Below are 144,179 nucleotides of genomic sequence, written 5' to 3' on the forward strand. Positions count from 1 at the left end.
GGTTAGCAACTACATAAGCATATCTGTTAAAAACCATAGTAATCCTAGAAAACCCCTTTAGACCTCATGCACACAAACGTATTTTCTTTCCGTGTCCGTTCCATTTTTTTTTTGGGACCGTAGGGAAGTAGGATACACTGGCCTTGTCTTCATCTGCACACTGCACATGCACCAGATGCCTCTGGAGGTAGCTTGTGATGAAGTACCTGGTTTCCAAGATGCCAGAAGGCCAGCATGACTCTTCCAAAGAAAGGCCCCTCCCCAATGACTCCTGACACACATTAGAATGCAAGTTCGCTCAAGTCCCTTCAAGGCCTAGCACGAGAGGTGTGCACTGGTGAGAGTCAAAAGATTGTGTGTGTCAGCAGCAAGGGGGGTCCTGAAGACATGTGAAGCCATTGACAACTATTGGTATTAGGGGTCATGAAGAAGAGGTCAGTGACTTTCAGTGTGGCATTGTCATGTGATGCCATCTTTGCCACAAGGGCATGTGAAGGTGTCTGTCCGAATTGCAAGAATCTTTTTCGTCCTGAGCGTTATGCATGATTAGTAACTCCAGTCTGGTTCTCAAGTGGGGAAACAAACTTAATGGTTACAGTCTTACAAGTGGCAATGAGCTTGGTGGTTTCAATATGGCACAGGCTTTGCAAGTGTCACAGTGGCGGGCTGGTCGACTCGTAATACTTGCCTGGGCTACTCTACAAGCCTCAGCTGCTTCCAGGATCCATAGGATAGGCAGCTTCCTTCAACCCCTCCACTCCTGCCTTAACTCCTCTGCCTTCCTAGTATTGGTTTGCTCTCTCAAGGCCCTGAGATGGCGCACCCTATGGGTAAGTAATGCTAACCTCTACTTGCTAACTGACTACTTGCAGGAACTACATTGAATCAGTCACTTCTAGCTCTCTATCATGAGGATCCCCTGCACTGCTATTTAACTGGGAATATGCAGCTAATGTGAAGACGCCAAAGACCCAGGGAAACCTCCCTGTGAGCCAATGACCAAGGGAGGGGGTGCCCAAGCCACTTGCTCCATCCTCACAGCCACTGGCAAACTAATGCTTCCAGCCTTGTACTCGGGGTGCAATACAGCATGCTGGGAGTTGTAGTTTTGCAACAGCTGGAAACCACTACAATATAGAACAGAATGAGACTTCTCCATCTATGACCTTCTGCATTCAATTCTAGGCATCTTTAGCTCCATAAGGCGCCATGATCCTGCCAGGTGGTGCTGGAGTCAGATTATTTTGAAGGGAAGCTGTCCCCCTCATGTTGTTCTATATAATGGGCTCATTTATTATCCAGCTCACGTGCACAGATTCTCATCCAGCAATCAGCCTGCATGAGGTCCTAAATATTTCAGAAAGGTCAAAGACATGGTAATAATGCTGGAAATGGCAGACTTTTGAAAATCGGTGTTTGAAGAAAGATAGAAGTTGATTAATTTACGCAGAGTGAATTATATGAAAGCCACAAGGAACATAGGACAAACCGGCAGATATGACAGCACACGCTTCATTAACTCTTGCATTGCTTTGGAGTCTCCTACCACCTTAGTGTTTGCTTCAACAAAGCAGCGTTCACTTGAACTGTATACAATAAAGAATTGTCTCCATGGCAAAGATTAAACAAAGCCCCCCCATTTTGGTACCGGGATTTCTACCCAGGGCTTAAGGGCTCCACCACATCCTTACCCTGACCTTGAGCCCACCTTGCAGTTCCTTCTCGAAAGGAGTGTCTTAATCATTTCTTGCCAATATAGTCATAGCTATAGGGATTTCAGAGGTAGCAGTTACACCTGGACCCTGAAGGGGCCCCAGAGGCCTGGTTCTGTAAGTGACACAGGTGGGCGCCACTTGCAGATTTAACATAACACTTCTGCTTGCCAACTAATAGCAATTGGAGCAACCAGGACTGGGACCTTCCATTGCAAAGGCCCTTTAGCAGCTGCACAGTATATTTACCCTTCATCCTGAATCGGTACTCACCACTACTACTACTACTTTTTGGAATATTTGATGGCAGAGTATACCAGACCATGTTATGGTGCCAAAAACTGAGGACCCCACAACCCTGACTGGCGTGAACCATCAGGGGCATGTAAAGAAAACACGGCGCTCCACAGCAACACTCAAAGTGGGGCTCACCCCCATATACCCATTTGTCCGAAATGTAGACTAAGTGATATAGAAGTAACTTCTATATACATAGAGTGGATTTCAGCCTATGAGTCCTTTTTATCCATGGCATTAAATAGCCATTTGAGGGATGCTGACTCTGCCCTGGGACTATCCCTTTAAATAGCACCCCCTACTGGCCTGGGGATGATTGGATTACACTAAACCGCTGACAATACAAATATTCTCTCTCCAATCTCCTGGCTCTGCATCCTAGAGACTGCGGAGGTAGCTGAGTTTCTGGGGCTGCGAGGATGATTCAGCATCATTCAGGTCTCCGCTGCTCAGGAGATTACTCAGCAGAGACCAGGGAAGTCCCAGCTGGATAACACACACAAAAAACACCGACATTGCATAACTGCGCACGTAGAACCAACGCGTGTCCTCTACCGGAGCTGACACGGCACCAACTACTGCAGGTGCTACTATAATATGGCTGCACTCAGCTATAATTCCATTTTTCCATATACAACTAGCATATACAGGTGAAACTCAAAAAATTAGAATATTGTGCAAAAGTTCATTTATTTCAGTAATGCAACTTAAAATTAGAATATTGTGAAAAGGTTCAATATTCTAGGCTCAAAGTGTCACACTCTAGTCAGCTAATTAGTCCATACCCCCTGAGCAAAGGGGACCTGAGATTGTCACTTTCGGGTTTTCATAAGCTGTAAGCCATAATCATCCAAATTATAACAAATAACAAATATATTAGTTTCACCTTTTAAGTTGCATTACTGAAATAAATGAACTTTGCACGATATTCAAATTTTTCAAGTTTCACCTGTATACTCTGCGTTGCCTGGGCGTACATCTATCTATATCATTATTTACTAATACTATTTCTTGTCTAAAAAAACATATTATTGTCTTTTGCCCAATTTCAAATCATTTATTGTTCGCCGAACCCGCTAGTTTAATTTGTATGGGGAGCTGCCGACCCTCCTCCCCGGGCATAAAGAGGAATCGGGCAAAATTAATGTTTTTACCTGATCCTTTTGTTCTCCTGGGACAGTGGTCGGCAAAGTGCGGCTCGCGAGCCACAAGCGGCTCTTTAGAACCTTCAATGCGGCTCTTTGGTGCGGGCTGGTGGGTGGGCGGCCGCGCAGCCATATCGCGCCGCTCAAGGTGCTTGCAAAATGTCCGTCATGCGCCTCCTGCCCTGTCTGTCTGCTCCTTCCACTTTATGAATGGAGCAGGCAGGCGGGGCAGGAGGCGCATGACGGAGGGAGAGATGTCACGCTGCGCACAGCAGCAGAAGGGCGGGCAGCGGCGCTCTAGTTCGGCTGCCCACTGCCGGCCATGTGAGGAGTGGTGGAGTGGTGAAGAGGACGCCGCTCAGGAGACTTGGAGCGAAATGTCCTGCAGCAGAAAGGTAGGAGCTGCCCCCGGTGTGTGCACAGCGCCGGGCACTGCACCGGCCCCGCCGCAAGTGTCCCTGCCTCCTCCCTTCCCCCCACTAATACATTACTTTACTTACTAGAAGGCACTTATGGGGGATATCTGTGGAGGGCACATATATAGCATCTTATGCTATATGTGTCATCCACAGATATCCCCCATAAGTGCCCTCCACAGATATCCCCCATAAGTGCGTCATCCACAGATATCCCCCATAAGTGCGTCATCCACAGATATCCCCCATAAGTGAGTCATCCACAGATATCCCCCATAAGTGCGTCATCCACAGATATCCCCCATAAGTGCGTCATCCACAGATATCCCCCATAAGTGCGTCATCCACAGATATCCCCCATAAGTGCGTCATCCACAGATATCCCCCATAAGTGCGTCATCCACAGATATCCCCCATAAGTGCGTCATCCACAGATATCCCCCATAAGTGCGTCATCCACAGATATCCCCCATAAGTGCGTCATCCACATTACATCCACATCTGCAGACAAGTTTAATAAAAGTAAAAAATGATAAAGATAAAATGAAATAATAATCAAGATCCAAATAAAAGAAAGTACATATAAAAGTATGTAAAAACACACTCTGGGCTCATGCCCACGAATATAAGGGCACCGTGCCTGTGCTGCGGACCGCAAATAGCGGTCCGCATTGCACGGACACAGACCATGGGGCAGCTGCATGAGGATCACGGACCCATTCACTTGAATGGGGTTCGCGATCCGCATCCGACTGCCCGCACCGCAAAAAAGTAGCGCATGCTGAAGTGAATGGGTCCATGATGCGGGCTGCACACGGCTGTGTGCAGCCCGCATCATGGACCCATTCACTTCAATGGGTCCAGGATCCGGGATATGAGTGCTACAGTGTGCTTCTGTGGGGCTTCTGGCTGTGCCTCCGCACCGCAAAAAAGTAGTGCACGCCGTATGCGACCTGCAATATGGCAACAGTGGGCACACGGTCGTGTGCATGAGCCCTAATAGTCCTCACTGGTACTGTTGACGCAATATTTTAGGTTTTAAAAATGTGGCTCTCGAAAGAAATTTCAATCGTGGTTTTGGCGATATTTGGCTCAGTTGACAAAAAAGTTTGCCCACCACTGTCCTGGGAGATAAGATGTCACCAGTGGGGTTCTCCTCTACACCCATTAAATACACATACATGTTCAGTCTGCCTCTCATCTCCCTGCATGTGCGGTCTAAAAGTTTGTTGCAATTAGCAACCAATCACAGCAAAACTTTCATTTTACCGTAGTGCTTCTCAATCTGCCTCCTCCCAAAGATAGACCATCAATAGCAAAATCCTGGAAAATGCCCTTTAAGGCCTCATGCACACAAACGTGTGCCAGCCATTCCAAACATTTGGGACTGCAATTTGCGGTCTCCAATATGTGGCACCATCTGTGCGGTTGCCACCAATGGATCCAGACCCATTCAACTTGAATGGGTCCGCGATCCGTCCACACCGCAAAATAAACATGTTCTATTTTTTTTGCGGAGGCACGGAGAGAAACCCCAAGGAAGCACTCCCGTTCAAGTGAATAGGTCCGCATCTGTGATACACTATGCACATGGCTGGTGCCCGTATATTGCGGACCCAGGGTTTGCGTGCAATACCGGGATGATCAGGCAACGGCCTTGTGCATGAGCCCTAAGGCAGTGTTTCCCAACCAGTGTGCCTCCAGCTGTTGCAAAACTACAACTCCCAGCATGCCCGCACAGCCAAAGGCTGTCCAGGCATGCTGGGAGTTGTAGTTTTGCAACAGCTGGCGGCACACTGGTTGGGAAACACTGCCCTAAGGATAAAATTTTGTCTGCCTAAAGCTGCCAACAGGGGAAGCTCAATGTACAGGAATTTATACAGATCCTATTGAACTTAGTAATGAACCAGTATATAGGGATCCTCCTCTAATGGACATAGAAATTTGTTTTATTTTCTCCTTAAAGTGAGCGTGTCAGAAGATTTGTGCCTATCAAACAAATCTCAGCCCTTAGTACAGAAGCATATGCCCACATAACTTTGTGGTTAACTCTGCTACTTTAGTTCAGCTCTGCTGCATCAAACTTACAACTCCACTGCACTGAGTCGCCAGTTCTTCTACTCCAGCTCTGAGGAAACTGGGTCGTTCCAGACATTGTTCAGAAGAACAGCGTACCTTGATTAAAAAGTTGATTGGAGAGGAGAAAACATATAAAGAAGTGCAGACAATGATAGGCTGCTCAGCTAAAATGATCGCAAATGCTTTAAAATGGCAACCAAAACCTGAAAGACGTGGAAGAAAAACTACCATTCGAATGGATAGAAGAATAGCCAAAATGGCAAGGACTCAGCCAACAATCAGCTCCAGGAAGATCAAAGAAGGTCTAAAGTTACCTGTGAGTCCTGTTACAATTAGAAGACACCTATATGAAGCCAAGCTATCTGCAAGAAACCCCCGCAAAGGCCCACTGTTGGAAAAAGACATGTGCTGAAGAGGTTACAATTTGCCAAAGAGCACATTGACCGGCCTAAAGAGACATTCTGAGGACTGATGAAAGTAAGATTGTTCTTTTTGGGTCTGGTGGCCGGAGACAGTTTGTCAGACGACCCCCAAACACTGAATTCCAGCCACAGTACAGTGAAGACAGTGAAGCATGGTGGGGCAAGCATCATGATATGGGGATGTTTCTCATACTACAGTGTTGGGCCTATTTATCGCAGACCAGGGATCATAGATCAGTTTGAATACATCAGAATACTTGAAGAGGTCATGCTGCCTTATGCTGAAGAGGAAATGCCCTTGAAATGGGTGTTCCAACAAGACAACGACCCCAAACACACCAGTAAACCTGCAACATCTTGGTTCCAGACCAACAAGATTGACGTTATGGAGTGGCCAGCCCAATCCCCGGATCTTAATCCAATAGAAAACTTGTGGGGTAACATCAAAAATGCAGTTTCTGAGGCAAAACCAAGAAATAGAGAAGAACTGTGGAATGTAGTCCAATCCTCCTGGGCTGGAATACCTGTTCACAGGGGCCAGAAGGTGGTGACTCCGAGCAGCACAGATGTCCAGCAGTTCTCAGAAGCAGCGGATATACAACTAAATATTAGTGAAGTGATTCAAAGAAAAGCAAAATCTTCAAACATTTTTTAGTTTATATAGTGAATGTTTGAGTTTGTAAAGAAGAATACAAACACTGCTATTTTTTTAAACAGTCTAATCACTTTTCTTCAATTTTTTTTAAAGGCACAACACAAATTTTATGTATTTTTCTTCATGTTTTGATTTGAAATAGAATGTGTAGTGTTCCCAATGCATTTGTGTGTATGGAAATAAAAGCTATAATGAAGGATTTTGAACTTTATTCACTTTTTGAAACACACTGCTATTATTTTGAACACAACTGTATTAGTATTGCTTTCAAGATCTGCTCTAGCGGATGACCAGGGTAGCGGATCGAGCTCTCCAGGTGAGTAGATAACACCTGCAGGCATGGCTTTCATGTTGAGGTCCATCATATCCCTGATGACAGAAGAACAATGGTTGCGACTTGTTTCAGGTGAAGATTCAAAAAAATTTTTTCGAAAGAAGATTTTAAATGTCAAGTGGAGCCTGATTAGCCCCCGGCCGAGGTGCATGAGACACCATGAACTCTGCGATTCCTGTTTAATTCTATTCGTATTTGCATCCCATTAGCAGAAGAGAATATGAAGTGGGATATGTCACCGCAATTATACAAACCCTGTAAATGTTAAATTTTGCATTTTTTTGAATCTTAAAAATCGCCTCGTGTACGCATAGATTACACAGAAAATGTCACAATAACAGAGTGGAAACACGGACGTCGTGTTTTAATCGGGATGTTAATTACTATTTCCTAAAGTGAAAGTTCTCCTGCAATAAAGCAGCAGTCCTCAGGCAGGCGGTGGTAAGAAATTCAGGACAACATGTAATAAACAATACAAAAAGAAAATTCAAAAATCGTCTTTATACTTTTCACATTTTAACCCCTTCCTGCCCCATGATGTAATATTACATCTTATGTATCTCCCGAAAATTGACAAGAGTACATCATAGTGATGGCGCAGGTGCGGGAGCTGTTCATGCGCCATCACTTGCAGATGTCCGCTGTATTATACATTGGATTGGAGACAATAAAGATCTCAACTATTAGATGGCCTTGGCATCTAAATGGTTAGACATTACCACCCCTGTGATGCAAATGTTAGGTGTCAATGAGTTGCTGTGGCAGCAGGAAGACTAACAATGGCCGGTGGGTCTGCCATCTTGCTACTCTGTTGCCTGTCAGTGCTATGCTGGCAGGCATAATATACACTACGTGCAGAATTATTAGGCAAATGAGTATTTTGACCACATCATCCTCTTTATGCATGTTGTCTTACTCCAAGCTGTATATGCTCGAAAGCCTACTACCAATTAAGCATATTAGGTGATGTGCATCTCTGTAATGAGAAGGGGTGTGGTCTAATGACATCAACACCCTATATCAGGTGTGCATAATTATTAGGCAACTTCCTTTCCTTTGGCAAAATGGGTCAAAAGAAGGACTTGACAGGCTCAGAAAAGTCAAAAATAGTGAGATATCTTGCAGAGGGATGCAGCACTCTTAAAATTGCAAAGCTTCTGAAGCGTGATCATCGAACAATCAAGCGTTTCATTCAAAATAGTCAACAGGGTCGCAAGAAGCGTGTGGAAAAACCAAGGCGCAAAATAACTGCCCATGAACTGAGAAAAGTCAAGCGGGCAGCTGCCAAGATGCCACTTGCCACCAGTTTGGCCATATTTCAGAGCTGCAACATCACTGGAGTGCCCAAAAGCCCAAGGTGTGCAATACTCAGAGACATGGCCAAGGTAAGAAAGGCTGAAAGACGACCACCACTGAACAAGACACACAAGCTGAAACGTCAAGACTGGGCCAAGAAATATCTCAAGACTGATTTTTCTAAGGTTTTATGGACTGATGAAATGAGAGTAAGTCTTGATGGGCCAGATGGATGGGCCCGTGGCTGGATTGGTAAAGGGCAGAGAGCTCCAGTCCGACTCAGACGCCAGCAAGGTGGAGGTGGAGTACTGGTTTGGGCTGGTATCATCAAAGATGAGCTTGTGGGGCCTTTTTGGGTTGAGGATGGAGTCAAGCTCAACTCCCAGTCCTACTGCCAGTTTCTGGAAGACACCTTCTTCAAGCAGTGGTACAGGAAGAAGTCTGCAAGGTAAGAAAAACATGATTTTCATGCAGGACAATGCTCCATCACACGCGTCCAAGTACTCCACAGCGTGGCTGGCAAGAAAGGGTATAAAAGAAGAAAATCTAATGACATGGCCTCCTTGTTCACCTGATCTGAACCCCATTGAGAACCTGTGGTCCATCATCAAATGTGAGATTTACAAGGAGGGAAAACAGTACACCTCTCTGAACAGTGTCTGGGAGGCTGTGGTTGCTGCTGCACGCAATGTTGATGGTGAACAGATCAAAACACTGACAGAATCCATGGATGGCAGGCTTTTGAGTGTCCTTGCAAAGAAAGGTGGCTATATTGGTCACTGATTTGTTTTTGTTTTGTTTTTGAATGTCAGAAATGTATATTTGTGAATGTTGAGATGTTATATTAGTTTCACTGGTAAAAATAAATAATTGAAATGGGTATATATTTGTTTTTTGTTAAGTTGCCTAATAATTATGCACAGTAATAGTCACCTGCACACACAGATATCCCCCTAAAATAGCTAAAACTAAAAACAAACTAAAAACTACTTCCAAAAATATTCAGCTTTGATATTAATGAGTTTTTTGGGTTCATTGAGAACATGGTTGTTGTTCAATAATAAAATTAATCCTCAAAAATACAACTTGCCTAATAATTCTGCACTCCCTGTACTAAAACACAGAAGTATTGCAGTGAGTATAGGAGCAATTTAAGGAGTTGTACCAAGTTCTGAAGTTACTCTATATCCACAGGATAGAGGATAACTAACAGATCTCTGGGATCTGATGGCTGGGACCCCACTGATCCTGAGAATGGGGCTCCCCCGATCTGATGGAACGGCAGGTCGAGCATGTGCTCTGCTGCTCCACCCATTCTTTATGGGACCACCGAAAATAGCCAAGAGCTGTACTCTAATATCTCTGTCGCTGTTAAAGAGGATGGATAGAACAGCAGGGTACATGCCTGACCTTCCACTCCATCAGATTGGGGGAATGGGACCCCCACTGATCAATTAGTTATCCCCTATGCACAGGATAGGGGATAACTTCAAAACTTGGCACAACCCATTTAAACTCATAGATGTAAAAAGTATAAACAATTATGAAAAAATAAGCTATTTTGTAAAAAAAAAAAAAAAAGATATGGAAGTATTATATCTACAGTACAATGACCCGAACTATAAAATGGAAATATAATCAAAAACTTGTACTCTAAAAGACAAAAAAAATTAAACTTTAGAATTCCCAGAATATGGTGACACCGAAACAATTATTATTTTTAATTAAAATAAGTGTGCAAAAGCACCATGAGCTTATGGACCCACAGAATAAAGGTACTATAACATGTCATTGATACTGTAGACTGGGGGGAAAAAAACACCATGCCCTGAAGGCAAAACAGGCCATGTCCTTGAGGGGTCAAAAATAGTTTTAATATTCATTTGACTTTCTGCCTGAGTTGGACAAGATGTTTAAGTTATAGAAGGGCAGTGAGGTTGAATGACTGGCACATAATGCACAAACCAAATTATGGATCGCTTTATATTTGGCCATCCAATAAACACAGGACCCAGACCAGACCCTGTAAATAAATACGGGCCACAGACCACCGCCCCTAAATAAATACAGTCCATAGATCAGAACCCCTAAATAAATACAAGCCCTACACTAGACCCCTACATAAATACAGGCCTTAGACCAGACCCCCTAAATAAATACAGGCCGTAGACCAGACCCCCTAAATAAATACAGGCCTTAGTCCAGAGCCCCTAAATAAATACAGGCCCTAGACCAGACCCCCTAAATAAATACAGGCCCTAGACCAGACCCCCTAAATAAATACAGGCCCTAGACCAGACCCCCTAAATAAATACAGGACCTAGATCAGCCCCCTAAATAAGTAAAAGCCTTAGACCAGACCGCCTAAATAAATACAGTCCCTGGACCAGACCCCCTAGATCAGTGGCTCTCAACCTTTCTAAAGCCGTGACCCCTTAATACAGTTCCTCATGTTGTGGTGACCCCCAACCATTACATTTTTTAATAACTAATTTTGCTACTGTTATGAATTGTAATGTAAATATCTGATATGCAGGATGTATTTTTATTGCTACAAATTGAACATAATTAAAGCAGAGTAATTAATCACAAAGACAAAATGTTGGGTACCCCTCAAATAAATAAATCAGTGGTGCTTCAAGTCCCCCCCCCCAAATAAATAAATCAGAAGTGCCCAGGGTCCCCCAAATAAATAAATCAGCGGGGCTTCAGGTCTCCCCCAAATAAATAAATCAGCGGTGCTCAGGGTACCCCCAAATAAATAAATCAATGGTGCTCAGGGTCCCCCAAATAAATAAATCAATGGTGCTCAGGGTCCCCCAAATAAATAGATCAGAAGTGCTCAGGGTCCCCCAAATAAATAAATCAGCGGTGCTTCAGGTCCCCCCCCCCCAAATAAATAAATCAATGGTGCTCAGGGTCCCCCAAATAAAAAAATCAGAAGTGCTCAGGGTCCCCCAAATAAATAAATCAGCGGTGCTTCAGGTCTGCTGAAATTTTAAGCAGACCTGAAGCACCACTGATTTATTTATTTGGGGGACCCTGAGCACTTCTGATTTATTTATTTGGGGGGACATGAAGCACCGCTGATTTATTTATTTGGGGGACCCTGAGCACTTCTGATTTATTTATTTAAGCCTTAAATAAATAAATCAGAAGTGCTCAGGGTCCCCCAAATAAATAAATCAGCGGTGGTTCATGTCCCCCCAAATAAATTAAGCCCTGCTCAGCCAAATAATTAAAATAAAATTAGCCAGGCTCAGCCAGGCTCAATTAAATCATTGGTGGCAGTGGTGCTCAGCGGCGGTGTCATTAACGAAAAAACTCGGACCTCAGCAGACAGGCGGCCCGACTTACCTGTCCAGACGTCAGGCTCCTTCAAGCACAGGCAGTGATAGGACATCACTTCCTGTGTGCGAGGATAAGGGACCGCTGCCGTTGTGCGGGCGACCCACAATAGGAAGCCTCAGGCGACCCCCCGGAAAGGGCCGATCGACCCCTAGGTTGAGAACCACTGCCCTAGATAAATACAGGCCCTAGACCAGACCCCCTAAATAAATACAGGCCCTAGACCAGACCTCCTAAATAAATACAGGCCTTAGACCAGACCCCCTAAATAAATACAGGACTTAGATCAGCCCCCTAAATAAGTAAAAGCCTTAGACCAGACCCCCTAAATAAATACAGGCCCTGGACCAGACCCCCTAGATAAATACAGGCCTTAGACCAGACCCTCTAAATAAATACAGGACCTAGATCAGCCCCCTAAATAAGTAAAAGCCTTAGACCAGACCCCCTAAATAAATACAGGCCCTGGACCAGACATCCCAAATAAACACAGACCCTGGACCAGACATCCCAAATAAACACAGACTCCCTAAATAAATATAGACCCCAGACCAGAACCCGTAAATAGATGCAGGCCCCAGACCAGAATCTGTAGATACTTGCCTCGTCTCAATGTTTCACCAACAGTCCAGTGTCCCACTGTTGTCTGCAGTGGTGCCCACAGGGATGAGGAGGGGTGAGTATTCTGCCAGTATACTGGTTACCGGGGAGATTCGTCAGGAGTCCAGGAGGTCTCTCCTTTTTTGGGGAGCCTCCTTCATTCTAGGAGACTCAGAAAGTATGAAATATAATAAACCAGCTAGGTGAGCAGACCATGACATTTATCTATCATTCAGATTATATGATCGGATTATAAGAATAAAAGGGGCTGCCGGACTTGAAACAAAAAAAAACAACACACAATACATCATTAAGCGCCTATAGGATTTTGTAAAATACTTTATTACATTATTATAATGTGACTATTAAATCTGATATGTCAGAAAAATTAATTATTAAATCATTCTTCATAAAAAAATCAAAAAATTCTGTAGTGGATGGTCTTTTAGGCATGCCTCTTCTATGAAGACCTAAGCAGAAGACAGACATCAGGTACGTTAGTTACCATACTGGATGAGGCCTGCTACAGTATATGGTTTTGTATATAGACAGGTGACTATTTTCCTATATACTGATGAAGGGAACCAGAAACAGGGACCAGACAATGGGACTCCCGCTTATCATACTTAACCCTAACCCTCCAGTCAATATAATATAAGGGTCTATTGTGGGAAAGCCCCTTTAACAGAAGTCTATCAGCAGTTCTCACCATGCTAAACTGCTGACAGCACTAGGCAGGGGCTCCCTGAGTTCAGACACCCAACAGTCATAAAACTATGGCATATTCAAGTTCTATGCCATCAATTTAATAGATGGGAAACCTTTTTACTTTAAATGATGTAATCTAAATTAGGAAAAGTTAATTTCGGACTGTGTATAGCCGATGTTGTCATTCAGGAATTATCTTTTAAAGGGTTTCTCATTTTTGGACAAATTCTTTCATGTTAGAAGTGGTCACAGGGCATCCCAAAAATGAGACTCCGAGCGATCAGCTGTAACCTATGGATTAATTCATCTGTAAGTGTTCTGTTTCCCTGCAGCACCACCACAGGTGAAATGAAGTATTACACAGTTCCCATGGAAGTCAATGTGTAATGCATCAATATGCTGGGTCCTCCAGAGGCAAAAATGCTCTTTGTAGCTGCTCTACAGACTTACAGAAGTAGATATTGAACAAGGGACTCCCAATACTAACTTAAACTTCACTAAAAGTGCCTGGAAAAATGGGTTTACTGAACAAGACAACCCATAATGCCCATAATGTTCTGAAAGCAAATCAAATAAAATTAAGTTCCTCTGATACTTACATTTAATCCGTTTTTATCTTCATGCCCTTTGTTTGAACCGTACACGACAAGGTCCTTCTGGTTGCTGAGTTCCTACCAAGTGTAGAGTACTCTGGAAGATATTTCGAAGAGCAACTGTCAGCGATACATGAAGAGGGTACCTTTAAGGAACCATCAGAACAGAATGGTCGAGGTATTTAGGTGACTTGATGGATTTAAACTTGACCAATAAAGGAGAAGAGCAAAAAACATTCACACAGTTATTTTTGGAAGAGTTGGGAAAAAAAGGAAGAAGATGAAAAGAACACAATAAGATGGATAGAGACAGTCCCAGAAATCATGAATGTGCCATTGAGAAACATGAAGAGCCCCAAAAAATGGAAAAATAAATTGACTTAAAAAGCATCAGTTCATCAACCATATTAATCCAGGCACACTGTCTGGTAGGGTTGAGCATGATGAATTAAAGGAGTCCTCTATTGCTGCAATCTGGTGTACATTGAAGCGAAATTCCTTATTATTCTTATGCAAATGAGGTGCTTGGAGCACTGGGGGGTTGGCCTAACACCTCAGAGCACCTCTTTCACTCTCCTGCTGCCACTCCCCCCATGGCCTGATTGGCAGAGCCAGGCATCCTTACTGTTTAGATTCTTGGCCCTGAAATCTAGCGTTTTCGCCAGTGAGACTTTATCGCCCGGCGCACACTCCCCACTGACGGCATTTGTGCTTGCTCAGTGCAGATATCAGAACAATGAGAGCCTCCTGAGACCATGAGTAGGCTCCTCCTGCTGAAATCTGCACTGCGCAAGCACCAATGACATCGGTCTCCTCTCAGAAGAGAAGATGCTCAGCTTTGCTGATCTAGAAATGAAGCCAGGAATCTTCTTTTATGGGAGGAGACTGACGTCATCGGTGCTTGCACAGTGCAGATTTCAGCGGGGAAAGCCTCCTCTTGATCTTAGGAGGCTTTCCTCACTGAAATATCTGCACTGTGCATGCGCCAATATTATCAGCACTTGCGAAGGCAGATGGGGAGATCCTCCTGAGATCCACTGCGTATGTGCCAGGCAATGAAGTTATACTGGCACAGACGTGAGATTTCATGGCCAAGCATTTGAACAGTGAGGATGCTTGGCTCTGTCAATCAGGGCATGGTGGGGAGTGGTGACAAGAAAAGTAGTGCTCCGAGGGGCTAGTCCAGCCCCGTCGTGCTCCAAGCATCTCATTTGCATAAGAATTTAATATTTCGGACGGGTGCAGCAGACTCTCCATAGTGCACCAAGCACATTACATGGTGGCTGTGCCTGGTATTCGATCTCAGTGCACTGCAGAAAGGCCACGTGACTGATGAACGTGAAGTCACAGGTTGAAGAAGAGACCGCAGGGTTCACATGAGCGATGCAGCCCTCTCGAACAGCTAATGGTGAACCCCACTGATCTGATACCGATGAGAACCAGAGATCTCCACATTCATTGCTCTGATTGCTCTGCTAAATTTATTTTAAGTTTAGCAGCTCAGAAAGTGTGTCCTTTCTCCTGCAGTTCTCACTATCACAGCTTGGGGGGGGGGGCCCTTTCTCTTGCAGCTCTGTCCCTATCATGGCTCAGGCGGGTTGCCCTTTCTCTTGCAGTTCCCTCCTCATCATAGCTCAGGGGCATACCCATTCTGCAGCAGCTCTCTCCTTATCACAGCTCAGGCGGTGTGTCATTTCTCCGGAAGCGTGTCCTTTCTGCTGCAGCTCTCTCCCTGTAACTGTCACAGCTTCTAAGAGTAGATAAGCCTGGTGGCAGTTGAAAGATGGAACTGAGCATGTGCGACCACCTCAATGAGTTTTACAAAGAAAAGAAGAAACAGCAGGTGTCACTATACAGATGGATTTTTACTGAATAATTACATGCTAATACAAAAGTGGTCAGATCCAGGCGCTGGTTTGAAAAAAGAGTGGAACCCCCTTTAAGTCCTGGAAAAAACCCCTATGGAGCCTCTTGGATGCTTCGGGATATGAAGACTATACTTATATTTCACTTTATCAAATATTTGCTCCAGACTGTGTTATATCTCTGAGGTCCAATGCGACATGCACTGAAGAGAACACAATATTCCGATGCGCCTATTGTTCATCCCTTCCCTCCCTCCTTACGGAGATCACTAATCTGCTGGTGCCACCTCGCCAACAGATCTTGGCTACTCTCAAAAGCCACCAGATGCACGGACATTTTTTCTTTACATCTGTTCTCCGAAAAGGACGGAGAAGTCGAGGCGAGGGAATACGATGTACGGTGCAGGAAGCGCGTGTTGTTATTTGCTGAGCAGCGGGCAATCTGTCCATGCTTGTTCACGCTCTGATATTCCTGTTATTGGCATCCTAGCCGGGATTTCTTCATTAATTATCTTTTCACATTTATTAAGCAAAACATAATGAGCTTAATGAGACGAAAAAATCCCAATTCATAGACGTCAAAATCTTGTATTCAGGATGCACGCTGGGAGCAGGGACGGAGCAGCTGGCTTTGTGCCCCAGGTGTTAGGGGCCACCCACCCCATTCTGCCCAGTCACTTCAGCAAGTGGCATTTATCATGTAGAGAAAGGCACCTACTAATGTATTGTGATTGTCCATATTGATTCCTTTGCTGGCTCCGTACAGTCTTGAAACAAAGTTTTATGCGAATGTTTCATCCGAAGTCGATTCGCTCATCCCTAGTCGTAACCATGGAAACGAGCAGTGTATAATGTGATGGAAAACTGATTCCAGCCAGCAAAGGAAACAATATGGATAATAACAATACATTAGTAAGTGCCTTGTATTAACTTTGTCTACATGATAAATGTCATATGCTGAAGTGAGACACCCCCTTTAACAGCTGGGTCAGCAAAACAAGTCTTTAGCCAGGGTGAAAAAAATAATTGCTATTACTATGGATAGGGAGCAATATTTGGAAGGGGTTTCCAAGACATTGATGGCCTAAGGTTACAGTAGATCGTCAACATTTGATAAATGGGGGTCTGATGCCCTGTACCTGCACCGTCCAGGTCAATGAAGGGTCCTTTTTATCCCATAGTTGCCAATATTTAAAGTGACCCTGAAAAAAAACTTTTGGTAGTAAGGTTAGGGTCACACTTGGCTCCAGCAGGCTGTCCCGGCAGAGAAGGAGTTGACCGGATCTGGCCTAGCCAGATACTGCCACTGTCTGTGTGAGTGCTTCTATGTCCTCATTTTAGTGATCAGTGGGGGTCTCAGCAGGTACACTTTAAATTCCACTGATAGGGACATTTACGCTCCACCTTCTGGTGATGACCTCAGAATGGTCACTTTACATAACCTACCACCTTTTCTACACAGTTCTTGTCATTGTTCTTCGAAAATCAGGACTGCTCCGCTTACCCAGTCACAGTGCTGTGCACCGGAAAGCCCATCAGTATTACAGTCTTGGAGAACCCTAAAATGGGCTGCCTGAGAGCTTTATACTGGTGACCTGTTCTCAGGATAGGTCATAAGTATCTGATCCATGGGGGTCCGACTCCTGGCAACCCCGCTGATCGGCTGTCTGAAGAGGTTGCAGAGCTCCAGCGAGTGCCGCGACTACCCTGCAGCTTACGCTAGGGGAGTAACATGATGTTCATCAGTCTGTCCACCCCGCTGAGATGGAAGCACATGCTCAGTTCCATCCTTCAACTGCCACCAGCTGCAGTAGAAAGGACACGCCCCCTGAGAAAGTACACGCCCCTGAGCTGCCAGCTTGAATTAAATCTAGCAGAGCAACTGGAGCAATGGATTAGGAGATCTCTGGATCCATGTCAGGTGCAGAGCTGGTTCTAAGTTTGTTAGAATGAGATTGTCATGTACTATATGAGGACTGGTTTTCATTTTTTACATTAATCATGGTATAACCCTTAGGGCTCATGCACATGACCGTATGTATTTTGTGGTCCGCAAAAAATACGGATGACATCCGTGTGCATTCCGTATTTTGCGGAACAGAACAGCTGGCCCCTAATAGAGCAGTACTATCCTTGTCCGTAATGCGGACAATAATAGGAAATGTTCTATTGTTTTGCAGGACGGACATATGGAAACGGAATGCACACGGAATAACTTCCGTTTTTTTTTGCGGAATCATTGAAATGAATGGTGCCACATACGGTCCACAAAAATAAAACGGAACGGACACGGAAAGAAAATACGTTCGTGTGCGTGAGCCCTTTTAAAACTTTGATAACTTGAGTTTATTGTCCTTGTCACATCATGACACTGCCCTCGCTAACATGATCACGATTGGTCAGGTCAACATCAGTACACTCTTCTCCTGAAATGCTCTGTGCTACTGTGGGATTATGCTCCTCCCACTATCTGATCTCCCATGTCACCATTTTCCTCTTCACTACACGATCCTCCCGCTGTCACTTTTAGTCCAATCGTCACTAACACAAAGACATAATGGTCAAGTCACTGCCTCCTACAAGATCAGTACACTCCTCTCCTGCTGCTGAGTGTTCCTCTCAGCCGCTCCGTGCTATGGTGGGTGCAGTCATTAAAGCAGAATATCATAGAGGAGATCAGGTCTGCACCTGGGGAAGATATTGGGCAGTGACCGAGCGAGACAAACCCGTGATCTGCCAGCCTGAAACCCAACCGGGCAGCCACGGCTCAGAGCTCAGTATTGGTTTTCCTGCTCGCTCTCAATTCTGTTTCCCCATTAAAGAAATAGTCTGAGAAACTCGAGAAGGTGGCTGCGGTTTCACGGTTCCCATTGTAAAGCAACATGACTATCGTACAGGCTGAAATCAGACAGCGCCCACCCAAGATGAGGAAAGATGGCATCACTCCTCATAGGCCAAGAACTATACACATAGTAGACTTACAATAAGGGGCACAACTTGAGGGGGTGCAGAGGTTGCATGGCTCGTGGCCCTGGTGCTTGAGTAGGCACAAGGATCCATCTTCCACATAACAAGACACTGGATGTATTATAGATTTGGGGTCAAGGAGTGTCAAATATAAATCTGTTCACATGGTGCATATGGAACCAAAAAACTGATGGGTTAGGAATAGTGTTGAGCGAACTTGTGTTTTAAGTTCGACATCTAAAGTTTGGGTTCGGGTTATCGAAGAATCGCGTTATGGATTCTAAATTCCGCAATTCTTCCATAACCCGAAACCAAACTTTAGACGCCGAACTTAAAACACAAGTTTGCTCAACACTAGTTAGGAAACCAGTAAAAATGTCCGGCAGAAAGGGAGTTCACCAGATCCGGCATTGCTGGATTCAAAAGTTCACCGAAGGATCCCCATTGACTATAATGAGATCCGGCAGTGATCCAATCACTTTCGAGCATAAATGCCGACTTACGGCTGGGCAAATGCAGCGGTTTTTGTCCAGCCGACGGCTATGCCGGGATCGCCCGCCAGATGACATGACGGAGATGTGAAAGTAGCCTTAACTCACTCAAGACTAGGTCAATTTTGAATTTTTGGTTTTCATTTTTAACTCCCAGCCTTTTTTTTCATACTTTTCTATTCACATACTTTATGAGGGGTTTTCTTGCAGGACGATTTGTATTTTTTTTAAGGCAACATTTAATTTATCCTATCCTGTATAAAAAAAAGAGAAAAAAATGATTTGTGGGGTGAAACTGAAAAACATTTGCAATCCGCCAAGGGTTTTGTTCTTACAGCATTCACTGTGTCGTAAAAATGACACGACAACCTTACCCTGCAGAAAAGTATGAGTACAGCGTTATCAAATTTATATAGTTTTTATTATGTTTATCTACTTTTAAAAAAATTAAAACCTATGAAAAAAATATTTTTTATATTTCTGTCTACAGAGCCGTGTGAGGGATTGTTTTTGTTTTTGCGGGACCCGCTGTAGTTTTTATTGGGGTACACGTGACTTTTTTGATTACTTTCTACGAAACTTTTTTCAGGGTTGAGTTGACCATAAAACGATGATTCAGCTATTTAGATTTTTTTCTTTTTTTCCCATGATGGCATTCACCATGCAGGATAAAAACTTTAACACTGTAACACTTTGAACATTTTTGGACTCAACATTACCAATTATGTTCAATTTCTCTATTGTTTACTGTCATATTTAAAACTGGGAAAGGGGTGATTTGGTTTTGTAATTATTTTTTTAACTTAAAAATAAAAACATTTTAAGGCTGGGTTCACACGGGCGTGACGGATTTGTTCAGGATGCGTCCCGGGTGTATTGCGGTAAACCCGCGCGGGTAGGTACCCAATTGCAGTCAGTTTTGACTGCGATTGCATTCCGTTGTTCAGTTTTTATCGTGTGGGTGCAATGCGTTTTGCACGCGCATAATAAAAAACTGACTGTGGTACCCAGACCCGAACTTCTTCACTGAAGTTCAGATTTGGGTTCAAGGTTGTGTAGAACTCAAGGTCAATTGAGGGTTAAAAAAATAAGGTGAGTTAATTATTTTTTAACCCTCAATTGACCTTCTACTAAGCATTCTGTATTAAAGAATGCTATTATTTTCCCTTATAACCATGTTATAAGAGAAAATAATACAGTGAATAGACTGTCATCTTAGGAACCATGCATGAAAATCGCACCGCATCCGCACTTGCTTGCGATTTTCACTTAGCCCCATTCACTTCTTCAGCCCCATTTATTCTTCGTGATAAACGCACAATATAGAGCATGCTGCGATTTTCACGCAACGCATAAGTGATGCGTGAAAATCACCGCTCATGTGCACAGCCCTATAGAAGTGAATGGGTCCGGATTCAGTGCGAGTGCTATGCGTGAGGTGAGGCGCGGAAATCTCGCCCGTGTGAACTCAGCCTAACTTTTTTTTTTGTGCCCCTAGGGACATAGACTACAGTAGTTTACTATTGCAGCCTATGGGATTTCTGCTAGCTTCCTATTGAGTATTGTTGCAGCAGTTAAAGGGGTTGTCCAAGTTATGAAAAAAAAATATATAGCACTGAAAATCTGATGGGCAGCAATATATAACTAAGCTAAGCAAGTTTTATGCAAAAAAATATCTACAGTATTTCCTAATTTTCCTGGTTCTCTTCTGACCCTTTGTTTACATGCAATAAAAATGTATTCACTGCTAAGGGAGTGAATACAAGTGCTGCCCTGAATGACATGTACGCCTGTTGGGAGACTCAGCATCATGTTGTGTGTGTAGAACTACAAGTCCCAGCTGTATAATGACACAGCTAAGGGAGTGAATACAAGTACTGCCCTGAGTGACATGTCTGCCTGCTGGGAGACTCTGCAGCATGTTGTATGTGTAGAACTACAAGTCCCAGCTGTATAATAACACTGCTGAGGGAGTGGATACAAGTGCTGCCCTGAATGACATGTCCGCCTGCTGGGAGACTAAGCAGCATGTTGTATGTGTAGGACTACAAGTCCCAGCTGTATAATGACACTGCTAAGGGAGTGGATACAAGAGCTGCCTTGAGCGCTGGAAGAATCAACAGCTCCTGTGCCCAGAATTGTCACTGCTGCAGCTAGCTAGTCTGTGCAGCTGAAGGGGTTAAGAATCCTAGGAGAGAGAGCAGATGGCAGTGAAGGGGGCGTGGCCAGCACAGTGACATCTCATTTACAAGCTTGTAAATGAACTTTATCAGAGCAGGGAGAGAAGCTGACATCTTAGGTCATGTGACCCTCAGTCAAATCTGAGAAACCAGCCACTGGAGATAAAGTGAGTGAATTGTAAAGTTGTTATATTTGCCTAGTTAGGAACACAGAAAGAACAAAAAGATAACTTGGACAACCCCTTTAACAGGGGCAGGCCCCAAGTTCAAAAGCAACCATTCAGCACACTGTTATTTTGCCATGGGGGGGGGGGGGGTATTAGAGGACACTGGACCCCTCTCCATTTGCCTAACCATTCAGATACCACGGTTATTATTGACTGCGGCATGTGAGGAGTTAATAGGCCTCAAGCAGGTAGGTGTCACCTGTACAAAACAGTAGGCACCCTCCAGAGCTGACACACATTCCCTTCATGCGGACAATATAACTGTAGGTCATTTCATACAAAGGGGTTAAAGCACTTTTCTGCTCTTCACAATCTCTTTTTGATATCTAGACCCCCTGATATTCTTGTAGAAGTCCTGCTGCTTGGACCACCAGTGATCAGCTGTAATGTGCTGGGTACTCTGGAGACAAGTGGAGCAGAATAGTGAGTGCAGCTCTGGAGTATAGTACTAGATGTAACTCAGGATCAGCACAGGATAAGTAATGTATGTACACAGTGACTCCACCAGCAGAATAGTGAGTGCAGCTCTGGAGTATAATACAAGATGTAACTCAGGATCAGCACAGGATAAATAATGTATGTACACAGTGACTCCACCAGCAGAATAGTGAGTGCAGCTCTGGAGTATAATACAGGATGTAACTCAGGATCAGTACAGGATAAGTAATGTAATGTATGTACACAGTGACTGCACCAGCAGAATAGTGAGTGCAGCTCTGGAGTATAATACAGGATGTAACTTAGGATCAGTACAGGATAAGTAATGTATGTACACAGTGAGTCCACCAGCAGAATAGTGAGTGTAGCTCTGGAGTATATTGCAGGATGTAACTCAGGATCAGTACAGGATATGTAATGTATCTACACAGTGACTCTACCAACAGAATAGTGAGTGTGGCTCTGGAGTATAATACAGGATGTAGCTCAGGATCAGTACAAGATAAGTAATGTATGTACACAGTGACTCCACCAGCAGAATAGTGAGTACAGCTCTGCAGTATAATACAGGATGTAACTCAGGATCAGTAAAGGATAAGTAATGTAATGTATGTACACAGTGACTCCACCAGCAGAATAGTGAGTGCAGCTCTGGAGTATAATACAGGATGTAGCTCAGGATCAGTACAGGATAAGTAATGTAATGTATGTACACAGTGACTCCACCAGCAGAATAGGGAGTGCAGCTCTGGAGTATAATACAGGATGTAGCTCAGGATCAGTACAGGATAAGTAATGTAATGTATGTACACAGTGACTGTGCCAGCAGAATAGAGAGTGCAGCTCTGGAGTATAATACAGGATGTAACTCAGGATCAGCACAGGATAAGTAATGTAATGTATTGTACACAGTGACTCTGCCAGCAGAATAGTGAGTGCAGCTCTGGAGTATAATACAGAATGTAACTCAGGATCAGTACTGGACATGTAAAGTAATTTAAGAAGTGGCTCAATGTTAAACATATATATATATATACACACACATACATCTATATATAAATGGTGTTTAAAGGCTAAGGCTACTTTCACACTAGCGTTAATATTTTCCGGTATTGAGATCAGTCATAAGGTCTAAATACCGGAAAAAACGCTTCAGTTTTGTCCCCATTCATTGTCAATGGGGACAAAACGTAACTGAACAGAGTGCTCCAAAATGCATTCCGTTCCGTTCTCATACCGGAGAGCAGCGTGCTGCTGTTTTCTTTCCGTCCTGGGATGCGGAGCAAGAGGGATCCATAATGTAAGTCAGTGGTGTTTTCTCTGACACAATCTGAAACAATAGAAAACGGATCCGTCCCCCATTGACTTTCAATAGAGTTCATGACGGATCCGTCTTGGCAATGTTAAAGATAATACAATTGGATCCGTTCATAACGGATGCAGACGGTTGTATTATCAGTAACTGAAGTGTTTTTGCTGAACCCTGCCGGATCCAGCAAAAACACTAGTGTGAAAGTAGCCTGAGTAATATATTAGGTATCAGTTTTGTTAGAAATTGTAAATCTAATAGGTGCTTTCCAGGAAATATAGCAGCAGCCTATGAACTGTGCGATGAAACCACATGAATAAATGACCCTTAGGTCTGTGGTTTCCAGCCGGTCGTCATCTTGCTCCTCACTTAATGTTACATGATACAACAATGTTAGCAATAGCACTCAAGGTCATGATTCTTTCAGCGCGGTGGACGGGCTCCAGCGCATACACAGCAATCAACACTCATTTTCCCCTTTTAATCTGTGATTCATTTGACAACAATGAGAAATATGTAAGGCAATGGACGACATCACATCACACCGCTGCGCCCAGGGGTGACCTGGACTTTCCACTGTGACACTGGACTGATTAATTTAACGAGATGCCACATAATACTTTGTACCAGAGGGCTCAATTAACCAGCGAAAACAATGAGGAGGTGGCCAATTAAGCTTACAGCTAGCAACCCCTATGAAATATTTACCACAACATAAAAAATAAAAAAACTTTGAGTCGTCCTGTTCTGTCACTTTTTTATCAGGAATATTTACCACCGTTTTAGTAATATACTTTCTGGGAAAGCTGGGTGACAAACAATATGTCTGCCTTTCTCTGGTTCCTGAATAGCTTATGCAGTAAATGGGGCTGTATCGCTGCATACATTTTAGAATTTGTCATTCAGGGGTTTGGGAAAGCTGGATGACAACCAAAGACTATTACAGTCAGGTCCATAAATATTGGGACATTGACACAATTCTAACATTTTTGGCTCTATACACCACCACAATGGATTTGAAATTAACCGAACAAGAAGTGCTTTATCTGCAGACTGTCAGCTTTAATTTGAGGGTATTTACATCCAAATCAGGTGAACGGTGTAGGAATTACAACAGTTTGCATATGTGCCTCCCACTTGTTAAGGGACCAAAAGTATTGGGACAATTGGCTTCTCCGCTGTTCCATGGCCAGGTGTGTGTTATTATCTCATTATCCCAATTACAATGAACAGATAAAAGGTCATTTCATGTGTGCTGTTTGTATTTGGAATCTGTTGCTGTCAACTCTCAAGATGAGATCCAAAGAGCTGTCACTATCAGTGAAGCCGTCATTAGGCTGAAAAAACACAACAACCCATCAGAGAGATAGCAAAAACATTAGGCGTGGCCAAAACAACTGTTTGAAACATTCTTAAAAAGAAGGAACGCACCGGTGAGCTCAGCAACACCAAAAGACCTGGAAGACCACGGAAAACAACTGTGGTGGATGACCGAACAACAGTTGGCAAGATCAAGAACACTCTGCAGGAGGTAGGTGTATGTGTGTCAAAGTCAACAATCAAGAGAAGACTTCACCAGAGTGAATACAGAGGGTTCACCACAAGATGTAAACCATTGGTGAGCCTCAAAAACAGGAAGGCCAGATTAGAGTTTGCCAAACAACATCTAAAAAAGCCTTCACAGTTCTGGAACAACATCCTATGGACAGATGAGACCAAGATCAACTTGTACCAGAGTGATGGGAAGAGAAGAGTATGGAGAAGGAAAGGAACTGCTCATGATCCTAAGCATACTATCTTATCCAGGGGCGAAGCTAAAGGCTCATGGGCCCTGGTGCAAGAGTTCAGCTTGGGTCCCCCTTCCCTCAAACCTTCGGCTGCATGAGGCAAAAATTGAAACTGCACCCCCCCTCTTCCATACCAAATTCTTAACCTAACCCCTTCTGTCCAGCCAGAAGTGTAACTTGCATACACTTTCTATAACCCTGGGTTCACACCTGAGCGTTTTACAGCGCGTTCAAACGCGCTGTAAAACGCTCAAGACATGAAATCCAATGCTTCCCTATGGGAATGGTTCACACCTGGGCGTTTTACAGCGCGTACGATCGCGCTGTAAAACGCCCGACGCTCAAACAAGTACTTGAGCTTCTTTGGGGCGTTTTGACGCGCGTTTGTGGCCATAGGACACTGCAGTCAATGACACAAACGCGCGTCAAACGCGCGTTTACTATTACAAAAAACGCGCATAAGAACGTGCGACAAAAACGCGCGTAAAACGCGCGTTTGAGAAGCGCTCAGGTGTGAACCCAGGGTAATACCAGTGTCTTCTTATGTGGCACAAGGGTCTTTAGGCCCCTCAGGCTCCTGGGCCCGATAGCGACTGCTACCTCTGCACCCCTATAGCTACGCCCCTGACCTCTTCAGTGAAGCATGGTGGTGGTAGAGTCATGGTGTAGGCATGTATGGCTGCCAATGGAACTGGTTCTCTTGTATTTATTGATGATGTGACTGCTGACAAAAGCAGCAGGATGAATTCTGAAGTGTTTTGGGCAATATTATCTGCTCATATTCAGCCAAATGCTTCAGAACTCATTGGACGGCGCTTCACAGTGCAGATGGACAATGACCCAAAGCATACTGCAAAAGCAACCAAAGAGTTTTTTAAGGGAAAGAAGTGGAATGTTATGCATTGGCCAAGTCAATCACCGGACCTGAATCCGATTGAGCATGCATTTCACTTGCTGAAGACAAAACTGAAGGGAAAATGCCCCAAGAACAAGCAGGAACTGAAGACATTTGCAGTAGAGGCCTGGCAGAGCATCACCAGGGATGAAACCCAGCGTCTGGTGATGTCTATGTGTTCCAGACTTCAGGCTGTAATTGACTGCAAAGAGTTTGCAACCAAGTATTAAAAAGTGAAAGTTTGATTTATGATTATTATTCTGTCCCATTACTTTTGGTCCCTTAACAAGTGGGAGGCACATATGCAAACTGCTGTAATTCCTGCACCGTTCACCTGATTTGGATGTAAATACCCTCAAATTAAAGCTGACAGTCTGCAGGTAAAGCACATCTTGTTCGTTTCATTTCAAATCCATTGTGGTGGTGTATAGAGCAAAAAATGTTAGAATTGTGTCGATGTCCCAATATTTATGGACCTGACTGTATTACTGGGGTTGCTATCCTGCTTTCCAAGGTTTCTGAATAGCAAATATGCCTAGTTATGACGTATCACTGCATAACGTAAAGGGGTTGTCCTTAGGATAGGTCATCCATATCTGTTCAGTGTGGGTCCAACCCCAGACGGCTGCGCCAATTACCTGTTTGAAGAGGTTGTGGCGCTCAGGTGAACCCATTCAGCCATAGCAGATACATGTGCAGAAAGTTAGCAAAATGGAACAGGCACAAAACTGTAGGACACAGTTCAGACACAGACAGAAAAAGCAGGTCCAGATACACAAACTTGGCATGACAGATCAGAAAAAAACTAGAACTTGTCAAACAGAACTAGGACCGAATTCATATACACATGGAATAGATGCAAAAGTGTGGCAAATAGAACTTGGAAAGAATTCCCATACACATGGAAAAGAGCATGGCAAACAGAACTTAGACAGAATTTAGACACGTACAGGCAAAATCCATGGAACAGACATCACAAAATCCAGACACAAACTGGAGAGACCAGGGAGATAAGTACATTCAAGTAAGCATGTTGCACAACCAGGGCAGGTCACAGAACAAAAGAAACATATACCAGACTGACACAAAACTCAGAAAATATATAGCAGATGTAACAAACTCATTAGGCAAGCAGATGCACACACAGCCAAGAAAGAATTAACCCTAGCAATACAGGACTGAGGGGTGATACAAGCACAAAGGAACAATTCATACCACAACTGACGCAGGATTCACTCAGCAGTGGCAACATGAACCACCATTTTAGACAATAGCCCCAATTCAAACCCACAAGCCGCCGACGCTGGGGCACACGGTATAATGGCAACAGGTGAAACTCCATTGTAACAAGAAGAGTCAAAAAAGCGAAAGAGAAAAAAAAAATAAGTATGGGGAAGATGTACATGAAGTAAACAACTACATGAGCGTATCTATAAACCAGTACAGTCATCCTGGAGAACCCATGTGTCCCAATTATAAAATACATGGAACATGCCAGCTATCAAAGGCAGGGTGTACAATATCGAAGGATTTTCTACAGGCTACAATAAAACGGTTATCGACAGTTCCTAGTTTACAGGGACTGTCCCTAGGAAAGTATGCGGACCCCTTCATTTCAAAGAGGCCACCAAAAATGCAGATGTCGGTATGTCCTCTTTGAAAAAAAGACAGAACATGTCCTATACTTGTACAGGAGTTAAGAAATGGCGGCATAGAGTCATCGGGTAGCCGTGTTTTGTGGATCCGCGATTTTCAGACCGCAAAACGGATACAGTCGTGTGTATGAGGCCTAACTTTAAGAGACAGTTCCGGCAAATTCAGTCTGTCCCAGGTTGAATATAATGGGCCTAAGCACTACCCACAAGCGGACGATGCTTGCGGGTTGGGGGGTATTCCCTGGCGGTGGGGCTTGAATGCCCTGAATTTACTAACTATAATGTTGGTAAGTATGCAGTGATGCAGATGGGACAGCTCATTTAGATTTCTGCTCCGGATGCCGTATTTTACAATATATGCCTGAGCCTGAGACAACTTAAACCCCATCTGAAACTGAGCCTGTGAGATGTGGAGAAACCACAAATGGTGACTACATACGAAGCATACGCATGGTACAAGAAACAGTGGAGCCATTGCCCAGGGCAACCAATCAGACTTTGCTTCTCTTATTAAAGGCCTTTGGGAAAGTGAAAGTGATTGGTTGCTGTGGGCAGCTCCTCCCCCTGCACCAGCCCTGATAAATCCTCCCCACTTTCTCTGTGTCTGATCCATTTGAGGTCATTTCTGCCCCTTAATTTGTGGTCCTCGCCATGTCACTAATGCCCAGTGGAGGTTATGAAAAGGAATGACTGCAAGACGACCCCTATGGGCACAGTAATGGTTGCCATTAATAGTTGTCACCAAGATCTGTTTTCTGTGCAGGAATCCTAATTAACTCATAAACGGCTGGACAGAACAGGACTATATATATGTCAGGTATTTTACCAGAAGGATGCTCTTTCTAAAAGGCATAGAAAATTTCCGCCACAAAAAGTGCTCCGCAGCTTTAAGAGATAAGCCGACCTTATCGGCCACTATAACGGTCTCAGATGACAGAGAGGGGCAATTATCCTGTGTCAAGAGGGTCAATTGGGGGCAAGCAGATGCCACCGAATACCACTGACATCAGTATTTCCATAGCTCCTTATCCCGCTGCTGCTGATGATGATTATTAACCCCTTCAGGAAACGGACCATTTTTTTATCACATTTTTTAAATGAGTTGTACTTTTTTTTATGGCGCCATTTAATGTTCCATAAAATGTATTGTAAAACTGTAAAATAATTATTTGTGAGGTGAAAAAAAAAATTTGCCATTGCTGTTTTAGATTTGTTTTTACGGAGTTCACCATGAGGTAAATATGACGACTGTATTCTGTGGGTCAGTGCGATTATGGCGATATACAGTAATATCTTCCGATAAATGGTTTTTAGTTTGTTTTACTACTATTAAAAAAATTACTTATTCTAAAAATAAAATTTAAGTTGTTTTGCCATATTCTATTTTTCCTTCAATGGAGTTGCCTGGGGAGTTTTTTTTTTTGGGGGGGGGGGGGGGGGGAACAATGTGACCAAAAAATAGGCAATCCAGGTGATTTTTTTTTTTTAACCAGGCTCAGCGATATTTTTATATATATATTTTTTTATATATGAGAAATGAGAAACTTTTTTTAATTTTTTTTAAATATTATTGCTTTTTCATAAAAATATTTTGTTTAACTGATTTTTTTTATTTTTTTTCTGTTAGATCCCTTAGGGAACTCAAGTTGGATCGCTTGCACTATTTGAGACGAAAGGTTTAATTTGATCGGTAATATAGCAGATCCCCAGCTGCCACCTCCCTTTCTCTAACCGCTCAGATGCAGCGGTCACTATGGATTCCGGCATCTAAGAGGCCAAGCTTGTAGTTACACTATATGGACAAAAAAAGTGCGCCAATTTGGGTGTTTCATTCAGTCCTATTGCCACAGGTGTATAAAATCCAGCCCCTAGCCATGCAGTCATCTTTACACACATTTGTGAAAGAATGGCACGTTCTGAAGAGATCACTGAAAGGCGTGGTCCAGTAATAGGATGTCACCACTGCAACTAGTCAGTTTATGGAATTTCTTCCATCCTAGTTATTCCACCATCAACTGTGGTATTATTGTAGTGAGAGGAAGCTTTTAGGAACCACAGCAACTAATGTAAAGTTACAGAACGCTGAGTGCTGAGGAGTATAGTACATAAAAGTCATCAATGCTCTGCTGACTCAATAACTGCACAGTCCATAATTTGTTTGGAATTAACTTGAGCACAAAACCTGTGCTGTGTCGGGAGCTTCATGGCACAGGTTTCGATGGCCGAGCAGCTGCATACAAACCTTACATCACCAAGCACAATGCCAAGCAGCAGATAGAGTGGTGTAAAGCACGTCACCACTGGACTCTGGAGCAACGGAGACGTGTTGTGTGGAGTGATGAATTACACTTCTCTATCTGGAAGTCTGACGGATGAGTCTGGGTTTGGTGAATGCCAGGAGGGATGATGCTATGGGGTGTTTTTCACGTGTCAACCTAGGTCTTCTTAGTTCCAGTAAAGACAAATCTTAATACTTCAGCAGAACAACACATTCTGGACAATTGTATGCTTCCTACTTTATGGGAATAGTTTGGAGAAGGCCTTTTTCTGTTCCAGCCTGACTGTGCACAAAGCAAGGTCCATAACGACATGGTTGGGTGGGTTTGGAGTGGAAGAACTTGACTGGCCTCAACCTCACCCAACACCTTTGGGATAAAGTATAATGATTTGGGATGAACTATAATGGAGAATGTGAGCCAGGCCCTCTCACCGAACATCAGGGTCTGACCTCACAAATGCACTTCTGGGGGAGGGTCGTCAACTCCATATTAATGACTATTAGTTTAGCATCAGATGTCATAAAAGCTCCTGTACTGTAGGTGTCGCAATACTTTTGCCCATATAGAGTATCTCCGATCCTGGCCGCTGAAGGAGGGTGTCTGCTATGTAATGGAAATGTCACCCGCCGTACATGGAGCTGGCACAGCTCATGAGCCCCCTCCATGTGCTCCTCAACTGTACAGTTAAGCCAAGGAGCACACTTTTTTCTCTTTTCCATTATTTGTCTGTCTGTGACCCAGATTATTCAAATTGTTCCACATATGTCGGCGTGATATCCCAAAGGGTACTATGCCTCTTTGCTTAACAATTGTCATTTGTTATATTTTCACCCTACTCTGTGATCTCAGTTCATTCTCTGTTTTATGACTGCATTGATCCTTGGTACTTGGAAATGAAAATGAAAGTGGAAAACTTAAATAAAGAATTTACAAAAAAAAGCCAAAGAGGACACACGGGTTAAAGGGAAATACTTCACAAGAAGATTTTAAAGAAGAGATAAGAATTAAAAATACAATGTCCAGGTACCTGTTTGGGAAAAGGATCCAAGAGCTGGAATTCATACTTGTAGAGCATCAGAGCAAGTATCATTTGGATTTCCATGAGTGCAAACCACCTGAATAAAAGTATACATATATCAGATATGGCATGTTTCATATGTATGGCTCAATCAATCAAATACAGTACAGTTCCCGTAACCTGTTGTCAATAAGACATAACATTTCCACCTGGGGTGGAGGAGGACCCCACTAATGATAAATCCCACCCTGCTCTGTAAAGCCGAGTGCAGCATCCACATTTGTATTGGCTGATTACAATGGTCACCATTTTGTTTTCACGATGACTGGAAGGGGAACCTGTCCAAATATTTGGGATTCCACAGGAAACATGGCACCCAGCATCTTATAGATAGAAATACACTATGGAAAGAGTCTATAGAAACACAACAAGGCATCTAAATTGAACATAGGACATAGGTACAGGAAAGCATTTTAGATACAATACTATATTATTTCATTATTAATAATAATTATTATTCATGTATTATTATTTTATTTAATTCGTTTTGCATGTGCAAAATGTTTGTGACAAAGGGCACTTGGAAGAGACTTACAAGGATGCCAATGGAGGCAGCACTAGTGACATCACAGTGAGAAAACAGAATGGGTGCGCTCACAGAGACAAGGAAGAACCAGTGACATCACACAGAGATGAACAATACATGTCACCGCCACTTCGGCGAGAAGATCTGTTAGATGTTCTTCTCTACCTGCATGAAGTTCTTTGTTTTGGTTTCACTTTGTCATCTCCTTTCCTTCTCCCAGCTGTCATCTATTTACACTAATTGTCTCTCTTTATATTCCCTCCCATACTGCCTCACTTTGCGGTTTATACTTCTTCTTGGATTGTGTTCACTGCTGGATGCTGCTTCTGCTGATTCCTCAGATAAGTCGTTTCCTTTATTTGTGTTTCCTTGCTAGCTTGATTCTAGGTGACCCTGACTCCGTCAGTATTAAGTGCAGGGAGCCGGTGGTCGTGTCCCCTCACTATTATAGTGTTTTCAGGTGTCACATAGTATGAGGTACGAGGACATGCAATCGTCTACCATAAAGACCTTTGCATGGGGATAGCAGTCAGGGAGAGGTCTAGGGGTTTTATAGGGCTCACCCATATGCTCCTTAGTTTGGGATCAAGCCAGTCGGATGTTTATTTATAAGTTCCAGCTTTCTGAAACACCATCTGTAACAATACATTGGGGGACAGCACTCCTTCCATAAAATGTCCTCTTTATTTGTCAAAACACTTTAAGGCATATTAGAAAAGTTTCAGCCATGTCTACAGTTGGACCTTTTTCTGCTGTATGTATGTGACCAGAAGAGGTTTCTGTGGTTCTTCTAATTTTAATTGATAGATTCACATACAGGGGGAAGAAAACGTGACCAGAAAGAATACAGAACCAGCTACATCACAAAGACAGAACAAAATGTATCACTAAGAGAAGAAAGAACCAGTGACTTCACAAAGAAGACAAAGTGACATCATAAAGAAAAAAGAACCAATGACATCATAAAGAAGACAGAACCAGTGACATCTTAGAAAGAAGGCAGATCAGTGACAACGTGAATAAAACAGAACCAGTGACATCACAAAGAAGACAGAACCAATGGTATCATTAAGAGAAGAAAGAACCAGTGACTTCACAAAGAAAACACAGAGACATCATAAAGAAGACAGAGCCAGTGACATCATAAAGAAGAAAGAACCAGTGACATCATAGAAAGAAGGCAGATCAGTAAGAACACAAATAAAACAGAACCAGTGACATCACAATGAAGACAGAACCAATGGTATCACTAAGAGAAGAAAGAACCAGTGACATCACAAAGACAGAACAAATTGTATCACATGCAAAGGCAGAACCCAGTGACATCACTTAGACAGCAGTAATAGAAAAAGTAAACTGAAGGTAATTGTCTGAGATACTTAAAAATTCTACTAATGCAAAAATTCTACTAATGCCACCAAATGCTGTAAAAACAAACATACTCTTTCTCTGGCACTGTTCTTCGAGCTGCCAGTCTGATATACAGTACCACTGAGGACAGTGAATGGCTGTAGAGGACATGTGCCGTGTACCCACGCACGTTACCACTATAGTCTGTAAACAGTCTGGGATATAGCCTCGAGGAAACAAGGCAAAGGAGGGACATGACTGAAACCTTAGAGGGGTTATCCTGGAAATAATACTGATGATCTATCCACTGGATGGGTCATCAATATCAGATCGGCAGGGGTCTGACACCTGGGACCCCCACCGACCAGCTGTTAGAAGAGGCTAGTGCTCTGCGAGCGTCGCGGCCTCTTCCTAGGCCATGTGATGTCAATGCCCTATTGAAGTGAGATGCAATATCAAGCACCGCTGCCATACTATGTGCTCGGTGAGCAGCCGGGAGCCTGCCATGCACACCAGAGCTCCGGTGAGTACAGCGGCTTTCTGGAACAGCTGATTGGCAGGGGTGTCGGGACTCGGACCTCCACTGATGTGATAATGATGACCTATCCTGAAGATTTTTAAGGGCTGATTTACATGATCATGATATACAATAGACTCACAATCAGATAAAAACGGAATGCATCATAAAACACAATGATGTAGTCAGTTTGGGTCAGGGGAGACGCCGTCTGTCTAGAAGATGCGGCTGACACACACACCATGTTTCTAGTAACGAGCATGATCATGTAAATCAGCCCTTAATTATGTGAAAGGGTTAAAAAAGATTCAGGAGGGAAGTAGTTTTAATAAGAACTTGAATGTGAGATCAAAGGGGAACCATCTGAAATTAGTTGGAGGAAGAGCAGAACCAATGTCAGAAAATATTATTTTACTGAAAGAGTAGGAGATGCTTGGAGCAAACCAGTGAATGTAAATCTGCCTGGTGTGAACGTACATCTATCCTGAGAAAAGAATAAAAAGCCAGTAATATAACAGCAGACTAGATGGAACATTCTTCTATGTTTTTATATATTTTAACCAGTGTCATCATAGAGAGAAACTAAATGGTGACATCACAGAAAGAAACTGGTGACATCAAAGAGAGAAAGAAACTGGTGACATCAGAGAGAGAAAGACACTGGTGACATCAGAGAGAGAAAGACACTAGTGACATCACAGAAAGAAAACAGAACTGGTGACATCACAGAGAGAAAACAGAACTGATGACATCACAGAGAGAAAACAGAACTGGTGACATCACAGAGAGAAAACAGAACTGATGACATCACAGAGAGAAAACAGAACTGGTGACATCACAGAGAGAAAACAACTGGTGACATCACAGAGAGAAACCAACTGGTGACATCACAGAGAGAAAACAGAACTGGTGGCATCACAGAGAGAAAACAACTGGTGACATCACAGAGAGAAAACAGAACTGGTGACGTCACAGAGAGAAAACACAATTGATGATGTCACAGAGAAGGCAGAACATGTGATATCACAGATAGAAGACAGAAAAAACTGTGACATCACACAGGAGAGGCAAATCTGAGTATAGGTTCCCATCTAACGTACAGTATGTTAGATGGGCCCACAGAAAAATATGTGCATCGAGCCTCACACTTTTGGCAGTAATGCAATTCAGGAAAATCTATGGTTATAATGTCTGCATTACAGGAAAATTAAATAAAAAATGGGACTAACTGGACGGTGCACTGGATACTATATTAATTTATTAAAATTGAAACAAATAAAAGAATCAAACCTTTGTAAAAAATGGGAATTTACAACACATTTCAGTGTCGGACTACCACCTTCATCAGGTATAAATATGAAGGCGGCGGTCCGCTGCTGAAATGCATTGTATACTCCTTTTTTTTTTTACATGTTTTATACTTTTATTTGTTTTAATTTTAATAAATTAACATAGTATCCAGTTAGTCACGTTTTCACTTAATTTATGTCATCCCGGCTTCAGATGGATGTCTGGCGGGAAGGTGCGGCAGCCTGGTATTCCTCTAACTTGAGGTATTGTGCTGCTCTTTGGTGTTGTGCCCGGCACTGCAGAATGTTTTCTAGTAAGGAGCAGTCTGTGATGTGTATGGGAGAAGTACCATCGCAGGTGTTGCACTTGGGGAGCGCCCCCATATCTTTTCCTTTATTCTCTGCAAGTCTTTGCACATAAAGCAGTGTGCTGCTACATGAAGTGTTGCTTTGCTTTCGCCATGGTAGCGTGCACTTGTGCGTTCATTTCATACTGTTTGGAGCTGTTCGTTTAACTATGGTTTTTGCATCACACAAAAGAGACTAGTGACATCACAGGGAGAAGACAAAACTTGTAACATTGCAATAAGAAGATACAGCTAGTAACATTAGAGAGAGCAAACATAACTTGTGACATCATACAGAGAAGACAAATCCACTGATGTCACTGAGATGTTGGAACTAGTGACAATAAAGAGATGCCACAATCAGTGACACCACAGACAAGAAAACCAGTGACATCACAGAGAAGACAGAACTAAGTGACTTCATGTCACAAATTTACCTGCCTGGGCTCCAGCGGCTAGATCTCCAGCTTGGATCATCTGGGTGTTGCTGGGACTAAACATCTGTTCTCCAGAGCTTACTGCTGGCCTACTTGGTCATGAGATGTGGTTGCCTCTGTCTCGGTGTGTGATGTTTATGCAAGGGCCAGGGTACCCAGGAGATGTCCTGCGGGCCAACTTTCTCCCTTGCACATTCCACAGAGACTTTATTACAGATCTTCCCCCCTTCCTCTCAGGGGAGGATTGTTATCTGGGTGGTCATTGACAGATTCTCCAAGATGTGTCATCAGCTAAAGATGCTAAGAAATTTGCAATTTTTTTTTAATTGATAATATTCTCAAATTGCATGGGATACTTGTCTCTGAGTACAGTTTGTCTCTAGATTCTGGAGAGAGTTTAGCAAAAGGTTGGAAATCAAACTGTCCTTCTCTGGACAACCTGAATGGTTCAACCAAGTTTTGGAGCAGTTTTTGAGGTGCTTTGTATGTGATTGTCAAAATAAATGTAAAAAATATTTGTCACTAGCATAGTTTGCTATCAACGTCAGCTCGTCTAGTAACTTCTTGCCTTTCTATTATGGGTTTAATCTTCAGTGTCTGAGGTTAGTGTTGCGAGTCCTGCGGTGGAGGCCATGTTGTATGATCTGTGCACAGTTTAGGCCCAGGCTCATAAGGGCCTGTAAAAAGCTCAAAGCATCCAGTGTGAAAAGCCAATAGGAAACGTTTCTTGGATCTGTATTTTATTCTAGAGGAACCTGTCTGGCTTTCTACCTTACGGTCCCATCAGGTAAACTCGCTCGGAAATGTATTGGCCAATATAAGATCACCTCTATTAATAATCCGGTATATTTTGATCTACAGCTGCCATCCTACTTTAGGATACATAATGTTTTCCACAAATCACTGCTTAAAAAATGCATTCCTCCTGTGATTCCTCCATCTAAACCTCCTGATCCAGATTTTATCCAAGGTGAACTGGAGTATAAGGTGAAGAGAATTCTTGACTCTCGGAGGGTTCACAACTCTCTGCAGTACCTTATCCAATGGAAGGGATAAGGTGCTGAGGAGAGAACATGGGTTGCGTCTTGGGATGTTCATGCTCCTTAGGAAGTTGATTAGGAAGTTTCATCTCGAGTTTCCATCAAAGCCTACTCCCCATGTTGAGGGTCCACTGGTCCCTCTTAAAATGGGGGGTAATGTAATTAACTTACCTGTCCGGGCTCCAGCGGTGAGATCTCCAGCCAACAGGCGTTACACTTCACATAGAGAAGACAAATCCATTGATGTCACCAAGATGTTAGAAATAGTGACGATAAAGATATCACATAATCAGTGATATCAGAGAAAGAAGTCGTGACATCACAGAGAAGAAAGAATCCAAGATGAAAGAACCGGTGACATCACAGACAAGAAAGAACCAGTCACATCACACAGAAGACAGAACTAGTGACAACACAGTGATAAAAAACTAGTGACATGACAGAAAGGAGACAAAGCTAGTGACATCAGAACGCTAACTAATAACATCGGACAAAGAAGACAGAACTGGTAACGTCACAGAGAGAAGACAAAATGTTTGATGTCACTGAGTAGTGATGACATCACAGGAGGATGACATCATTAAACTAATACACACTAGTGACAACATCAATGAGTAGTGGCTGAACATTGGCAGAAGAACCAATGACATCACTGAGAATGATATCACTTTGGGGGGACAGAACTTGTGACATCATTGAGGGAAAATATACCAGGTGGGTGACAAAACCGGTGACAGTAGAGAAAAACTGCATTTGCTGAAAGCAATAAATGGGGGTATGTGAATCCCTGAAAGCCTGAAATATTACACTAAATATTGACTGACGTAGTGACATCACCAAAGGAAGCAGTGTTACTGACATCACACAGGTGTTAAAGAGATGATGACATCATATGCAAATTATCCTCAGCAAAACAGAGTGCCGTATACAGCAGTATGGCTGAATCCCCCAACCGCTTCTTCCCAGACTTGAAATTGATGCAAATTTTACCATAACACAACATAACAGGCCACGGGAGGAGGGGGGGGAGGAGAAGCTTCAGGAGGTCATTTGGTCAGAGAGAGGTCTTTTAAAGACTTGAGTTCTCTGAACTGCCTGTCGAAGCAGCGTCCACTGCAGGAGATGATAAACATGAGTCTGATATTGTCTGCTCCATTCCCCGGGGACCCAGTGATCCCAAGCCGCAGCCAAAAATAGACTGTGTGAAAAATGGAAGATATTTCAGCCCGTGATTTAACTCATTCATGGACCCACAGAGGAGTCATGTTAACTACAAAAATAATAATGACCCGTATACAATTATTAAAAATATAAAAAAAAAAAAAAAGAAGAGAAAGGGTGCACTTTCCCAGCAGAGTCAACCTCAGCCTTCGTTACCGATGCCAAGGTGCAAATCACGCCCGATGGAGGCCAAAAGGACTCTCTGTTGGGAGAATGGGGGCCTCGGGCTACATTCAACGTAGGTTCTAGGAGCTTTCCAGGATCATACACCAAAAGCGCACACGGGTTGTGATGTGAACATAGACTAATCCCCAGGTCACGATCACAGGTGCCAGGAGTGAAGGCCAAGGGTCGAACAAAATAAGCAGCTGTGAGATGAGATAAATGGGTGGGGCTGTGACAACTTTTTTTTCCCCATGAAAAACAGACCGCTAATGAAGGACGGATTCAATATGTCTTTTAATCCTGGTCGAAATAAGAAGGAAAAACAGGCAAAAGTACAAAACATGGTAAAATATACCGATATAAATAAATATATATATACGCACACTACAGAATATAGGAAGAGAGATGGGCACTCTGGCTAGGCGCCAGTCAGACATCGGAAAAGTTGTATTGCGTCTTTCCGTCACCAGGAATATAGATAAGGGCTGTTCTGACATCTACACTTTAAGTGCTCCGTTTATTTTTCAAAAGCCACATCAGGGTCGGACTATGAGGTATAAATAATGTGATGACAGGATGTCTCTCCAACACAAGTACAGAGCAGGCAATGCAAGCAAACACCGGTCCTGCATAACAGCTAAAGGGGAAAACACAAAAAAATAATAATATAATAGATCCTCTATACTGACAGATCCTCTATACTACACCACACAGGAGAGCCGACAGATCCTCTATACTACACCACACAGGAGAGCCGACAGATCCTCTATACTACACGGCACGGGAGAGCCGACGGATCCTCTATACTACACCACACAGGAGAGCTGACAGATCCTCTATACTACACCACACAGGAGAGCTGACAGATCCTCTATACTACACCACACAGGAGAGCCGACAGATCCTCTATACTACACCACACAGGAGAGCTGACAGATCCTCTATACTACACCACACAGGAGAGCTGACAGATCCTCTATACTACACCGCACAGGAGAGCCGACAGATCCTCTATACTACACCACACAGGAGAGCTGACAGATCCTCTATACTACACCACACAGGAGAGCTGACAGATCCTCTATACTACACCACACAGGAGAGCTGACAGATCCTCTATACTACACCACACAGGAGAGCCGACAGATCCTCTATACTACACCACACAGGAGAGCTGACAGATCCTCTATACTACACCACACAGGAGAGCTGACAGATCCTCTATACTACACCGCACAGGAGAGCCGACAGATCCTCTATACTACACCACACAGGAGAGCTGACAGATCCTCTATACTACACGGCACAGGAGAGCCGACAGATACTCTATACTACACCGCACAGGAGCGCCGACAGATCCTCTATACTACACCACACAGGAGAGCCGACAGATCCTCTATACTACACCGCACAGGAGAGCTGACAGATCCTCTATACTACACCGCACAGGAGAGCCGACAGATCCTCTATACTACACCACACAGGAGAGCCGACAGATCCTCTATACTACACCACACAGGAGAGCTGACAGATCCTCTATAAGTTATATGGTATATAATAGTATTGAACTTTATGTTATTCATTAGAAAAAAAGATTCAGCAGTTTCTACCACTTTACTTCACGCTTGCTGTGAATGTCTCTGGAGACTAGCATTGCCTTGTACATATCACCCTAGTAAACACATGTGACACATTTACAGCTTGCGCCAATTAGCAAAGTGTATAACCTCCCACTGCTGTACTATACAGAGGGGTTTGCGCTACCATTGCGTGTGTCGCAGGATAACCGCAGCCAGGCTGTATCACTGACCTTCCCGGGCACTGGAACTTTCCTCCGCCAAAGGCTACAAAACCATCTAGGAAAACATTCTTCTCTAAATTTGCCTTTTTCCAACGTTCCTGTGGGAAGAAAATATAATTTTTTTTCCAATGAGGCCCTGAGTAAATAATCCAGGCTGCACTTTCCTTAAATAAAAATAGTTTATTGCTTTCATAAAGAATATTTAAAGGGGAAATCAAACGTAGGCCGCCTTCACACCACAGTGGGGGCCGCCGTGCCCGTGTTGCGGACGGCAAACTGCAGGTCTGCAACACACAAGCACCGACCATGTGCCCTCCAAATCGCATGCTTTCAATAGGTCCTTGATCCGCAAGATGGGGCGAAAGATAGGCCATGTACTATCTTTTGTGGCCTTGTAGCAAACTTCCGTTTGTTTCCGGGTCCGTGGCGCAAAAGACAGAACATGTCCCATCTTTTACCGTATCTCGTGGATCGCAGACTCAAGGGGTCTGCACTGTGATGCAGAGTGTACAAGTCCGTTGCCTGTGTTTTGCGATCCTGCGGTTTTAGGTCCGCAACACGGGCATAGCAGCCCCGTGGTGGTGGGAATGCAGCCGTACCATGGGGGGGGAAAAAAGCTTCCGACTCCGTGTACTGTAGGTGAGAGAGGGTTGTGCATTAGGCCTCATGCACACGACCGTTGTGTGCATCCGTGGCCGTTGTGCCGTTTTCCGTTTTTTTTCGCGGACTCATTGACTTTCAATGGGTCCGTGGAAAAATCGGAAAATGCACCGTTTGGCAGCCGCATCCGTGATCCGTTTTTCCTGGCCGTGAAAAAAATATCACCTGTCCTATTTTTTTCAGGGCCAACGGTTCACGGACCCATTCAAGTCAATGGGTCCGTGAAAAAACACGTATGCACACAAGATTGTCATCCGCGTCCATGATCCGTGTCAGTTTTTTCCTATCATTTCAATGGCAAACTTGACTTAGATTTTTTTTTCATTTTTCATGTCCGTGGACCCTCCAAAAATCAAGGAAGACCCACGGACGGAAAAAACGGTCACGGATCACGGACCAACGGAACCCCGTTTTGCGGACCGTGAAAAAATACTGTCGTGTGCATGAGGCCTAATACTGTATATTCCCTGGATCAGAGTGTAATGGGTTGCCCAGTTTTTAAAGGAGTTCCCCTTTAAGTACATCTTACATAGAAGTCTTATGTGCGATGCAGCCATGCTGGAACTTACCGGTCTGAATATCTCTGGTTCCGGAAAGTATTTTGGGTCCCGATGAAGCCAATATGGAGATAACATTAGCATGTCGCCTGCGGGGATCTCATAATCCTGAATGTATGGAGGAGACATTATATAGACACATATAGTGATATATAGACAGCCAATAGGACCGCCATTACAGCTCCAGGGTACTCAATGACAAAACTGCCCACATATCCAGTGATACATTCAGCCAATATGGCCGCTACCTGAGCAATCACCCTCAGGTTCCCTGTCTTAAAATGATGACGTACGTAAACTTTTAAGGGCTGAAGGACTTTCCGGGTAATGGCTCCTGGAGATCTCAGCCGTATGGCCTCGAGGATGCAGGACTTGATGAAGGGAAGTTTCGCCAGTTCACCTTCTGTTATATTCAATGGTTGTTTACCTGCTTAGAGAGACAGAAATCCGAAAAATTCATGAGACCGCAGCCTACCCGCCTCCATCAATATCTGGGACGTTTTCTATATTGCCCCCCACACCCTTTGTAGCATTAGGGTAAATTCTGGTGCAGGAAAAATCAGGACTGTTGCCAATTATTCCATTCATAGGACATCATCCCCTATCCACATGATTGGGAATAACTATTAGATACTGCTGGGACCCCCAGTGATCACAAGAACGGGGGCCTCGTACTCTGTGGAGTCCCCCGAAATGAACGGAGAGGCTGGTCAAGCTCCTTCATTCATTTCTATGGGAGTTCCAGGGATAGCTGAGCTCTGTAGTCCAATAGAAATTAAAGGAGCCCGACCGGCCGGTCCGTTCATTTCCAGGGGCTCCGCAGGGTACAGAGTCCCTGTTCTCGTGATTAGTGGGGTCCTCCTGTAGACAGGGGTAACCTCATATAACTAGAATACCCCTTTATTAATAGTTGCCATGTAGTACCACATATGACCTGTAGTGGCCAGTGTAGGAAAAAGTGTATGTCCAGCTGTCCTTCATGGATTATAACCACTGATCGCCAGGGCGTGAAGCCAAACCATCAGTGATGAGGTTTTCACTGTGCTAAAGGGGTATTCCCATCTCAGACAATGGGGGCATACTGCTAGGATATGCCCCCGTTGTCTGAGAACGGAATGGGGGAAAGGTGCTCAGCAGCCGCCCTCCATTTGTTTCTATGGCAGAGCGCTGGCTCGGCTATTTCCGTTGGCCCCATAAAAATGAATGGGAGCGATGGCCGGTCATGCGCAGTGCGTTCCCATTCATTTGTATGGAGAGAGTGCTTCAGCCACCACCTTTCCCGCTCTGTTATATAGGTGCGAATCACAGACAATATCCTAGCGATATGCCCCCATTGTCTCAGATGGGAATACCCCCTTAAATAGGGGTTGTCTTAATGAAAAGATACCTCACTTTAAAGGGAGTGGTACACGATTAGAAAAGCACGGCCATGTTCTTAAAGAAACAGCGCCACCCCTGCCCATGAGTTATGTCTGGTATTGCAGCTCAGCTCCACTGAAGTAAATGAGGGTGACGTTTTCAGTCTTCGGATGCAAACGGAAACGTTTCCATTCACTCACAGCAAGCAGAGATATTGAAATGGTGGGGAAGTGTAACCGAAAGTATATATTATTATACAATGTATATTAACATAGAACTGGTTAACCCCTTAAGGTGCCTTAGTCTCCTGACATGTATACCTGGCAGCAGCCATATATTGACTCGTCCTACATTATTATTATAGTGAGGTTATGAGTGTAAGCTCCGGGGCCTCCCATGCAAAATCTGTGACCGGTCCCCCACCCACCACATGCCTATCATAATACTGGCGTCCTCCCATGTAGCAGAGGGGCCCTTGGGCCCCCTTGGGCACCAGTCTCTGACTGGGACTGCTCTATTGGCACCCCTATAGCTCTGCCTGACTCACTGGTGATGCGTCTCTATGATTTCACATACTTCAGTTTATAAATAACACGTGTTACATATAATGATGTGTTGGCATTCCATGTAACACATGTAGAAATATTTTCCTGACTGCATCAAGCAGTATTTTGGCAGAGCGGTCGCTCTTCTCTTATTAAATAGCACGATTGTTCCCCTACACACAGACTCAAATCCCTGGTGATCAAAAGGAATTTCAGTGCCATGTTTAACATTCCACTATGACAAATTACAATCATATTCATAGACAGAAAATCGGCACTGCCCCCTGCTGGTGACCAGTGGAAATACATGAAGAAGAACAAAATACCCCTATGGTCAGTGTATTGTCCTAGCTAGGCTTTTTAAACCTATGGAGATATCTATGTGCTGCCCCTGCCCTGTATCTTAACACCCTGGTTAATGAACAGGCTTTTTTGGACTCCCTTGGCATCCAGAATCTGGGGTAAATACCCTGCCAGTCACACACAGCTACACACACTTTGCTAGTGATACTCCACTCGCTGTCATCTGCCTTCCACTATTTATGAAATTTACACATTTCTATGACAAATCACCTATTCTGAGTTACATAATTTAATATACTTCAGAGCTGCACTCAATATTCTGCTGGTGGAGTCGCTGTATACAGACATTGCATTACTTATCCTGTACTGATCCTGAGCTACATCCTGTATTATACTGCAGAGCTGTACTCACTATTCTGCTAGTGGAGTCACTGTGTACATACATTACCTATCCTGTACTGATTCCGAGTTACATCCTGTATTATACTGCAGAGCTGTACTCACTGTACTCATTCTGCTGGTAGAGTCACTGTGTACATACATTACTTATCTTGTACTGATCTTGAGTTACATCTTGTATTATACTCCAGAGCTGCACTCCCTATTCTGCTGGTGGAGTCACTGTGTACATACATTACATTACTTATCCTGTGCTGATCCTGAGTTACCTCTTTATTATATTATACTCCAGAGCTGCACTCACTATTCTGCTGGTGGAGTCACTGTGTACATACATTATTATGCTGTACTGATCCTGTTAGATAATGTATTATACTACAGAGCTGCGCTCACTATTCTGCTGGCAGAGTCACTGTGTACATACATTATTATGCTGTACTGATCCTGTTAGATAATGCATTATACTACAGAGCTGCGCTCACTATTCTGCTAGTGGAGTCACTGTATACATACATTACATTACTTATCCTGTGCTGATCCTGAGTTACCTCTTTATTATATTATACTCCAGAGCTGCACTCACTATTCTGCTGGTGGAGTCACTGTGTACATACATTATTATGCTGTACTGATCCTGTTAGATAATGTATTATACTACAGAGCTGCGCTCACTATTCTGCTGGCAGAGTCACTGTGTACATACATTATTATGCTGTACTGATCCTGTTAGATAATGCATTATACTACAGAGCTGCGCTCACTATTCTGCTAGTGGAGTCACTGTGTACATACATTACTTATCTTGTACTGATCTTGAGTTACATCTTGTATTATACTCCAGAGCTGCACTCCCTATTCTGCTGGTGGAGTCACTGTGTACATACATTACATTACTTATCCTGTGCTGATCCTGAGTTACCTCTTTATTATATTATACTCCAGAGCTGCACTCACTATTCTGCTGGTGGAGTCACTGTGTACATACATTATTATGCTGTACTGATCCTGTTAGATAATGTATTATACTACAGAGCTGCGCTCACTATTCTGCTGGCAGAGTCACTGTGTACATACATTATTATGCTGTACTGATCCTGTTAGATAATGCATTATACTACAGAGCTGCGCTCACTATTCTGCTGGTGGAGTCACTGTGTACATACATTACTTATCCTGTACTGATCCTGAGTTACATCTTGTATTATACTCCAGAGCTGCACTCCCTATTCTGCTGGCAGAGTCACTGTGTACATACATTACTTATCCTGTACTGATCCTGAGTTACATCTTGTATTATACTCCAGAGCTGCACTCCCTATTCTGCTAGTGGAGTCACTAGGTATAAACTTATTCTGTACTGATCCTTAGTTACTGCCTATATAATATTCCAAACTGCATTTACTATTCTGCAGGCTTCACAGCTGAAATCAATAATCTAATGTAAATAAAACTAGCAGCTCAGCTCGGTACGACAAATAAATAATAACATAGGTCACCTGCTTCACCAAATACCAACGTGATCTCACTCATGGCTTTCCTGTAAATTTCAGGCTCTGAGATCATGAATGCAAGGGCCCAAAATGTGACCTGCCCAACAAAGAAGTGAGAGATAAGAGTTGTGTCAATGGATATGCAGACTACTATATACTACTTGGTCATTCTGTATGAGAAGTTGTAATAATCGTGGTGCATGTTATACAGGCTCTAATATCTGTGAAAGATGGAAAATAATATATAATGATATCCAATAAAAATAAAAAATAAATTATGTAACACAACAGATAAAATGCTAGCTTCAAGTACATCTTCCCCATTCCCATTTTTTTCAGTTTGGACTCTCCTGACCTATTTTCACCATGTAAAGCAATCACTCTCCTTTGTTTCCATCCTGTATGTAGCACTTCCTGTTCCTGTTTCCAACCAAACCCATGATGCACTTCTCCTCCCTTTACCACAGCTCCAGAACCGCCCCTAACAATGCCCAGCTAGTTTATAGCCCCTCCCACCCAGCTAGTTACATAGACATACCCATATCACTGCCCCTTACAACACCCAGCTCCGTTATAGCTCCTCCCACCAGTTAGTTACATAGACACTCCCATATCACTGCCCCTAACAATACCCAGCTAGTTTATAGCTCCTCCCACCAGCTAGTTACATGGACACTCCTCTATCACTGCCCCTAACAACACCCAGCTCCGTTATAGCTCCTCCCACAGCTAGTTACATGGACACTCCCCTATCACTGCCCCTAACAACACCCAGCTGGTTTATAGCTCCTCCCACCCAGCTATTTACATAGACACTCCCCTATCATTGCCCCTAACAACACCCAGCTAGTTTATAGCTCCTCCCACCCAGCTATTTACATGGACACTCCCCTATCACTGCCCCTAACAACACCCACCTAGTTTATAGCTCCTCCCACCCAGCTATTTACATAGACACTCCCCTATCATTGCCCCTAACAACACCCAGCTAGTTTATAGCTCCTCCCACCCAGCTATTTACATGGACACTCCCCTATCACTGCCCCTAACACCACCCAGCTAGTTTATAGCTCCTCCCACCCAGCTAGTTACATAGACACTCCCCTATCACTGCCCCTAACAACATCCAGCTAGTTTATAGCTCCTCCCACCAGCTAGTTACATAGACACACCCCTATCACTGCCCCTAACAACATCCAGCTAGTTTATAGCTCCTCCCACCAGCTAGTTACATAGACACTCCCCTATCACTGCTTATAACACCACACAGCTAGTTTATAGCGCCTCCTCCCACCAGCTCGTTACATGGACACTCCCCTATCACTGCCCCTAACAACACCCAGCTAGTTTATAGCTCCTCCCACCAGCTAGTTACATAGACACTCTCCTATCACTGCCCCTAACAACACCCAGCTAGTTTATAGCTCCTCCCACCAACTAGTTACATAGACACTCTCCTATCACTGCCCCTAACAACACCCAGCTCCGTTATAGCTCCTCCCACCAACTAGTTACATAGACACTCCCCTATCACTGCCCCTAACAACACCCAGCTAGTTTATAGCTCCTCCCACCCAGCTAGTTACATAGACACACCCCTATCACTGCTCCACCCATGGACATGACATCACAGGAAGTAAGAAAGAGCAGCATGGACAAAACGGGAGATAGGAGATGATAAAGTGAATAGAAATACATTAGAAAATTACAGCGACCTACAAAAATGTCTATTTTAAAGGACACTGATGTGAACCGGAAAACTCCTTTAAGGAAAGGATCACTAGGATTTGCCATCACTTTATGACTGCTGGTGGTCTCACCTTTGGGCCCCCAAAAATCCTGAGAATGTTTTTCCCAGCACAGCTCACTGGATTGCCACTGTGCTGAATCAATGCTGCAGGATCACTCCCCCACCAATCCTAAAGTAAGGCCATACCCCAACAATATGTCTCCCCTTTATGAGATAGTAATAATAACAATAGTTGCAATATGAAACAAAAAACTATTACTACTCTGACTACAGCTGTCTGTCACGTATAGATTTGAGTGGATTTCATCATAAATACTGGCTACCTCTGCACCCTCTTGCACCCCAGGAGGACGGCATAGGAGGATGCGCAGCAGAATAAGTCCACTTTCCCTTCTGAACTGGACTGCGGTTTTTGGGAGGAATCCCCTCCTTTCAAAAACCGCAGTCCAGTTCAGAAGGGAAAGTGGACTTATACTGCTGCGCACCCTCCCGTGCCGTCCTGGGGTGCAAGGGGTGCAGAGGTAGTGGACCTTCCTGGGCCCTGAGACCTGTGTAGGCACATCGGTCCTGCTACCATCTAAGAAGACATCAAGTGGGTGGGGGCCCTGTTAAGGATTTGCACTGGGGGCCAGGAGACGCCTCTGGTTGGAATCAGGGGTGCACCACCAATGAGGCCAGGTGAGGCGATCACCTTAGGCAGCACCAGGTAGGGGCAAAAGAGGGGCAGCCAAAGTGCCATGGGTTGAAGGGAAGGGGTTAGGTTAAGAAATTGGCATTGGGGAGGGGGTGGGGTGCCGTTTCAGTTTTCGCCTCAGGCAGCAGAAAGGCTAGGTGCACCCCTGCTTCCCAGAACTGCTCCATCACTAGTGAAAGCCAGAAGTCCTGTATGCCATCGGCCGTGGTTACTAGAAAAGCTGCATTTTTTTTAGCGCAAAAAACAACGTTTCTAGAAAAGATTTGCAGATTGTTCCATTGTTTTTGGATGATGGTCCGGCAGAGTAAACCCTGTACATGTGAATCTGCAGCTAAGTTTACAGAAGACGACAAGAGTGCCCAATGTCAACCTGCAGCTAAAAAAGGCATCGCCAAATCCTGGCACTTACCGGGTTGGCATTTGCCTGTGATGCCCACAGAAGTAACAAGCAGTTGTTGTAGGTGGAATTGCCCTTAAGAACATCCAACAGATGATGGAGTAAGGTCTGCGGAAAATGGGAGAAATACCAAAAATGGATTCATTTTACACATGTACTGTATCTACTGTATTCCTGATGGTTAGAGTCCGCTGGACCATCTGGTGTTTGGTGCTTAAAGGGGGCTGTGCCATGAATAATATTCTACATTTTTCAAACCAGCACCTGGATGTGAATATATTTGTAATTGCATTAATTAAAAATGTTAGAGTTATTTAATAAAATGTATCTGTAAAGCGCCACCTGCTGTTTATTCATTTCCTTTTTTCTAGTCCACCTCACTGAGGGGGTCGCACGCGCTCAGTTTAAATCTTCAACTTTCACCTCTGTTCTGTTAGAAGCTGTGGCAGTGAAAAAGCTACAGCAGAAAGGACACGCTCCCTGAGCTGTCAGCTTGATATAAATCTAGCAGAGCAATGAATGAGGAGATCTCTTGATCCATGTGAGGTGCAGGGCTGGTTCTAGCTTTGTTAGACAGAGGGTGTCGTGTACTAGATGATGTTTTTTTTTTTTGTTTTTTTTTAGATCAGAACCCCTTTAAAGGGAGTTACCTTCAGGATTCCTCACAGTTCCCCCGATACTTTTCTATTTACGCGCTTTACCAATGACGTGTCACCCACAAGGATACGTCATGTGATCAGGCTAGCCAATCACAGCCCACAGCAGCTGTGGACAAACCGCTATTATTCAGATCTATGGCGGGGGGGAGGTATCACATACACAACTGTACTGAACGGGTTGCTAGACATAAAATAATACAATATGTGGATAAAAAAATACTAAAACATAAAAAAAATATTCTGACAAACAGTTTGTGCATTACTACTACACAATTCCGGTCAAATGTTAAAATATACCGGGGGGTTCTCGAAGTAATTCATGCTGCTGTTCACACTAAGATGTGTCTGGATGTCACTTAAGGGCTCGTTCACATTGCAGTCTGCAATGTATGGGCACCGTCCGTGGGGCAGGCGCATGGGGATCGCCGACCCATTCGCTTTAATGGGTCCGCGATCCTTCGGTTCCGCAAAAAGATAGAGTAAGTTCTATCTTTTTACGGTGTGGAAGCACAGAACGGAACCCCAGAAAGCACTCCGTAGTGTTCCGTTCTGTTCTTCCGTTCCGCATCTCCGGATTTACGGACCCATTGAAATGAATGGGTCTGCATTCGTGATGCGGAATGGCCACGGTACGGTGCCCGTCTATTGGCGGATCCGCAATACGGCAACAGGCATCACACGTCCGTGTGAACGTGTTCTAAGACTAATGTTTCCTTCCGTGCTGGCTTGCAATCATACAGTGATGCGTACCAGTTAATGTTTAAGCGCATGCGCAGTTATACACAGTTGAATCCCAATTATTATGACCACTTCCTGCTTTCAATGTTGGCAGCGTGTAGCTCATGAAGGAAGTCATGTGTGCTGAGCTGGTTCGGTGGGTATATAAGGTGTGCTGAGCTGGTTCGGTGGGTATATAAGGTGTGCTGAGCTGGTTCGGTGGGTATATAAGGTGTTCTGAGCTGGTTCAGTGGGTATATAAGGTGTGCTGAGCTTTTTCAGTGGGTATATAAGTTATGCAGAGCTGGCTCGGTGGGTATATAAGGTGTGCTGAGCTGGTTCGGTGGGTATATAAGGTGTGCTGAGCTGGCTCGGTGGGTATATAAGGTGTGGTGAGCTGTTTCGATGGGTATATAAGGTGTGCTGAGCTGGTTCGGTTGGTATATAAGCAATGCTGAGCTGGCTCGGTGGGTATATAAGGTGTGCTGAGCTGGTTCGGTGGATATATAAGTTATGCTGAGCTGGCTCGGTGTGTATATAAGGTGTGCTGAGCTGGTTCGGTGGATATATAAGTTATGCTGAGCTGGCTCGGTGGGTATATAAGGTGTGCTGAGCTGGTTCGATGGGTATATAAGGTGTGCTGAGCTAGTTCGGTGGGTATATAAGGTGTGCTGAGCTGGTTCAGTGAATATATAAGTTATGCTGAGCTTGCTCGGTGGGTATATAAGGTGTGCTGAGCTGGCTCGGTGGGTATATAAGGTGTGCTGAGCTGGTTCGGTGGATATATAAGGTGTTCTGAGCTGGTTCAGTGGGTATATAAGGTGTGCTGAGCTTTTTCAGTGGGTATATAAGTTATGCAGAGCTGGCTCGGTGGGTATATAAGGTGTGCTGAGCTGGTTCGGTGGGTATATAAGGTGTGCTGAGCTGGCTCGGTGGGTATATAAGGTGTGGTGAGCTGGTTCGATGGGTATATAAGGTGTGCTGAGCTGGTTCGGTTGGTATATAAGCAATGCTGAGCTGGCTCGGTGGGTATATAAGGTGTGCTGAGCTGGTTCGGTGGATATATAAGTTATGCTGAGCTGGCTCAGTGGGTATATAAGGTGTGCTGAGCTGGTTCGGTGGATATATAAGTTATGCTGAGCTGGCTCGGTGGGTATATAAGGTGTGCTGAGCTGGTTCGATGGGTATATAAGGTGTGCTGAGCTGGTTCGATGGGTATATAAGGTGTGCTGAGCTGGTTCGGTGGGTATATAAGGTGTGCTGAGCTGGTTCGGTGGGTATATAAGGTGTGCTGAGCTGGTTCGGTGAATATGTTATGCTGAGCTTGCTCGGTGGGTATATAAGGTGTGCTGAGCTGGCTCGGTGGGTATATAAGGTGTGCTGAGCTGGCTCGGAGGGTATATGTGTGCTGAACTGACTCGGTGGGTATGTAAGGTATGCGATAGGCTGTCTGCACGGGTATACCTCGCTCCTGTTATGGGTAAAAGGGGTGATTTATCAGAGTTGTAAAAAGTGATGATCATTGGCTTCTGGACCAAGGGTGGAGGTATTTCTGAAACTGCGCCGTGACAAATGTCACTATTGTGAATAAAAGATGCGAAGACTGCGGAGCACCACGTGCCACTGATGTGAGAGGTGAACGTCAGATATGAAGGTGAGCGAGAACGGACCAACACACTACAGGGAAGCAGCTCAACCCCAAAATGACCCAGGGGCCACCAGACGTGTGTCTAACACAAGAGCTCAGTGACCCTACAGTGTATGGGGCTCCGGAGCAGACGGACGGTCACTCCACCTCTGATAATAAAGCTGCAACGGTAAAAAAGGCTTCAGTTTTTGTGGCAGTTTCGGAATTGGACTTTGCTGATTGGTAAAGGGTTGTCTTCTCCGAAGAGTCATATTTTCTGCTTTATGGGATGGATGGAAGTTGTCGAGAAACATCAGAGAACAAACACCCTGCAACCATTGCTGGAAGAACACAAGCTGGTGGTGGCAGCGTTATGGTCTGGGGGATGTTTTTGTGGCATTCTCTGGGTCACTCATCCATGTAGAAGGCTCTCTCCACTGATTTGGGTATGGATCCATCCTTGCAGATCACGTCCACCCATACATGCTGATTGTCTTCCCTGGGGGAGATGTTATCTTTCCGCAACTCACAAATCACATACCTAGAAATGTCCGACATTAGCTGGAAGACTTCTAAGTACTACCCTGGGCCCCTAATTCCCCAGACTTGAGCATCTGTGGGACCACCTCGATGGTCGTGTCCACTCTATGGATCCTCCCCCACGCCCCCTCTAGCAGCTGTGGGACCACCTCGATGGTCATGTCCACTCTATGGATCCTCCCCCACGCCCCCTCCAGCAGCTGTGGGACCACCTCGATGGTCGTGTCCACTCTATGGATCCTCCCCCACGCCCCCTCCAGCAGCTGTGGGACTACCTCGATGGTCATGTCCACTCTATGGATCCTCCCTCACGCCCCCTCCAGCAGCTGTGGGACCACCTCGATGGTCGTGTCCACTCTATGGATCCTCCCCCACGCCCCCTCCAGCAGCTGTGGGACCACCTCGATGGTCATGTCCACTCTATGGATCCTCCCCCACGCCCCCTCCAGCAGCTGTGGGACCACCTCGATGGTCGTGTCCACTCTAAGGATCCTCCCCCACGCCCCCTCCAGCTGTGGGACGCACTGCAGTCAGCATGGCTCCACATACCTGGGACAACCTACCAGGACCTTATGGAGTCACCCCGGGCCTGTCTAGCTTCTTTATATTTATATGTGATCTCAGCCGTCAGTCTTCTAGATTTCTGTACACTACAGAGCCTTAGCCAAATGCTTAAAATTATTTGGCCCTCCCCTCACACAGCGGCAGCCAAAGTGTGCCACGTAAAGGTAGCCATAATGCTCCCAACACTACCTTCAGCCACAATGCCCCCCACTACCAGCCACAATGTCCTGGAACGTCCCTAGCACCAGCTTTCACTTCCAGGACGCCATCCCTGCAGGCCTCAGTATGTACGGAGTTGACTCATACTGCACCTTACTACATAGCCAAACCTGAACAAGGACCATTAGGTCTGAAACGTTGGCACAGGCTAAAATTTGACTGTCACTATCGTACAACTTTGATTAAGTATTTGCAGCAAAAAGTCTGGAGTGCAGTCTCATATTTCTCTCTGCTCCTACCGCCAGCATCCAGTCAGCCAAAATGCCGCTGATTGCCAGCTTTAAAGGGGTCTTGCCATGATTGATGTAAAAAATGAAAATCAGACATGATATAGTACATGAGAACCAGCCCTGGACCTCATATGGACCTAGAGATCTCCCTCCATTCATTGCTCCAGTTGCTCTGTTGATTGGGGAGCGTGTCCTTTCTGCTGCAGCTCTCTCCCCGTAACAGCCACAGCTTCTATCAGAACACATGGCCGGTGGCAGTTGAAGATTTAAACTGAACACATTCGACCAGCTCAGGGAGACGGACCCAAAAATAAGGAAAAGAACAAACAGCAGGTGGCGCTATACACATACGTTTTATTGAATAACTCGGTGACTATACTAAATTTTTAATGACATGCAATTACAAAAGTATTCAGATCCAGGTGCTGGTTTGAAAAAATGTAGAATATGTTATGGGACACAACCCCCTTTAACATCTGCCAAAGTCATGAATCATATTCTCCCCCCCCTCCCCTCTCCAGTGGCAGCTCCTATGCCTCCCTTTACCAACATAGATCTTAGCTCCAGTTCTTCATGCCTCTAAATCTGGTGGCACCCCTTGTGCTCCCAGTGCTCTAGAACAGGCCCACAGGCCGCCATGTCCGCCCCCGTTTTCTTACCTTACTGCTGTCCTCGGACGGTTTATTTTGCTCGGCTTCAGCGACAATGTTCTTAAATAAGTTCAGCAGCCACCACTTGGACTGGGCCCAATCTCTGCAAAACAAAAAAAGTGAAGCAACTTTGCAAATAGTTTTGAGTGAAGAAGTTCTTGCATCTTTTGTATACAGCTCTTGTGCAGACCTAGGTGTCGCCATGGTTACAGACTACAAACAAGCCCTGCGTAGTCTGATCCCTTCCATCTGCCTCCTCTTCTACAGTCGACTGGTCAGTAGGGTCATCAAAAAGGCAGGCAAAGTGAGGCTACGATGATACATAGAATTCGTTTGGAACCGCAAAGACAACATAGGTCTTCACGGGTGCTGCATACACAAAACGGTAGGGTATTTTTTGATCCAGACTGTTGCCCAAATTCTACATTTTTATACTGGATGCACTGGAGGGATGAAGAATATTTGCAAACCTGTATATAGACTTGAAAGCAAAGGTTGATCTTTAGTAAAGTTGGCTTACAGATTAAGGAATTGCAATATAAGCAATTGCTTTACATGCATCTACCCCTTGAATCAGGGCTGTCCTCCTGGCACTGTACTGATTAGAAGGGCTACTATACACTACTATAACCCTTCTGATATCTTACCCTTCTGAGGGTAAGGCGAGGTGGTGGGGCGGCTAGGCCTTCCGCTCAGTGTACCAAATACCTAATTAGCATATGCTATACAAAATAAAGATTTCTGAAAAACGGGGCCACAGATTTAAACAAGAAGGGGGCTTCGCTCGCTCAGCAGGATCAACCCTACCAAGGCTGATAGGTGCTCTTTAATTAAAGGGCTACTCCCATGTGGACATTTATGGTCTATCCACGGGATAAATGTCCGACAGGTGTCTATATAAGGTATGCTGAGCTGGTTTAGTGGGTATATAAGTTATGCAGAGCTGGCTCGGTGGGTATACAAGGTGTGCTGAGCTGGCACACCTTATATACTGGGTACTGTAGTGCCAAAAGTTGCTGAGCCCTGCCCTAGGCAATATCAAACCAGTTTCATTATCCTGGTGCGTTTCATCCACCGAGAAAGCGGTAAAGCTAATTTAAAGATGGCAACCAACATGGCGGCAGACCGTGCCGAAATACTAGGCTTAGGAGTGGCACTGCGTGCTTATATCTTCTCTACTGTAGGACTTGTATCACGGGCACTGGATACGACAATACATGGGGTCTGCTTGTAGTTTATAAATATGGAGTCACATAGATCTGCATGGGAGCTGTGTACACAAAACTGCAGGTCTTTTAAATCCACACTTCTTGCAAAGCTTGTTCGTGTCTTCAATGAGATGTATTGGAGCAGTAAACAAGTTCTCTTACATATATCCATTACCTCAATCAAGGCCGCTCCTGTGGCCCTGTTCTGAGCCAAGGGCCCGATCATTACAAATGACATGTGTCGTAATTTATATTCCGCTGGTCAAGCTGAGAGACCATCTCGGGCAGTCATAGCAACTGCTGCCTGGGGCCTGAGCATGCAAAGTAGACAATGATGGATTTACTGATTGCCAAGGTCTACTTATACCCTTCAAGACACTGCCAGTATTCACTGTATGCGGCGGTATTTGTCCAGCCAAAACCCAGCGTTTTTGCTGAAAAGCGGCCAGGCCAGGATCACCGCAGGTCCTCATTATAGTCAATGGTGATCCAGCGGTTCCCTGTATTATCTGGCTATGACGGATATAGTGAATTGCAGCAAGATTTTTCATTTTTGCAAAGGGTAACAAGAGAAAAAGCACAATACAAATTGTTATGCATTTTTTCCTGAATACTGCGATGCCTCATATGTGTTCGTATACCGCTGTATGGGCACACTGCAGGGTTCATAAGGGAAGGAGCGCCATTTGGCTTTTGGAGGGCAAATTTCAGTGGAATGGTTCTCAGGTGCCATGTCACATTTGCAGAGCCCTTGAGATACCAGTACAGTGTAAAATCAGAAAAGGTTACCTAATTTTGGAAACTAAACACCTAGGGGTATAATGATTGGCTTAACACCGCAGGTGTTTTATAGAATTTTTTTTTTTTAAATTTGGAACAACAAATGAAATATTACATTTTGGCCTCATGCACACGACTGTTGTTCTGGTCCGCATCCGAGCCACAGTTTTTTGCGGCTCAGGTGCGGACCCATTCACTGCAATGGGGCCGCAAAAGATGCGGACAGCACTCCGTGTGCACTCCGCGTTCCGTAGCCCTGCAAAAAAAATATAACATGTCCTATTCTTGTCCGTTTTGCAGACAAGAATAGGCATTTCTACAATGGGCTGCCTGTTCCGTTCCGCAAATTGTGGAAGGCACACGGGTGGCTTCCGTGTTTTGCAGGTCCGCAATTTGCGGACCGCAAGAAACGGAACGGTCGTGTGCATGAGGCCTTAATGAAATGTCATTTGAACATCAAATATTTTATTTTCTCAACTGGAAAAGGGAGAAAAGCACCCCAAGAGGACCTGTCACCACTCCTGATATAATAACAATTCCAAAGCATCTATTCTTATAAGGCCTCTTTCACACAACCGTATGGCTTTTTCAGTATTTTGCGGTCCGTTTTTTAACAGATCCGGTTTTTTTGTTTCCGTTTCTGTTCTGTTTTTCCGTATGGCATATACAGTATACAGTAATTACATAGAAAAAATTGGGCTGGGCATAACATTTCTTAATGAATTGTTCCGCAAAAACAGAACGGATACAGAAGACATACGGAGTACATGGAGGCAAATGACCCACTCTTCCTCCCTCATATTGTGATTAAGCTAAATAAAAACACTGACAACTTTTTCTTAATGGAATAGAAATGGCCGAAGTGCTTTATTAAGGGTAACCAAGATTAAAACCAATAAATAATTTAATAAATTAATTAATAATCAAAACCATAACCATAACAATAAATACCAATTAAAAACCATCCATATAGACCAAGATCCACTCAGCATCAGCTGAGCGATACAGCCCCTCTAATAAAGCACAGCGACAGATAGCACAAAATTAAAGGGGTGGGAGGGCGGGCGCTGTCCAGATCCGCGGCGACTGCCCTGAGGTAGCGGCGAACCTGGGGATATAAAGGGGACAAATTTCCCGCCTTGCAGGCAGGGGCAAATCACAGAGCTGGGATTCTCCCCCAGCAACAGGGCAGCAACCAATTAGAAGCTCCTCTCCAGTTGCCATACAGAATTTACAATATCAACAAAACCAGCTCCAACTGAATTCTTCTTCTTTGAGGTAAATTACCTGTAAAATAAGAGCGGGAAAAGCAAGGGGGGCAGAAAACATATACTGCATAGTAACTGACCTAAAATATGGGGGTCATTGCCCCCATGAGTCCCCCAAGCTAATCGCTCTGGTGGGCCCTCACATGGAGGCAAATGACCCACTCTTCCTCCCTCATATTGTGATTAAGCTAAATAAAAACACTGACAACTTTTTCTTAATGGAATAGAAATGGCCGAAGTGCTTTATTAAGGGTAACCAAGATTAAAACCAATAAATAATTTAATAAATTAATTAATAATCAAAACCATAACCATAACAATAAATACCAATTAAAAACCATCCATATAGACCAAGATCCACTCAGCATCAGCTGAGCGATACAGCCCCACAAGCCAAGCCTAGCATAGGCGAGGCCCCCCAAAGCACCGCAGCCATTTCTCTATTATATTTTGAAGACCTAAATTAAAAACATCAATCCCAACATCAGAAAGATGGACATTGTCCGATCTGTAGAGCCCAGGCACGAAGCCCTCCAGATCTATATGTCTATAACTAAACCCACCCACCAAAGGAAGAAATTTCGCTAACGCCCTATTCACCCGTTTGCGTATTTTATCAAGAAAAATACCTTCCTTACCTGACCATATGAGACGAGGGACTATTTCAGAAAAAACCAGAGTAGTAAAAGGGAGCATACATTGCAACAACGACAAATCCCTCTTCATAACCCATAACAATTCACACGTTTTCAGTCTCCCTATGTCATTACCACCCAGGTGAAGCACAAGAAGATTGGGAACCGGCCATTTCAATAAAAGTTTACGAATTTCTGACAGTACACGCTTCCAACCCAACCCTCTAACACCCCACCAAAAAACATGCAGGTCAGCTGAATCAAACGATAGGTTCTCAGAATATATTCTCTTCTCCGCTCGCTTCTGAGCCCAAAAAATAAAGGAGTGGCCCATAATCCAGACCACAATATGACTACCTGCAAAAACAGAAAAACATTCAGACTGATAAAATTAAATCTGGCCTAACATATAACTTAACCCGATGAGAGTCCCAACGCCCAATTCTCCTGACAATTGACTCATCCAACCCTGCCCGTGCCGCCTCAGTAGCGGCACCAATTCTAAAGGAGTGAGAAGATATCTTACAAGACCCAAGATTCAAAAAAGACAGACATTTTTTCAATACAGAACTAAATTGGAATTTAGTGAGCGGAGAACAATCTCTATGAACTAAAAATGGGCCGCTCAGCGCCGGGCGAACCTCCAGCCAAGACCTTACTACACTAACTGGACATAATTCCGAACCTTCCCAAACATTCAATTTAATTAATCTACCTCTCCCGTATTGATCAGTCTTTGACCTTCTAAGAAAAATTTCCACTACATCACCTTTTAAAGATACAGTCATGTGAAAAAATTAGGACACCCTTTGAAAGCATGTGGTTTTTTGTAACATTTTTAATAAAAGGTTATTTCATCTCCGTTTCAACAATACAGAGAGATTAAAGTAATCCGACTAAACAAAAAAAACTGAAGAAAAGTCTTTTCAAGATCTTCTGTAAATGTCATTCTACAAAAATGCCTATTCTAACTGAGGAAAAAGATAGGACACCCTTGCCCCTAATAGCGAGTGTTACCTCCTTTGGCTGAAATAACTGCAGTGAGACGGTTCTTGTAGCCATCTACCAGTCTTCGACATCGGTCTGAGGAAATTTTACCCCACTCCTCAATGCAGAACTTTTTCAGCTGTGAGATGTTTGAGGGGTTTCTTGCACGTACAGCCCTTTTCAAGTCACCCCACAGCATCTCAATGGGATTCAAATCTGGACTTTGACTTGGCCATTCCAGGACTCTCCATTTCTTCTTTTTCAGCCAATCTTTGGTTGATTTACTAGTATGTTTTGGGTCATTGTCATGTTGCATGGTCCAGTTCCGCTTCAGCTTTAATTTTCTAACTGATGGTCTCACATGTTCTTCAAGCACCTTCTGATACACAGTAGAATTCATCGTGGATTCTATGATGGTGAGCTGACCAGGTCCTGCTGCAGCAAAGCAGCCCCAAACCATGACACTTCCACCTCCATGCTTCACAGTTGGTATGAGGTTCTTTTCTTGGAATGCTGTGTTTGGTTTACGCCAAACATGTCCTCTGCTGTTGTGTCCAAATAATTTAATTTTGGACTCATCTGTCCAAAGAACATTATTCCAGAAGTCCTGGTCTTTGTCAACTTTATCTTTGGCAAATGTCAGTCTGGCCTCGATGTTTCTCTTGGAAAGCAAAGGTTTCCTCCTTGCACACCTCCCATGCAAGTTAAACTTGTACAGTCTCTTTCTGATTGTAGAGGCATGTACTTCTACATCAACAGTAGCCAGAGCCTGCTGTAGTTCTCGAGATGACACTTTAGGGTTTTTGGAGACCTCTTTTAGCATCTTGCGGTCTGCTCTTGGGGTGAACTTGCTGGGGCGACCAGTCCTGGGCATGTTGGCAGTTGTTTTGAAAGCCCTCCACTTGTAGACTATCTTCCGGACAGTGGAATGGCTGATTTCAAAATCTTTTGAGATCTTTTTAAATCCCTTCCCAGACTCATAGGCTGCTACAATCTTTTTTCTGAAGTCCTCTGACAGCTCTTTTGCTCTCACCATGGTGCTCACTCTCACTTCAACAGTCAGGAGCACACCAAACTAAATGTCTGAGGTTTAAATAGGGCAAGCCTCATTCAACATGCAGAGTAACGATCTACTAATTATGTGCACCTGGTGTGATATACCTGTGTGAGATCTGAGCCAATTTAAGAGGGAATACATGTGAGGGTGTCCTATCTTTTTCCTCAGTTAGAATAGGCATTTTTGTAGAATGACATTTACAGAAGATCTTGAAAAGACTTTTCTTCAGTTTTCTTTGTTTAGTTGGATTACTTTAATCTCTCTGTATTGTTGAAACGGAGATGAAATAACCTTTTATTAAAAATGTTACAAAAAACCACATGCTTTCAAAGGGTGTCCTAATTTTTTCACATGACTGTACATCAGAAAAATCCAAACCAGAACACACTCTACGACTGGCCGCAACTAACTCGCTAATTCTTAAAGCTGCAAAGAATGCTAACACGAAAGCAGTACGGAAAAGCAAAGACTCAAAAGTATCAAAACAAACTTTAGGCAGTGTGTTACATAGCGATCCCAATAAAGGAATAGATCGATGAAGGGGACAAGTTCTTTTTAAATAAACTAGCAACAAAAAGCAACCCATAACTCAACTCATTAACATTAACACTACCTGTAACTGAATTAACAAAATTCAACCAATCCTGCCATGCAGCAGCATATGCTGCCCATGTTCTTGGGGCCAGAGAGTGCTTAATAGAATCACAAATTAGTCCCATATCAAATCCCAAAGATGACGAGGGCACGGATTCCCTTCCATCTCCGCTTCCGGCGCTACTTCCCGGAACTTCAAAAACTGAAAACGAGATAATGCATCAGCTACAACATTTGACGAACCTACTATATATTTAGCTTTAATCCATATATTATACTGCATACAAAAAAGAACCAAATGCCTCAATAGTTTAACTACTACATCGGATTTTGAAGAAAGAGTATTGATGGCAAAACAAACCCCTTTATTATCTGAATGTAACAATATCCTTTTATTCCTATAATCACGACCCCATAACACAATTGCAACAATTACTGGAAAAAGTTCCAATAAAACGACATTTTTTGTGAAACCATTGCACACCCATGATGACGGCCACTTTTCCGCTGACCACTTTCCACTCCAAAATGCCCCATAGCCACAGCTTCCAGCTGCGTCTGTAAACAGGCCCAAGGCATCCGATTCCACAAATTCTTCCTGCCAACAGCTAGAGCCATTGAAGTCCTGCAAAAATTCCAGCCAGACAGACATATCTTCTTTCAGACATCTTGTCAATCTAATATGAGAATTTGGAGACACTAAACCCCTAGTGGAAAAATAAAGACGCCTACAAAAAACCCTCCCTATAGGAATAACTCTACTAGCAAAATTCAAATATCCTAATAAAGACTGCATTTCCCTCAAACTACACTTCCTCCTACCTAACAAAGAAATTAACAAAGACCTGATTTTAACTATCTTCTCTACTGGCAGCCTAAACACCATATTCTCAGCATCAATGACAATCCCTAAAAATTCTAAACATAAACAAGGAAGAACTGTTTTTTCTGCTGCTACAGGAATACCAAAGCAAGAACAAATGTCTAAAAATCTGACTAACAATTCAGAACATAGATTAGAATCAGGAAATCCAATAAACAAGAAGTCATCTAAATAATGTAAAACACCCCCCCTTTTAATATCAAACTCAACAACCCACTGAATGAACGATGAAAAGGCTTCAAAATAATAACAAGACAGAGAAAAACCCATTGGGAGACATTTATCAAAATAAAAATAACCATCAAAATGAAAACCTAAGGAATTAAAACCTGAAGGCAAAACTGGCAATAAACGGAAAGCTGACTTAATGTCCGCCTTTGCTAACAATGCTCCCTTACCAAAAGACCGCAACAGCGCCAACGCATTATCAAAAGAGGCATAGACAACTGAGGCTTTTGACTTATCCACCATGTCATTTAAAGAGCTTTTTTCAGGATACGACAGGTGATGGATAATTCTAAAATCCCCAGGCTCTTTCTTTGGCACAACGCCCAAAGGAGAAAGCCTAAAGTTCTCAAAAGGAGGTTCTAAAAAGGGGCCAGCAATTCTATCCAAATCAAGCTCTTTCTGCAACTTATTCCTAACTACCTCTTTATGTAAGAAAACTGATTTCAGATTTTCAACCCAGCAGCAACCAACACCCAGAAACTGTGGCACCTCAAAGCCATACTGAAACCCTTTAAAAAGCATCTCAGCTTTCTGACGATCTGGATAATGGACGAGCCATGGTTGCATTTCTGCTAACCTCACAGGACTCAATGCTTTTAGAAACGAGCTCCCTGGTATTTGGTTGCTGCTGGCCAGATAGGGAGTTCCTTTTGAAACAGCGAGACATGGGATGGGTACCTCCACAAAAGGAACACTCATGCTTAAAACGACAGTTACTAGCCCATTTACAAGTGGCCTCGTTAAAGGCAAAACACACCCCTTTTCTCATAGTGGTTTGTGAAGGATTAGATGACCTAACTGGAACCGATTTCTGGGGTAACATCAAATTCACCCATAGACCAATATCCTTCACCCCCCACTTAAGAGACGGGTGTACCGCTAGCTTCTGACGGAATGTCTCGTCATACTGAAACCAAGCCATCCCGCCAAAATTTCGGTATGCTTCTATAATTATATCCAGATGCTGAAAAAGTCCTGAACAAAGCTCAGGATGCTTTTCACCCAGTACTGCGGAATAAATACAAAAGGCTTGTAGCCAGTTATTAAAAGACCTGGGAAGAAAACGCTTTCTTTCTTCCTCCACTCTGTCATCCTTCTTAACAACCTGATCTTTTGAAGACGGTAATAATGACATTAACTCCACATATTCCATTCTCCAAATTCGCTCTTTGATAATATTACTTAAATGAAAACCAAGCGGTGAAACCTCACAAGCTAAAGCTTCCTTAAAACAAATTTCCTTCACACCAGTACCTTTTTCAACATTAGGTAACCCACTGCCACTCTCAATACTAGGCAGACTGACCTGATCAGACTTAGAGCTCCAGACATCTGAAGCTGAATTAACCTTTCGCCTGCCAGTAGTTTCCACTAGCAGCTTAACCAGACCAGCTACCAACGCTGAGTCAGACACAGACAAAACATTGAGAATCTCACCAACAGGGTGTCCCTCCTGGGCTGGTCCAGAGGCTGCAGCTGACTGTAGAGAAGATTTACTTGAGGGGCCTGGAGCCAGCTCAACCACATGAGGTGGGAGCCTCTCAACAGGTAGCCCTAAAACCTCCTGCTGAAAACCTTGTGAAGCGCAAGCCTGCGCTGATACTCCTTCACTGGCAGCTTGCTGATGACGTCTCACCGGCACCGCTGCATGTTGATGACGTGGCTCTGGAATCGTCGCTTGCCGATGACGCTGCCCCCTGCTGGTACTGGGACCTGCTGTACAGAGCGGAACGCCGCTCTGTCCTCTTGACTCGACGCTCCTGGAGGACCTTCGGCTCTGGCCGGAGGCCACAGTCTCTGCTCTGCTGCTGCGCCGGCGTCCAGCCTTCGGAGGGGGAGGAGTATAAGCGCTCCTGGTTTTACGAGCTCTTTTGCGAGGCAGCGCAGACAACTTCTCCCCCTGACACTGGTCAGCAGATGGCTCCTCTGAACACAGCTCCGGGATGGCTCCTCCGTCTTCCGGCTCCCTCCTTTCTTCAGCCGACATCAGGAGCGGCGGCGACGGCGACCTCTGAGGCGATGGCGGCGGTAGGCGAGACGGCGGCATCATCAGGCAGGTTCTCAGCCATTCTTCTCCGCCGGCAGACTCCGCTCTCCCGATCAGCTGGCGCAGTAAATCCTCCATCCTGGTGCGCTGTCCAGATCCGCGGCGACTGCCCTGAGGTAGCGGCGAACCTGGGGATATAAAGGGGACAAATTTCCCGCCTTGCAGGCAGGGGCAAATCACAGAGCTGGGATTCTCCCCCAGCAACAGGGCAGCAACCAATTAGAAGCTCCTCTCCAGTTGCCATACAGAATTTACAATATCAACAAAACCAGCTCCAACTGAATTCTTCTTCTTTGAGGTAAATTACCTGTAAAATAAGAGCGGGAAAAGCAAGGGGGGCAGAAAACATATACTGCATAGTAACTGACCTAAAATATGGGGGTCATTGCCCCCATGAGTCCCCCAAGCTAATCGCTCTGGTGGGCCCTCACATTCTGTATGTGTTCCGGTTTTTTTTGCAGACCCATTGACTTAATTGGAGCCACGGAATATGCAGGCAATAATAGGACATGTTCTATCTTTCAACGGAAAAAAGGAAATACGGAAATGGAATGCATACGGAGTAGATTCCGTTATTTTTGCGAAACCCTTGAAATAAATGGTTCCGTATACGGAATGTAAAAAAAGGCCCGCAAACGGGAAAAAAAAAAACGGTCGTGTGAAAGAGGCCTAACCCTATGATGCAGGCTCGGACTGGCCCACTGGGGAGTCGGGGAAATCCTCGGTGGGCCCCTGCCTAGTTTAAGCCCCGCCCCTCTCCCAATAAGCCCTGCCCATCACGGACATCTCTCTCACCATGAGCAGCTGCAGACACTGGACTAAACACTAGGTTGTGGTTACAGGACCTGTGGTGATGTCACAGTCATGTGATCAGCCATGTGTGTGGGAGGAGTTAGGGGAACACAGGCTCCATGTAGGTTTGTGCTGGCGGAAAATGCAGAGGTACTTCATGTATGGAAGGTGTGTATAAAGCAGGGCTATGTCGGTGTAACCAGTCTGTTGTACAGTTTTGTGTGTGTAATGTGCACACAGTAGTTCTATCTGTGTAATGGACATGTTGTAGAGCTGTATATGTTATATGTATATATTAGCCTCAGTCGGGCGCTGTGTATGGCAGCGTCAGTCGGGCACTGTGTATGGCAGCGTCAGTCGGGCACTGTGTATGGCAGCGTCAGTCGGGCGCTGTGTATGGCAGCGTCAGGCGAGCGCAGTGTATGGCAGCGTCAGGCGGGCGCTGTGTATGGCAGCGTTAGGCGGGCTCTGTGTATGGCAGCGTTAGGCGGGCTCTGTGTATGGCAGCGTCAGGCGGGTGCTGTGTATGGCAGCGTTAGGCGGGCTCTGTGTATGGCAGCGTCAGGTGGGCGCTGTGTATGGCAGCGTTAGGCGGGCGCTGTGTATGGCAGCGTCAGGTGGGCGCTGTGTATGGCAGCGTCAGGTGGGCGCTGTGTATGGCAGCGTTAGGCGGGCTCTGTGTATGGCAGCGTCAGGTGGGCGCTGTGTCTGGCAGCGTCAGATGGACGCTGTGTATGGCAAGATTTAAAATGGAAAAAACACAAGTAAACCACTGCGTTTCCTGATGTTCGATCGGCTTCGCTGACCTCTGTGTGATGCAGGTAAAATAACAATAAACCAGTCTTTATAAAAAAAAGGTGGTTGCGCTGCCAGGTATACGTCCCAATTCACAAGCTCTAGAGAAGCGGCAATCTCCTTTGACACAACCAGCACACCTAAATCCCGTGGGTAGCAGCCTATCCTCAAAGCAACCTTCCTACGGAATCAAAGTTTCGGGTACATAGTGAAGGGCCGCACAGTTGAGTAAATGGAACTTTTTTTATTATACTCACAATCAAATCGTGATAAAACGCCTTATAAAATTATTATACAATCAGGTCTATCAGGTCCATCAAATCCAATGCCCTAGGGACATTGGATTTGATGGACCTGATTGTATAGTAATTTTATAAGGCGTTTTATCACGATTTGATTGTGAGTATAATAAAAAAAAGTTCCATTTACTCAACTGTGCTGTGTATGGCAGCATCAGGTGGGGGCAGTGTATGGCAGCATCAGGTGGGGGCAGTGTATGGCAGCATCAGGCGGGGGCAGTGTATGGCAGCGGCAGGTGGGCGCATTGTGTGGCAGCATCAGGCGGGTGCAGTGTGGCAACGTCAGGTGGGCGATGTGTATGGCAGTGTCAGGTGGGCGCAGTGTGTGGCAGCTTTAGGTGGGCGATGTGTATGGCAGCGTCAAGCGGGCGCAGTGTATGGCAGCGTCAGGTGGGCGCTGTGTATGGCAGCGTCAGGTGGGCGCTGTGTATGGCAGCATCAGGTGGGCACTGTGTATGGCGGCGTCTGGTGGTCGCTGTGTATGGCGGCGTCAGGTAGGCACTGTGTATGGCGGCATCAGGTGGGCGCTGTGTATGGCGGCATCAGGTGGGCCCTGTGTATGGCAGTGTCAGGTGGGCGCAGTGTATGGCGGCATTTTGTGCTTTAGTTGTTTCTTTGTTTTTTTGTATTAACCTGTAAAATACCAAGGTTTTAAGTAAAAAAAAAAAAAAAAAATGCAGCTTTCCCATAATAAAGTCATATAAAATTATAAATAACAGAAAAAAAGAAAAACAGATATATATTAGGTATCGCTTCTTCTGTAACAACTCTCTATAAAAATATCACACGATCTATCCCCTCAGGTGAATGCCATAAAAAAAACAAAAGAAAAAAACTGTGCCAAGTCTAATGCCAAGCAATCTAAAAATCGTATGTACTCCGAAATGGTACCAATCAAACGGTCAAATCATCATGCAAAAAACAAGCGCCTACATAAGACAATCGCCCAAAACATAAAAAAAATGGCTTTCGGAAAATGGTAACACAAAAAGATATTTTTCACTGTGTCTCAGACAGTGGGGGCATATGGCTTGTCTTATAGATGTGGGTCCCACCTATTGCAGTAACGGAGCCCCACAGGGTGGTGGCTGGAGGACTCCGGCCCGTCCACCACCAAGCGGTCTCCCCATAGAAGTGAATGGGAGCGTACCGCTCATGACCAGCGGCCACCGCTCCTATTCATTTCTACGGGCCCGACGGAAATAGCCAGCGCATAGCTATTTGTGGCGGCCGCATAGAAAAGAAATGGACGGCGGCTGCGTATGCGCAGCGCGCCCTCCACCACTTTCAGGGCTCCATTCTCAATATAGGTGTGGGTCCGGACCTAGAAGACAATGGGGGCATATCCTAGCAATATGCCCCCATTGTCTGAGATGAGACAATCCCTTTAATAGAAAAAATAAAATAAAAAATAGACATATTAGGCATCGCTGCGTCTGTAACGACCTGCTCTATAAAAATGACATGACCTATCCCCTATCATATGCAACCCAAAAAAATGCAACAATAAATATGTCAAAAAAGGAGCCCCTACACAAGATCATTGGCAGAAAAATAAAAAATATATGGCTTTCAGAAATGGAAACATGATTTAAAAAAAATGCTTTATTATGTAAAATAAAATAAAGATAGAAATATTGGCACCGTGTAGTTCACCGTGACACGGGTCACCGTGTAGCTCTTGGGCGTACTGGCTGCGGTGGATGCCTTGTAGGCTGATTACAGTAATTTGATTGTTTGTGCGCACATAAAAACGATCATTTACTGGAAGTAGATTGTGCTGTGTAATCCCGATCTGCCGCCGGCAGACAACTAGTCAGTATGTGGAAGAACACTGACAGTAGTGATCACTGCTCCCCATACAATGGAGATCACTGCATGGAAATACAGCGATCTCCTCCGTTAAAGAGCAGGCAATTGTCGGATAGGAAAGTTTCCTCCCCAACAGTCTCCTGCTCTGTCATCCTGTGTAAAAGGGACCTAACAGATTAGGGTATCAACTACAATGAACAATCTGATATAGAGCCGTGCACAATACCGTTCTGTATTATGCGCTAAACCGCAAATATTCATGTGCATGAGCCCGAAAAATGAACAAGTAATATTTCTTTTTGGTAGCTGTAGGGTGGGCCCCTAGAATAATTTCCACTGGCGGACCGTAGGCACCCCAGTCCGACACTGCTAAGATGTACCATTCCTTTATTATTCCTGCTAGAAGCTATGAATGAATTGCTAGCAGTTTGCAACGAAGGTCCAGATGGGTGTTACCGGTTGGGGGGGTGGTGTCCCTGCATCTGACAGAGGCAGCACTGATTTTATTATGTCAGACTGTCAGTAACACCCAGCTGGACCTTCATTGCAATAAGGGAATGTCACATCGTACAGTCATGAGAATAGATGCTCCAGAATTGTTATTACACGGAGGATGCAAAAAATCACTAAAACTGACATGTCAGGAGAGGAGACAGCTTCTTTTTTTTTTTTTTTACAAACAGTTTTTACTGAAGATTTTTTTAACAAATCGTAAAATGGTTAGTAGGGTTGTTGCGGGTATCGAAATTTCAATAACCAATCGATACTTTTGTCCAGGTATCGATACGATACCGGGATTTCCATTTTTTCGATACTGGGCTGCGCTGCTGCGCTGCTGCGCAGTCTGGTATCTCTGAACATGAGAGTGCTGCTGTCAGCGCGCTCATGTTCTCTTAGCAGCACAGGGGAGAAGGAAGCAGTCTCTCCCTCCCCCCTGTGCCGCTGCCACCAATGATCGGAGAGGGAGCAGAGGAGGGGAGGGCGCACTGTGCCACCAATGATAGGACTTTTCCTGGGTCCGGACTTAGTTAAGTATTAGGCTACACAGAGCGGCGCCCAGAGATGTCCCGGCACTTATTATTATTCCTGGGCGCCGCTCTGTTCACCCGCTGTGCCCAATTACTGTCTCCTGCTCCGTATGCTAATTACTATCGGAGCGATGGGGAGGAGACATCAGCTTCTCTAGTGGGCGTTCCTTCTCCCTGCGCTGTAGCACTGTCTAATCGCAGCGCAGGGAGAAGGAACACCCAGGAGAGAAGCGGATGTCTCCTCCCCATTGCTCCGATAGTAGCAATTAGCATACAGAGCAGGAGACAGTAATGGGGCACAGCGGGCGAACGGAGCTGCGCCCAGGACTAATAGTAAGTGCTGGGACATCTCTGGGGGCTGCTCTGTGTAGCCTAATACTTAACCTTATATGGGCCTGGACTTAGTTATCTGTAACACATAATACAGGAGGCGGGTGCTGGCAGCAGAATCGCATTGCCGGCACCCTGCCCCTGACAGGGAGCTGCAATCAGCGGCAGTTAACCCCTCAGGTGCCGCTGATCTGCTGCCAGTACCTGCCTCCTGTATTAAGGGGTAATTATCATTAGTGGCGCAGTGCGCCCCCCCCCCTCAGCCTCCCACCCCATTAAAATCATTGGTGGCACAGTGCGCCCGCCCCTCTCAACCCCCCAGTATTAAAATCATTGGTGGCAGTGGCCAGAGGGTCCCCTCCTCTTCATTGGTGGCAGTGGCAGTTTCTGATCGGAGCCCCAGCAGTGTAATCCTGGGGCTCCGATCAGTTAACTGCCGCTGATTTGCTGCCAGTACCCGCCTCCTGCATTAAAGGTTAATTATCATTGGTGGCGCAGTGCGCCCACCCCCCTCAACTCCTCCAGTATTAAAATCATTGGTGGCAGTGGCCAAAGGGTCCACTCCTCTCATTGGTCGCAGTGGCAGTTTCCGATCGGAGCCCCGGCTGTGTAATCCTGGGTCTCCGATCGGTTACCATGGCAGCCAGGACACTACTGAAGTCCTGGCTGCCATAGTCAGCTCCCTGCTGCCCTGTGTACAGAGCACAGGGCAGCAGGAACAGTGTGAGGTCCTATTCACCCTGATGGAGATCTATCAGGGTGAATAGGACAAGGGATGAAAAGATCCCAGGTTCTGGTCCCTAAGGGGGGGACATAGTTATTAAATAAAAAGTGTAAAAAAAAAAAAGTTAAAACCCCCCACCAAAATATTAAGTATAAATCACCCCCTTTCCCAATTTCACATATAAAATATATAAAAAATAAATAAATAAACATATCACATATTGAAAAGTCCGAACTATTAAAATATTTTAAAAAAACTATGCGGTGAACGCTGGAACAGAAAAAAATAAATAAAACTGTGCGATTCGCTATTTTTAAAAAATGCAGAATGCACGTGGCTTTTTTGGTTTATTTTTTCGCGTGGTATCGAATGGTATCAAGTATCCCAATACTTTTTTATGGTATCGAAATCGAATCAAAAATTTAGTATCGCAACAACTCTAATGGTTAGAAATAAGAGCCAATGTTGTAAAGAATAAAGAGGGTCGAGGCAAAGGGAGGAGAAAAGAAAGCATGGGAAAAGGGTGAGAGCTCCTCTTTAAAGGGGTCAATTACATTCTGTTAAAAAAAAAAAGCTCAGAACGGTGTAAAATAATAACATACTCACCAATCTCCCGCCGCTCCCGTTCTGACACTTCCCGATCCACCGCCGATCTCTACTTCCTGGCCAGGAAATGTGACCACTCCGACCACTTCTCCCGGTGATCGACCTTTGTGCTCCTACCAGATCACAGCACAGAACTTCTAGGATCACACTTGAGTGTTTTACAGCGCGTTCCCTATGGGCATGGTTCTCACCTACGCGTACGAACGCGCTGTAAAACGCCCTACGCCCAAAGAAGTACAGGAGCTTCTTTGTGGCGTATTGTCACGCGTAACACCTCTGTTTTTTATTGTACACCTCTGTGGTCAATCGCAAGAACGCGCGTACGATGCGTGTTTCCTATTTCCAAAAATGCGCTGTGAAAACGTCTGGTTGCGGCATAAAGGTTTCATTATCTTGGTGAGTTCCTCAGCAGCGTGAAAGTGGCAAATGGCTTCAAATAAAGCTGATTCAAAGGTGACAACCAATATGTCGGCAGATCATGAAATACAATACTGCTGTAACCGCTAATTAGCTGCTATACTATCTACACAGTGGAGGCCCATTATTATGACCACTTCCATCTTTCAACATCAGCAGCGTATAGCTCATGATGAAAGTCATGTGTGCTGAGCTGCCTCGGTGGGTATATAAGGTGTGCTGAGCAGGCTCAGTGGGTATATAAGGTGTGCTGAGCAGGCTCAGTGAGTATATAAGGTGTGCTGAGCAGGCTCGGTGAGTATATAAAGTGTCCTGAGCTGGCTAGGTGAGTATATAAGGTGTGCTGAGCTGGCTCGGTGAGTATATAAGGTGTGCTGAGCTGGCTCGGTGGGTATATAAGGTGTGCTGAGCTGCCTCGGTGGGTATATAAGGTGTGCTGAGCAGGCTCGGTGAGTATATAAGGTGTGCTGAGCTGGCTCGGTGGGTATATAAGGTGTGCTGAGCTGGCTTGGTGGGTATATAAGGTATGCTGAGCTTGCTCGGGGGGTATATGAGGTGTCCTGAGCTTGCTCGGTGAGTATATAAGGTGTGCTGAGCTGGCTCGGTGGGTATATAACGTGTGCGATAGACTGTCTGCACACATTTCCCTTGTTACAGTCATGGGTACAAGGAGCGATCAGAGTTGTAAAAGGGATGATTATTGGCCTTTGGGCCGAGGGTGGCGGTATTTCTGAAACTGCGCCGTGTAAACTGTTCTCTGCTGCTGCGGTGAACATGTATCATTGGTGGACAAACTGCCCCATTGTAAATGAGCGACTTGGAAACTGCGGAGCGCCATGTGCCACTACTGTGAGAGGTGAACGGCAGATGTGAAGCTGGGCGAGAGCGGACCGACACCCAACAGGGGAGCAGCTCAACCCCAAAATGACCCAGGGGCCACCAGACGTGTGTCTACCACAAGAGCTCAGTGACCCTACAGTGTATGGGGCTCCGGAGCAGGCGGACGGTCACTGCACCTCTTATAATAAAGCTGCATTGATTGAAAAGGCTTCCATTTTGGACTCTGCTGATTGGTAAAGGGTTGTCTTCTCCAATGCGTCACATTTTCGGTTCCGTTGAATGGATGAACGTTGGCAAAAAAACATCAAAGAACAAACACCCTGCAACCATTGCTGGAAGAACACAAGCTGGTGGTGGCAGCGTTATGGTCTGGGGGAGGTTTTCGTGGCATTCTCTGGGTCACTCATCCATGTGGAAGGCTCTCTCCACTGATTAGGGTATGAATCCATCCTTGTAGATCACGTCCACCCATACATGCTGATTGTCTTCTCTGGGGTGGATGGGATCTACCAGCATCAGAACGACATGTCACACGGCTAGAAATGTCTGACATTGTTTGGAAGAACAGTGCCAAGACTTCCAAGTACTACCCCTGCCCCCTAATTCCCCAGACTTGCGCATCTGTGGGACCACCTCGATGGTCGTGTCCACTCTATGGATCCTCCCCCACGCCCCCTCCAGCAGCTGTGGGACCACCTCGATGGTCATGTCCACTCTATGGATCCTCCCCCACGCCCCCTCCAGCAGCTGTGGGACCACCTCGATGGTCGTGTCCACGCTATGGATCCTCCCCCACGCCCCCTCCAGCAGCTGTGGGACGCACTGCAGTCAGCATGGCTCCACATATCTGGGACAACCTACCAGGACCTTATGGAGACTCCCCCAGCCCGTCTAGCTGCTGTCTGTGCTGCATATGGCGGTTTCTCTGGATATTAGCTGGTGTATATAGGATACTGGATATTACCTGTATACATTATACATTAACTTACCATAGGAATTCTGTCAGCTGGAATATGACTACATATATAACAAAGCACAAAGTATTACACCGGGTGATGGACTTTTATCCTTTCAGATTACAGCACTTATCTCTTCTCGTCCTGGCCCTGAGCTTTCTTACAGTGTCTCTTCATCCCAAGAAGTAACTGTTACAGCTGCCATTGTTAATCAATTGTCATTTAGTCACAGAGTCACCCGGGCTTCATGGACATGCATAGCCCCTGTTGTCAACTCCCCTATCAGTGGCTCCTCCTCCTCTGCTGAATTCAGTGCAATGTCTATCTATTGCCGCCTAGGTAAAAAGCTTAGGTAATTACAATTTTAGAGAAAATGTATAGTTTCCTTATGGATAGTGCCACCATAACTGAAGGGCTACATTGATCAGGAATGTGAATATTAGGTTATTTTGGTTATTCTGGTCTCTGCCTTTAAAGGGGTTGTCCCAGGAAAATTATTCTACGGTTTTCAAACCAGCACACGGATCTGAACACTTTTGTAATTGCATGTAATTAAACATTCTGCATAGCAACCGAGTTTTTCAATAAAAACTATCTGTATAGCGCCACCTGCTGTTTGTTCTTTTTCCTATTTCTTTGTCCTGCTCACTGAGGAGGCCGCACATGCCCAGTTTCATCCTTCATCTGCCTCCTGAGCTGTGATTGGGGGAGAGCTGAGACACGCCTCCTGAATTGTGATAGGGAAAGCTGAGACACGCCTCCTGAGCTGTGATAGGGAGAGCTGAGACACACCCCCTGAGCTGTAGCAGAAAAGACACTCCCCCTGAACTGTCAGCTTGATATAAAGCTAGCAGAGCAATGAATGGGGAGATCTCTGGATCCATATGAGGTACAGGGCTGGTTCTAGCTTTGTTATAGAGAGATTGTCATGTACTATAGGATGTCTGATTTTCATTTTTTACAATAGTCATGGGATAACCCCTTTAAGAAAAAAAAAATATATATATATATAGGTGCACCATTTCTCCTTGTGGAGATCCAGCTGGTGTGGTGTGCCTGACATTATATGTGGGGGAGGGAAGGTTGGGGAATCACTTACCTTAGAAACCACTCAGGTATTTGTGATCCATACTCAAAGCCGTCATCAAACCTCCGGAAATGCTCCTGAAATTCTTCTATGGTATCCTTACTAGTAGGGCACATCCCTTTTCCAAACAAATTGTCCACCACGGCAGGATACATGATGCGCCTGACAAGAGAATTACAAGGACCTGTTGAGCTTACAATGGACGTCACCTGTATTTCGGAATACCCCTTTAACATGACCTTTTTTTCCGCTAGGCATGGATTGTCCCATCATTTTAACTATTATCCAGTTGGAGGAGGTAATCTTAAATCTACCTCCTGTCTCAACAGAAGCTGCAGTCCTCCCCCTTGCTTTATACTGCAACCTCCTAACAGTCACGTTAAAATTGGGAAAAACCCTCCCAAAAATGTCACTTTTTTTATTGTAGATTTTTTAATGTGTGTCTGCAGTAAATCTTGTTGGCGCACAACTCAGGGGACACAATTGCATTTTTTCTTAATATTATTATTTTTTGTATAATCTTTATTTAATTTTTGAGGCATTCAAATAGAACATCCAACAGCACTGGAACGTGCAAAGACATATACTGTCCAAGCCAGATAACATGTAAATTAGGCAAAGGAATAAACAAAGCAAAATAACTAACAGGATTAGCAAACCTCTGCAAGTCATGTATACACAGCACATGAGTACATATGGCGATAACCCACTCTTGTAGAGAGGGAAGGGACCCATTTTCCAGACACAGAGCTGTCTGGGTAGGGCCTGCAGGATGGGACATCGACTACTTTGTTCAAGGGCTCCAAAGTATGAGGAATCTGTCATGTCACCCCGATTCCCAACTGGGGAGTTCCTCCAACCTGTAGATCTGTTGAACTTTGGAGATCTACTCCTCGATGGACGGTGGGTTTGGATTTAGCCAATGCAGAGGGGTGAACAGTTTCGCTGCCATGACTAACAGGACTGGTAAGGAGGTTTTGGAGATTTTAAAATCTGACGAGGGCAGGTTCAGCAGGACTAATTGAGGGGAGAGGGTGATGGTGGCTTGGCAAATATCATTAAAGTTTTCCTCAACAGCTTTCAAGTACCTTGAGATATAGGGCACTCCCTGTATCTCTAGTAAACATTTGGTGAAGAGGGGTACATCCTTACAACCACATCCGGTGAGCGGCACAATGTGTTCTAGCTAGTATCGCCTCAACCTCCCTGTTCTTGAGTGAGATGTCAAGTTCTTTCTCCCAGGACTGCAAATAAGGAGGATATCAAGGTGCTCCATTGGTTACCAATCTTTTAAAAAATGAAGGTAGGAGGTGCCTTGGAGGGGATGTCATGCCAACAACATGTTCCATCCACGTACCATCTCGCTTCACAAACTTAGTCAGAAACTGCTAAAGTCCAGGTAATGACCTTCAGAAGACTGACTGATACCAAACTGAGATTGCAGAGAGTGCTGGGAGGGTAGGGAGAAGTTCCTCAGAAGTTGTCCTATTGGGACTGTTGCCCATTTGCTCCACAAACCTAAAGGATCTTGGAAGCTCTGATTGGGGGTGTATGGAAAAAAATATATAGAGCTCGCATTAAAGAGGATGAGAAGAATGAAAAAAGGGGAGTATAACCACAGAAACTGCGCCAAACACCTAGTAGTGATTTAGAGCAGTTGAAGGTAATAGTAGAAATGATGTAGAGTATAACTAATGACTAGCAGTTACTTCTTTTAGTCCATCAATATACCTAACAAGTAGTATGTCAGTATAGTATAGGAAGATATAATGGGGTCATAAAACATAAAATCATCATAAAACCATCAAAACATCCCTGGGGAGGGAGATATACATAACCAGAATTGAATATATATTGAATAAATTAAAGACCCAAAAATAAAGACTCGCTTCACCAGGGAGGTGTTTTGCGGGATGAAGCTCAAGACATCCGCAAAAAATAACCTCCCTCGACTGTAGAATCTTAGGAAGAAACGGCAGTTTCACAATGGGTTCTTCTTGTTAATTCCTTTATTGGTAACAATAACAAGAAGCACCCATTGTGGAACTGCCGTTTCTTCCTAAGATTCCACAGGCGATCCAGGCGAGGGAGGTTAGTTTTTGCGGATGTCTTGAGCTTCATCCTGCAAAAAACCTCCCTGGTGAAGTGAGTCTTTATTTTTGGGTCTTTAATTTATTCAATATATATTCAATTCTGGTTATGTATATCACCCTCCCCAGGGATGTTTTGATGATTTTATGTTTTATGACCCCATGATATATGTTCCTATACTATACTGACATACTACTTGTTAGGTACCGTATTTTTTGCCCTATAAGACCCACCTAGGTTTTTTAGGAAGAAAATAAGAAAATAAATATTTTGAACCAAAAAATTTGCTTTTGGTGGGTTTTGAACTAATGGTGGTCTGTGCCTGGCACTGTTATGGGGGATCTGTGGATGGCACTGTTATGGGGGCATCTGTGGATGGCACTGTTATGAGGGCATCTGTGGATGGCACTGTTATGGGGGATCTGTGGATGGCACTGTGATGGGGGATCTGTGGATGGCACTGTTATGGGGGGATCTGTGGATGACACTGTTATGGGGGATCTGTGGATGGCGCTGTTATGGGGGCATCTGTGGATGACACTGCTATGGGGGGATCTGAGGAGGACACATATATAGCATCTTATGCTATATACAGTGGATATAAAAAGTCTACACACCGCTGTTAAAATGTGAGGTTTCTGTGATGTAAATAAATGAGACAAAGATAAATAATTTCAGAACTTTTTCCACCTTTAATGTGACCTATAAACTGGACCACTCAATTGAAAAACAAACTGAAATCTTTTAGGTGGAGGGAAGAAAAACTATTTAAAAAAATAATAATATTGTTGTATAACTGTGCACACCCTTAAACTAATACTTTGTTAAAGCACTTTTTGATTTTATTACAGCACTCAGTATTTTTGGGTATGAGTCTATCAGCATGGCACATTGTGACTTGGCAACATTTGCCCACTCTTCTTTGCAAAAACACTCCAAATCTGTCAGATTGCGAGGGCATCTCCTGGGCACAGTCCTCTTCAGGTCACCCCACAGGTTTTCAATGGGATTTAGGTCTGGGCTCTGGCTGGGCCATTCCAAAACTTTAATCTTTAACTTTAATGATTTGGATGTATGCTTTGGGTTGTTGTCATGCTGAAAGATGAAGTTCCTCTTCATGTTCAGCTTTCTAGCAGAAGCCTGAAGGTTTTGTGCCAATATTGACTGATATTTGGAACTGTTCATAATTCCCTGTTGCTTAACTAAGGCCCCAGTTCCAGCTGAAGAAAAACAGCCCCCTGGCATGATGCTGCCACCACCATGCTTCACTGTGGGGATGGGGTTCTTTTGGTGATGTACAGTGTTGTTTTTGTGCCAAACATATCTTTTGGAATTATGGCCAAAAAGTCCAACCTTGGTTTTATCAGACCATAACACCTTTTCCCACATGCTTTTAGGAGACTTCAGATGTGTTTTTGCAAAATGTAACCTGGCTTGGATGTTTTTCTTCGTAAGAAAAGTCTTTCGTCTTGCCACTCTACCCCATAGCCCAGACATATGAAGAATACGGGAGATTGTGGTCACATGTACCACACAGACAGTACTTGCCAGATATTCCTGCAGCTCCTTTAATGTTGCTGTAGGCCTCTTGGTCGCCTCCCAGACCAGTTTTCTTCTCGTCTTTTCAGCAATTTTGGAGGGACGTCCAGTTCTTGGTAATGTCACTGTTGTGCCCTATTGTCTCCACTTGATGATGACTGTCTTCACTGTGTTCCATGGTATATCTAATGCCTTGGAAATTCTTTTGTCCCCTTCTCCTGACTGATACCTTTTAACAATGATTGCAGGTACAAGAAATGACAGGCGGCACTCACCACTGCAGTTAAAATGCTTCTTTATTCATCTAACACACATGGACACAAAGTAAGGGCTGGGGTGGACACCAGATCACAGGGCGCCGAAGTTGCGATGGCCGTTTGGCGCTTCTGCGCTTCTTCCGGCTACTGACGGAGGGGCAGTGTATCTGCGCCTCGTTTATGCGTCATCTACAGAGACTGCGTGTGACGCCCATCAATGGTAAACTTTTTCTGGAGGTTATAGCTACAGAAGGAACAATTGCCACATTTGTAGTTACCTATGGGTCTTTTGCTGGTTAACCAATTCATTGCCTTGTCTTCAGCTAAACGGCTGCTGACCAATACATCCTTTAATGTGTGGCACCTTTTAAAAGCCACTAGCGGTTTATTGCTTGCTATATCCTGTAAGCTGGGCTCATTCCTGAGTATATCCCAGTTGTTGCAAATTATTTGGTTGACCAGTTCAGAGATAGGACTGAATTTAAATGTGAACACAAAGCTGTCTTCTTGCTTGGTGCGTGTGCCTCCCTTGTGTTTTCTAGACAATAAATCCTGTTGCCTGAAATCCTGTGCTTTGTGCATTGCTTCCTCTAGATCTCTTTCGGGGGTAACATCTCCTGATTAACCTACCTTTTATTTCACAACCCTGTCTCATAAAGCCCTCATCGGTGCTGTTAATTCGTCTGAGTCTGATGAATTGTCCGTACAGTACGGATTTCTTCACGCTACGTGGATGAAAGCTCCCATGGTGCAGAATGGAATTTGGAGCTGTGGGTTTGCGGAAACCCTCAGTAATGATGTTATCGTCCTTAATATTGACGCAACAGGATTTATTGTCTAGAAAACATAAGGGAGGCACAAGCACCAAGCAAGAAGATGGTTCGAGCAGAATAATAAAAAGTGTCCTGCTGCTAATGGTGAACTGAGGGGGGGGGGGGGGGGGTTCTCGGGACTTTTAATATTGATGACCTATCCTCAGGACAGGTCATCAATATGCAATATCCCAGAGTGATAGTACCATTCCTACACCCTGCTACTGTCTCTAATGGGCTAACCATAATGTCATATGTGTATTTATTCCAGGTCCTCTTACACTGTGCATTCATTGTTCTGCTATGGAACTGTTATTTGTTGTATTACATGTTATAAGCTGGTTCAATAGCAGGTGGCAGCATATATTGCAGAGAGATACCATTCTATTCTCCCCTTTTTGGGCAGAAGTGGGCCAGTCCCGTTTCCTACCAAGGGAAGGGCAGCAGGAAGTTCTTAGTAAGTCTTAGGTGATTCTAGTGTTGGGAGAAGACGAGTAAAGATGTCACAGTGAGGGGAAAGTTCCAGTAGCAGGAGTCTCCCAAGGGAAGCAGCTCATAGAGCACCATGACTCCTTACAGATTAAAAGACAGTATCAAGAGAAAGATCACTTCTTGTACGGATGCAAGTTGATTCAAGTAAAGCTGTTGAACTTTATAAAGTCTGGACTCGACTTATTCTCCACCATTTCTCTCCTCTTTATTGCTCCGAAGCCTAACCCCGTGGAGGGACGGTATCAAGGAAAGAGCACCGTGACACACACAGAGACTATTAAGGTCGCACCACACCACTCGGCAATTCCTAAAAACCTGGGACACAATCAGCCCTGGGACCTTTCCATTCGGGATGGACGCTAGTAGGTACCTGATTTCTGAGGATGTGACTGGTAAACAACAAGCTTTCCACATCTGCTGTTGACATTGGGGGGAAGGTAAGGTGTGTCTAGGAAATGCTGTATACAACTGTCATGGAGGTTGTGGTCACACTGCGATTCTTTCTGTTGTAGGTTATAGAGGCTACTGTAAAATTGGGAAAATTGGGAAAATATATCTTCAGTAAAGGTGAGTATTTTGTTTTGGGGGAAACCGATTTGTCTAAATATGCTTTTTTGTTTAGCTTTATTCACTAGGGCAGCCATGACTTTGCCCCCTTTGTCCCCATGACGTGCTTAACTTTTAGATAAGTGAGTGCAGAAGAAGCCTTAAGATCTTTTAGTTCCTTAAACAAGCCAGCAAGCTGTGCCTGCTCTCTCTCTCTCTCTCAGCTAACGTCTTTGTATGAAGGTGTTCTAGTTTGGATATGGAAGTGAGAAATGTAGAGAGTTTCTGAGACCTCAACTTCTTAAGGTGGGAGCCCGGAGAGATAAATTCTCCCCTCATATATGCTTTGTGAGCTTCCCAAATGGCAGCCTAGTTCGGTGTTGAGGAAGAGTTATGTTGGAAATAAGTGTTGAGCTTGTCAGTGAGAGCAACGACTGCTTTCTTACAATCCAGTAAAGTGGGATTCAATTGCCAGGTCCAGTCTCGAGGCTGAACATCCTGGCAAACAATTTTTAGAAGGTTAGGGCAGTGGTCTGATATAGGTATAACACCTATAGTTGAATGTACTACCTGGGCAAGGATCCTGCTTTCCGCTCTGTCGGGTGCAATAAGCACCAAATATCTATTAGGTGGAGGCTTTGAAGAGCACTCTTGACCCCTCTTAAGGTGCGGAAGAAAAAGGGTTGTTGTGGAAGAGGAAGAATCTATCAGTGGGTCTAATGTGATACTTCCCAGGATCAAGATACCATAAGTGAACATGGACACTTTATGCAAGACCTCCCTGAGCAGTATGGGTGTTAGGGGCATATAGATTGCAAATAAAGCTCTTGAGCAGCAGGGACTTCCCCTGAGGATCTACCAGAACACCTTTGAACACAAAATCAAGCGACTTATACATCCTCGAGAAATGGGCCACTGTGCATGGTATCACTTATCAAACACATGGTGTGACATAGAAGGCACTTTGCCAGTTTGGAAGTGTGTTTCTTGAAATAAAAAAAATATCTACTATGTCTTCATTAGTGTAAGCAGTTGACTCCTCTAAGAAGGCGACTTGCAACCCTTTACATTGAAGGAAGCAAACTTAATATGAGACGTGGCCATCACTGAGAAATGGGCATCGGCCACAGTGTGCTCTGCAGGGTGCACCATAACTCATCAAACCGCTAATCCGGAACAAACTCAGGTTAAGTAGCGAATAGCTATAACACATAAAAAAACAAGAACTCGGTAGTCCAAGGGCACTAACTACGTAATAGCATTAAGAAGGCCCAAGATTTGTGGGAGGGCGGTGTTTTCATAAGTGCTGATCAGTGGGACCACCAGATATATAGGTCTAAAATGTAATCATCATATATCAACAAATCTTAAGAAAAGTAGAGATAGAACAAATTATGAAAGGGCAATAAAACTAAGAGTGGCAGGGCAACAGTCCAACCCCTCCACCAGACGTCCCGCTCCTCGCCAGCTCATGATCCAGGCTTGGCATAGATGTGTGGGGGAAGGTGGGTGAGGGGCTTGAGGGATTCCATGTCCTCCCTTCTTTGCCTTGGCGTCCTTTTGTTTGGAGACGGTCATCCAGTGATTGAGGCAGGGCAGACGCGGCAGAGCGCCGCCGGCATCCGCTGGTAGCCATTATGGAATGTCGACCGGAGTCATCTGGAGAAGATTCCAAGCAGCAGGAAGGTCCCCTGGGGACCTAATCATGATTTATTTTTCCTGTGCTGGATATGAGAAGCCTGAATGGGAACAGCCAGCGATAAGGAATGAGGGGGAACTTGAGTTATGGGAGTCCGCTTCAGTAATGTGGAAGGAGCAATATCTTGATAGAAGGTGAGCTGCAAGCCTTCAAAAACACATTCAGGAGTTGCCTTCGCAGAGGTTAGAGCTGCCAATGAGTCCACATAATGTCTAGGAGCTGTTCCCCAGGCTGTGGCTTTGGCTTCAAGTCCCTGTGAGCTCTTACTATAACAATCTGACTCGATCTTTTTTAGGGCCCACCAAGGCCTCAAATATCTTCCAAAACGGTTCCAAACCATATCTGGTACAGTTTCTAGGCCCTGGGATTCCGGCATTACCCGAATGCGCACATTCTTCTGTCTGCTCTGGTTTTCCTGATCCTCCAGTAGGTAGTTCTGATTAATCATGGAGCTATGCTCCGCCATCTTTTAACCCACGGTTTGGGAGAAGGTCAGGTGTTCCTGGTGAGGGAGTTCTAGCATCTCCACCACGGCCTCCAATCTGGCGTATATCTGACCTGATCTCAGCCAGTTCTGCAGCAAGAGGGGCTAGGGCGCGAGAGAGGGCCTTGGTCAGGAAGCCCTTGGTGAAAATAGCTATGCCCAGGTCTTCCATGCGGTCTGAGATGCTCTCTCCCTCCGAATTTTACAATCCAGCATCCTCAGCTCTGGTGGCAGACACCATCTTGCTTGCATTGGAGTGAGGCAGCGGAGGCAGTCCCTTTCTGAAGTGGAGTAGTGTCTCTACTGTTCCCTTTAGGTTGGATCTTGACCAGAGCGGTGATAGTGCTTTTATAATGCTGCTTTCTGGTGCTAAGTCCAGGAGCTCAAGGCTCACGCGGCGCGGTCATGCTCATAACTTTTTAATTTTTTCATCCAATTTTTTATTTTATTTTGCGGGATTAGTTGTAGGTATTTTTAGGAACCATTTTGAGTTAGAAATAGTATTATTAGTAATAAATAGTATATACAGTGTATTAAATAACTTTTATTATTTTATTTTTAGGAGAAAGATAAAAAACTGCAATTTTAACATAATTTTGTGGAATTTATTTAGTGCGTTCACTGTGTGATAAAAATAACATAACTTCATTTTGCAAAATGTGAGTCCGTACAATGATAATAATGCCACGCTTCTATATATTTTTTACTATTTTTCCTTTCCTCCTGCGGGCTGTCAGCTCTGCAACTGCTCCCCTCCGTCCTCCAGACTGAAGGGGGGGGGGGGCTGGTTTAGCTGCTCATATCTCTGGTTTGGTAGCAGTTGAAGATATGGGCTTTGTATTGTTTGAAAGCTAGACTCGATTTCTAACAGTGATATCTCCTGTTTATCTTGGGCTAATGCTGGTCATTTTGGTCTTGTATGAAAGCCTGGAATACCAACTTTCAAACAAGACCATGCTTCTAGCTGCTACCATTCGGGAGATATCAGCAGCTAAAGCATCCCTCCCCGCTCCACTTCTGCCTGAGTTGAGCGAGCCGAGCTCGGACAGAACAGTTGGGTGGTTAAAGGAGTTTTCCAGGACACTTATACTGATGACCTATGCTCAGGATGGGTCATCAATATCTGATCGATGGGGGTCTGATTCCTGGCACCCCCATTTATAAGCTGTTTGAAGAGGCCATGGTGCTTCGGTAAGTGATATGGTCTCCTCCCATCCTACCAAGCACAACGCCATACATTGTATAGTGGCTGCACTTGGTAATGCAACCCAGGCCCATTCACTTGAATGGGAATGAGTGGCAACTAGGTCACAGGACCAAAGAGCATGACATCCTGAGGATAGGTCATCCATATATGAATCCATGGAAAACCCCTCTAATTGCCATTACTAGGGTCAGACTGGCCCACCAGAGTACCAGAGCATCCAAGGTCCGACAATATTGGAACCCTAGTTAAACAGGGCCCTAGGGGCCCATATACAAGTGGATGGGCCCTCAGAATGATTGGTAGGCCCAAGGGACTTCAGTCCCACGCTGGCCATAATGTTAAGAACTGTACAAGCAAGTAAAACAACCATATGAAAAACGGATGATCATCAGATATCCATGAGCCTCAATAATGAAGAAGCCTGGAGATTTTATATTACACCTATACAATCCTTCTCCATTCAAGTGATGGTTTCCGTAACTACTGTGTTTGGGGATTGGGTAGGGAGCAGGACGCGTGCTCATGAATTTGGAAGGGTCAGATCCTTGTCCTCATCTGAATTACGTCCAAAGTTTTAGGTGGATCTTTTCTATCCTGTGCTCCCAGGGAAAGCTGCCTCACGTTCCACGGCATCTGAAGGGATAAATGTCTGAGATTGGCATTATTGTCGATCGCAGACATTGCCGCTGGGTCTCTGCTGCTTAAAACAGCAGAAATTGAGAGACATTTTTAAAGATTCTACCGCTGACGTATACAGTCGTCCGGCGGTATGGAAGTGGTTAATCTGACATCTATTAAATAGAAACTGTCACCAAGAAATTCACTATTTCACCAGGAACAGCGCCTTGCAGGGCTAGCCCAGCTGAATGTAATGATAACTGTCACTTAGCACTACTGCTTCATTCTGGAGAAAAAGTAATTTCAATCCATATGTAAAAGAGCATTTCAAGGCCATGAACACCTTTGGGGGCAATTTCTTTTTTATGATTGGATTTTTCTTATTTTGGGCTAAAAATCACTTTTTCAATTGGTCTTTATTAAAGATATTGAGCCATTCTGTCACAAAGGGTTAACTGTCTAGCTGTAGGAATCGTCTCTAAATTACTAAAAGGTCAGTAAGATAAGAATTGATCTATATTCAGTGTTTATAAGCTCAGAGATAAGAAGCTGTCAGCTGAGCTGCCTGACAGAACAGAGTGAAAATTTAGATCCTGCTACTAGAGAAACTCAAGACTGTACAGAGACAGGGGTTCAGCATTTTTAATTTACATTTCAAAATGTAAATTTTTAAGACCAATTGAAAAAAATGATACTTAGCTCACAAAAAGTACAATTCAGTAATAAAAAAAAGCTGCCCCAAAGGTGTACATAGCCTTTAAGTGCACCAGGGGCCGGCCAAAGTAACACTGTGCGCCCTTGTTTACCTCCTTCCTCTGCCAGCCCCTCTTTCTCCCTCTTGATTGACAGGACCAGGTTCCTGTGTAGTCATCTTGCTAGTCCCTGTCAATCAAGAAGGGAGGAAAGGAGCTGGGAGGATCAAGGGTGCACAGAGTGGCTTGGACCGGCCCTGGGCGCACTTAACATCTCATCTACATATGGATTATGTAGTACTTTTTATCCAGAATAAAGAAACAAATCACTAAGTGAAAGGTATAATTGCATTTAGCTGGGCTAGCCTTACAAGGCATTGCTCCAGATTTATAAGGGCAGTTCTTCGCTTGAATGGGCAGAGTTGTTTAAATAAGGGGAGGGACTTTGTTGCTGGTGGGAGGAGCTTGTGAACCACCCTGCCCCCTGCCGTCCTTACCTTACCAGGTCATAGAGGTCCTCGGTGCCCTGGGACTCCAGCTGCCCCAGCTGTGCATTGAACTCCTTGCACATTCGGGGGATGTAGGGACCCAGCCTGTTCTGGGACAGTCTCAGCTTCAGCATATCGTGGATAGTGCTGTGCACCTTGTAGAAGTTCTCCTTCCTAATAGAAGCTTTAAAATAGAAGAGAAGAACATGTGTGAGCGCGGCGGCATCCAGGAGGGCGGCCGCATGGGATTTCACTGCACTTCAGCGTAGATTTGTGACAAAATGTGCGACATTTTTGGGCTGTAGTATTAAAAAAAGTTGGGAAAAAAGTTAGAGGCCACGCCCCCTCAATTAAACCCACGCCCACTTCTACCACTTTTGGTGAGTGAGCTGTAGAAAGTGAGTTTTTTTTTTGCACTTTTGGCCGTATACAGCCAGGAACAGAGCCGCAGCAGGACCGCGGGTTGGTGAACCTGCCTTTTTATGCTCAGGAGCACAACTCCGGATGATAGGGGTTATGGGCGCCGAAGCCAGACAACCCCTTTAAGGCCAGAAATGCTACAAAACTATTGAAACATTTCTCCCCAAGGATGCATGGTGGCAATTCCATCATTTCACCGTGACGGTATGCAACCAGGATCGGCTCAAGTCATGTCACCTTCTTTTTTTCCATAGGCAAAATAATGCAAGTGCGACTGAAAGTCAATGTTTAGCCCCGGAATTGCAGTGTAAGCAATTGCCTCATACAGTATACCTAGCTGCTCCACTATACTGTAGGAGCTGCCAGCAGAAAATCATTCTCATGACACTGTGTTGCATCATTCCTCTATTATTCCTGCTAGAAGTTATGCATGAATTGCTAGCAGTTTGCAATGAAGGTCCAAGTGGGTGCCACCTGTCGGAGGGGGGTGTCCCTGCACAGTTTGACACTGCCAACACTGATTGGATAAAGTCAGGCTGTGCAGAGACCCCCCCCCAAGTGGTAACACCCATCTGGACCTTTATTGCAAACTGCTAGCAATTCATTCATAACTTTAAGGAGGAATAATAGAGGAATGGCACAACATAGAGTCATAAGAAATGTTATTACATGGGGAAGGCAAGTAGTTCCTAAAAGCGGAGCTGTCAGGAGAGGTGAGGGATGCCCCCTGTGGTTACCTGTGTACTGGACCGGCCTCTGCACAGCGTGCTGGAAATCCACCAGCTTGGATGTGAAGAACTTTGACACTCCTTCCTCTCCGCTCACAAAGGTAAGCCTGTTCCCAGCCGCCATCACCGTGAAGACTGGACCGTGCTGTGCAAAGGAAATCATAGACCCATAGCTCAGGACAAACGCTGTGTTGCTCTGGTTCCTCTATTATTCCTAATGGACAACTGGGTGTTATTATTCCCTTTGTCAAAGAGGTGTGTCCTTACCCAGTCTGATGCTGTCAGCAATGATCGGACAGGGTCAGGGTACGGGCACGCCGCCTGGTTTTACTGGTGCAGTTTTGAAAGCCAAAATCAGGGTCGGATCATAAAAGAAGAGAAAGTATGAAAGACAGGTACGACTTTTTTTTTATTCGCTCCTGGTTTTGGATTCTAAAACGGACTCAAAAAACTTGGCGGCGTGCCCGTACCCTGACCCTGTCCGATCATTGCTGACAGTATCAGACCGTGTAAGAACACCCCCCCTCCCCAAACTGGTAACACCCTGTTGTCAATGTATTCACCTATTTCCAAGAGGAATAACAGAGAAAGATGCACTCAAATTATAATTTCATGGATTATTTACTAAAACATGCTTGAAAGGTGAAAAGTAGTCATATGCCCCAGATGTGCAGCAAAATGTGTAGAAAAACAAGAACTACAACTCCCAGCGTGCCCTGACATCTTCAGGCTCCTTGGGCATGCTGGGATTTGTAGTTCCACAATGTACACTGAAGACAAGACTCCTTTACCTTCTGCCTGGCTTGTTCTATAAATTCCAGGGGGGCTTTGCCCATCTCTAGCGCAGCCCTCAGCCATGGTATCCAGCCGCTGATACAGGGAGGTGCAGGGAAGCTCTGGCTTTTTCTGAAGAGGTAACGTTTGGCCCCTTGTACGGCAAAGAGGGCCAGCAGGAGCCCCAGCACTGAGTAGCACAGCCCATCAATCCCCTCCAGCATCCTGAAGCCTAATGCCACCTGACTGGCACCTACCCCAGCTCCTGCTGGCAGCTGGCCGGTGACGTCACGGAGAGGGCGTGGCCGCTGGACAAATGACAGGAGAGCGCGAGGAGATCCATGGCAACCAATCAGCCTCTGCTTACCCTTCAGCCAGCCAATCAGAAGCGGAGGCTCGGCTCTGGGGGCGGGCTTTTATTGACAGACCGGCCCGGTCAATAGCCTTTTGCAAGTCCAAAACTACGTTTCCCGTCATTCTTTGCAGGCGGCGTGACGTCACGCACCCCATGTGGTTTGGGTTCTTTGCACCAGGCTGTGCCCCGGGATGGCGCCTGAGGTCAGGGCTCTGCCGGACAGATGGCCCCGGCTCAGCAAGTTTGTCCTGTCCGCCTGTGCGGCCAGTGTGGCCGAGCTAGGTATCTGCTGTGTGTGTGTCCTTGTGTGGCAGAGGCTGTCATGGTAGCTCTCAGGACTACAAGTCCCAGCATGTTCTCTGAACACGTTTCAAAGAAAAGGCATGCTGGTATTTGTAGTTCTACTGCAGCGTGTTATCTTGTGTCCACAATTTGCCAGTCTTACTTTTTTTTTTGGGGGGGGGGGGGGGGGGGGTCACGTGATATGTTTTGAGTCACATGATCCCCTTATAGATTTGATTTCCAGAGCCCCTATGTTCAGATTTCACATACGAATATGTCTAACCCCTCATCATGTAAAGTTCTGCACGTTTCTAGTGCACTTCGTGTTTCAATTCTTCACCTGCTTGCTGTCAGTGAATAGAAGCATTAACTGGTTAAAGGGGTTTTCAGGGAGTAAAAAAAAATTGACGATCGCTGCACGCACCCCCACCGATCAGCTCCGGTCAGCGTTGCGGCCACCTCCTGAGCCAGTGATGTCACGTTCATCGGTCATACGACCAATGTGCAGCTCACGTCAATGGGACTGCACTGCAATACCATGCACAGCCACTATGCAATGGATGGCGCCGTTGTGAGCAGTGAGAGCAAATAGCGGATCGGCGGGGGTGCCTGCATTGGTCCCTTCACCGATCGGATATCCTGAAGGCAAGTCATCCATATTCCACTCGTGGAAAACCCCTTTAAAAGGTTATTCCTAAAGCAGCAGGGTTTTTTTTTTTTTTTTTTTTTTTTAGCAAATCCACACGACCCCCATCTCGCAGCAGCACATGCGCTCGGCTATTTCTTTGAATTGCTATAGAAATGAATGGAGACAGCTGCGCATGTGCGGCCACCTCAGCAGTCACTGTAGACGAAGGTCCCACCTGTGGATAGGCCACCCCTTGAAATGTGGAGGCTGAAACCTTATGCCTCTCACAGCAGATGCTTTGCTACAGTTGTATTTACTAAACAGCCTGGACTCCAGACTTCTATATTTTACCTGCACTGATACGTTGTAGCAAACAGTCAGGCTAGTAAACAGTTTAATGCTGCTGATGGACCAAGCTCCCAGTCTACACTGGTCCAGCGATGGGAAGTGTGAGGTCCAAATGGGTTTTCACCCTCTCAATGGGAACAAAATGTAACATAGTAAGGACATCAGTCAAGTTCCTATTCATTTCTATGGGTCCACAAAAAAACGGACATCCATGTGCTTTCCACAACGTGTCCTATACTTGTCCGCAAAATGCAGACCCATAGAAGTCAATGAATCTGCAAAAAAAAATGATGCAACACTGATGTCTCACGGACATCGTCCATATTTTGCGGACCGCAGAATACATACGGTCATGAGAATGTAGGCCGCGTTTCCATGTCCGTTTGACCGTGTTTCATCTGTGAAGGATCCATGTTTGGTCCGAGTGTCCGTTTTTTGCCCTCCGTGTGTAATCTCATGGTTAAAGGGGTTGTATCGATTAGAATAAAGGAGACGGCAGCATTATGTCTGGTATTGAATAAGACTGCGCTGCAATACCAGACACGGCCTATGGGTGGCGCTGTTTAAAAAACAAAAACATGTCAACATGATATGCCTGTGTCTGCTACTTGATGTTACAGTCATGTTGTCTTTACAGTGACGTTCCCTTTGGATCTCACCAAAACGCGTCTACAGATACAAGGCGAGGCGGCACTGAAGCGGTCTGGAGAAGGGGCCTTGCCCTACAGAGGGATGGTGCGCACAGCGGTGGGGATTGTGCAGGAGGAAGGGCTGCTGAAGCTCTGGCAAGGGGCAACGCCTGCAGTCTATCGCCACATTGGTAATATATGTGTATAGAAAGAGCGACATGAGGGTAGAACCTTTACACGACGCAGTGCCGGCCCGGTCACCCAACTGCGTCTATCGTGGTGCCCCTGCTGATAAAAACAATACCCTGATTATGACAGTAAGTGGCCCTATTGATGAGAGAACTGGATGTTTATCCATATACAAGTAAGCCTACTGGAGCACCAAGGGGCCAGCCGGAGCCCACGGAGCACCAGATTGTTACACCCCTTGAGCTTTAGTTCCTCTCCCTGGATGGAAAGGGCTAGACTTCTGGTACCTGCGCATGTCCTCGTCTTGCCGCGTGCACATTGCATCTTCAGCAGTGCAGATTCCCACTTAGCAAGCGCCGATACCTGTCACCTCGCGCCTGCGCTATGTCTACCAGTCTCAGGGCTTCTGCTGTTCTCCAAGCAGAGCAGAGACCGGGACACACAGCGCAGGCATAAGTCTAGCTCTGTCAATCCAGGGGAAGGGACCAAATCTCAAGGGGTGTAACAATCTGGTGCTCTGAGGGCTCTGGACAGCCCTTCGGTGCTCCAGTAACCTTATTTTCATATGAATAAAAATCCAGCTTTCTCATAATCGGGGTATCGTTTTTATCAGCATGATCGACCCTACCAGGCTGTATGCCTGGTTTTATAGGGTTGATCCTGCTGACAGATGCTCGTTTCGGAGTTAATGATATTGGCAACTTATCCTCAAGATAGGTCATCAATATCTGATCGATTGGGGTCCAACATCCAGCACCCCCACCAATCAGTTGTTCCCTGTAGTCTCTGAGCGGAGTAAGAAGCATAGCCCTGCCCGGTTACCCTTCAATTGAATGGAAGCTGAGGTGCAGTAATCCGACACGGCCACTACACTTTGAATGGCGCTGTGCTTTTATCTCTGTACATTGTCTTAGTCCTGTTTCCAGAGACTGCAGGGAGCAGCTGATCGGTGGAGGTGCCAGGAGTTGGACCCCCACTAATTGTACACTGATGACCTACCCTGAGGATAGGTTGGCAATATTAAAATCTATGGACACCTTTGGGGAAATTTTCTGTTATTGCATTCTACTCACTAGGGGCTAAAAATATTTTTTTGCAATTGGTCTTTATTAGAAATTTTCAACAGTTTTTACTCTACAGCTTTCACTTTCAGTGCATCTGCAGTGGAATCGGTCAGGGAGCTGCTCTGACAGCTCCGTCTGTAGCCCTGGTCTCTGAACTCCTGACGGCTCATAATCACTCATAAGAGATGAAACCCTGATAAGAGTGTAGCTATAATGAGTGTTTATGAGCTGTCAGGAGTTCACAGGCCTATATACAGATGACTGATTCAGCTGTGAAACCAAAAGCAGTCGTTTGCAGATGCACAAAATGAAAGCTGTAGGGGAATAACTGTCGAAAATTTCTAATAAAGAATTAAAATTTCTTACCAATTGCAAAAAATGATTTTTAGCCCAAAATGAATAGAATGCAATCATAAAAAATTGCGGTCTCAGAGGAGTCCATAGCCTTTAACTCAGAAAACCCCCTTTAAGCTACGTGTATGTTCACCTCTGTGTTAGAGGCTCCACACTATGGGCGCCTTAGAGGAGCCCATTATCCATTAATCCAGTGGTGTGGTCGATGGCCGTCGCATGTCCGATCCACTGATGTGAACAGAGCCTCACAAAAGTTAAACAATGCCACCCCACCATCTGTATCAGTATCTACCTCCTCACGTAGTCGTACTTACTAACGTTTTCATTGTTAAAATCGGGACATCTAAACTTCACCGTGATACAGTCAGGGAACGCCCACTTTTGGGCCTGTTTTATGGTAGCCATTTCCGGTGTTCGGTGATATTTCCCTACCCTCGTCACTTCCAGTTGTTATGCGGCTGCACCGGACATGACGTTCCCAGCTTTGGAAGGAGGTGTGCCGCGCTAAGCAGGCGCACATTGACTGGGTAGGGTAATTTCACACCACAGTTGGGGAGAAGGAGCCACCTAATGCGCTTGCGCCTTACCTCTCAGCTGGACACCAGCCGAAACTGTGCATGCGACGGGAGCCTCACCAGCGTAAGAGATCAATCAAGAACCTGCGCAGATGAGACTAGCTCCAGCAAAGGCTCACGGTCGGGAAGTAGTTGGCCGCGCTTGCGCACTGGCCCGTAATTTTTTCCCTACCCTCTAACCGCTGGTGAGGCTCCCGGAGCATGCGCAGTGTCGGCCGGTGTCCAGCTGAGAGTTAAGGCGCAAGTGCATTAGGTGGCCCCTTCTCCCCAACTGTGGTATGAAAATTCCCTACCCCATCATTGTGCGCCTGCGCGGCGCAGCACACCTCCTTGTTCGGTGCAGCTGCGTCACAACAGGAAGTGACGAGGGTAGGGAAATTTTACGGGTAGGGGAAATATCACGAACACCGGCCCAGGACAGCACAAATTTGCTGAGACAGTCCCCCAAATTCAGGACAGTTGGCAGCTATGCTTATGATGCAGATGGTTCCTGTGATGCACGTGAGGCTCTAGGGCTGTGGATCGGGTCCATTCATTGTATTTGACACGTTTTTCTATCATTGTTGTGACTTTTCGCTCTAATAACCTATAATGTGGGTTCTACAATGGAGTGACGGTTCTTTCCCTGTGACGCAGTGTACTCGGGGGTCCGCATGGTCGCCTACGAGCAGCTCCGGGACTCGCCACTTGGAAAAGGGGAGAGTGAGACATTTCCTCTGTGGTAGGTGGCTGAATATTTCCCATATTCCTTGCTGTTTTGTATATCGCACGTTGTGCATGGGGGGAGTATCGTATGGCTGAGACCGGACATGGGCCCCGTGGGTGTATATTTGGTATTAAATAGGGGTAAATTTATCAGAACTGGCGTGAAGGAAAACTGGCCTAGTTGCCCATAGCAGCCAATCAGATTCCGCCTGAGCTCTGAAAAATGAAAGGTGGGATCTGCGGCACCGCCGAGGTGTCTGGTGGCAGCAGGCTTGGCAGTAAAACATTGTCTGTCACAGAGCGGCACGCAGCTGACAGGCTGAGGCAGCAGCCGTAGCAACACACACTATGAGCTACGAGACCCTGGTGTATTTAAATCTCATTTAGCATGTCTTTCAGAAAACTTTCTTTGAACTCCTGACCTTTCACATCAGAGGCAAGGCATTTACCCACACAGCTATGAGAGCTGTATTACCAGTTACTTAAAAAAAAAACTATAAGACTTCTACTGTAGATAACTTTGATACCTAGTGTACATACACATGACAGCTCCCCCAGCACACTGTGTATGGATGTAGCAGAGCTGGGTGTGTTGGGGCAACTGTCATGTGTATGGTTGTACCCTAGGTATCAGTTATCTACAGTAGAAGTCTTATATATATTTTTTTTAAGTAACTGTCTGTACAGCTTTCATAGCTGTGTGGGTAAGTGCTTTGCCTTTGATACTAAAGGTCATGGGTTTGAATCCCATCACAAGCTTTTATGAAAGACAGGCTAAATAAGAACACGAGCACCAAATCTTCAACACTAGAGGCTGCATCGCATCGCTGACATGGAGGTAAGTAGAATTTTTTTTTTTTTTTTTTTTAAATACTGGACTGTTACTTTACTGCCATGGGGTAGGGGGGGCTATTGGCGCCATGATACTGGCACATGGAGGGGGGGAGGAGAGAGGCGCTTGATACTGGCACATTAGGGGGCAGGGGGAGAGGATGGCACTATGATATTGGCACATGGGGGGCAAGAAATGGACATGAATCATGAGGGGCAGAAATGTGAAATTATGGAGGGGGGGGGGGGGTGCAAAATGTAGATTCGCTTGTGTTGACAAAAATCCTTGCACCGGCCCTTGCTGCTCTACATACAAAATTGCGCTAACTTCAGGATAGGTCATCAATATCAGCTGTTTACCTGCTCGCCGCAGCAACTGCAGTGGTGAGCGGGTGTAATTACAAGTATGGCGTCCCCATTTACTTCTACGGGACGGCTCCGTCCTGTCCAGCTGAACAGACATCTCATAGAAGTGAATCGGGACGCCATAATTGTAATGGCGCCGATGCAATGGCTGTGGCGATCAGTTAAACGGAGCAGAGAAGGCAGTGCCTTCTCTTCAAGCAGCAGTGCCAGATATCGGACCCCCGCTGATCTGATATGGAAGACCTGTCCTAAAACGTGGACGACCCCTTGTGTAACATGCCGCGAAACATACACCTAAAAGCAATGCAAACTATGCTTTAAAACAGTCCAAAATAATACGGAAGGCTTTATACCTGGCAATTTCCTTTAATCCAACATGTGATAATCCGGCAGAGATATTGTGAGATTCCACAAAAACCCTGACGTTATCATTTTATAATGTGTGATTTCTTTCTCTCTACACGTACAAGTAAGTTCTGTATAGGTTTCTATGAGAATTCACAGCCGATCGGCCCCTACTGATTCCAGAAATAGGGAATTGTACCCCAATAAAATTAACCTTTCCTTGCTGTACCCGTCTCGCCTGCTTCCATGCCATTTTTCGTGCCAACCATGGTCACTCCTGTCACGCTGTTCACCACTCTGAGGACCTCTGGTAGCACCTTTGACTGGGTTCACTTTAGGTTATTTTAGTGCTGAGTCTGCATTTACGCTCTTGCTTGTTTATTTGCTTGTCTGGCTTATTGGCGGCTTGGCTGAATTTGACTTCACAGAAGCCAATTTTTTTATCTCATTTGGCAGGACGTTTTCTAATGTAGCCTAAAGGGGTTGTCCGGTATTCTTATATTCAGTGTCTGATCAGCGAGGGTCTGACACCCCCCACCCCTAGTAGCTCCAGTGGGGAAACTGCACATCTCTCTCCATTGTGTAGTTGGCCGCATTGGTTATTGCAGCTCTGCTCCAATTGACGGGAATGTTGAAATGGCCCTTATCTATTTTCGTAAGTCCCATAGCAGTGACGTGCTCGCCATTCACAATGGAGCCATGCTCGTGAAATAGGAGCAGATCCCAGAGGTGCGACTCTAGTGCTTCTCCCTCAAGCCGGTCAATTAAAAAAACTGCATAAAGTACTATAAATACAGTATTTGTTCATTGGTTGAATAATTGGGTGATAATATTATTAAAAGTGGTTTTGATAACTGGCACACGATCATCTAGTACGGCACGAAAAGATTCACCTGAACTGTATTGATCAATATACATTTTAATACTCAATACATAATAATTATAAAAAAATCAATAAAACACAATACGGAGGCTAAACACTGACCGTTCATCTTCCTGTTCTGTGAACGAGTCATAGAGATTAGTGGACGGAAGGGATAGAGAGGACTGTGCAGCTGCACAGTTCTCTTTATGATTGAGCAGATCCATTCAGGAGCACTTTGCCCTTCATTAAGGCAAGAGCTGTGTGGGCGCACACTATCCCTCAGTGGGAACAGCCGCACATTGAGGATGTCTTATTTATCATTAAAGGGTTTCTACCACTTGGATTTCACATAATTTGGTGTCAGACACTAGCGCTCCGCTAGTGTCTGCTCTGCCAAACTATCCTGCTATAATAGATTTTGGGGCAGCCGTTTACCTAAAAAAAGAACTTTTATTAATATGCTAATGACCCTCTAGGTGCTATGGGGGCATCATTAGCACCTAGAGGATCGGTCTACCTTCTCAAGATGCCGCCGCTCAGCGCCTCCCTCCAGCCCGCCCATCTGCTTCGGAATGCATCAAACGGACGACTTCACGCGCATGCGCCGTGCGCGGCTGTATTCGGCGCATGCGCAGTGAATGTCCGACCGCTTCCCTGCTCAGACATCTCCACTGCGCCTGCGCCGATGACGTCATCGGCGCAGGCGCAGTGGAGATGTCTGAGCAGGGAAGCGGTCGGACATTCACTGCGCATGCGCCGAATACAGCCGCGCACGGCAGTCGTCCGCAGGCGCAGTGGAGATGTCTGAGCAGGGAAGCGGTCGGACATTCACTGCGCATGCGCCGAATACAGCCGCACACGGCGCATGCGCGTGAAGTCGTCCGTTTGATGCATTCCGAAGCAGATGGGCGGGCTGGAGGGAGGCGCTGAGCGGCGGCATCTTGAGAAGGTAGACCGATCCTCTAGGTGCTAATGACGCCCCCATAGCACCTAGAGGGTCATTAGCATATTAATAAAAGTTCTTTTTTTAGGTAAACGGCTGCCCCAAAATCTATTATAGCAGGATAGTTTGGCAGAGCAGACACTAGCGGATCGCTAGTGTCTGACACCAAATTATGTGAAATCCAAGTGGTAGAAACCCTTTAAGAATTCAGGGCTGGGTTTGGGAAGGGGTTAGCTTCTACGGAGAACATTGTTTGTAGTCAGGATCCACTTATAAAGGGCTTGTCCAGGTTTTCTTCCAAAAACAGCACCACACCTGTCCGTGGGTTTTTTCTGATGTTTGCACAATGAACTTCTTGTTGGAAGACCTTAATAGTGTACAAGGGGTTGTCCAAAAATGCACACTGTATGCTGTGCAACTGGAAAGTTTGTTTCTCATGCGTCTCATTGGGGGACACAGGCATTGACCATGGGTATAGCTGTTGCCGCTAGGGGGCGGACACTAAGCACACAAAGTGCTCCTCCCTCTTCAACTATATCCATCCTGCAGGGACCAAGCTAATCAGTTTTAGCTTAGTGTCTGTAGGAGGCAGACCTTCCTGCATTGTAGGTCTGCTGATTTACTAATTGTCTTTTTTTTCTAGCGGGAAGCTTCAGGCAGTCCGGGTAAAAACTGCCTGCACTCTCCACCCAGGAGACGGGAGACCAGGGGGTCAGCCAAACTCCCTGCTCGTTCCCGCTCTCTAGAAGAAAAGGAGGACCAGAGGTCTCTGTAAAAACCTCTGTCTCCCGCCAGCAAGCGCATCACCGCGGCCACCCCAGCAAAAGTCCCCTCTGTTTCCGGTGTAGCGTCACCAAAGGTGGTGATCCGGCTGGAGCCAGGGGGGCAGAAGACTTCGGACAGGTGAGTAGGAGACTGCCCACAGTGCCCCCCCTCGAGTACCCTCTCCTCCACCCCATGTGATGGACCCCATGTGGTTGTCCTGTACTATGAGCACAAATGGGAGCCCAGTAAATGTTTAAATGGTACCAGGTGCAGGGCTCAGGGGGCTGCTCCTGCTGTGTGGCCGCACGCGCGACACATCCTTGGTCTGACGAAGTCGTCCTTATCGCCGCTTCCACAGGTCCGCCGGGGCCATTAGTAATTGAGGCCCCGGCTGCATTTGGGGCTTACTACTAGGGGCGTCCGTTTCCACGGCGGTGTCCTCCTGAACGCATTGGGGAGAGGAGAGGTGGCAGAGTTTTCTCCTGAGTGCCACTTCCTGGTCGGCGCGTCTGCTGGGGCAGCCAGGGCCATTATTAATTGAGGCCCTGGCTTCTGTGCGGCCTACTCCTGCAGGGACCCCCCCGCGGCTTATTTTTCCCTGGCCGCCATCTGGGTTCGGCCGGGGATGCCGACGAGAGTGAGGGGGCGTGGCCTGATGGGTGCTGAGAGCCAGCTGCATTTTGGGGGGTGGGGCTTGTGTTTGTCACGCTCCCACACCAGCTGCAGAGCGAAGGGAGAGCACCTGGCGGGACGCTGATGGTGTTGGCTGCTTGGAGGGACACAGGCTGGGTAAGTGTTTGTCCCTTCCTAACCTTCCCATTTGCCTCATTGGGGTGACAGGGGTGTCATTATGTCTGAACCCTGGCCCCAGATCATGTTGTGCAAAATTTCCATTCCCTCAGTCTGACTCCCTCTGCTTTGCGTGTGCTGCGCCACCATCAAGTGGCTCGGCTTCGGACCCATTGCTTCCCACTGCCCAACTTACGGAAGAACCGGAATGGGCGCATTCCCTGTCTAAGGTGGTATAGGATGTCTCCAATACCAACAAAGCTATTGTGGATGTATCGGGCGTTTGTCGGCAGAAGACGGGAGACCAGGGGGTCACCCAAACACCCTGCTCGTTCCCGCTCTCCGGAAGAAAAGGAGGACCAGAGGTTCCCGTAACAACCTGTGTCTCCCGCCAGCAATCGCATCACCACGGCTGCCCAGACGAAAGTCCCCTCTGTTTCTGGAGGGTCAGTCGCCCAAACTATCCTCCATGGTGGACAATTTAATTACGGAAGTTATTGAGACGTTGCAGGTTGAGGATCCAGCCCCGTCATCTGCCAGCGTGGGTGTTTCCTTTAGGAAGTCCCGTCATCCGCACAAGTGTTTCCCCAGCCACCAGGAGTTGGATTCCTCTCTCTCCAAGGAGTGGAATTTACCTGATAAAACATTTCATGTTGCCAAAACGCTTGAACATCTTTTTCCGGAGGATTTGACTAAGAAATGGTCGGCTCTACCTATAGTGGACCCGCCAGTTCCCCGCTTGGCTAAACATACTACCTTGCCAATGGCGGATGGGGCTTCTTTTTCTGATATCAAAGATGAGAAATTGGAAGTGTTTGCAAAATCTGCCTTTGAAGCAGTGGGCACAGCGCTGCAGCCAGTGTTTGCCTCTACATGGGTTAGCAAGGCTATGGGAGAGTGGGCAAGTAATTAACGTCAGGGTCTCGACTCGGGAGTCCCCTCGGGGGAACTTGCAGATGTGGCCCTGCAGCTCTCACATGCCAGTGCATATATTTGTGAAGCATCTTTGGACGCGGACGGGTTTATGGCTCGCTCGTCAGCTCTGTTGGTGGCTATTCGCCGTATCCTATGGCTCTCCTGCTGGGTGGCAGATAATGCTTCAAAGCAGACCCTGACGTCCCTCCCCTTGACCGGCAGCAGACTTTTTGGTAAGCGCCTGGATGAGATCATTTCGGACGCTACAGGTGGTAAGAGCACCCATTTACCACAGTACAGGGGACGTCTAATAAGTAAAAAAAAGCGGAAGCCTTTTTATTATTTTATTTATTTTTTTATCGCCCTTTCAGAGTTTTTCCGGCCCCAAGGGAGCGTCTGATAAGTCAGCCACAGGCCAGAAGCGCAAGCCTTCCTTTAAGCTGCGGCCTTCCTGGCATTTCTGTCAACAGTGCTCCAAGTCCTTTAACCATAAGAGCTCCGCTGCATGACGGGCGGCTCGTGGCGCCCTCCGTTCGGGTGGGCGGTCGGCTTCATGTGTTTCGGCATGTTTGGCTGGCGCGTGGGTGAGGGAGGTCATTGCAGAGGGCTACACGTTGGACTTAAAGTCCTCCCCTCCGTTCTGTTTTTTTCGGTCGTCCCCTCTGGCCTCCCCGGCAGCTGCAGGTTCTTTTTTTTTGGCAATTCACATGCTGCTGCAGCAAGGTGTGATTGTTCCGATTCCTGCGCAAGAACGTTTTCAGGGGTTTTACTCCAATCTCTTTGTGGTTCCCAAAAAAGAGGGGACAGTCCGTCCCGTTCTGGACCTCAAGGCGCGCAACCATTTGCTTTGCGTCGGTCATTGCGTCCATGGAACCAGGAGAGTACCTGTCCTCGATAGACATCAAGGACGCTTATCTTCACGTGTCCATATGCGTCAGTCATCAGAGGTTTCTCTGGTTCGCAGTGGGTCCATTCCACTACCAATTTGTGGCCCTCCCGTTCAGCCTGGCCACGGCTCGTAGGGTCTTTACGAAGGTTCTGGCAGCAGTCATGGCCCTGCTCCATGCCAGGAGGGTCGTGGCAATCCCTTACTTAGACAACATCCTGGTGAAGGGTCCATCGTTCCAAGGGACGGCAGACAGCCTAAGCATAGTCCTGGACACCCTGAAGCGCTTCGGATGAATGGTGAACACGCAAATCTTGTCTTTATCCATCGCAGCGATTGACTTATCTGGGCATGGTACTGGACACTTGTCAGGCGAAGGTGTTCTTGCCTCCGAAAAAACTATCTGCTCTCCATCTTCAGATTCGCTCATTGTTGCGGCCAGCTCTGGTTCCCATTCGTCGCTGCATGCGGGCTCTGGGGCACATGATTTCTGCCTTTGAAGCAGTTCCCTATGCTCAGTTCCATACCAGAGCGCTTCAGCGACCCATTCTGTCCAGCTGGGATTGCTCCCCAGACTCCTTGGATCGGCCAATGCGTCTCCTTGCCCCAGTGTGAAAGGTCCTCAGATGGTGGATGGCCTCTCCGATGTTGACATCGGGGTGTTCGTTTCTCCCTCTCCATTGGAGGGTGTTAACAATGGATGCAAGCCTCAGGGGTTGGGGGAGGGGAGGAGTGTCGGAAAACCTCGGTCCAGGGGGTATGGTCACGCGAGGAACGCTCCCTTCCAATCAATGTTCTAGAGTTGAGGGCGATTCGGCTCTCTGCAACACTGGGCCGACCATCTCAGGGGTTGTCTGGTGCAGGTGCAGTCTGACAACTCCATAGCGGTGGCATACATCAATCACCAGGGCGGCACCCGGAGCCCGACAGTCATGGAGGAGATGGTGCTGATTTTCAGCTGGGCGGAGAAACAGGTTGCGGCGCTATCGGGAGTTCACATTCCAGGCGTAGACAACTGGATCACAGACTTTCTCAGCCGGGAGCGTCTTTATCCTGTCTTTAGGGACATCTGCAAGAGGTGGGGTCAGCCGAATGTGGATCTCATGGCCTCACAGTTCATCAACATGCACTGGTGATCCCAGGGAGTCGGTTTCCTTACGTGTTCCCGCTTCTCAGGAAGATCAGGTCCGAGGGACTGCTCGTCGTTCTCGTGGCCCCAGATTGGCCGTGCAGGGTGTGGCACGCATCCCTAATCGCACTTCTTGGCGACGAACCTTGGCGTCTTTCTCTTTGGGAGGACTTGCTTTCGCAGGGGCTGATCTTCCACCCGAATTTAGGTTCGCTACATTTAACGGCATGGCTGTTGAAGCCACCATACTGAAGGCTCTGGGTTTTTCGGATGCAGTGGTCCAGACTATGATTCGTGCCAGGAAGCAGTCTTCCAGAATCTACCACCGGACTTAGAAGTCCTACTTTAGTTGGTGTGAGCGGAGACAGCTATCTCCCGTTTGTTTTTCTTTGCCATGACTTTTGGCTTTCCTGCAGTCGGGCATGGACTTGGGGCTGGCTCTCAGCTCTCTCAAAGGGCAAGTGTCGGCTCTCTCCATTCTTTTTAAGCAAAATTTAGCTTCGCTTTCGGAGGTTCTGACTTTTATGTAGGCGGTGGGGCAAGCCACCATTTGATCCTTGGGATCTTAATCTAGTGCTCAAAGCTTTCCAATCTTCTCCGTTTGAGCCTTTGCAGCAGGTGTCGCTGTGCTTCCGGCTTTTTTGTTTGCAATTACTTCTATCCATAGAGTGTCGGAACTCGCGGCTCTTTCATGTCAGTCGATATTCCTGATCCTCCATCAGGATAAAGTGGTCCTTCGCCCTGTGCAGTCCTTTTTGCGAAGGTGGTGTTGACATTCCATCTAAATGAGGAGATTATTCTTCCTTCATTTTGTCCGGTCCCATCTCCTCCTCGAGAAAGTCGCTCCATACTCTGTATCTGGTGCGTGCAGTGCGTATATATCTGTCCCAGACGGCATCTTTCAGGCGGACGGATTACCTGTTCGTGATTCCAGAGGGGCCGAGACAATGGCTGACAGCGTCAAAGACTTGCATTTCCAGATGGATGCTATTGTGGAAGAGTAGCGCGTTAAGGACTGGGCCTCGCCCTCCTGGGTGACTGCTCAGTCAGCTCGGGCAGTGGGAGCCTCTTGGGCGGTGCATCACAGGGATTCGGCCCTTCAGGTGTGCAAGGTGGCAACCTGGTCGTCTTTGCATACTTTTTCTAAGTTTTACAGAGTGCGCACCTTTGCATCTTCTGACGCTTCTTTGGGGCGTAGAGTTTTGCAAACAACTGTTCTCTGATTGGCAGGGGGGTTGTAGTTAAGCCCACCCTCAGGGACCTAACTGGAACGTTCCATGGTCAATGCCTGTGTCCCATAATGAGACGGATGAGAACTAGATTTTTTTACTTACTGTAAAATCTGGTTTTCTTCCGTTCATTGGGGGACACAGCCCCCACCCAGTTTTTTGTTTATGGACCTTTTCGGGCCTGTGTGGTTCTGGGTTTGCACATAAGGTGATTTTCTTATGTCTGGCTTCTCCTACTGCTTTTGCACTAAACTGATTAGCTTGGTCTCAAGCTCCTAGCGGCAACAGCTATACCCATGGTCAATGCCTGTGTTCCCCAATGAACAGAAGAGAAATAGATTTTACGGTAAGTACAAAAATCTTTTTTTTTTTTTTCCATTTTAGGAAGGCCGTGGTGGGGGGAATGACAGCTGGAGCTATTGGACAATTTTTCGCTAGTCCAACAGACCTGGTAAAAGTTCAGATGCAGATGGAGGGAAAAAGAAGGCTCGAAGGAAAACCACCCAGGTGAGTTCAGATAGTTGCTGATATTCAGGAGGACCTGTCACCTTTTGTTCCTCCTATGAAATAACATAGAATAGGCCGTGGCATTTTTTCAGTTTACAGATTGCTCTACAGGGCAGATGGGAGTCCTATAACCTCTCTTGGTTCGCTCTGTAGGTCATGTGCAGCTTTTTAGTCATGTATCAGATTTGCAACCCTACTTATTATCAAAACGAAGATCAAAATGGGCCCCTCATGATGGTGGTGGGCTTTCTCTCCCAGGACAATAAGGCCTGGTGTTCCACTCCCTTTCCCCGCCCTTTGGGCCCATTCCCCACCCACTTGCTAGCACTGCAGTTGCTCAGGGGAAGTGAGCCACATAGTAGCAAAGGGAAGGGAATCCACCACAGTTGGGCTCCATAGTAGCTGAATGGTCTCGTATAACCAGCTGCACATGTCCAGTAAAGTGGACCCTTCTCTGTCAGTGAAAGCCTTTTCCAATCTCAGTTTTCTCCTTTAAATCAATTTAAAAGAACTTTAAAAACACTACCCTATGATGATTTTCTGGTGGGTTTTACTTTAAATGCCCCTTGTTTGTTTCTGAGTGATTATCTCAACCAGATTTTGGAAGTATTGTAACATTTAAATATACATACTATAAAAATTCAAAGTTCCATAATAGAAAAATGTTCAGACTACTAATGTTAAAGGGGTTATCCAACCCTTTTAATGACCCCCCCCCCCTTCCCCAAAATGCCTGGGCCTCTCAAATAGGTTATACTTACCCCACTTCCAGGCACCTGCATTGCTTCTGATCCCTGCATGGCCGCCAAAGCATCTCCCCGTTGTGCGGATTAAAACGGGGGGAGGGGAATGCAGCCAATAGCAGGCCGTGACAGGGATACGCCTCCCTAGCATCACCTGCTATGCTGCTATGCTAGCGAGGTTCGTGTGGGGATCAGAAGCGACACAGGTGCCAGGGAGCGGGTTAAATATAACCTAACCTATATGAGGGGCCCAGGCATTGGGGGGTCATTATAAGACTTGGATAACCTCTTTTAAGGAAGACTCCCTTTTTTATCTGTTCTGAATTCGCTTCTATCATGCACTAAAGATTGAGTACAAAGTTCATGATATCTTTACCTTGGAAAATCAGTGCACTATCAAGCAAAATCTGTTGCCAGAATAAACTAATGGTGCTAAAAGGGCAAGGCTATAAAAAGGCTTTATGGACTAGACAATAATTCTTATACTGCCTCTCTCAAGGACAGCAATATAACTACTATAATACTGCCTCCTATGTACAAGAATATAACTACTATAATACTTCCTTCTATGTACAAGAATATAACTACTATAATACTTCCTTCTATGTACAAGAATATAACTACTATAATACTGCCTCCTATGTACAAGAATATAACTACTATAATACTTACTTCTATGTACAAGAATATAACTACTAGAATACTGCCTCCTAAGTTTGAATTGTTTGTCTATTCTGTCTTCCGTATCTGTTTCCAGAGTTCAAGGGGTTTATCATGCATTTGTGACGATTGTGTCCAAAGGAGGAATCCGTGGCCTGTGGGCAGGTTGGGTGCCAAACGTTCAGAGAGCTGCCCTGGTAAATATGGGAGGTAAATGGATCTTGTATGCACACAGGGGACACCTTACATGGGGGATTCCAGCAGAAAACATTTATCATATATCTACTGTATAGAGAAGGAGCCTGCCATCAGGAACATGGACAATAATCCAAGGCCACGGACAAATAAGCTTAGCTCAACTGAAGAAAGGGCTGTCTTTATTTAGTTTTAAAGCGTCACTGCCATTCACTGCACACACAAAGTAGAGGAGAATCTGCTTCCTAACCTTCTCTTACTCACTCAGAAGCAGCCCCAGGATCATGAAGGACATTAGAGAGGTACTGGTTCTGAAATTAGCACTTTTGCTGAGCTATGTAGCTATGGAGTCTCTTTAGTGTGTCTCTTTGAATCCCGTCTCACTCATGCTGCTGCTCACTGTTGCCCCTTTCCCTCTCCATAGACCTATATTGACATGTGTAATATGATCCTCCTGCTCCTGTGGAGCTGCTCCATCTTGAGACAGAAATCTCTGAGACCCCAGGTATAAGCTGGGCAAGGGACCTGCAAACCTTGTTTTTCAGGTAGACGTTGCCTGACACATCCAGGCTGAGCTTGCAGGGTTTGAGGTTGCCGCGCATGTCCAGCTCCATACATGCAAGACTAGGAGAGTTTTGGAAACTGCTGTTTCTGTCATCGTTTTTCTAATACGTAGTAAAACTTGAATTACTTCTTTCTGGCTGTTTTTATCGCTTTTCGTCCTCCTCAGATCTGACCACTTATGATTTGGTGAAACACTTTCTACTTCGGAACACCAGCCTCAAGGACAACAGTTTCTGTCACAGTATTTCAAGGTAATTTCTTTGCTTTATGACATGTGACCGGTTAAAGGGTTTTTACCCACTTTTTTATACTGATGATCTGTCCTCCTGGATTGGTCATCAGTATCTGATTGGTGGGGGTCCAAGACCCGGGGCTTATGCCGATCAGCTTTTTGAGGAGACTGTGGCACTTTGTTGAGCGCCGCAGCCTCCTGAGCTCAGCTTTATTCCATTCAATGGGGCTGAGCTGCACCTAGGCCATGTGACCGATGAACGTGACATCACTGTCCTAGGACAAGTTGCGAGAAGGCCGTGACGCTCCAGGAGCACCACAACCTTTTCAAAAAGCTAATCGGTGGTGGTCCTGGTTGTCAAACTCCACTGATCAGATACTGATGACCGCCTTTAAAGGGATTGTCCAGTCAGGTTATTCATTGTACATTTGATTAGCTGAGGTCAACTCTGACACTGATCTTCATCTTTTGGACAGCATATGTTCAGGACTGGTAGCTGCTACTTTAGGAACCCCAGCTGATGTGATCAAGACCAGGATAATGAACCAGCCGAGAGACAAGCATGGCCGGTGAGTGCATCCTTTTTCTATATAGTTAGGGCTGGTACTAACCCTACAGAAGTGCTATTCTATCACTTATGAAAGCGCCAGTCACCACCACCTCTGCCCCCAACAAAGAACCTCCAATATCTCACCTTCCTAGACCCTTGTAGATGTAACCAGGAAGGTGGAAGAAGAATACAGCTTCCAATACTGATACCACGTGGTTCCCACCTGGGAACAGGAAAACTATCCCAGGACCTTTTTAGGCCCAGTTCACAATTCAGTTATTTGGTCAGCGATTTTCCATCAGTGATTGTAGGCCAAAACCCGTAGTGAAGCCTCCACAGAAATCAGGTGTAATGGAAAGTTCTGCTCCTGTTCTGTGTTGTTGACCCGCATCTGGTTTTGGCTCCCAATAACTTTCCAAATAACTGAAGTGTGAACTCAGCCAAAATTGGATTTTCACAGCAGAATCTGGGCCCCAAAAATCACATAGGATAGGGTAAATAAAATAGCATAGTACAGTTTTGGAATTAATTGTAATATTCCCTACTGCTCCTCTTGGCTGTGAATGGTATTGTGTTCAGCCCCATTCAGTTGCGCCTAGGCCACGTGTCCGATGAACATGACGTCACTGGCCCAGGGAAAGCTGCGAGAAGGCCGTGTTGCTACTACGAGTGCCACTGCCTTCTCAAACAGCTGTTCGCCGAGGGTCCTGGGTGTCTGCCCTCCACCGATCAGATACTGATGAACTATCCAGAGGATTAGGCATCAGTTAAAAAGTCTTGGGAAAACCCCTTTCCCGACCAGTGCCGTACTAGTACGCTGACCGGTTTCATACAGCGGACATCCACAGCTAATGTCTGCGACCGGTGGTAATGCCGATCGCGGACATTTAACACTTCAGATGCTGTGGTCAATCCTGACCACGGCATCTGAACACTCTAAATACCAGAAGCGTGTGCATCCATTAATGCTCCAGCTCCCCCATGTGGCGATCGGAGGAGCTGGAGCTTGTGTGCAGCAGCCCCTGTCATAGTGAACGACAGGAGGCTGCTGCACAGTCTTTCCTATGGAGCCCTAGTCTGTAGCAGGGCTCCATAGGAAACTAGTAATTCTCTCACAAACTTCTCATAGACTTCAATGCCATGAGAATAGCAATCTAATGATTGCTCGTTATAGTTCCCTATTGGAACTATAAAAAAGTGTAAAAAAAAACATTAAAATTCAAATCACCCCCTTTTCCCCCAAAATAAAAGTAAAAGAACTAAATAAATAAAACAATACACATCCCGTGTATCACCATGTGCGACACCGCCCATACTATAAAAATATACTATATCATAAGCACGATTTAAATGGTGGTGTTGGAAAGTACAACTTGTCCTGCAAAAAACAAGCCCCCCTATGGCTATGTGAACGGGGGCTATGTGACACTTTCCTGGTTCCCAGCTGGTCTCTGTTCACCTTGCCGCAGTGATGTCATGACCGCTACTGCCTGCAGGGGTCACATGTCAATACACCATATCGTTGCTGGGTGTTTGGAAACTGAGACCGCTGGAGGACCAAGGAGGCTTCAGAATGGGAGCCGCAGGGTATTGGGTAAGATTGTTACTTGCTTGCTTAAAGTCAATGGGAAAAGTGACAAATTTCCATGAGGATAAATTCTAGGGCGAGTGGATGAGATTTGTAAGATCTCATCCTCCTGTATGTGCAAATCCGCAGGTAAAATCCACAGCAACTCCAGCCCACTTGTACATATGGCTCCATGATGCTGCTCCCGAGCCGGGACATAATGGGAAACTGCTTTCACTGGGTCTCTGGGACAGACTTTGTTTGTTTTTGTGTTTTTGGATTTTTTGTCCCTCCTGTAATGTGCTGTGTCCGTGTATTTTCCAGGGGGATCTTGTACAAGTCTTCCACAGATTGCTTCATTCAAGCTGTGCGTGGGGAGGGCTTCATGTCCCTCTATAAAGGCTTCACGCCCACATGGATGAGAATGGTAACTGCATTGTAGTGAACTGTGGAATATCTGGTATTTGCAGGCGCTTCATTTGCAAGATTTCTTTTATGGTTTTTTTCATACTACTTGAGTCTTGAATTAAAATGCTTCTCCATTGTCACGGTATACAATAAGAACATGAAGTGTGCACTTGGAGTAAGGGTAAGAATACACTCGTTGACAAAATACTGCACCAAGTTGTTGGAATGTGTGAGTGTAATGATGATAGATGGAAGTGATCACAATACTAGAGCCTGGACACAGGATGAGGTACGGCCTCTAGCCTGGCCACAGGATGAGGTACGGCCTCTAGCCTGGCCACAGGATGGGGTACGGCCTCTAGCCTGGCCACAGGATGGGGTACGGCCTCTAGCCTGGCCACAGGATGGGGTACGGCCTCTAGCCTGGCCACAGGATGGGGTACGGCCTCTAGCCTGGCCACAGGATGGGGTACGGCCTCTAGCCTGGCCACAGGATGGGGTACGGCCTCTAGCCTGGCCACAGGATGGGGTACGGCCTCTAGCCTGGCCACAGGATGGGGTACGGCCTCTAGCCTGGCCACAGGATGGGGTACGGCCTCTAGCCTGGCCACAGGATGGGGTACGGCCTCTAGCCTGGCCACAGGATGGGGTACGGCCTCTAGCCTGGCCACAGGATGGGGTACGGCCTCTAGCCTGGCCACAGGATGGGGTACGGCCTCTAGCCTGGCCACAGGATGGGGTACGGCCTCTAGCCTGGCCACAGGATGGGGTACGGCCTCTAGCCTGGCCACAGGATGGGGTACGGCCTCTAGCCTGGCCACAGGATGGGGTACGGCCTCTAGCCTGGCCACAGGATGGGGTACGGCCTCTAGCCTGGCCACAGGATGGGGTACGGCCTCTAGCCTGGCCACAGGATGGGGTACGGCCTCTAGCCTGGCCACAGGATGACCGACTGTCACATGTGATGGCTCCCAGACCATCACACCAGCAGTTGGGGCAGTGTGTCCTCCACAGCAAAGGCAGAGTTGAAAAGATTTGTAAGCGGCTCACCCACCAATGCAGAGATGAACAAAGGTCCACACCCCTCTGGCTCACCCACACCCCTCTGTATATCGAAATAAAAAGAACTGTGGGGGGCACTCAATACCGGGACCACTAACCAGTCAACAAATAAATAAACCTTTAATTGATTAAATAAAAAACTAAAAATTTCCAGACTAAATCGATAAAAGGTGGCACACAATAAAACCTCCCAATAGGATATCAATATCAGCAGCAATAAATAGCACTAAAAGATAATAGACAGCACTAAAAAAATAGCAGCAATAAAAAGAGGGTAAAATGTCCACATAGTTCAAACCTTACTCGATTGTTCAACAGCTCCTGTAATCAATGTCCCTTATTATTGGGTATACCAGTTCTTTATATATCGATATTTAGTCTATCAACAATAATAGCACTTTTTCTGTTAAGCGTCTGGAAATGGTCCAGGCAGAGACAGGGGTGTAATGAAGGTGCCACCTGTGTCTGGATGGTGGACTATAAAACTGTGGGTGCTGCTCGTGGTTGGCGGATCGAAAGATCCTCTCTACTACTGGTCTGTGTGGACCGTCCGGAGCCTGTTGGCAGTGTGTGCATGCCCTCACGTAACCACTAGCCCCAACAGCAAGGTCAGAACGCCCCATGTGGCGGGCAGCTCGTCAAAATGACTATCCTGCTAAGGCTACATTCACACAAATGTGAAAAACAATACAGAAAAACTGTCAATTTTTCATGGCCATTTTGCATCAGTTTGTGCATCCGTTCATTGGCTTTTTTTTTTTTTTTAACCCCAACCCCTGCAGCGCTCTGAGTATATATTATGCCCCTCAGTAGTACCCCCAGTATAGATATAGCCCCTCAGTACTATCCCCGGGAGAAATAATGGCCCTCAATCGTGCCCCCAGGAGAAATGATTCCCCTAATTAGTGCCCCCAGTATAGATAATTAAAAAAAATAACTCACCTCCCCATAGGCACTCGCCAGAACTCGGTCAGCAGGACCTGACGCTCCCAGCAAGATCATGTGACGTGGCGACACTGGGCAGGTCCTGCTGCCTTCAGTGTGGAAACTGTTCCAGCGAGTGCCTGTGGGGAGCTGAGCACTTCTGTCTAAACAGCTTTTAAAAACGGACCCAGGGATTTCAAAGGGATCCGTCTGGCTGTTGAAACGGGAAAAATAGGACGTGTCCCGTTTTTGAGGGCTGCTATTCACGGGCTGCCACGTGAATTGCCTCATTGAGTGGAATGGTTCTGAAATCAGTCGTCACAGGGCCGTTTTCATCCGTCGTGTGAATGCACCCTAATATGTCTTGGAGTGCATCGTAGAGGTGTGTCTAACAGTCAACGATCTCACACAGAGGTACACTACCCAAAAGTAGGCTCTGAGAGCCTTTCTATAGGGGAGCGGGGAAGCACTTTTACTCCCTCTTGTGGCAAGACCCAGTGTCTAATCCGACCACACCTGTAATCATTTCCATATCTGCCTGAGACATAACTGGAGGATGAGGTTTTCAGCAATCCAACATTTCTATCTGGTTGCGGATTTTTTTGTTTTTGTTTTGTCAATGAGTGTACTTAAAGGGGTTGTCTCTCTTGTCAGTAAGTGGCATTTATCATGTAGACAAAGTTAATACAAGGCACCTACTAATGTATTGTGATTGTCCATAATGCTCCCTTTGCTGGCTGGATTCATTTTTCCATCCCATTATACACTGCTCGTGTCCATGGTTACGATCGCCCTGCAATCCATCAGCGGTGGTTGTGCTTGCACACTATAGCAAAAAGCACCAGCCTATGTGCGCTCCCATGATCCCAGCCACCAGAGAAGCTAGCGCTTTTTCCTACAGTGTGCAATCATGACCACCGCTGATGGATTGCAGGGCGGTCGTAACCATGGAGACGAGCAGTTTATAATGTAATGGAAAAATGAGTCCAGGCATCAAAGCAGGCAATATGGACAATCACAATACATTAGTAAGTGCCTTGTATTAACTTTATCTACATGATAAATGCTATTTGCTGAAGTGAGACAACCCCTTTAAAGGAGTTGTCTCACCTTGCCGGTACAAATCCAAGATGAGACTAAGTCCTGACCCCCACCACCTAGTGCTTGCTGTTCCACTAGCTACCACTGCAGTACTTGGGCGCTACAGAACTCAGAAACAGCACAGCTTGTGGTGCCTCGCCGTTTCTGCAGCACCCAAACATTGTAATGGGAGCTACTGGAACAGAGCGCACCGGCCCGTTCCTCTGTCTCAAGTGGACCTTAGTGACGCAAGATGAGAGAACCTCTTTAAAGGGAGTCTGTTCACCAGACATGATGTCTGTAGGGCTAGCTCAGCTGAAGGTAATGATGCCTTTCAATTAGTGATCCGTTGCTTTAGGCTACATGCACACGACCGTATGTGTTTTGCGGTCTGCAAATTGGGGATTCGCAAATATTAAAAAAAAGATGACATCCATATGCCACCCATTTGTTTTTTTTTTGCGGATCCATGAAATGGACAAGAATAGGACATGTATTTTTTTTTTTTGCGGGGCTACGGAACGTACATACTGATGTGGACAGTACACGGTGTGCTGTCCGCATTTTTTGCGGACCCATTGAAATAAATGGGTCCGCATCCTATCTGCAAAAAAAAAACAAACGGAACGGAAACCATGTTCGCGTGCATGTAGCCTTATTGTGAAGAAAAACTACCTGTATTATGCAAATGAGCAGCTCAGAAGCACCGAGGGCGGTTTCAAGCCGTTCTGTGCACTCCTGCTCCTTCCTCTGTCAACTCTTCCCTCTCCTTCATGGACAGGGCCAGGTTCCTGTAGGGTCGTCTCATCTGGTCCTGTCAATCCAAAAAAAGGGGAGGGGCTAGCAGGAGGAGCAAGGGTGCACAGAGTGGCTTGGAGTCGCCCTTGAATGGAAGTACTTTTTCTTCACAATTGGGTCTCATAAGCCACGTGGCCGACGGACATGACGACACTGGCTTCGGAAGTGCTCATCAGAGCACCACGTTCTCTTCAAACAGCTGATCCGATACGAAAAACCTATCATTATCAATATTTTACTCCTGGAAACCCAAGACATTTATGGTATATACAGTTGATGTAATCACTGGGACTATCTCTAAATTTTATTGTGGCCCTTGGTTGTGAGAGCCAGAAAAAAAACAAAAAAAAAACGTCCTGCACCTCTTCAGTAAAGGGTGTATTAGACGGGCCGATTCTCGGCTCGTTAACAATGATCCGGCGGTCTTACACTGCCACCATTTTCATAGGCAGTTGGGATTTTTAAGCACCTTCAAAAAAATTATTTCTTGCCGGCGGCTGAATGTGCTGTCTAATCATGAGCAATGGCATAACGATCGCTCCTCCCCATACTGTGGAGGGGATCACTGCATGTAAATGTGTCTCCTCCACTAGTGAGCCTCCTTATCGTCAATCGTCTGCAGAATCTGGCTCTAATACAGCCTTAGGGCTCATGCACATGAACCTATTTTCTTTCCGTGTCCGTTCCGTTTTTGGGTACACAATGGGTCCACAAAAAAACAAAAACAGATCTTACTCCGTGTGCATTCCATTTCCGTTACGCAAAATAATAGAACATGTCACATTATCCCCCCCCCCCATGTATTACAGGTGCCGCTTCTACATACAATGGTCTGTTCCCTTTTTAATATAGAATTGTTGTCGAAAGGAGTTTTCTAGAAATTAAATACCAATAACCCATCCTCAGGATAGGTCATCAATATCGGATCATTGCTGTTTGAAGGGGCCGAAGCCCGTGACATCACTCCCATTGGTTACATGGCCTTTTGTGGAGCTCAGTACCATTCTATTGAGCTGCAATACCAAGCACCACCACTATAAGATGTACGGCGCTGTGCTCTATATACTGTGAAGCACTGTGTGCCCTTCAAATAGCCGACCGGTGGTGGTGGCGGGGTGCTGCAAGTCGGACCCCCACCGATCTGATACTAACATATCCTGAGCATAAGTCATCAATATGTAACTTCTAGATCTGCCCCATTGAGCTGTTGCCTGATATATCCCGTAAGGTATCGTCCATGATTTAATGCCCTGGTGTTGTGCTTGGCGCAGGCTCCCTGGTCAGTGGTCTTCTGGCTGACGTACGAGCAGGTCAGACGATTTGTGGGAGTGAGTTCCTTTTGATCCTCGTCATGGGGGGTAAGTCATTCATAAGTCTTTTCCAGTCTCTTTTAATAAAAGGCTGTACATCCATAGTATGACTGTAGTAGTGCATCGTAGCTAAGGAGTCCGGGGTCTGGAGCTAAGCTGCAGACCAGGGGGCGCTCGGTGCGGGGTTCACCGGATGGGTCTTACTGCAGATATTAGATACAGAAAATTACGATTTGCCATGGATTATTCCTCCTGCCGTAAATGTGCTGGACTTCCACCCGGTGAACAGTGACCGCCAGGGACCGAGACTTTATCATCACTTCTACCGTCTCCTTTCTCGGAACATGGCGCTCGTTGAGGGACATTTATTAGGCTGCTTACACCATTTTTTTTTAAAAAGTGCCAATTATGGTGCACGGCAAGTGTGGGTAGCTGGCGTAGACTTCAGGTTCTGGTGTACGGCAGGGCAGAGATTTCTTGAGTCATCTGCCACTTAATTATTTGGCGCATCTCACGAGATGAAAACTGGCAGATGGATGCACCAGTCTTGATAGATCTCCCTCATTGAGTGCAGTGAATAGAGGGAGCGGATCTGCCGATTCCTCTACCGGACTTGGTGATCGCCGGCTGTTCTCAGGCATAGCAGAGCTGCTGAGTCTTAGCAGACCCTGGCCAGTCTGCCTGTGTACAATGCCCCACAGAGGGGCCCGTTTTCCCCTGTAACCAGGGCTCCTTTGGATGCCCCAGTTATAGTGGAAAAGTGCAAATATACATATATTTTTTTAAAGTGCCACTGTCCACCAGAGGTCTTTCAATGATGTCAACAAATACATTTAAAATATCAGTAAAAAAATATATAATAAAATACAAATAAAGATTAAAATAAAAATGACCAACTCCATATAGAGAACCCATTTTTATAATTTATTTAGATGTCCGCTTGCATATTTAAGGCTATTTTCACATCTGCATATTTGCCGGATCTGCAGGGGATCGACAAAAACGCTTCTATTATGGATCCATTCATAACGGATGCAGCCGGTTGTATTATCTCTGAAATGAACAAGACGGATCCGGCACTAAAATTATTGCAAGTCAATGGGCGCCAGATCCGTGTTCTTGCGTTGTCCTATGACAGTTCTCAATACCGGAAAGGAAAATGCAAGTGTGAAAGTAGCCTAATGGGGTTTTGCAGGAGTAAAATATGGATGACCTATCCTTAGGACTCCTGGTACCTCCAGCGTCTGAAGAGAACGTGGTGTTCTGGGGAGCGCTTCAGCCTCTCTCTAGGGTACTGGGCCTGGGCTGCACTACCAAGCACAGCCACTATGCAATGTACGGCGCTGTGCTTTGAAGCTGATTGTAGGAGTGCTGGCAGTCGAATCCCCATCGATCTGATATTGAAGACTGATCCTGAGGATAGTCTCAATTTCAGTTTGAGAGCAGCACAACGCAGGAATGCAACAGATAGCCTCACCTATTGATCCAAATCCGGTATCCTGCACACATCCAAAAAATAACAGCGACGCCAGCATCTCCAAAATGTGTCATTATCGCATCAAACCAGCATGTAAAAAAAAATCTGCAACAATTCGGCTCAAAGCCTTTTTCAAGCATTTTTCTTGAGGATAGTTCATCAATATTCTACTCCTGGAAACTCCTTTGAAGAAAAGGAGGGCTAAAGTTTGCAAAAAAAATAAAGTACAAAAGTTTTTTTTAATTTTCCCCAAATAAAGTAAAAAAATAACAAACAAAAAAATATATATATTAGTAAAAAGCCTAGTCTCACATAAACTACACTTTGCAAAACTAATTTTAGTAGTCCACGAAATAAAAAGTTAGGGTTGTTAAACCACCACATGTGCTAATGAAAAAGTGGTCACTGAGGGGTTAAACGTACCAGTGTACATGTTTGGGATTCTCGCTTTGCCACTGGACTGTTCATTATACGGTATATCATGATTGTATGTTGTTTGTTGCAGGTATGAAGACCTGGTGTGAATAGGAAATATCACTGAGCTGGATGATCCGGAGTAGAAGCGGGCACCATGCAAAGCACGGAGACCTTAAAGGGGTCCTCTGGGAATGATTTGAAATGGCTGCCCGCCAGAAACGTGTCCTAGAATCTGAGCATCACTGGTTGCCACTACTTGCAGAGCTTCCTAGGGGGTTAGGTAGCAGGGCATCACTACAGACTGGCACCTGAATATACTACATATTGGTGAGTGCTCCTGTCAGGCTGCTCAGCCATGATGACATATCATAGACAGGATCACATCATTACCATCTACTGTAGAGCAGTGCAGTGAGGCCCACATCCCCCCTAGACCAGTGTTTCCCAACCAGCGTGCCTCCAGCTGTTGCAAAACTACAACCCCCAGCATGCCCGCACAGCCAAACAGCTGGAGGCACACTGGTTGGGAAACACTGCCCTAGACAGCTCTAGTGGTGGAAACCAGTCCTGCTCACATTCTAGGACAGGTTGCTGGCGCCCATTTTTAATCATTCCCAGAGAACCCCCTTTAAAAAGGCCCTCATATCCTACTTCTGATTTGTTACTCAAATTTTTAATAATTTTTATATGAAAATCTCAAATTATTTCATCTGGATATAAATATTACTTTGAACCCTTGACTGTGATTTTTGGTGTTTCTGTTGTAAATCTGTGAGAACTTTAGGTACCAACCCGCCGGAGGTCCGAAGCTTAGAGAAGTGCCTCTGGATTTCTTGTATCTTGCGGGTCTCAAGGTGGTGCCGCCTGGTGATACAGGCAGATGTGTCATGGTCGGAGTCGCCGGGTATCCCTACACCTCATAGGACACGTATGAGGTAACGCGGTGATCGTTCCTCTACAGAATAATGAGAGATACAGCCCATAGATGCCACATTCAATAGCAAGAGTCGCAACTAAGCGGTTAGAGAGGGAGCGGACTCTGTCTCCAATCAGCACCCCAAGAATGAGATTGTGAGGCGCCGATGTCTGTGCACGGCAGGCTGGGACCTAATGAAGGCCTCATCCATGGCTGCTATGTATCTCAACACTGACAGAATAATACACTGTATCGCATAAGCAATTGCAATTTATTATAGAAGCGATCCCTTGTGGGAATAGTAAATGGATAAAAAAAATATATAGTTATTAGATAAAAAAAAAAAAAAAATCCAAGTTAAAAATACACCTTTTTCTATAAAAAAAATAAATAAAATCCCCTCCACATATTTGGCATTGTTGAGTCCATATTGGTCTGCACTACACAATTACCCGTACAATAAAAACTGCCAGAATTGCTGTTTCTTTGGCCTATTCACTACCATAAAAATTAAACAAACAGTGTTATGTTACCTGAAATGATACTCATGAAAAGTACAAGTCGTCCCGCAAAAATCGAACCCTCACACAGCTCAGTAGGATGAAAAATAAAAAAGTTATGGGTCTTTGGATGCTATTCTGCAAAAAAAAAAGTTTTAAAGGGCTTTTATTGTGCAAAAATAGTAAAACATAAAAAAATACTAATGTATTTGGTATTGCTGTAATCGTACGGACGCAGAGAATAAAGTTATTTATTAAGAAAGCAAACGGCACAAAATTTGCCATGTAAAAACTTAATGGCAGTATTGCTGTTTTTCACCCCCCCTCCTCCCAGAAAGAGTCATCAGTGAGTCACATGTACACCATATTGGTACCATAATAAAAAAAAATACAACTTGACCCACAAAAAAAACAAACCCTCATATGACCATAGAGACTGAAAAATAAAAAAGTTATTAATCTTGGAAGGAGACCATCAAAAAAATGGTTTGGTCACCAAAGCCCAAAACGGTCTCGTCACTAAATCTGCAGCTTGTCAATTTATGCTGCTGATGGATTTGACCCTTTGCTATGTACAGGGGGAAATTCTGCACAAATTATGACCCGTGTGGCTGTATTCTAAACGACACAAAGTGTAACGTTCATCTGCCGAAACGGTGTATGCGTGGAATACCCCTATATCTGTAAAAGGAGAAATGCGGGATATTTATCAAGACGGGTGTTATACGATGAGTAAGATGCCCCTAATCTACTACAGGGGGCGCCATGATGGTGCAGCAGTGCTTCTCAGAGCGCTCTGCACCTTCAGGCTTCGTCGGGTCTGCTTTTCCAGCATGCAGATCCATAGACAGTATATAGCCTCAAACTGTGGCCCTCCAGCTGTTGCAAAACTACAACTCCCAGCATGTCCGAACAGAGCCTACAGCAGGGCATTGTAGTTTTACAACAGCTGGAGGGCCGCAGTTTGAGGATGCCTGGCATATGGGATCCGTACTCTGCGAGCTGGAAAAGCCGAGCGCTCTGAGAAGCAGTGCCGCACCTTCGTGGTGCCCACAAAAGTTTAGGTGCCCTTTACTAAATGAGGCGCGTATTCTGGTGGTGTGTGTGTGTGTGTGTGCCAAGAACTGAAATCTACGCCCGATAGTAAATTGATTGGGTGGCGGGAGGCCATGCCCACTTCTGCCTAAGCGGCGAGAGGTGTAAAAAGTCACACATTATAGCACCGATCGGATGTGCTCCATAATTTGCAACTGACATAAAACTTTTTATAGATCTGCCACTGTCTGGGGTAATAAATTATTAATTATTGTGTCTCCGACATCCTAATGACCGAGGGGGGGGGGAGGGAATTTATCGTTGCCGTATTTTCCTGGAACAAAATGGCAGTGAGGTTGAACTTCAAATTAGGGGAGTGGAGCCCTTCCACTTTTCAGTCCTGGAAAGTAGCAGTGGGCGACTACGACACGTGCGCTGCGCAGGAGATACACACCAGTACAATTCTATTTGGTTTTGAGCATTGATTCCTCATCAATTTCCAACTCTGCTTGCTGTCACCCTATAGAAACATTCTTGTTGTTACGGCCAGGGTAGTGTTGAGAGGCAGATAAAATACATAATGACGCCATTATATTGTGGTGGTTGTACAAGAATATGGAAAAAAGAAACCGCCCGCTGTCTCCCATCTACCCCAGTGGCAGGATTCCTCGCCCACTCAGACCATGATTCACTGTGGGACGTACGAGTTTAGCCTCATTCACACGTCAGTGTTTCACGGATCATTAAAAAGAGATGCTTTGAAAATTATTTTTCAGCTGTTCAGTGTCTGCGAATCACGGACAGCAAAAAACGGACACCTTGATGCATCACTGACCACCTGCTCACGGATTTGAGCACGGACGTGTGAATGAGGCTTTTCACTGCAGTTTTTGATGCTGTTTAATAAGCGAAAGGCAGAAGTGAATTGAGTAGGAAAGAGAAGAATTCTCCACTCCTGGCTTTGGCTCAAAAAAACAAAAGCAGCATTTAAAAAAAAAAAAAAAAAGGAAGAAAAAAAATGCAATCAAACCAATCTGATATGAGCGCAGTACAACAGCCCCACAGTCAGATAGGCGCTGACTGTACCATAAAGTTTGTGTCAGGAGATGCAGCTGACAGATGGGCCGTGTGAAGCAGTCCTAGGGCTACCTGCACATGTAGGCAGAATATCCGCACCAAAACCGCAAAATCCACACAATCGGGCCTCATGCATGCGGCTGTGTGCACCCCGCATCACGGATGCGGACCCATTAGCTTAAATGCGGAACGGAAGCCCTACGGAGTGCTTCCGCACCACAAAAAAAAAATGACATCATATTTTTTTTCTGCGGTGCGGACATACCACGGACCCATTCAAGTTGAATGGGTCCGGCCCGCTGCACGGATGTTGCCTGTACATTGGGGACTGCAATTGCAGTCCCTAATGCACGGAACGGCCGCGTACATGAGGCCCTAATCACAGTTTTTGTTGTTGTTTTTTTATGTTAAAAAGCCCAATAAAGTCCATGAGGAGACCACTCTACAGAGTGTGTCACTTAGAATAGATCCACACGGGTCATAATTTACACTGGATTTCCCTCTATGCATAGAAAAGGGTCAAGTCCATGGTGGACGTCCGCATCATAAATTGGCAAAGCTGCAGATTTAGCGACGATCCTGTTTTGGGCAATTTCTGCACATAAAAACCTCATTCACTTTGCTGGCACTGTATGAGGGTGTGGTTTTTCTGCATAATCTGCGCTGGTAGCATGGGGAGGGTTACACACTATAGCCCTGATTTATCAAGACTGGGGTGTGCCACTGGAGGAGCAGACCTTAAAGGGACACTGACAGGGCCAATAAGCATATTGAGGTATATATATGGCACTACAGGTCTTATAATGGGTATTACAATCATATAAGTATCCCCCCTGTCCACATTATACATACAGTAAACTTTAAGTTTTATAACCTGCTCCAACGGTCTTCAATCTGCCCAAGGGGCGGCGTTTCACCTCTCTTGCGCCCAGCCAGCCTCCCCAACTGCCGCTTTGAAGCGCCGCCCAGCTCATGAATATTCAGTTTGCTGGGCGGCTTCTGCGGTCCCCGCTCTGAAGCGCTGCGCTGAACAGTGCCCTGCGCATGCGCCGGATCTTGTGAAGTCGGGGACAGTAAGCGCCGCCCAGCGAAGTGAATACTGATGAGCTGGGCGGCGCTTACTGTACCGGACTTCACAAGATCTGGCGCATGCGCCGGGCACTGTTAAGCGAAGCGCTTCAGAGCGGGGACCGCAGAAGCCGCCCAGCAAACTGAATATTCATGAGCTGGGCGGCGCTTCAAAGCGGCAGTTGGGGGAGGCTGGCTGGGCGCAAGAGAGGTGAAACGCCGCCCCTTGGGCAGATTGAAGACTGTTGGAGCAGGTTATAAAACTTAAAAGTTTACTGTATGTATAATGTGGACAGGGGGGATACTTATATGATTGTAATACCCATTATAAGACCTGTAGTGCCATATATATACCTCAATATGCTTATTGGCCCTGTCAGTGTCCCTTTAAAAAGGGTTTTCCGAGATTTGACTGTTGACCTGTCCTCTGACACCTGCGACCCCCGCCGATCAGCTGTTTGTGAGTGCTGCAGCCTGCTCCCCGAGCACAGCGCCATACATTGTATAGTGGCTATGCTTGGTATCGCAGCTCAGCCCCATTCCCTTCTGAGGCTATAAAAGCTGAGAGAAGGCCACAGCGGTACTGCGAGCGCTGGTGCCTTCTCAAATGTGTCAGACCACCACAATCAGTTACTATCGAGAGGATAATTCATCAGTATTAAAATCTCGGAAAACCCCTTTAAATGCCCCCCTTCCCCCTTACTTCAGTTTCTGGCATAAATGATGGTAAAGGTGGCACCCACTCTCTGCAAACTGGCAAGGGCGGTGTAAGAAGACCTCTTGGGGGCCTATCCTGTGACTTTTTAACGCCAAAACCATTTTGTAGGGGGATGATAATTTTTCCCCTATGTCCCTGTCCCACCATTTTTCTTTGTGTCCGAAAAAAAAACGTATTAAAAAATGCCTGACTTGTGCAGCTTGTTACTTTTTATTTTGTGGTGTTTCTGCCTAAATAAGGTGTCAGATCCCTAGCATTTTTCATGTATTTATATATTTTTTTCTGCAGGGCTTGTGTTTTTCTATTGGAAAGTATGTGTACCCCTTCCTCTTTACAGCAGTATAAATGCCAATAACTCCATTAAATAAGGCAACATACACTGGCACTGCTGGGCGTTTATGGGGTAAAAACACCGGACTCGAGGGATGCTGCAAGCAATATAAGAAAAAATAAATAAAATATTGAGCCACAAAGCGTAACGGTCAAAAAACATCAGTACCAAAAACAGTTTGTCCTGCATTTTTTTTTTTTGCCTAAAAACACTGCCCATAGCAACCAATCAGATTCCACCTTTCATTTTATGAAACAGTTCTTAAAAATTAAAGATGGAATCTGGTTGCTATGGGCAAATAAACCAGTTTGTGCACCAGTTTTGATAAATCTCTGCCATTATGCCTGAAAAAAAAAAAAAAAAACTATTACAAAAATAAAATCGTTAATTTCTAACGATAATTTGTTTTCCCTTAGTCCTAACAGCAGCACAGATGGGGTTAACTGCCCCTGTGGACTGGTAGGACCGGCGGAATTTTAATGAGCCCAAGAACCAATAAACGATCTTCAGCTCCCTGAAAGGGAGGAGATCACCCCCCAGCCCACCGTGTCTTTAACAAGTATGATGTAAATTAGGGAGGGATATTTGTGTGCTGCTGTTAGGACTAAGGGAAAACAAATTATCGTTAGAAATTAACGATTCCCTTACGTCCTACCAGCAGCACAGATGGGGAGATAGCAAGATAAAACCCCTAGGGAGGGTCCTCATGCCTGGCAGAAGTAAGAACTGTCTGCCCGAAAGCCGAAAACTCTGCCATCCTAGCATCTATCCTATAATGGGAGATGAAGGTTGACTCAGAGCTCCAGGAGGCCGCCTTACAGATCAACTCTAAGGGGAGAAGGCTTCTTTCCGCAACCGAGGTGGAGACCGCCCTAGTAGAATGGGCTCTCACAAACTCGGGAGGATCTAAGGTTTGGGAGACAAAAGCTTCCTTAATGGCCTCCTTGATCCAGCGACTAATGGTGGCTTTAGACGCTTTACGGCCTTTAGACTTACCGGCAAACAGGATAAGGAGATTCTCATCTATCCTGAACTCTCTGGATCTATCCACATAGATCTGGAGGCATCTAGAAATATCCAGCGGATCTCTAGCTGGAGTATCAGAGGAGGAGGCTGTAAACAAAACTGGTAAGGAGATTACCTGGTTGATATTCTGAAAAGTAGGCACCTTAGGTCTGAAGTATGGCAGAAACTTCAGGAGTACTCTGTCCTGTAGGAAAATAATATATGGATGAATTGCAGAGAAAGCCTGCAATTCAGAAACTCTTTTGGCTGAGGCTATAGCCAGAAGAAAAACCATCTTTAAAGTCAAATATTTGAAATCAACCTCCTCCAAAGGCTCGAAGGGGGAAGATGCTAGACCCCTGAGCACTACTGAAAGATCCCACTGGGGAATGGGTTTCAGTATAGTAGGCTTTAGTCTTTCCGCCCCTTTCAGAAAGCGTTTGATGAGTGGATCCCGAGAGTATGGCCTGTTGAGACAGGCCGAGATGGCACACATTTGTACCTTCAAGGTAGCTGGAGATAGGCCTCTATCTAATCCGTCCTGAAGGAAATGTAGTATCGCAGGAAGGGGCGGATCTGCAAACGCCACCTGTTTGGAATCACACCATGCCACGAAGATTCTCATGATCCTGGAGTAGGCCTTGTTTGTAGACTCTGCTCGGGAATGCGACAAAGTTCTCAGGACCGACTCGGAAAGCCCTTCTATGTTGGGAAGGGACTGATCAACCTCCAGGCTGTCAGGTTGAACCTGTGCAGATCTGGGCAGAGGTGAGTGTCCCACGACACCAGGGTCTGCTCCGGGGGGAGTCTCCAGTATTGTCCCCGACTCATCTGAATGAGCTGGGTAAACCAGGATCTTTTGGGCCAAAACGGTATGATGGCTATTACCGAGGCCTGATCCTGACGGATTTTCATCAATACCCTCGGTATCATGGAAAAAGGAGGGAAGATGTAAGCCAGCCTGAACCTCCACGGTATCGACAGAGCATCTATCGCCAGGGGGTTGTCTTCCCGGTACAGGGAACAGAACCTCAGCACCTTGGCGTTGAACCTGGTTGCCATGAGATCCACCTCTGGCATACCCCAACTGTGAACTAGCTGCCTGAAGACCTCCGGATGCAGAGACCACTCCATGGTCGGTAATCCTCGACTTAAGCGGTCTGCTATCATATTGAGGGAACCTCGAATATGAACGGCAGATAGATGGGAAAGGTTCAGCTCTGCCCACCGAAGAATCACCCCGATCTCTGATAGAAGGGGTAATGATCTTGTGCCTCCCTGCTTGTTTATATAGAGAACCGCAGTCATATTGTCTGACTGGACTTTCACCGCTTTGCCCCGAATTTGAGGGGCGAAGTGAAGGAGGGCTAGCCGGATAGCTCGCATCTCGCGAAGATTGGAGGAAAGATGCCGCTCCAAGGGGGACCAAGATCCCTGCACTTGGGATCCGTCCAGGTGAGCGCCCCAGCCTACAAGGGACGCGTCTGTAGTCAATATGACCCAAACTGGTTGGGTCATAGACTTCCCTGCTGGCAGTCGAAGCCACCATCTGAGGGAATTCCGGGTTTGACCGGACAGGGAGCACAGGGAATCTAGCCCCGCAGGGCTGCCGTTCCATAAGTGTAAGACCTCCGACTGAAGAGGACGGAGGTGCCATAGCGCCCAAGGGACTGCGTCCGCAGCCGCTGACATGAGCCCCACCATCTTCATGAGAGTCCGAATAGAGACTCGACGAGGGACATGAAGGACCTTTGCCAGGTCCTGAATCCGCGCTTTCCTTTCTTGAGTCAACCGGAGGGACATCTCCACAGAGTCGACCACGAATCCTAAATATTGGATTGAAGATGATGGGCTCACATTCGACTTCTGCCAGTTGATGATCCAGCCTAGGCGGAGAAGAAAGGAGATTGCGATCTGAAGATGGTGGGTAAGGATCGGAACTGAAGAGGCTATGAAAAGCCAATCGTCCAGATAAGGAATGATAGTCAGCCCTTGGAGTCTCAATGCTGCCACCACCGATACCACCACCTTGGTGAAGATCAGGGGGGCAGAAGAGATTCCGAAGGGGAGCGCGGTGAACTGAAAGTGCCTGCGAACCCCTGAAATCTGGACCGCGATCCTGAGAAATTTCCGGAAGGCGGAAAGGATCGGGATGTGAAGGTAAGCATCTTTGAGGTCCAGAGTAGCCATGACATCCCCGAGGTTGAGGATATGGGTGACTGACCTTATGGTTTCCATACGAAACCTTGTTTTCCTTATAAAACGATTGAGAAATCTCAAATCGATGATAATCCGGAGGTCTCCCGTCTTCTTGGGAACCAGGAACACTGGTGAATAAATGCCTAGGCCTCTCTCCCCTGCCGGCACCTCCTCCAGGGCTCCCTTGGAGATATAGTCCTGGATGTAAGATTCCAGGACCACTTGTTTGGCCGGCCCGAAGTTTCGTGTAGCGACGAATCTCTCTGGTGGGAGAGAGAGAAAGTCTACCCGATACCCGACGGAGACCAAGTTCAGAACCCAAGGGTCTGCGATCAACTGACTCCAGGAGTCTTTGAAAAAGGAGAGACGGCCCCCCACGGGTGTTTGGGGGAGTGGTATGGGAAAGTCTAGAGGAGACACTGCAGGGGCAGCAGGGCTTATCCAAGAGCCTGGAGGAGGCCCATAGTCAGGAGGGTTTTGCCTCCTTGGCGGGTTTACGGGAGCGCCTCGAATACTTACGAGACGGTCCCCCCTAATCTCTGCGCCTAGATTGCTGCCCCGGGCGTCCTTCGCGCCTCTTTCCCTGCCTGGGGCGTCCCCGAAAGGGCTGCTGGGGGAGGCTCTTCCCCTTTTTGTCGGAGAGCCCCTCCATTATTTTGTCCAATTCGGACCCAAACAGCCTGTTTGGTTCAAAGGGGAGCCCACAGAGGTTGAATTTGGACGCGTTGTCCGCGATCCAGGGTTTCAGCCAAAGTGGTCTGCGGGCAGCCGAAACTAAGGCCATAGTTTTGGCGGCCAGCTTCAGCTGCATCTGGGTGGAGTCAACTAGGAAGTCCATAGCCAGGTTGGCTGATTTGAAGGCTGCCAGGATATCATCCCTGGATACGCTCTGGTCCACGTCTGTTTGGATCTGGTTAAGCCTAGAGCGTAAATAGGTGGCCACTTCAGTGGCCGCGATTGAAGATGACGCGGAGGCAGCGGCCGCCGCATAACTCCTCCTAAGGGTGCACTCTGCCCTCCGATCAAGAGGGTCCTGCAGACTAGACCCATCGTCTGCGGGGACTAGAGTGCGCCGGGACAACTTGGCTATAGCCATGTCCACCTTGGGAACGGAACCCCACGATTCCACCAAGGGTTTAGCCATCGGGTACATCAGTTTAAACTTTCTGGTGAGAACTGGGCCTTTCTCAGGTTTGCGCCATTCTGTGCGCATCACAGAGAGAAGGGTCTCATCCGCTCTGAAGACACGCTGTGTCCGAACGGCGGGATCGGAGGACTCCCCAATGTCAACATCCTGGTCCCCCGACCTGATGGACTTAAGTAACTTCTGCGTCTTTTCTGGAGGGAAAAAGCAAGAAGTATTTTCTTCTTCCTCAGAAGAAGACCCCACAGACCAGGGGGTAGGTCTTTCCACTGGTGCGACTGGAGCGACCACATCCATGGGAGTCTGAGAGGGTGTTGGTAACCTCTCATTGAGTAACTGCACCACTCCCTTAATGGAATCATCCACGTATGTCTTCGTCCACTGAAACATCTCCTGCATCGTGGGTTCCGTGGATGTCGTGCGACAACTCTCACACCTAGAATAGGGACAGCCGTCGTCTAGGGGCGTGTTGCAATCAAAACACGCCAAATGCTTCCTCTTGGCCCCAGACTTTCGCTGATCCGGATCCCTGGGGGAAGCCATAGTCTGTAATTGGAAAGAAAAGACAGGTCATAACACCTAAATAATTGGAGGTGGAGAAACAAGACCTTAAGGGGGCCCACCAGCACTAGAAGAAATATAGAGCTGCAGCAGAGGAACACACAAACCCACGTCAAGCAATACAACTAAGGATATCACAAGGCGCAGGGAACTCTGGAGCTAGCTTGTCAAAGCGATGCAACCAGAGCACTGAATGACAGGCTCTGGGCGCTTAAAAGGAGAAAGCCCCGCCCCCTGGGCGGGTCCCAGATCGTAAATAGCCCAGATATATAAGAGAGCCAAATACTGGCTCAGCCTGCTGTAAATAGCTCCCCTGGGTCGTCCTGGCCCAGGATGTATATAGGGGAGCAACTTTAATCAGGGAGATGAGGAAAAAACCTCAGATCGCGCTGCGAAGAAACCGGAAGTGACGTAGCGCACAAAGTGCGCGTCACTTCCGGAAGATGGCGGCGCCCATAGCGCCGCATGCATGCGGCGATGGGAAGGAACGGACACCCGAAAACACTGAAAGGAGAGGGGAGGGGACACCCCACCCCCCGACGGTCCCCAGGTACAAAAAATCGCCGCCATCAGCCTAAAATAAAGGCAAAAAAAGAGAGCCAAAAAAACGGGGCGATCCTATCTAGACGAAAGGAGCCCCTAGCACTCTCAGCTCCCTAAAAGGGAGCGATACGCCAGTCCAACCTGTCCAAAGGACAGAAAAAAACACGGTGGGCTGGGGGGTGATCTCCTCCCTTTCAGGGAGCTGAAGATCGTTTATTGGTTCTTGGGCTCATTAAAATTCCGCCGGTCCTACCAGTCCACAGGGGCAGTTAACCCCATCTGTGCTGCTGGTAGGACGTAAGGGAACTTCTGAATCCAGCCTGCGTGCACTCGGAGTATTTTGTGAGCCGACTATGGGGCCACGATTTACATCTGCACCAAGAAGGGGCGCGTCCTTTGCAAACCAGCGGCAATAAACCAATTCAGCGGACATACCGCTCTGTGTGGACGCGCCCGAACTGAACTTTCTTCTGGAAGTTGCTGCTCCTCCTTCACACACGTGTATGAATACTGGAGACGCGGGAGTGATTTTGGGGGCAGAGTTTTCTTTCTGGTATTAAACCCATTGAGCAGCCTTATAGTCGGCATCTGCCCTGCCCACATTCCTATACCGCCATACTACAGGCTGCGTCCACATCTCCCTTGTGGAGATCCGGCTGACTGATCCTGTGCAAATGCCGGTTGTCAGCCGCACAAAAAAAAAAACCCAGTTGGAGGCAGAAGTGTTTGTCCGGCTGAAATCCGGCATTTATCCTGTAGATCGGCTGGTTCACCGCCAGACCCAACTGCAGTCAATGGGGATCCGGTGGTGAAGTAGAGCAGTGGTCCTCGACTCCAGTCCTCAGGGCTCACCTATCAGTCATGTTTTTAGGATATCCTTAGTATTGGGCAGCTGATATCCAGTTTTTCACACGCCTGATAAAAAAACGGAAGGTTTACGAAAATCTCTTAGCAACCATCAGTGAAAAAACGCATCGCATCCGCACTTGCTTCCAGATACAATGCGTTTTTCACTGAAGTCCCATTCACTTCTATGGGGCCAGGGCTGCGTGAAAAACACAGAATATAGAACATGCTGCGTTTTTCACGCAACGCAGAACTGATGAGTGGAAAAAAAAAAAGCGCTCATGTACACAGACCCATTGAAATGGATGGGTCAGGATTCAGTGCGGGTGCTGTGCGTTCACATCACGCATCGCACTCGTGTGAAAGGGGCCTAGGTGGCGGTTAAGACGTGGGCTGGTTCTTAGCGAGGGTCCCTAATGGCTGTCAGGTGCTCGCCGCCCACCCCTTACACGAGCATGAACAGGAAGAGAACTAAAGGATCAGTCATGCTCAAAGTAGACTGCCCAATTCTCATCTGGGGGAGGGGTTCTACCGAAATTGGCAGGTTCGGCTATTCTATTTAGAGCAGTGTTTCCCAACCAGTGTGCCTCCAGCTGTTGCAAAACTACAACTCCCAGCATGCCTTGATAGCCTTTGGCTGTGCGGGCATGCTGGGAGTTGTAGTTTTGCAACAGCTGGAGGCACACTGGTTGGGAAACACTGATTTAGAGGGCATGACCATAGTCCAGAAAAGTGATCCTTAACCTATGGCTCTCCAGGTTATGTTGGGAGTTGTAGTTTTGCAAACCACCTGGAGGTCTGCAAATTGAGGATGAAGGCTGCAGAGGGTGGAGCTCTGAATCGTTGTCTTACTGCATGGTCATCATCCTCAATCATCACCGTTAAAGGGGTTGTCCCATTACAACAACAACTCTCCCCCCCCCATCCAGTGTCCGATCATCGGGCGTTCGGCCGTATGGCAAAAGTCTACAGTATAGGGGACAAGAGTCTGATTAGCGGGGGTCCAACTGCTAGGGCTGCTGCCGATCATGAGAACAGGGGCCCCATGTTTGAATAGAGAAGTGGACACGTATGCACGCTGCCGCTCCATTTAAGGCTACTTTCACACTGGTGCATCCTGAACGGATTTCTCTCCATTCAGAATGCATTAGGATAAAACTGATCAGGATTATTCCGGCATAGAGCCCCGACGACGGAACTCTATGCCGGAAGACAAGAACGCAGGTGTGAAAGAGCCCTTACAGATAATACAAACGGATCCGTTCTGAACGGAACCGTTTGTGCAGATCCATGACGGACCCGCACCAAACTCGAGTGGGAAAGTAGCCTAACTCTATGGGGTTGCGGGAGATAGCGGAGTGCCTAGACTCTGTTATCCCGCCAGTCCTATAGAGCAGCGGACACGTATGTGGGACTGTAGCTCCATTTAGACGGGGGGAACACTGCCCAATTCTTGTGACCAGCAGTCAGACCCCTTCGATCAGACACATCGGAATCCACAGCAGATTTGGGCCGTGTGAACATAGGCTAAGCTGAGCTTGGCACCACTAGGCAAACGGGACTAACGAGACGAGCGGGAGTCTGGTCCTAGCAAGCGGCTGCACAAGATGAAATGTGTCCTGAATGAAATCCTAATAAACTCCAATCTACAAAGCAGGGGCTGACCGGGGGGAATGAATCATTCAGCTCTAGTGATTAGTCCCAAAATGGGGACTTTTCAGGAACGTAGAAAGTAATTGTGCAGATACTAATAGGACTAAAGCCTCATTCACACATCAGTGTTTCACGGACGTGTGCTGTACGTGTTCTCCACGGGCAGCACGCGTCCCCATTCATTTTAATGCGTGTATTCGGACATCAGTTTTTTAGCACCGTTTTCAGCACAGATGCGTGTTCTATTTTGTCCGTGTTCACGGATCCATCACGTCCATTATAGTCTATGCCATCCGCGTTGGCTGTTCAGTGTCTGTGAAACACGGATGCAACACGGACAGCAAAAAACGGAAACACGGACCCTTCATGGATGCATCACTGACCACCTGCTCATGGATTTGAGCACGGAAACGGACGTGTGAATGAGGCTTAACTGGTATGAAGCCCCCTTAGGCCTGAGGCACATGACACAGATACCGACGGTGTGCATGGCGCACTTTCCCGTTCCGCTGTATGGTAAAAATGCCTACTATTGTCCGCAAAACTGGGAACAGGACATGGTCTATCTTTTTTGTGGAACGGGCAAACGGATGCGGACAGCTCACCGTGTGCTGTACACATTTTTTTGTGGCCCTATTGAAATTAATGGGTCCAAATCCCATCTGCAAAAAAATGCAGATCAGATGCAGACTAAAAATACGGTTGTGTGAACGGGGCCTTATCTAGTGGGAGCTCTACTGCTTGCATTTATGGAGGCACAATCTGCAAAGAAAAAAAGGGGGTCAGTCCGCACATCCCAGTGCGCAGGTGCACGTTGCTATGGCTGAAAACACAACCTAGAACAAAACATACAATGCAACAGCTCTCTGCAAACCAAATTAAGTATGAACATGAATTATATCACAATGGCTGGTACGTATATGGGTTTGTTCCCTGGTATTTCTTCTAGCGGCTCTAACTACACACAATGTCTATCTATACACTCCCGATCCCAGTATACATGCCCCAATATAGTGCCATCACACAGTATACATGCCCCCCATATAGTGCCATCACACAGTATACATGCCCCCAATATAGTATCATCACACAGTATACATGCCCCCCATATAGTGCCATCACACAGTATACATGCCCCCCATATAGTGCCATCACACAGTATACATGCCCCCCATATAGTATTATCACACAGTATACATGCCCCCCAAATAGTGCCATCACACAGTATACATGCCCCCCATATAGTGCCATCACACAGTATACATGCCCCCCATATAGTGCCATCACACAGTATACATGCCCCCCATATAGTGCCATCACACAGTATACATGCCCCCCATATAGTGCCATCACACAGTATACATGCCCCCCATATAGTGCCATCACACAGTATACATGCCCCCCATATAGTGCCATCACACAGTATACATGCCCCCCATATAGTATTATCACACAGTATACATGCCCCCCATATAGTATTATCACACAGTATACATGCCCCCATATAGTGCCATCACACAGTATACATGCCCCCCTATAGTATTATCACACAGTATACATGCCCCCCTATAGTATTATCACACAGTATACATGCCCCCCTATAGTATTATCACACAGTATACATGCCCCCCTATAGTATTATCACACAGTATACATGCCCCCCTATAGTATTATCACACAGTATACATGCCCCCCTATAGTATTATCACACAGTATACATGCCCCTCTATAGTATTATCACACAGTATACATGCCCCCCTATAGTATTATCACACAGTATACATGCCCCCCTATAGTATTATCACACAGTATACATGCCCCCCTATAGTATTATCACACAGTATACATGCCCCCTATAGTATTATCACACAGTATACATGCCCCCCATATAGTGCCATCACACAGTATACATGCCCCCCATATAGTGCCATCACACAATATACATGCCCCCATATAGTGCCATCACACAGTATACATGCCCCCCATATAGTGCTATCACACAATATACATGCCCCCATATAGTGCTATCACACAGTATACATGCCCCCCATATAGTGCCATCACACAGTATACATGCCCCATGTATACTGTGTGATGGCACTATATGGGGGGCATGTATACTATGGGGGGCATGTATACTGTGTGATGGCACTATATGGGGGGCATGTATACTGTGTGATGGCACTATATGGGGGGCATGTATACTGTGTGATAATACTATAGGGGGCATGTATACTGTGTGATAATACTATAGGGGGCATGTATACTGTGTGATGGCACTATATGGGGGGCATGTATACTGTGTGATAATACTATATGGGGGGCATGTATACTGTGTGATAATACTATAGGGGGCATGTATACTGTGTGATAATACTATAGGGGGCATGTATACTGTGTGATGGCACTATATGGGGGGCATGTATACTGTGTGATGGCACTATATGGGGGGCATGTATACTGTGTGATGGCACTATATGGGGGGCATGTATACTGTGTGATGGCACTATATGGGGGGCATGTATACTGTGTGATAGCACTATATGGGGGGGCATGTATACTGTGTGATGGCACTATATGGGGGGGCATGTATACTGTGTGATAATACTATAGGGGGGGCATGTATACTGTGTGATAATACTATAGGGGGGCATGTATACTGTGTGATAATACTATAGGGGGGCATGTATACTGTGTGATAATACTATAGGGGGGCATGTATACTGTGTGATAATACTATAGGGGGGCATGTATACTGTGATAATACTATAGGGGGCATGTATACTGTGTGATAATACTATAGGGGGCATGTATACTGTGTGATGGCACTATATGGGGGGCATGTATACTGTGTGATGGCACTATATGGGGGGCATGTATACTGTGTGATGGCACTATATGGGGGGCATGTATACTGTGTGATGGCACTATATGGGGGCATGTATACTGTGTGATAATACTATTGGGGGGCATGTATACTGTGTGATAATACTATTGGGGGGCATGTATACTGTGTGATAATACTATTGGGGGGCATGTATACTGTGTGATAATACTATTGGGGGGCATGTATACTGTGTGATAATACTATAGGGGGGCATGTACACTGTGTGATAATACTATAGGGGGGCATGTATACTGTGTGATAATACTATAGGGGGGCATGTATACTGTGATAATACTATAGGGGGGCATGTATACTGTGATAATACTATAGGGGGGCATGTATACTGTGTGATAATACTATAGGGGGCATGTATACTGTGTGATAATACTATAGGGGGCATGTATACTGTGTGATAATACTATAGGGGGGCATGTATACTGTGTGATAATACTATAGGGGGGCATGTATACTGTGTGATAATACTATAGGGGGGCATGTATACTGTGTGATAATACTATAGGGGGCATGTATACTGTGTGATGGCACTATATGGGGGGCATGTATACTGTGTGATAATACTATATGGGGGGCATGTATACTGTGTGATAATACTATATGGGGGGCATGTATACTGTGTGATGGCACTATATGGGGGGCATGTATACTGTGTGATGGCACTATATGGGGGGCATGTATACTGTGTGATGGAACTATATGGGGGGCATGTATACTGTGTGATGGCACTATATGGGGGGCATGTATACTGTGTGATAATACTATATGGGGGGCATGTATACTGTGTGATGGCACTATATGGGGGGCATGTATACTGTGTGATGGCACTATATGGGGGGCATGTATACTGTGTGATGATACTATATTGGGGCATGTATACTGGGATCGGGAGTGTATAGATAGACATTGTGTGTAGTTAGAGCCGCTAGAAGAAATACCAGGGAACAAACCCATAGAAGTACCAGCCATTGTGATATAATTCATGTTCATACTTTATTTGGTTTGCAGAGAGCTGTTGCATTGTATGTTTTGTTCTATGTTGTGTTTTCAGCCATAGCAACGTGCACCTGCGCACTGGGATGTGCTGACTGACCCCCTTTTTTTCTTTGCAGATTGTGCCTCCATACCGCCATCACACAGTATTCATGCCCCCATATAATGCCATCACAGTGTTTACGCTACCATAGTCCTCCAAAACAGCATTTATGTCCTCATATGGTAAAATGCTCCTTATAGCGCCCCCACACAGCAGCTACACCCTCTGCAGCGCCCCCACACAGCAGGTACACCCTCTGCAGCGCCCCCACACAGCAGCTACACCCTCTGCAGCGCCCCCACACAGCAGCTACACCCTCTGCAGCGCCCCCACACAGCAGCTACACCCTCTACAGCGCCCCCACACAGCAGCTACACCCTCTACAGCGCCCCCACACAGCAGTTACACCCTCTATAGCGCCCCCACACAGCAGCTACACCCTCTACAGCGCCCCCACACAGCAGCTACACCCTCTGCAGCGCCCCCACACAGCAGCTACACCCTCTGCAGCGCCCCCACACAGCAGCTACACCCTCTGCAGCGCCCCCACACAGCAGCTACACCCTCTATAGCGCCCCCACACAGCAGTTATAGCCTGTACTGTCTATAAAAAAAATCTGTAGGCCTCCCCCTGTCCCGTTCCCCCGATGACCGGAGAACTTCCCGCCCAGGCCGTGTCCCCAGCGGGGAATGCTCCTCTTCCTGCACAGCTGGAGAGCCCCAGTCGGTGGCCGGTGAAGCAGAGACTGACATCCCAGTCGGCCCTCAGTGCCATGGGCTCGGGCGCTAGCTAGTGACGTCACCACGCTGAGCCGCCCTCGCGGCGGGCAGTTACGTCGGGGCGGGGCTTCCGGACGCGTCGTCTTTAGCGGTGGCGCAGTGCGGTTGCGGTTCTTTCCCGGAGTTGCCGTGGTGTGGTGAGAACAAGTCCCCGGGCGCTAGCTTTGGCCCTTCCGCCCTCTCCTAGAAGCGGCCCTCAGGCGGCTCCTCCATCCTCTCCCAGGGCTGCACATGGGCGGCCTAGGTCTACACTGCAGATAGCTCCAGGACTTGGCAGGCTACTTCCAAATACTTATTTCCAGGCTGTCTGGCCCCTACCTGACTCCCTGGCTGGCATGCAGCCCTACAGATACCCACAGTGCACCCTGGCTTCAAACAACATGGCTGCCAACCTGGGGCCGACCTACAGGTATTTAGAAAGCACCCCGGGTGCAAGCAATATGGCCGCCGGCATGGCACAGCAGTTCCGGCGCCCTGAAGGCCCACCACCCTGTCCTCCCGACAACATGGCTAATCTAGGGCAGCCGTATAGCGCCATGAAAATGGACTACTTCTACCCACATCTTCAGACCGGCGTGACTGAGCCGGTGCTGGTCACCCAGGTCTGGGACTCTCATCGCCTCTACTGCCAGCTGAGGAGCATGTCTCATGAGGTTCAGAGGCTGTCGGAGAGCATGCACCATTACTACGAGGTTCAGAAGGGTTGCGGAGATCTAGGGCAGCAGCCATCTTTAGTGCTGGGTCAGCCGTGTGCGTCTCGTGGCACAGACGGGCGGTGGTACCGCTCCTTGCTGCAGGAGTACTTCCCAGACAAGCATCTGGCTACGGTCGTCCATGTGGACTGGGGAAGGAGAGAGATTGTATCATTAAGTGGATTGAGAAACCTGGCCTCCGAATTCTTCCGTATGCCGGTGGTGACCTACCCTTGCACCATGTATGGCATTTCCAGTGGAATCTTAGGCTGGGACTCGGCGATGTTAACGGAAATCCGTTCTTTGCTGCTCGGAAGGCACGTCAGCGCGAAGATTGAGTGCTACAATTCTTACGAGCGTTTGTACGTGGTCACCTTGTTTGCCGAAGATGGCGTGAACCTCAATAACTTTCTCAGCTTGCAATCACAAAGAGTTCAAGTGTGCCCGGGTAAGATGCCTAGCGCCACAGAGCCTCCTCCACTTACAGAGGATAATGTGACAGAAGACAGTCCCTATAGTTCCAAGTTCCCACCGGTAGAGCTTGAAATCGGAAAATTCAAAGACGCAGTGGTGGAATATGTCATCGACCCCTCAAACTTTTGGATCCGGCTTGAGAAGTATGCAGAGAACTTTAAGGAAATGGTAGAAGGTATTACCACGAAGTATACCAAAGCTTCAAAATTGGATGGGATCATAGCCTATCCCAACGCTGGTCAGCTCTGCTGTGCAAAGTATCAAGACATGTACTACCGTGCCGAAATTATATCGGTCATCCATAAAAAGGTGAATGTATACTTCCTGGATAATGGGATAACCGAGACGGTGGACTGGACCGAAGTGAAGGAGCTGCCTGTACAGTTTTCAAAACTTCCAGGGCTGGCCAATAAATGCTGCCTTGCCGAGACGTACCCTCTAGGAGAGGCCTGGAGTCAGGAAGCCATCTTGGCCTTTAAAGTAGCAGTCATCGATAAAAAGTTCATCATTCACGTGGTCTCAAAAGATGGCGATGAGTATACCATAGAGCTCATTGACGAGTCCAGGTTCGAAGAAAAAAATGTAGGAAAAATACTGGCGAAAGTAGGACTAGCCAGCTTTGAGGAGCTCGATTCTGTAAACCGTCCAACCAGCGGTGAAAAAATGGCACACGATGAATCGGCTAGGGCCGCATTGAATCCGGCGGCTCCAGATTACGTGTCTAAGGTTCAGGAGTCTGATGCTTCTGCCATCTATGAAGAGAATATGGAGGACTCGCCCTTCGAAGATCAGTTGTTTGAACCCGGCACAACGATTGAGATAATGGTGTCACACGTTGAGCACCCTGGACTGTTTTGGTGCCAAAATGCCAGCTATAAAGCGGACCTTAACTCCTTGATGGGAGCTATACAGGACCATTGTATGTCCACAGATTGCCCGTATAGCGCTGAAACATTGGCGTGTTTGGCAAGGAGTCCGAGTGATGGGATCTGGCGCCGAGCGTTCATCACCGAGAGTCCCGTAAACATGTCAAAAACATCTGTTGTGAAAGTCTTATACGTGGACTATGGGAAGCAAGAGACGGTCTCTGTTACGAACCTCCGTGCCTTGAGCAGTGAATTCTTCTACTTAAAGTCCCAGGCTTTTAAGTGTAGCCTCTACAATATCATTACCCCAGTAGAGGGCAGCCCTTTCCTCTGGGACAATAATGCCTCAGAAGTTTTCAAGCAGTTTGTCCAGGGTGCCTCTAAATGGACTGAATTCCACTGTATCGTCTATGCGACTGCAAGTCTGAATAAGGAGCTATTTAATATTGTGGATTTGTATACCCCATTCGAAAGCGTGTGCGATACCCTAGTGCGGAGCAGCTACGCGGCACACCTGCATCACAAGTCCCTGACGCCATCTGTACAGCTTACCTCCTTCTACTATTCAAAGCATGACATTAAAATGGGGAACGATGAGGAGATCTATGTAATGCACGTCGTTTCACCATCATCTTTTTACGGACATCTGGCCAGGGCTTTTGGAACCCTGGATCAGATTTCATTGAAAATCACCAAGGCTGTAAAAAAAGCACAAAAGATAAAATCGACTCCCATCTCTGGCACTCTGTGTCTGGCAAAGTTTGTGGACCAGCAGTGGTATCGTGGCCTCATCGTTTATGAGAATGGAATCAAGAAAATATTCTTTGTCGACTACGGCAATACCGAAACTCTTCCAGAAGAAGACCTTTTACCAATTATGCCTAGCGAGAATGACCTTTTATTTACACCAATGCAAGCTATAAAATTCTCCTTGTCTGATACCCCATCTAAGCTTCCGGATGAAATTGTATCCTGGTTTGAAAACGTCGTTCTGGATACAAAACTGCGGGCACAGATTGTTGAGAAAGATGCGGGTGGAAAGTTATCTGTAGAGCTGTACGACGGTAAACTGCAGATTAATGCAGCCCTCAAAAGTAAGTTGGGTTTGTCGGTTCCAAAAGCCAAATTAGATCGTGGGGCGGGTGATCAGTCCAAGACCTTCAAGCAGGATGATTCAAGGAAGTTGCCCAGTAATACAAGCCACCAAGAAAGAATGACCAGTTTCTCTGTAGGGAAGAATGTTAAAAGCAGGGATTCTGATATTCGTGATCATTCAGATATGGGTCAAGAACCAGAACCACGTTCCAGAAAGAATCCAACCTTTCCATATAAAGCAGAAAAGAGAGATCACAATTCACAGTTTCAAGATTTCAGTTCCCAGAAAAAGACTGAAACTGTCCAAAGAGGTTCATACCAAGAAAGCCATGGAGGGAGAGATACAAAACAAGGTGGAAACAAGACCTTGCCAGAAAGACAATCCTGCACATTGGCAGTCGATGCCAAACGCCAGTCTCCGGCAAAAGCACCCGTGGCGACATTAAGTGATATTCCCAAGAGAACAATTCTCCCTGGAATGAAGGAACCTGTATACATTTCACAAACAAACTCTGTTTTTGACTTTTACCTTCAGGTAGCCGAGGACAGTCAGCTGGATGAGATGTCAGACATTCTGAATAACGAGAAGAGTTCTTTCGAGGATCTCGGTGTTGACGACATCCGTGTCGGAAACGTTATTTGCGTTCCTTTTCCTGATGATGGACTGTATTATCGGGGACTAGTGACCAGGAAGAGCAGGCAAGGCCTATGTGTGGAGTACATCGATTATGGGAACACTTCTGCCCTCTCCGACTGTAAGAGCTACAGGCTCCCACAGAAGTGTCTCTCTGTTCCTGTAATGAGCATTCATTGCTCGTTGGCTAAACCTAGAAATGCATTGACATCACCCGACCTGCGGGAGCTGCTGGCTGAGTTTTCCAAGCGAGTGTGCGACATCCAGCTTGATTGCGAGTTTGTGACGCAAGATGGCCCTAAGTGGGACGTAATTCTTAAAGATGAGCTAGGGTGCATTAATGATCTGCTGACTGCCTCTGAAGAACCTGTGCCGGAAAAAAACATTGCGGAAGTAAGCGAAATGGTCATGAAAATGAATATTACGAAGGAGGAAACTTCTGTTAAAACCTTTACTTGGAATTTGCCACAACCTGGGGCCACCGTAAAAGTCTTTGCTAGTGCAGCCGACAGCCCTGACTGTTTCTGGTGTCAACTCTCAACGGCAGATATTGACTCCCTGGCATCACAAGTCCAAGAGGCTGGAGAGCAGTCCATCAAGAGTGATGATTTTATTGACTCCCTCAAGATCGGCAGCCCTTGCAACGTCGTCTTTAGTGAGGATGACAACTGGTACAGGGCTATTGTTACTCGTCTGGAGGCCGGTCTGGTGACCGTCAGGTTCATAGACTACGGTAATGAAGACTCTGTTGGCCGAGACCAAATTAAGCAGCTTCCTGATTCTCTAATACAAATTCCTCCCCAAGCGTTTCCATGCTGCCTGGCAGATTTTGACATGAAAGCAGGAACCTGGAGCCCAGAAGCCAAAAATTACTTTTATGAGAAGGTTACTGAAGACATGCTGGAGTTAACAGTCTGTACAATAGAAGAAAGTGACTCATGCCATATACCGGTGGCTTCTGTAACAGTTAAGTGTAACCAGTTGGAAGTTAATGAAGAGATGAGGAGGTTTGGGGAAAAAGTACAGTGTACGGACCAAGAACTGCCGCATGAACCCACCAACTTCAGTCCCAAGGAGATAATGGAAGAAGATCAGTCTCACAGTTATATAGATGCACCCACTGCAGACCCGGGATCAAATCTTGGAGAGCGCGCCCAGTATGAAGAAGGGGTTGAAGGTGAGATTAACTGGTTATTATAAGCTCCTCTTGTCTCAACCAGCCTTATGTTTTATTTTGTATGCCCCATACAATAACCATTCTAGAGCCTTTTTCCTTACAATTCTGTGTTGTGACGTTCCTGTAATTCCTCATGCAAATGTGGGAATAAATTGACAAGTAGGTTTTACCAGTTAGAGAAGTCCCTTCACAGTCTGATACTGTCAACTTATTGGATAGTGTGAGAGTATGTGAGGACACACCCTAAACTGGTAGACCCGGTTGCCAATTTATCCATGCAGTTCCATGAGGAATAACGAAGGAACAGCACAACACAGAGATCTAAGAGAAGATGCTCCAGAATTGCTGTTTTATGCAGAGAGCGAGTATTTTCCCAAACGTGTGTCAGGAGAGCAGAGTGATCTCTAAAGGAAAACTAAGCCTAAGCCTGCAGGCAGGTATTTATCCCGCCCTGCTCTCCATTTGTGGCTCAGCCACATGGACGCGGATAGCACACTGATTACTTCTGTCTGCTGTCTGCATTCTTTGTGGATTGCACATGGACCAGAAATACGGTTGTGTGAATGCACCCTTAAGTGGAGAAAGTTAATACAAGCCACTTAGGCTACTTTCACACTAGCGTTTCTGCTGGATCCGGCAGGGTTCAACAAAAACGCTTCCATTACTGATAATACAACCGTCTGCATCCATTACAAACGGATTCGGTTATATTATCTGTAACATAGCCAAGACGGATCCGTCATGAACTCCATTGAAAGTCAATGGGGGACGGATCTGTTTTCTATTGTCAGAGAAAACAGATCCGTCCCCATTGACTTGCACTGTGGGTCATTATGGATCCCTCTTGCTCCACATCCCATGACTGAAAGCAAACCACAGCATGCTGCTCTCCGGTATGAAAACTGAACGGAATTCATTTTGGAGAATTCTGTTCAGTTAAGTTGACAATGAATGGGGACGAAACGTAAGCTTTTTTTTCCGGTATTGAGTCCCTATGACGGATCTCAATACTGGAAAATCTATTAACGCTAGTGTGAAAGTAGCCTAACTAATGTACTGTGATCGTCTATATTGCCTCCTTTGCTGGCTGGAATCATTTTGTCCCATCACATTATACACTGCTCGTTTCCATGGTTCCGACCGCCCTGCAATCCAGCAGTGGTGGTCACGCTTGCACACTGTAGGAAAAAGCACCAGCCTATGTGAACTCCCGCTGTCCTGACCACCAGAGAGGCCTTTTCCTATAGCATGCAAGCACGACCACCGATGGGAACCTGTCACTGACCTGATGGTGGTTTGGGGGTGTAAATCCTCACAATAAATGTCCCTGTAAGCTTTTGTATTCTGTTTTCAGCCATTTGCAATGTTGATATGTACAGGAAAATTAGAATAATAACCACCACAGGATCACTGACTTTATCTGCAGTAACATGTAAAGTAAAATGTTCACTTTAGTGGCCTTGCAGTTTGAATGTCATGTCCACGCTCCCTCCTGGTTATATCATCTGTGGTGTATTGTATGTATGTTTTTTAGACTTAGTAATTGCATCTCGTTTACTTTCAGACACCGTGGACTTACATCATACAGTACATGTGGACCTGGCTGGAGAAGACTCGGATCATGCCGCTCTGATCGATCACGCTCCAGAGGACATGGATGAACTGGGTAACGTGTAGCTCATACATTAACACAAGGATCATACAAAGTAAGGGAACGTTGTGTGTTCTAGAGAAGACCTTTAAGGGCTCATTCACACGACCATGTGTGCTGTGGACCGCAAATTGAGACCTTCAATGCATCGGCACCGGCTGCATGAATCCCTTATGGCGGCATGGACCCATTGACTTGAATGGGTACGCGATCCGCAATGTATGGCAAAAAAAGGTTTGTGTTCTTTGTTTTGCTGTGCAGAGGCACGGACCTAAAAGTCAACAGAAACACTTTGGAGTGCTTCCATGGGCTTCTGATTCATGCCTACTTTCCACACCGTGGATTGCGGACTTATTCAAGTCAATTGGCCCATATCCATGATAGAGGATTCACATGGCCGTTACCCGTATTTTGCAGTCAGCAATACAGATACGGAAAACCTACGGTTTTGTGAATGTTCACTGTTAAAGGTGTTCTGGCTTTTAATATTGATGACCTATCAGGATAGGTCATCAATATCAGATCAGCGGGGGTCCAACCCCCCCCCCCTCCCCCGATCAGCTGTATGAAGGGAAGGTGCGTGCAAGCCATCTCTCTTCCTGCTTGCCATAGATATGGGGAAGGGAGGTAGCACATGCACACTGCGTACCTTCATACAGCTGATTGGTGGGCGTGCCCGGTGTCGGACCCCTGCCGATCTAATATTGATGAACAATCCTGAGTATAGGTCATCCATATTAAAAGCCTAGAGAACCCCTTTAACTGAGTATGGTGTGGGGGGGGGTCCATCTGTATTTATCCAAGTCAATGGAAGCCATGTATACTAGTAAGAAAAGGGTTCACCATAAGGGAGACAGCAATGGTCATACATTTCAGATAACTCTAAACTTGTCCTTTTGATCTCTGACTGAAAGCAAACCACAGCATGCTGCTCTCCGGTATGAAAACTGAACGGAATGCATTTTGGAGAATTCTGTTCAGTTAAAGGGTTTCTACCACTTCGGTTTCACATATTTAGCTGTCAGACACTAGCGATCCGCTAGTGTCTGCTCTGCCCAACCATCCTAATATAATTGCTTTTGGGGCAGCCGTTTTGCAAAAAAAATAACTTTTATTAATATGCTAATGAGCCTCTAGGTGCTATGGGGGCGTCATTAGCACCTAGAGGCTCCGTCTACCTTCAGAAACTGCCGCCGCCCAGCGCGTCCCTCCAGCCCGCCCATCTCCTCCTGAATGCGATCCTCCTTGTGAGCGCCTGTATTCGGCGCATGCGCAGTGAATGTCTGACAGCTTCCCTGCTCAGACATCTCCACTGCACCTGTTCCTCGGAGCACTATGGCGTCATCGCGCAGGCGCAGTGGAGATGTCTGAGCAAGGAAGCGGTCAGACATTCACTGCGCATGCGCAGAATACATACGCTCACAAGGAGGATCGCATTCAGGAGGAGATGGGCGGGCTGGAGGGACGCGCTCGGCGGCGGCAGTTTCTGAAGGTAGACTGAGCCTCTAGGTGCTAATGACGCCCCCATAGCACCTAGAGGCTCATTAGCATATTAATAAAAGTTCTTTTTTTAGCAAAACGGCTGCCCCAAAAGCAATTATATTAGGATGGTTGGGCAGAGCAGACACTAGCGGATCACTAGTGTCTGACAGCTAAATATGTGACACCGAAGTGGTAGAAACCCTTTAAGTTGACAATGAATGGGGACGAAACGTAAGCTTTTTTTTTTCCGGTATTGAGTCCCTATGACGGATCTCAATACCGGAAAATATATTAACGCTAGTGTGAAAGTAGCCTAACTAATGTACTATGATCGTCTATATTGCCTCCTTTGCTGGCTGGAATCATTTTGTCCCATCACATTATACACTGCTTGTTTCCATGGTTCCGACCGCCCTGCAATCCAGCAGTGGTGGTTACGCTTGCACACTGTAGGAAAAAGGAAATATAGCATGCAAGCACGACCACCGATGGGAACCTGTCACTGACCTGATGGTGGTTTGGGGGTGTAAATCCTCACAATAAATGTCCCTGTAAGCTTTTGTATTCTGTTTTCAGCCATTTGCAATGTTGATATGTACAGGAAAATTAGAATAATAACCACCACAGGATCACTGACTTTATCTGCAGTAACATGTAAAGTAAAATGTTCACTTTAGTGGCCTTGCAGTTTGAATGTCATAAAGTCCACGCTCCCTCCTGGTTAGATCATCTGTGGTGTATTGTATGTATGTTTCTCGCTGGTATCATTGGGGGACACAGGACTGTGGGTATAGCTTGCTGCTGCCACTAGGAGGCGACACTAGGCTGAAAAGTGATAACTCCTCCCCTGCAGGCTATACCCCCTCCAGCCTGGAGAGAGCATATCAGTTTTTTAGCTTAGTGTCGTAGGAGGCAGACCTCCCTGCTTAGCAGGGTGGCTCTTTTACAATTTTGTTTTTATTTTATTTTTTTAGGTTAAGGGGCACAGATTCGCATGCGTCTGTCTCCCTGGGAGGCTGGCCGGTGTTGCCTGCTCCACCGCCCTGCCTCCCCCCAAGAAGACAAAGCGGGCCAGGGCAGCCTCGCTCCCCTGCTTCCCGCCAGCAAGAGGGCCACCTACTCTCCAGCCCTTCTCTACCTGGACCCCTGATGCCTGGTGCCAGCGGTCGTGGGGTGGCCCTGCTGGTACAAGATTAAGGGTGAAGACCACAGATGAAGACAGGTGAGTTTTACTGTCCCTCCCTGTCCCCCTCACATGGCCACCTTCTGGAGGGGGTAACGAATCCTCCACCCGTCGCCCAGCTCACCTCAGTAGAAAGGGTTAATCCCATTCCGTGGCGGCGACATCTTATTTTCACCCCTTCCCGATCTAAAACAGGCGCCTTCTGCGCCCTATTCCGGTCACCCCGCTCTCCGACCGACCGGGTGGCTTCCCGGCCGGCCAAGCAACGCATTTTCTCGGCGGCTCCTTTTCAGAAGCCCGCTAAGCCGTCCCAGGAGAGCAGGCAGAACGGTTCCCCTACTCGGCCGGACGCCGCAAAATCTAGGCCCCGGCTTTATTCGGGCCTACCTTTTTATTTCTTTCTTTTCCCTCCGGCCACGCTATTTACTCCTCCGATGGGCTTACGTGGTCAGTGGACACAGGCGACCGCATTTCGGACATCGCTCCAGGTACGCTCTGTGCTGACTAGCGGTGAGTCCGGTCGGCCGGCGTGATAATTTAGTCCCCGGCTTTGCGGCCTTCTAGGCCGGAAATTCCTCCCTCACTTCAGGCCCCTGTTTACTCTAGGTTTCTGTCTGCAGGCACAATGTGCCTTAATATTGCAGTATACAGCCCTCCCTGACCTCCTCTCCATATCAGGCTAGGTCCTCACCCAAAAAAATAATAAAAAAATAAAAAAATTAAATTATGCGCATACAGATCCTGCCTTCCTTAGCACACAAAATCCAATGGAGTGCATCTGAGGGATCCCAATCCGCCCTCTGAGGCCGTTTGGTTGATTGTGCTCCAACTGCGCAAATCCAGTGGAGTACATCTGAGGGAGTCCCATTCCGCCCTCCGGGCCGTTTGGTTGATAATGCTCCAACTACGTAAATCCAGTGGAGTATATCCGAAGGGTCCCCAATCCGCCCTCCGGGCCGTTTGGTTGATCATGCTCCAACTGCATAAATCCAGTGGGGTACATCTGGAGGATCCCAATCCGCCCTCTGAGGCCGGTTGGTTAATGGTGCTACAACTGCGCAAATATCCAACTGTGCAAAAATCCAGTTGAGGACAACTGAAACTTCCCATCCACCCTCCGGGGGCGTCTGTTTGAGTTTCTCCTTCTGCGCAACTCAGCGGAGGACCTCTGGAAGTTCCCAATCCACCCTCCTGGGTCGTTTGGTTAATAGAGCACTGTCTGCGCATTCGGTAAGCAGACCTTTAGTTCCATTCCACCTCCGGGGTAGTTTGGTTTTTATATCAACACCGCCACAGCCTGCAACAGCCATGGGCTAGAGGCTGAGAGGTGGAACTGCGCACGAGTGGGCCGAAGCAGGACAGTTATTCGGACTCTGACATGAATCCGGATTATTTTTCCTAGATTACGTCCGTGCTAACCGGTTCTGGTGTAGCATTAACCCCTTCCTTAGGCACTATTTATTCTTCTACTAGATACAGTGCTTAATTTGGGTATTACCTCCTTCCTGAGGTGGACTGACCTCACTAGCATTGGCCTCAATGCCAGCCATAGGTGCCCCTCGTTCTGTGAGTGGCGGAATTGAAGTTCCACTGAGCTCAGTATCGTCAGCATACATTAACCTTTTGTATAGGTGGCATTATGGCATTCTCACTGCTGTTGCAGTGTTTACGTACGCATTACCCCATTACTGGGGTGGGATGATGGCACTTCCCACAGAGTACAGAACTCGTCATATGCAAGTTCCTGCTAGGTGCGTTGCCCCCCTGCGATGGGTGTTGTATTTGCACTACCTCGGGTTACAGTACTTACTGGATATGTTACTCCCCATCATAGGTAAGCGTTGGCACTGCCACTGGGCGCAGTGTTTGACGTAGATTTTTCTCCCTCCATTGAGTGGGTAATTACACTTCCGTAGATCGCGGTTCTGACTATCTCGCTGCCCCCTTCCCTAACCGGGGGTTTGCGCTTCCGTGTGTCTCCCATTTGCCATCACATACTTCCTAGGGCATTACGCTCTACAAACGATCCAGTTACGGGGGAATCACTATGCATCTTTGCATGCTGTATTTCAGCTACGCCACGACTCTAGATGCCTTGGTTTCTGTCACAGGTGGTCTGTGGCAACAGTCGGTACCGCTGGTGCCTGATATTCTCCATCTAGTGGCATATGGATACTGCCACTGGATACTATGGATACTCTCATATTGTATCCCTCTTTCTTCAGGAACTTATTGGAGACACAAGAATGTCGGCCTTTGTTCTCTCAGGGGGTCACCAGCCTTGTGTGTCCTAGAGACTCCCTATCCCCATGAGCCTCCACCGTTCCAGGTCAGTCACACTGCACAGAGTACTGTGGTCAAGATCCAGCAAGCCGAATATTCCACCGACTCCGGGTACTTCGTCCACCACTCATCCTTGTCTGGGTGAGGGCGTTATGCTGGCAATCTGCAGTGGCTACTACAACGGCTTCTCCTTCGCAGGGTAGTCTTCATGCTAGGGCTAGATGTTCCTAATCGCTGTAGCGAGACGGCCCCCCTCAGGTAGGGGTTCTGCCCTGGTACTAATTCGGCAGTTGCTCCTGTTCAGCGCCCTTGTCAGGTGGAGGGTTTAAGGTTAGCTCTACTGGCTGGGCCAGCTTGACACCAGAACTTCTACTGGATGTCCTCAGGCCTTCCCCCTCATGTCCACGCTGGCAGAGCATGCGGTAGCCCCTACCGCACGAGGGGTGTTTGAGTCACCACTACATGCTGAGGTTCCTTCTGCACAGTTCTTTCGTCAGGCAACGGATTCCTCTGACAAGAGAATCAATGACCTCTACGGTGTGGCCTACTCCTCGGCTGGAGTATGGCGTGAGCATTACTCTTGGGGCTTCCCTTGTAGGGCTTCCCTTCAGGCGGAGGATCGCATCTCCACTAGATGCTGTAGAGCTCCAGTCTCACATGGGAATGGGCTTTAGTTCTGGCCTCTTTCTGGTTTACTACCAATGTGGGTCCGTGGCTCTGACAACTGTTGTCCTTCTGCCACATCCAATCCATATCCATATGTTTGAGAGAGGCTCTTGATGTGAGCCAAAACGCGTCAGAGTATTGTATGTGACCAATAGAGACATCATCTTTTGTTGAAGACTACAATGAGTGCCGGTCCTCTTCATTATTATTGTTGACTATTGTCCTTCTGTCGTCGGCTCGGGGGTGCGATGGTGTAGTTACCATGGCTGATCAGCACCTACCTTTTGAGTGCGTTCTACTGGGTGGATCAGTCCCTACGGCACTCGTCAACACTAGATTGTCGTTCTAAGCGGGACCTGGATTCTAGTAGTCATACCGTAACGCCATTGGTGCTACCTCTCTTCAGATGTCAGTGATATCCCCTCAAGCCAATGGTGGTGGTTCTTCACTGCTCATTCCGGGGGTTGACTGAGAGCCTTCCCAAGACGGGTAAAGCGGGTGTCTGTTACAACGTCCCCCGCTAATAGGGGTTTCGTCCCCGGTATGGATCACACGTTTCCTTTCCGGTCTCCCCTCGTGGTGGATAACTGATCTCCTTATCCTCCTGTCTAGCTGACCAGTAGTCATGGGTTGTACGGCTCTGGAAGCCCATCTCTATTTTTTCACGGACCCGGGGTTCCTCGGGTATGGTGGAGGCGTTGGACGTCGTAGTCGAACTTCACCCGACAAGAGTATTTCTCTCATCTTTGTTCCACTCCTCTGCCCTTCCAGGCAGCGTTGCCGCTTTGTTGAAATGTGGTCACTGACGGGGCTTCCCATCACTGGCAGTGCTCACATTGGCTTTACTTTGCCTTTCCCGTGGGGCATCGATACTTTGGCCTGCAGTGGGGCACGCCTGGCTCAGGTGTTTGTTTCTTAGTGATTCTCAGGCAGCTTCTCTCACTAGAAATCTCACCACCTGCCTCTATGGCTATAAGGGCGTTGGTCTACCAATATTCCGCTCCCTAGGGGGTGTTCTCTGGGCCAGAGGTGAAACCTACGGACTTGGCCTTTTTAGTTCTGCTTCCACAGCTGCGGCCAGGAGCCAGCTGTTTGGTGGCGTTATTTTATATATTTTTTTTTTTCTCTGAATTGATTCGCCTTCTTGTACGTGCTTTTTTCTTTGAGTATGGACATAGGGCAGTGTTCCGTCCAGGATCCTTTTTTTTCGCAGAAAGTGGTCGCCTTTCCACGCCTCGCAGACATGGGTTTCTCTTCCTACTCCCTCGTAGTACACGGACCGAGCTCTCCATCAGCCATGTGATTTGGCCTCTGAGCTTGCTTGTCCTTGTCTAGCGCTTACAGCCCTACGGACTTCTACCAATTCTTATCCTGGGGTCCTTGTCAAGGCTGACGGCCTCCAAGGGATGTTTTTCAGATAGATCCGTTCAACAGTTGCTCAGGCATGCGCCCTCGGGTAGGCAACGCCCAGCTGAGTCTTGGCCCACCCGACCAGCGGTCGGCGCTTCTCGGGTCCATCTCCTTCATGCAGTACCTTCCAGTGTGGAAGGCGGTATCTTGGTCTTCCGGGCACACGTTCATCAAGTCTTACCGGGTGCCTTCCTAGGCGCCGGCGGGTACTGTTCCAGGCTGCAAATTCTTGCAGGCGGCAGTGAGTTACGCATCCTCGAGGACGTTTCTTTCTCCATGGGCATGTGATTTGTTCCCTCCCTGTGGACTGCTTTAGGACGTCCCACGGTCCTGTGTCCCCCAATGATACCAGCGAGAAAACGAGATTTTTGTGAAACTCACCTGTAAAATCTTTCTCGCGTGGTTCATTGGGGGGACACAGCTCCCACCCAGTAATTTTTGTTTGCTATGATTGTTGGCGGTTGTGGAGCCAGTATGGCCCCAGTTCTGGTTTGCTCCGGCTGGCGTTGGTCATTTG

General features: G+C 46.2%; 3 protein-coding genes across 5 annotated transcripts in view; 2 read left to right on the top strand and 1 right to left on the bottom strand.

The window, feature by feature from the left end:
- Nucleotides 1-12,609: 12,609 nt before the first annotated feature.
- Nucleotides 12,610-85,322, bottom strand: LOC122934953 (24-hydroxycholesterol 7-alpha-hydroxylase). Of its 2 annotated transcripts, none has more exons than XM_044290635.1 (13): nucleotides 85,067-85,322; nucleotides 84,285-84,420; nucleotides 83,137-83,311; nucleotides 72,215-72,364; nucleotides 52,839-52,932; nucleotides 47,636-47,731; nucleotides 44,789-44,879; nucleotides 40,980-41,113; nucleotides 40,699-40,794; nucleotides 39,479-39,567; nucleotides 30,726-30,813; nucleotides 13,612-13,702; nucleotides 12,610-12,774 (listed from the first exon to the last, which is right to left on the bottom strand). In XM_044290635.1, exons 1-12 carry the CDS (start codon nucleotides 85,271-85,273, stop codon nucleotides 13,631-13,633), a joined length of 1,428 nt encoding a protein of 475 aa, XP_044146570.1. In that variant the 5' UTR covers nucleotides 85,274-85,322; the 3' UTR covers nucleotides 12,610-12,774; nucleotides 13,612-13,630. The 2 variants fall into 2 exon arrangements, with proteins under 2 accessions (XP_044146570.1, XP_044146569.1); XM_044290634.1 differs by having other exon boundaries at nucleotides 40,980-41,116.
- A 220-nt stretch (nucleotides 85,323-85,542) lies between these two features.
- Nucleotides 85,543-112,463, top strand: SLC25A27 (solute carrier family 25 member 27). Of its 2 annotated transcripts, XM_044290884.1 has the most exons (10): nucleotides 85,543-85,686; nucleotides 87,300-87,482; nucleotides 90,110-90,194; nucleotides 99,626-99,748; nucleotides 101,249-101,361; nucleotides 102,077-102,161; nucleotides 102,619-102,711; nucleotides 104,584-104,686; nucleotides 109,803-109,889; nucleotides 111,824-112,463. In XM_044290884.1, exons 1-9 carry the CDS (start codon nucleotides 85,596-85,598, stop codon nucleotides 109,872-109,874), a joined length of 948 nt encoding a protein of 315 aa, XP_044146819.1. In that variant the 5' UTR covers nucleotides 85,543-85,595; the 3' UTR covers nucleotides 109,875-109,889; nucleotides 111,824-112,463. The 2 variants fall into 2 exon arrangements, with proteins under 2 accessions (XP_044146819.1, XP_044146820.1); XM_044290885.1 differs by lacking the exon at nucleotides 109,803-109,889.
- Nucleotides 112,464-130,591: 18,128 nt separating this feature from the next.
- Nucleotides 130,592-144,179, top strand: part of TDRD6 (tudor domain containing 6) — a 13,961-nt gene continuing 373 nt past the window's right edge. Inside the window, exons 1-3 of the mRNA XM_044289197.1 lie at nucleotides 130,592-134,987; nucleotides 136,552-136,653; nucleotides 142,185-142,289. Of these exons, the coding sequence (XP_044145132.1) occupies nucleotides 130,592-134,987; nucleotides 136,552-136,653; nucleotides 142,185-142,289 (4,603 nt within the window). The remainder of the gene's footprint in view (nucleotides 134,988-136,551; nucleotides 136,654-142,184; nucleotides 142,290-144,179) is intronic.

This window comes from Bufo gargarizans, chromosome 4 (genome assembly GCF_014858855.1).
Source record: "Bufo gargarizans isolate SCDJY-AF-19 chromosome 4, ASM1485885v1, whole genome shotgun sequence".
Taxonomy (NCBI): domain Eukaryota; kingdom Metazoa; phylum Chordata; class Amphibia; order Anura; family Bufonidae; genus Bufo; species Bufo gargarizans.

Coding starts and splice junctions, on each gene's coding strand:
- LOC122934953 (XM_044290634.1), bottom strand. CDS start 85,273: ATGCTGGAGGGGATTGATGGGCTGTGCTACTCAGTGCTGGGGCTCCTG. Junction 52,933..72,214: donor ATACCTGAGTGGTTTCTAAG/GTAAGTGATTCC, acceptor TTTGTTTTGCAG/AGATTGGGCCCAGTCCAAGT. Junction 40,795..40,979: donor TTCAGCCCTTAAAAGTTTAC/GTACGTCATCAT, acceptor CCATACATTCAG/GATTATGAGATCCCCGCAGG.
- SLC25A27 (XM_044290884.1), top strand. CDS start 85,596: ATGGCGCCTGAGGTCAGGGCTCTGCCGGACAGATGGCCCCGGCTCAGC. Junction 101,362..102,076: donor TGCCCTGGTAAATATGGGAG/GTAAATGGATCT, acceptor CGTCCTCCTCAG/ATCTGACCACTTATGATTTG. Junction 104,687..109,802: donor CGCCCACATGGATGAGAATG/GTAACTGCATTG, acceptor TGCTTGGCGCAG/GCTCCCTGGTCAGTGGTCTT.